Source organism: Narcine bancroftii, chromosome 7 (genome assembly GCF_036971445.1).
Source record: "Narcine bancroftii isolate sNarBan1 chromosome 7, sNarBan1.hap1, whole genome shotgun sequence".
NCBI lineage: Eukaryota > Metazoa > Chordata > Chondrichthyes > Torpediniformes > Narcinidae > Narcine > Narcine bancroftii.
This window is the reverse complement of record NC_091475.1, coordinates 34,852,842-34,981,880: the sequence shown is the minus strand read 5'-3', so window position 1 is coordinate 34,981,880 and position 129,039 is coordinate 34,852,842. Positions and strand designations below refer to the sequence as shown.

Sequence of the window (129,039 nt, the reverse complement as noted above, 5' to 3'; positions counted from 1 at the left end):
ACTCCATTATCAATTTAATCCTTCATTTTTTTTTAATTCCCAATATGCCTATTGAAGAATCTTTAAAAGTCTGTATTATATCAGTTTCCACCACCACTCATGGGATATGTGGAAACTTGGCTGCATGAATTCAGGTTTGGTTGGAGCAAGCAGCTTTGGAAAGTATTTCCTTTAACCTATGATTTGAGAGTAATATTACAAAAGACTTGTTTGCTGATGAGGGGACTGAGAATTGGCCATAATCTGAACCCAATTCATGAACCTTGCTGAGTTTTTCAAGAATTAAATACTTGGGTTGAACAGCATCGGGGGAGGGAAATTGTCAACAATTTGGCACAGAGCTCTTCATCAAGAACAAATTTGTGATGTTTGTAGTTTGATCAAAGAACAGCACAGTAGAGGCCCTTCAGCTGGCAGTGTTATGCTGACTTGATGTACTTGAACAACTGCCCAGAACTTCTACTGTATAACCTTCCATGTACCTGTCTATAGTCTTTTAAAGATCATATTGTACTTGCCTCCATCACTTTTATTGGCAACACATTTCCAAGCATCCACCACTCTGTGGAAAAACTTCTATCCCCTCTGTATTTTACATCCAAGGACCTAAAAAACTACACTCCCTTGTGTTCACCAGTTCAGCCCTCTCCATCAGTGCCACAATCAGGGCGTTACATGACCTGATACACTTCTATCAGGCCACCCCTCATCTGCTGTCACTCCAATGAGAAAAGAGCAAGTTCACTCATCCTATCCACATTAGGCATGCTCTCCAATCAAGGCAACGTAAATCTTGTACCCTCTCTATAGTGTCCATATCTTTTCAGTAGTGAGATGACCAGAACTGAACATAATAATTCCATGTGGGACCTAACTAAGATCTTGAATAGCTGCAATATTATCTCACGGCTCTTCAATCAATCCAACAGTTAATGAAAGACTGCACATCATTTTGCCTTTTTAACACTATCAACCTGTGCAGCAACTTTCAGAGTCCTATTGAGACTTGTCCCAAGATCTCAGTTCATCCACTGACTCCATTGTGTCTGCCTTCATATTTGACCAGCTGAAATGAACCACCACTTCTAGATTAAACTCCATCTGTCATTTCTCAGCACAACTCTGCATGCTCTCAATGTCCCTTTACAACTGCTGGCAACCCTCCAGACTATCCACAGCACAACCAAATTTTGTCACCTGCAAACTTGATAAACCACCCTTTCACTTACTCATCCAGGTCATTTATAAAAATGACAGAGGAGGGGTCCCTGAACAGATCTCTACGGAATGCCACCAGTCACCAACCTGTGCAGAAGAACCATCTACAATCACCCAGTAATCTGTATGCAAAAAACAATGATTCCTTGGATTCCATGCCTCCTTACTTTCTGAATGAGCCTTGTCTGGGAAACCATATCAAAAGCCTTACTGAAATCCATAAAGACCACATTTACTGCTCTACCTCCATCATTGTGTCAAATTTGTTAAATCTTAATTCAGTCAGGCTCATGAGACACTACTATCCCTAATCAGATTTTGCACCTCAGGATCTTCTACAACAGCTTGTTTACTGAAGGAAGACTCCGTGATTTATAATTTCCTGGATTATCTCTACTCCCTTTCGTGAACGGGGGACATTTGCCAACCCTTCAATTCTCTAGTACCCCTTGTCCCTAGTGAGGATGAAAAGATCATCTCTAGTGGCTCAGCAATCTCCCTCCCCACAGAAGCCTTGGGCAAATTTCATCTGGACCTAGTAACTTACCTAACTTCATGCTTTTCTTTCTTAATGCTTATCTTTCTTAATGTTAGTCTGTTTTGTCTTCTTCACAATTGCCAAGGTCATTTTCTCTGGTGAATACTGAAGCAAAGTATTCATTAAAGACTTCTGTTACCCCTCTGTCCCCATGCCACGTTTCCACATACTACTCACCTTCTTGTTCTTCACTCACTTGTAAAATGCCTTGGAGTTTTCCTTAACCCTGCTCACCAAGGCCTTCTTATTGGCTCCTTGTTCTCAAGTCCTTTAAGTTCTCTTCTGGAAACTGTAAATTCTCGAGAGTTCTATAATTTTCTAGCTTCTTAACCCTTTCATTGGCTTTTCAAGCACAATTCCAATGCAAGTCTACCGATGACTCCACAGTTGTTGGCAGAATTACAAACGGCAATGAGGAAGCATACAGGAGGGATATAGATCAGCTCACTGAATGGTGTAATGCCAACAACCTTGTGCTCAACATAGAAAAAAACAAGATGATTGTGGATTTCAGGAGGAAGTCAGGGGAACATGACCCAGTCCTCATCAAGGGCTCAGTAGTGGAGAGGGTCAAGAACTTCAAATTCATGGATGTCAGCATCTCCAAGGATCTGTCCTGGAGCCTCCATGTTGATGCAATCACAAAGAAGGCTCACCAGTGACTACTTTGTGAGGTGTCTGAGGAGATTTGGTTTGTCACCAAAGACTTGAAAACTTCTACAGGTGTACTGTGGAGAGCATTCTGGCTGGTTGCATCATTGCTTGGAGGCTCCAACTCTCAGGTCAAGATTGAACTTCAGAAGGTTGTTAACTCGGCCTGCGACATCACAAGCACCATCGAGAACATCTACATGAGGTGGTGTCTTTTAAAAAAAAGCAGCCTCTATCCTCAAAGACCCGCAACACGCCCTCTTCACTCTGCTACCATTGGGGTAAAGATACAGAAGCCTAAAGACGAGCACTCAGGAGCACAAGAACAGCTTCTTCCAAGCTGCCATAAGGTTCTTAAATAATGAATGAACCAAAGACACGGCCTTACCTTTTGTGCACTATTACAATTTTATAAGATGGTTATATGTACGTTTGCACCATGATGCTCCCACAAAACAGCAAATTTCATGACTTGTTCATGAAAATAAATCCTGATTTTTTTTTTATATACTTGCGCAGAGTCCCATGCACATGTTCTCTGATCATTTGCTAGATTTCTGCTGTACATTTCCTGGAGTATATCTATTCTGAATTCGTGGTCCCAAATCTCCTTGCTAATAGTGTCATACTTTTCCTTACCCCAATTAAATGTTTCTCAAGTTGTCTATTTCTGTCCTTGTCCAGTGCTAGGGTAAAGGAGAGAGAGTTGAGTTCACTTTCTCCAAATTGTTTGCCCACCCAGAGATCTGGCACTTGACCTGGTTCATTTTCCAAGACCAGGTCTAGTATAACATCCCCTCTTGTTGGACTGTCTCCATATTCTTGAACAACCTGATAAATTCCACTCAATCCAAACCCTCCACTCTAAGATGATGCCAATCAGTATAAGGAAAGTTAAAATCACCCATCACCACATCCTTATTATTTTTGCACCTTTCTAGAATCAATCTCCCTATCTTCTCAGTGTCACTGTTACTATGGGGGGGGTTTCCATAATATACATCTATTGAGGTTATTGTTCCTTTCACCCACCGACTCAATTGATGATCTCTTTTCTGCAGCTGTGATAGTATCCCTGATCAGCAATACTACTCCCCCACCAGTTCTACCCCTCTCCCTATTCTTCATGAAACATCTAAAGGCCAGCATATTCAGCAGCCATCACTACCCACAAAATCTTAGTTCCACATATTAACCCATGCTATTGAGTTCATCTCTATTTCTAATGATCCTTGCATTAAAGTACACACATTTAAATCCCTACAACTTACTACATTTATGTTCCATTCACTTTCTGTCCTTCCTCACAGTTTCACTACACATAGCATCTACCATTTCACCAACTGCTCCATCATCTGGTCTAACACACTGGGTTCCCATCTCCCTGCAGAGCTAGTTTCCCCAACAGCTCTATCAAACCTACCCAAGGAATATTAGTTCCTCTCGAGTTCAGGTGTAACCTGTCTTTTTTGTACAGGTCAAATTATTTCCCTAAACTTATTTTACAGGACCTCTAACCCATTCTTGCCTATACCTATCTTCTTAAAGAATATTCTGCAACTGCTTAGAGAGATTCTGGACCTTAGCACCTGGGAGGCAACACACTATCCTGAACTCTTGCAGCTGCAGAATTTCCTACCTGTTCCCCTATTGATCAGCCTGACTTTACCCTTCCCTTCCAGTCTGTTGGTCTGGTTGCTGCCTTGCCTAGATAGATCATTTCTCCACTCCTTGCCTGCAGTATCCAAAGAGGATACATTTGTTGCTGAGGGGAACAGCCACAGGGGTGTTTTCCACTGACTGCCTTTACCTCTTACCTCTCATAACAGTCACCTGTCTCTTCGGTGTGACTGTCTCCTTGTAGCTTCTTTCTTACCATTTCTGCCCCCCAAATGATCTGGTGTTCATCCAGCTCCCTAACTTGGTCTGTAAGGAGTTCCAGCTGGATGCATCTTTTGCAGGTTAGTCATCAGGGACACTCGTGCTGTCCCAGATTTCTCGCATCCTGTAATTGGAGCATTCCACTGCCCTAGGTTCCATCTCTACCACCTATACTGCATAACTATGAAAAGATCTTGCCTGACCTTACCTGTACCACATCCTCAGCCTCTGCTTACCAAAGCCTCTTCAGTTAAAGCCTCTAACTCTCCACTCCTGCACCAGGCCACTCCTTGAAGAAGGGCTCAGGTCCAAACATCAGTAACATATCTTTACCTCCTATGGATGCTGTCAGGCCGGCTGAGTTCTTATGTATGTTTTTACTACAATCTCAGCATAAAGACTGTTGTGTTTTGTTTCACTGTGGCCCTCCTACAGAGGACAGAGGGAAAAACTGTCAATATTTTGGATCAATGACCAACTCAGGGTGAAGCAACAATCCTCATTCAAATTAGTGCACTGCATTTAGTGTTAATAAAAATGTCTGATCCAAATGAGAGAAATCAAACTCTGAATGAAAGTAAAACACGAAAAACTGCAGACCCTGTGATAAAAGTAAAAACACATGCTGGAGAACTCAGCAGGTCAAACAGACGGAGAGGCTGCTTTGCAGAGCATCTCTGTTTAGTCTACAAGTACGACCCAGAGCTCCCATTTTAATTCTGTATTCCAACAAAGGCCTTTGGCCTCTTGCACAAAGGTCCTGCTCTTTAGCTTCCGTCCTAATTCCCTATATTCCCCTTTAGAACCTTATCACTTTTCCAATTGGTACCAATGTGTATCATAAGATCTGGCTCTTCACCCTCCATTTCAAGAATTCTATGGATGTGGTCAGAGACATCTCTGACTCTGGAAACTAGGTGATAAAATACCAACCAAGAGTCTTGTCTTTTCTGCACTATCTCCTGTCTATGCTCCTAACCATTGATAAGGTTCTAAAGGGTGAATATATGGAATCCCCATCATAGTTATTCTTCTTTCTTCCCTTTAAGCCACAAAGTCAGGCTCTGCATCAGAGACCTGGCTGCTGAGGCTTTTCACTGTTGGGACGTTTCTGCCTTCTCCAATCCCACACCCCCTCCCCCCATCAGTATCCAAAACAGTCTACCTGTTGAGGGGAATAGCCACATGGATACCCTGCTCTGGCTGCCTATCCCTTTTCCCTCTCCTGATGGTCATCCAGCTACCTGCTTCCTGCCTGCCTCCCTTTAACTCTTGTCTATTGCACCCTCTGCCTGCTGAATGATCTGGAGTTCATCCAGCTCCAGTAACACTGACTCGGTCTGTCGAGCTGTAGCTGGACGCACTTCTTGTAGGTGTAGTCATCAAGTGACACATGCTGTCCCAGATTTCCCACATTGGAGCATACTGCTGCCATTCCCAATGTTCAGACTTTACAATAAGTAAAGACCTTACCATAGAACATTACAGCTCAGAAATAGGTCTCTTTGGCCCTTCTAGTCTGTGCTGAACTATTTATTTTGTCTAGTCTCACTGACCTGCACCCAGTCCATAGCCCTCCATCCCTCTCCCATCCATGAACCTGCCAAATTCCTTAAATTTTAAAAATGAGTTTGCATTTACCACTTCAGCTGGAAGCTCATTCCACACCCCCACCACTCTATGTAAGAGGTTTCCCCCCCAAAATTTACCCCTTCACTCTTAACTCATGCCCTCTGTTTTGTATCTCGCCTATCCCCAGTGGAAAAAGCCTATCTACCTCATAATTTTAAATACCTCTATCAAATCTCCCTTCATTCTTCTATGCTCCAGGAATAAAATCCTAACCTGTTTAACCTTTACACGTAAATCAGTACCAGAAGACTGGACAACATATATTCACAGAGGAAAACTCTCTTCCCCTTCTTACTAAAAAGCAATCTTTTTCTCTTTACTCCAATTGAAATCATCATATCTTTAAAAGATCAATCATGTTCTGTGAGATCAACTTCAATTCTACTGTGGATAAATTTCTTCTATGGAACACGTAAAAAGCGTATTTGAGAGGTCAAATAATTAGCTATGCCTCTATGATTAAAAAGCATATACAAAGGAAGTGGAAGAATTAAAAAAGGATCTTCAATGAGTGGGCTCTGAGGATAAACATACAGTTAATTAATGAAAAGCTCAAGTGTAATACAATATATACATATAAAATGGAAAAAATAAGATCAAAACAGAAATACTATGAACTAGGAGAAAGAGCCCTAGTCCTCTCCTGGCAGCTGAAAACAGAACAAGCCTCCAGAATTAAGCTAGACTTGGATAGGATCTCTTACAAATCGGAGAATATAAATGAAGCGTTCAAACAATTTTATGTTCATTTATATAAATCTCAATCAGTGGGGGATTTGAATAAAATTGAGAGTTTCCTGCCACAAGTGGATCTCTCAAATTTGAATTTAGAAGAAAGGGAGAGTTAAACACTCCCTTTACTCAAATTGAGATAGGGGAAGCATTGGCCTCCTTGAAAATTAATAAATCCATGGGAGAGGATGGATTTCCGTCAGAATTTTTTAAAAAAATTAAAGATTTATTAATACCTCTGCTTATGGAAGCATTAGATGAGGTAGTGGTTATCCACACTCTCAATAGCAGTTATTATGGTGATTCCCAAAAAAGATAAGGGTCCATTGAAACCATCATCTTAAGAGATCCATATCCCTTTTGAATACAGATTATAAGATCATTGCCAAAGCCTTGGGAAATAGATAGACAACTTATTTGCCTAAATTAATAAACGCTGATCAAACTGACTATGTGCAGGGGAACCAATCAGTGGACAATGTATATAGATTGCTCAGCATTATACATCTGGCGCAAACAAGAGGTAAGCGTAGCTGTGGCTCTAGTTTTGGAGAAAGCCCTTGACAGACTGGAGTGGGACTTTTTATTTAAAGTTCTGGAAAAATTTGGACTAGGATATTTATTAATTGGGTTAGAGCTCTATATTCTGAGTCTAAGCTAAAGTAATAACTAATAGTCAAATTTCATCAGCATTCCCACTGTCCAGATCTAGCAGACAAGGTTGTCCATCATCTCCAGCTCTTTTACTCCTGGCTATTGAACCATTAGTGGAAACCATCCATCTAGATCCAGACAAAGGGTTTCAGGATCAATCAGAAAGAACGTAAAATATTCTGATATATCTGACAGAACCAGTAAACTCATTACAAAAATTGCAGTCTAAATTGGAAGATTTTGGAATTATATCGGGTTATAAAGTCAAATGGATCAAGAGCGAAGTTATGCCACTTACAGGTGAACATTTTTTAATAGAAATTCTCAATTTAAGTGGCCATTAAATATTTAGGTATCAAGGTAGATTACAGTCTACAGAATTTATATAAGTTGAATTATCTTCCCTTGTTTCAGAAAATTGGGGAGGATCTTAATAAATGGATGACCCTCCCAATAACTTTGTTTGGAAGGGTCAACTGTATTAAAATGAATATGATGCCTAGAGTACAATATTTTTTCAAAGTTTGCCTGATTCTATACCTCAGATTCTTTCAAAACCTTAATAAATGCATCAGGATTCTGTGGAAAGGTAAACCTTCCAGAGACTCTATTGATAAATTAATGTGGAATTATAATTGAAAGGATTAATGGTTCCGGATTTCAAAAAATATTTTTGGGCAACCCAATTGAAGTTTGTCACGTTCCTCTTTGACAGAAGAGACAAGTCTTCATGGGTAAAATTGCAGTTGTATAAGGTTGGTGAGAGGATAGCAGAAAATATATATAAATGGAATTCTAAATTATTATGTGGCCCTAAAGAATGCCCGTCCCCCCACACCCCATCAAAGCATATAATCACAATATGGAATAAAATTAATGTCAAATTGGGTTCAAGGGGTAAAAACAATTGATAATAAAATCCTGGACACTTGGTCACAGAGAGGATCAAATTATAAATTTTATTTCACAAATCTTAAGATTATATTTTTCCAACAGAATAGAAATTTAAAAACTGAATTTTAGAACTGCAATGACACAATTCCATTTGCTTTAGAAGTGATTAGAGAGCAAAATCATATTAAGTTTGAATTCCAGGCATTTTCTTCAATCCTGAAAACAGAATACCTGCATTCCAGAATGAAATACCATGCATAAAATTCTCAACACTGCCTATGAAAGTAAAATAGTTGAAGAATCATTCCTTATACTAGGGTGGGTAAAAGTTATAGGTCTCTTCTGCCATTCAGTCTTACCTCTGCAGGGATCACTTTTCACTAAGAATGCGTCCAATGCTATCTCATCTCCTCCAATACGGGGCTTCGCAAAATATGCACAAGGTGCTACTGCTGAGAATCACCAAATCTATACTTGTTTACCTGAACTCACCTGTTCTTACCTTTGCCTTTTTCCTAGAGGGCCTTACCTGCACAGTCTCCTCCGCCTCTCAAGCCAAAGCCTCTAAGTCCCACTCTTACACTGGCCGCTCCCACAGTGGTTGCTCCCCAGATGGCAGTAACGAAAAGCTCAATACAGCTTCTGTGAGCATCAAGGAAGATGGAAATAACTGCCAGGAAGACACAAAGTGTGTAAAAGGACGCACAGGTTAATTGAATGGGTGAGGTGGCTAAATGTAAGATAGTGCACCTTGCTAGGAAGAATGGAATAGCAGAATATTTTAAAAATGTTTGGGGAAATAGGTGTGACCCAAAGTGATCATGCAGATGGAAAGAAATTGAATAAGTAAATGCCTTTGGTGTTAGATAAGGTGGTCTAGCTGAGACTGCACAGGACCACACGAAGTACATGTAATTTTGACCTCTGCACCACAGGAAGAATGTATTGTCCTCATAAAGCCACAGTACACTGTCTTCAAGATTGATTTGGGAGAAAGACACTCTTTGGCCTGTTGGTCTTTAGCACACTATGATGTTGGTATGGGAATGCTGCTGACTGACCCGTTCCAGGTTGCAAGAGTGCGTGCTAAAAAGGACGAACCAAGGCTTGGAGCAGCCAATGTGAGGGCGTTGTGGGCAAGGACCACAGTCTAGAGTCCTCCCATTACTGGCACTGTGGGGAAGCCTCTCAGCCATCAGAGGTGGGGTGGGGGGGTGGAAAGAAACAAGATGCCACAGTGGTGGTAATGGATATTAAGAGAATGTATTGATATGAATGTCACTATGAATGTAAAAAGTCTTAAAGAGTTTTCTTGTAAATAATTTATTGTGAATAAAGTACATTTTTGGAAAAAAATTAAAAATTCTACTTCCTCCAGCGTTCATTAGTCAGTGTGCAGTAGCCCATGAAGAAAGGTTTCCCCATGATGAGTTTTCCTTGAATACATCACCACTCATTTCATTATTTTAGCTATGACTCCCTTCTTTTATTACTTGCTTCTATCAGTTCAAGAAGAGCTTCCTTTTCTTCTGATTCCAGAAATTTATTAATCAGCTCATCCAGATATCTGCCACCACACAGTACTTCCTGGAAAATAACAGAAACATAAGCTTAGGGACAAATGTTGGATTTTACAAAATCTGGAAAACATTGGCATTAGGTTGCTACACGCCCAGAGAACCCCAAAACCCAGCTGCAATAGATATTCACCAAGACAAATGGTTACTTTAAACAAAATGTGCTTTTAATTATCTTTAAATATAAAAACAGGATCAAACTTATCATTTAACTTACTTAACCTAACTTAACCCCCTTCTAATTCTAAGTGCACGTGTATGTAAGTTTAGAAAAGTTCTTTAATTCACAGTCCAATCTCACTTCTCATTCCTCCAAGTTCACTGGTTGCAGGCAATTCTTATACTGTGCACATAATTAAAAAATTATGAAGTTCACCAGGCTTTGGTGCTTGAAAGGTAAATGGTTACCACTCAGGAAGGGTTCTTGCCAGTTTTCAGAGGGAGATTTGTTGTTCCTGGACACAAACTGATCCCTTTTAATCAGCCACTTCCGTATCTTGCCACATCAGGGTTCTTCAGATGGTATCCTCTTTCTTTCACCTTTTTGTTTCTCTTATTTGAAACATTAGGCAGCCAGTCCTCTCCTCTTAATGAGCCACAAGAGCTTTGAGCAGGCTGAACTAAGCACTCACAACTAGTCTTCAAAATGGGGTTTTTCCACAAGCTTGCCAGCTTGTCCTATTCCAGCTGCTGCTGCTGACTGTAAAACTGAATTCTCTCCCCCCCTCTATCTCACACACACATACACACACACACACACAGAAAAGCCTATTTGACTCCCTCTGCTTGCAAAACCACATGACCCTCTTAGAACAGCAAGTTGTACTCCAGACAGCCTGTGGCTCTGAACTACTCCGATCTCTTTCATCTGTTGCTTTTCAAAACAACAATCCATTAGTGAAGTCTCTTGGGCACTCTCTAAAGTTTTTGCAAAGGCCCCCAGGAGCCGCCCTGTCTGACTTGAGCAGAGCTCCAGTATTTTAAATGAGATGTGTTTTGAAGTGTTTGTATGTGACCTGCACTAAAACCCAGCCCCAATTTATCTCCCAAAAACATATCTATATACAGTATAATCTGTCACGTTGCTGCTCTCTGTAAAAGGTTGTGAATCCCAAGCAGAACAGGTTTTGTTACATAGACAGACTGATTACAATCAACTGAGAAATACAAAAATTTCAGATGATGTACTCTTGAACTGGTTAGAAAGCATCCATGATAGAAGTGGCCAATGTTTTGGGTCTGACCCCTCTATTAAGACAAGGATAAAATAGGTACAATTACATACAGATTCAAAAGTGCTGGAAGAACTCAGCTGATTAGGCAGCATCCATGGAAAGCAATAGGCAGTTGACGGTTTGGGGCCTAAGTCTTCTTTAGGTGTTCCAAGCCGAAGAGATCAGGCCCAAAGTGTCAATTGCTCTCTGTGGATGCTGTATGACCTGCTGAGTTCCCCAGCACCTGTTTACCAAAACTGGATGTATCAATGGGAAAGGACGCTGGAGGATGAGCCCAGAAGGTGCGAGAGGTGGAGAGACAATAGGAAGAAGAGGGAGAGAGAAAACAGTTAAGTACAGGAGTGAGTAAAGAAGAGATGGAAACAGTGGAATTAGGTGGAGTTTATCCAAAGTTAGAAAAATCAACATTCAAGCTGTTAGATTTAAGGCTACTCAGGAGGAATACGATTGGTTGTTCCTCATCCTTATGTTTGGTCTCACCCTGACAATGGATGGGGCTAAGGTCAGACATTTGGGAGAGTTGAAATGGTTGGCTGAAGAAAGCTCAAGGTTAGACCCACAAACAGAACAGGAATTTGGCAAAGCGGTCACTGAACCGGTGTTTAGTTTCATTGGTGATTATGGCCCATATGGGATGGGTGGATCAGTGAAAGGTGAAGTGTGACAATCTGGCAGAAGAGTGGCAGTTACCAGACTAAGAGGCAAGAAAAACAAATAAGTCAGGTGGAAGAAGACAAATCAAACAGAGATTTCCAGCCTTGATGAAGGGTTCTGGCTATTGTCGACCATTCTTTTTCTCCTACTGATGCTGCCCGACCCTATGAGTTCCTTCTGTAGAAGCCAAACCAGAAGATGTTGGAAACACTTTGTAGATCAAGCAGCATCTATAGAGGAAAACACAGTCAGCATTCAGGCTGACAACCTTTCAACAGAACTTGCAAGTATTTGTATGTTTTAAGTCATAGAGAATGGGGAGGGGTGGAGAAAACAAAGGGAATGCCTGAAAGGGTGCCCAAAAGAAAATTTGGATGAATGATTAAGGAAGTGTGGGTGTTGTGAGAGAGAGAGACAGACATAATATACATCTCACCTTAATGTCCCTCAAAACATACTTGATCCGGTGATCCGTCACCCTGTCCTGGGTGAAGTTATAAGTACGAATTCTTTCTGACTGAGCTCTTGTACCAACCTATATTAAACAATGTTAAAGAAGATTTCCAAAGCAGATGGTTTTTATGCATCTTTGAGCAAAACAGCAATTGTTCTGAACAAACAGATTTTTCACCCTCTGGTCACTGCATTGACAATTGCTAACTAAAGAAGCACAAGCAGACACTAACCAACTCCTTGGTTGCATCCACAACACATTGTACCAGGAAACTGGTCTGCTTGCATTCCATGAAGCAGGCCTCAGGAGCATCTTTCTTCAAGACTGGAAACACGCAGGAGATTGCAAATGCTGAAATTTGAAGCTAAACACAAGCTGCTGACAGGAATTCAGTGGGTTGAGGAATAGCATCAGTAGGAGAAAGATAATTTTGACATTTCTGGCTGAAATCCTTCACTGCTCTGAGAATGTGTAAAGAGAAACCAGTGTTAAGACAGGGTGGGAGCAGAACAATGGTTGTGGGACGGGGGGTGGGGGGCACATGTGTGATTTCTGAGCCAGGAAGAGATGAAGCATCAAGGACAGAGATTATACGATGGCAGATGCCAGAGAAAGAGGGAGCGGCAGGAAAACCCAAGGGGTCAGACGGTGGAGGAAGATGGAGTGGCTGATTAGAAAACAAAGACTGCCAGTGCTGGAATCATGATAAGAGAAGGTAAGTATTGTGATGTAAAGAGAGGCCCAAGGTGAATTTGGAGGGGGAGTTGGGAAAGAGTTGAAAGGGGAAGAACTTTGTGGGGGATGGAACCGCATGGAATGGTTAAAATCTCGTAAACAGATACCTTACAGTCTGGATTCTGAACATTCTCAAAAATTAAGAATTGGCAAAGGTAACTCTGCTATTGAAGATGAGAGAAAAAACAATGGCTAGTTATTCCTAAATCTGTTATTGGAAATATCCATTATTGGGTGATAAATAGAAATAAAAAGGTAGATTGCAGAGTACAGGTAGTCCCTGTTACGAGCCCAGACGACTCCAAAAACCAGCAGCAATAGAAATTCACCAAGATAATGGTTACTTTAACATAATTTTATTAACTCATTCTGTAACATCCCTGACTTACAATCTATGCGACTTACGACCATCCGTACATACGACTAAAAAAATAACAAAAACGTATAAAATTAGAGCAGCAGAACACCACAGGAGATCTGGGGTTAACATACATCCGATTTGCCTCCATTTCGAGATCCGACTAGTCTGTCCGAATAGAATATGGATGTATGTCAGGGACTACCTATAAAGGGCTAATAAAAATACAAAAATGCTGGAGTAACTCACAGCAGTGATAGGATGTAAAGATATCCAGGATTCTATAAAAGGGCAACCTCTAAAATCCAGCAATTTTGTTGTTAGATGACATCTGCTTATCAAAGATGGAGTTTGATGCCAAACATGACCTGACATGACCCTCACTCAACCCCCAAGAATCCTGTTGTGTTCTATGTTGCTAGTTAGTGGTATCATTACTCTACAAGTATCTTATCTGTTGAGCATAATCATCACTTGACTCACGTTAGAATAGCCCATGTCATTCCGCTAATTCATTAACGCCTCTGAATTACCATATACTGATGCCCACTAAGCTTTCAGATGGCCTGGCAGCAACTCAATGCGGGATCAATAGCTTCCCATAATCCCCCAAGCAGCTGAAACTGCTGTACCAGTGCCAGCACAGGGCCACCGAGAAGGGGGCTATTCCCCTGGCGCTGGTATGGAAGTTGGGGTGGGGGGAGAGAGACAGCATTTTAAAATGATTCCAATGCGTGGGGATGGAGGGGGCCAAGGCAGATGCGCAGGTAATGGAGGATATGCGGGTGAGGGCCACGTTGATAGATTTAGAGGGAAAGCCATGCTTTTTTGAAGGACATTTTGGATGATATTGCATGGAAGACCTCATCCTGGGAGCAGATGTGATGGATACGGAGGGATTGAGAGAAAGGAACAGAATCCTTACAGAGGACTGGGTGTGAAAAAGTGTAGTCAAGGAGGTTGTGGAAGTTGGTAGTTTTGTAGAAAATGTATGTCGAAATTTTGTCTCTCAATATGGAGACACAGAGATTGAAAAAGGGGCGAGTGTTGTTAGAGATGGATCAAGTGAATATGGAGTGGAAGTTGACAGCAAAATGGATAAAGTTGAAGCAGCACCAAGTTAGTCATCAATGAAGCAGAGGAAGTGTTCAGGAGCCTTGTCTGTGTGGGCTTGTAGCATGGATTGCTTCACATAGCCAACAAAAGGCAGGCATAGCTTAGGCTCATGAGGGTACCCATGGCTACTACTTTGACTTGGAGAAAGTGGGATGAGTCAAATGAGAAGTTGTTGAGGGTGGGAGCGTTCTGTCAGGCAGAGGAGGGTGGTAGTAGTGGAGGGGTTCTGATTGGGTTTGTTGTTAAGGAAGAACAAAAGCGCTTTGAGGCTTTCAGTATGGGGAATGGAGGTGTATAGTGATTGGATGTCCACAGTAAGGATGAGTTGATTGAGTTCAGGCAACTGAACGTTAATGGCTCATGTACTTGATGGCAATATATTAGCATAATAGATGACTGGTTTCCAGGGCAGCAATAAATGGGTCATTATCAAATTGAGGAGTTTAACTTGTTTGATGATACAATCACCTACTCCACCCTGTGAGGCTCATCCTTCTCCACCTGAGTCCCCTGTTTTTCTTGCCTCTCTCTTCCCTCATCTAGCATCTGCCAATCCTCTCGCTACTCATCATTCTTTTACCTCTGCTTTGTTCACCGATCCTGTGTAAGGAGCCCTGCCTCACCTCTCACACCCTGTCCTCTTTATACTGCTCCCATACTGACTTTTTTCAGTCCTGAAACATCAACCATTCTTTTTCTCCCACTGATGCTGCTCAACCATTGAGTTTTTCCAGCAGATAGCTTGGTTCAGGATGTACAACCTATACTAGACAAAGGGACTGGACTGATGATGATATAAAGTTCATTCGAGAACAACACCCTTCAACCCATTTTGTCTTTACTGATAATCCATCATCCATTTACAATAATCCTACATGAACCTCACTTTCGTTTCCCCTACATTCTCAACAACTATCCCCTGATCTTAGGATATGATAAACTTGGTCACATTGAAGAGGGCTGAGATTGAAATTGTTTGTTTTTAACTGTTACCTGCAGTTTCCGGGTACTGCACCTCCTTGCCTGTTCTTTCTCTGCAATCCTCTGGTACAATTTTGCTTTCAATGTGCGCATGGCCAACTTTTTGTTTTCCAACTGTGATCTATGTTGTTGGCATTCAATTGTTAGACCTACAAAAATTTAGAGTAATTAATGATAATCTACAATAATGAAGTAAAAATGAAAATGCTGGTAATATTCAGTAAGTCAGGCAACATCTATGGAGAGAAAAGCAGTTCATGACCTCTCATTTCTGAAATGCAGGTCTGAATATTTTGACAATGCTCCCTTCTTCCAGATTCCCATAACTAGTGCAAGTCATTTTTCTTTATCTATTTTATCAATTCCCTTTATATCTTGAAAATATCAACCATCTTCTGAAATAAATTTTACTTACAAGTTGCCACTTGCAGGAGAGACTAGAACTGGAGACATACCTTCAAGATTGGCAGGAATAGATACAGTGTGGGCCTGTTATAACGCGATTGTTAGGGTCCATAAAATATCATTGCAAAAAAAAAGAGGGGTTGCACTAAATCGAGGTTTCAATAAATCGTTGTTACAGATGAAATTAAAACACAAAATAATTTTTAGTAAACCAGAAATGGAAATTTTGCCGACTGGAAACAAATTAAGTGAACACTCACAGATTAAGAATTACATTCGTGGAGAGAGCACTTACAACTATGCCCCATAATCGGTCAGAGTAACAAGTGGCAGATGGATCCCACTACTGCCCGGGAGCCCAGTGTCCCCACACCTGCCAAGAACCCGACGTCCCAGGACCTGCAGGGATCACTTGCTTGCTTCATTTATCCCTGTATAATAATGGACTTGAGCATCCATGGATTTTGGTATCCATGGGAGTGGGTCCAATGACTTATTGCGTTATATCTGAATTCGCTTTAAATCAGGGCATGCAAAATTGGGGTTTCACTGTACAAGACTTGAGAGGAACTGCTTCTCCTAGAGATTAGTGAATCTGTGGAATTCTCTGTCCAAGGAAGCTGTCGAGCTGCCCTATTAAATGTATTTAAGACCTAGTGAGAGAGATTTTGAAGAATAGGAGAATCAAATTTTATGGGAACAGATGGATAAGTAGAGCCAATCTAGATCAGCCATCATTTTATTGGAATGGCGCAGCAGTTTAACAGGCCAGATGGCCTACTTTTGCTCTTAGTTCTTATGTAACCCTTGGAGTACAAGCATCATTCTGGTAAATCTGCACTGCTCTAAATAACAAGAGATAGAGAAGCACAGATCAGGAAGAAAAAAAAGGCATGTATCAGTATAGGCAGAAAGGTTTGAAGGAATCTTGAGAAGTATAGAGAAGAGCAAAATCAGAAAGGCTAAAGGGGGTTACGAGATGGCAGACAGTGTAAGGGAGAATCCAGAAATATTTTATGTACATCAAGAACAAGGGAGTCACGAGGGGAAGAATATGTCTCTTAAGGATCGGGGGGGGGGAGGGGGGAGGTGGGGATGTCTATATATAGAGCTGGAGCAGATAGGAAAGATTTTAAGTGAATATTTTGTGAATGTGTTTATTGTTGAACATTTCTACATCAGCAGTGAAAAGTTGTTAGCAGTTTTAGATTGTATCAAGGTGGATAATTTTCTGGGTCAAACCCAGTGCATCTCAGAACATTATGGGAAAGCAAGAAGAAAATTGTTGGGTTCTTGGTTGACATTTTTAACTCATCACTGAGGACAGAAGAAGTTCTGGAGAAATGGAAATGGCAAATGTGGTGTCGTTATTTAAAAAGTCTATAAGGATCATTTGAGCAACTACAGACTTGTTAGTCCGACATCAGTGGGATGAAAACAGCTGGAGAGGATTCTGGGAGATAGAATCTTTCAACATTTGAAGGGGCAAGGGTAATTAGGGAGAGCCAGTATGGATTTGTGCATGGGAACTTATCTCACAAACTTGATAGAATTTTTTGAAGAGTTAACAGAGGATACACAAAGGCAAGGCAGTTGATATATTTATATGGATTTTAGTAAAGTGTTTAATAAGCTCCAAATGGTATGGGATAGGTACTTGGGGTAGCAGACCAACTAGCTAATTGGATTTTTAAAATGGCTCAACGATAGGAGTCAGAGTGTGGATGTAGAGAACAGTTTTCAATTTTACTTTTGTTAACCCCCATTTCCTCTCAGCTCTTTGGATATTGACTACTTCTATCCAGCTTTTCAGCATAATTTTGCCCATTCTGTATTTCTTTGTAATTTAAAGCTTTTATTCACACTTTTCCAATATTTGCTTCATTGGCAACGTTTGATTTGCACTTTACATTCTGAGAAAAGAAACTATCAAGTTTTAGGGAAAGGGGCAGAACTCGGTGATGGGGTGGGGAGCTTCTCAGTCAAACCTTCAGTCTAAGATAATTCGCTTCCACTACAGTCAGTAGGTTCTGAGGTGGATGACGAACCTTATACAGGAGCCACAGAGTCTCCTCTGATGGTGCTTGATGGGCAAATGGAGTTGGTGTTTTTTGGGATGTTGCACACTCCGGCTGTTTGCTTATAGCCTCCTTGTGCTCCTATCCCCTAGAGGCTGCTTCTTCTTGTCAATTACTTTTCTTACTGAGACTGAAGTATTGTGTACTCTTTTCTTCTACCTGTGAAGGGCACATAGAGAGTGAATATGTTGGGCACATAGAGAGTGAATATGTTGTACAAGGAGAGATTTGGTTGACCAGTTCTGAATTCATTCAAATTTAGAAGAATGAAAGGCAATCTGATTGAAATGTACATTTTCCACATGACTTTACAGGTGTATGTGGGGAGAACAGTGTCCCTGGAGATAAATGTTAGCTAATGGGAATCCACAAGCTTACTAAACCTGCTTTCAAGCATTCTGTGTAAAAATTATTAACAATTTCAAAAGCAGACACCATGAAGCTTTAGTGCAAGTGCAGCCTTAGACAGAACAACATCGGGGCGGAGTCACGTGATGGAGTAGTGGCCGGACGGTGAACTCCAGCCCTCTCCAGAAAAGTCGGGAAAAACAAGAGAAAATACAAAGGCACAGAAATACAAGTTAAAGAAAAGTGAGTATAAAGGTGGAAAGAAGATGGAGACAAAAGGAGAAAAATCAAAATCAACGGAAAGAAGAGAGGAAGAGAAGACAACGGAGGAAAAAGGTAAAGGCCTTACCTGTCCGAAGAGGCCCGCTGTGGAGAGAGGAGCCCACTACCTCAGGTCGGTAGAAAAAGAACTACAACAATGGCTCACAGAGCCGAATAAAAGTGCGCAACCGCGCATGCGCGACTCCTCGCGCATGCGCGATGCGCATGAAAAAAAACACACCGAGGGGAGGGGGGACCAGCTGGGGAGTCGATCTCCACAGCCGGCAACGACAGCTGCAGAACACCTGCAGCAAGAAGAGACCACAGAAGACAATAGAAACAAGAAAGAAGAGGAGGAAAGGGCATCAAAGAAACAACAGATGGCCAACCCAGAGGAAGAAGAAGAGGAAGAATACAGTGAAATAGATAAAGGGAAAGGCAAGGTAAAGGATATACTTGCTCTTGTTAGAGGATACATGGAGTCATTTAAAGAATGGCAAACACAGGAATTCAATGATTTAAGAAGAAGAATAAACAACAAAGAAAATAAATAAAATGGATATGACCTTAACAGAAATGGGGAAAAAAATGGACAAGATGGAAGAACGGGCAATAGCAGCAGAAATGGAGGTAGAAGACTTAAAAAAGAAATTGGAAGAATCTAATAAAAAAACTAAAGAGACACAAGAATTACTAGCCCAAAAAATAGATATAATGGAAAATTATAACAGAAGAAATAACATAAAGATAGTGGGCCTTAAGGAAGATGAAGAAGGCAAGAATATGAGGGAGTTTATAAAAGAATGGATCCCTAAGGCCCTAGGATGTCCAGAACTACAGCAAGAAATGGAAATAGAAAGGGCACATAGAGCATTGGCCCCTAAACCACAACCACAACAAAAACCAAGATCTATTGTAGTAAAATTCCTAAGATATACTACAAGAGAAAAGGTACTGGAGAAGACAATGGAAAAAGTAAGAGAGGGCAACAAACCACTGGAGTATAAAGGGTGAAAAATCTTCATTTATCCAGATATAAGCTTTGAACTCCTAAAGAAGAGAAAAGAGTTCAATACAGCAAAAGCGATTTTATGGAAGAAAGGATATAAATTTACACTGAAGCATCCTGCGGTATTGAAAATATTTATTCCAGGACAACAAAACAGACTATTCTCGGATCCAGAAGAAGCACGAAAATTTGCAGAACAATTACAAAAATAGACTGAGGGATGAAGATGGGTAATGAGAGTAAAAATGATCACGATTGATATGTATGTGGGTAAAGACAAAAATAGACTGAGGGATGAAGACGGGTAATGAGGGTAAAAATGACCACGATTGATATGTATGCGGGTAAAGAGGTATAAGAGTGAATAGAGACAATGGGCATACGTGAAAGTATCTGTAATTAGAGGAAAACATAGATAGTATAGACAAGAATTAATAAGGGAAGGTAATGGAATAGAGAGAATAAGGAGGGAATTAAAAGAGTGACCTTTGTGACATATGAAAAGTGAAATCTTTTCTGGGGGGGGCTGGGTGGGGGAAAAGAGCAGTCACTGCAAAATCAGTTGACGCTTGCGAGTGGATTCGCAAATCCAAATGGAGAGGGGAGATGTGGTTGTCCGACAAGGGATAAAGGACAACTCAGGAGGGGAAGGGGAGATTGGGGATAAAGAAGATAGAAATAGGAGAATAAGGAAAATGTTGGATGTTGTAGGAATGTTGTCTGGTAAAGAGTTGAAAATAAGAAAACAGAAATGGAAAAGGAGGAAAGGTAATGATGGAAAAACGGAAAGAGAAGATAAACAAAATATAAAATGGCTACGCTGAACTATATGACTTTAAATATTAATGGAATACATAACCAAATTAAAAGGAAGAAACTACTAAATTTACTGAAAAAGGAAAAAATAGATATAGCATTTGTCCAAGAAACACACTTAACTGAATTGGAGCACAAGAAATTAAAGAGAGAATGGGTAGGACATGTAACAGCAGCATCGTATAATTCAAAAGCAAGAGGAGTGGCTATATTAATTAGCAAAAATGTGCCATTTAAAATAGAAGAGGAAATAATAGATCCAGCAGGGAGATATGTTATGATAAAATGTCAGATATATTCGGAGCTTTGGAATCTACTTAATATATATTCACCTAACGAAGAAGATCAAAAGTTTATGCAAGATATCTTTTTGAAGGTAGCTAATACGCAAGGGAACATACTAATAGGAGGGGATTTCAATCTGAATTTGGATCCAAATATGGATAAAGCGGGGAAAAAAATTAACAGGAAGAACAAAGTAACCAAATTTATAATTAAATCAATGCAAGAAATGAAACTTGTGGACATATGGAGGAAACAAAACCCAAAAGAAAAGGAATACTCATACTACTCGACTAGACATAAAACATACTCAAGGATAGACCTATTTTTGTTATCAGCTAGTATGCAGGATAGAGTAAGAAAAACAGAATATAAAGCGAGAATGCTATCGGACCATTCACCCTTAATACTGACAGTAAAGCTAGAGGACATCCCTCCAAGAATGTATAGATGGAGATTAAACCCCATGCTACTTAAAAGACAGGATTTTAGAGAATTTATTGAAAAACAATTAAAAATGTACTTTGAAGTAAATACGGAATCAGTGGAAGATAAGTTTATACTATGGGACGCAATGAAAGCATTCATTAGAGGACAAATAATAAGTTATGCAACCAAGATGAAGAAGGACTATAATCAGGAAACAGAGCAGTTGGAAAGGGAAATAATAAACATAGAAAAAAAATTAGCAATAAAGGAAGATACAACCAAAAGAAGAGAATTGGCGGATAAAAAAATAAAATATGAAACATTACAAACATATAAGGTGGAGAAGAATATAATGAAGACAAAACAGAAATATTATGAACTAGGTGAAAAAACACACAAAATCTTAGCATGGCAGCTTAAGACAGAGCAAACTAAGAAAATGGTATTGGCAACAAGGAAAAAAGACAAACAAATTACATATAATCCAAAAGAAATTAAGGAAAACTTCAGAGAATTCTATGAACAATTATACCGAACTGAAAACGAAGGGAAAGAAGGGAAAATAGATGAATTTTTGACTAAAATTGAACTACCAAAACTACAAATAGAGGAACAAAATAAATTAACAGAACCATTTGGAACAGTAGAAATACAAGAGATAATAAAAAATTTACCAAATAATAAGACACCAGGAGAGGATGGACTCCCAATAGAATTCTACAAAACATTTAAAGATCTAATAATACCGCCCCTCCTGGATGTAATCAACCAGATTGATGAGACACAAAACTTACCAGATTCATGTAAAACAGCAATAATTACAGTGATACTAAAACAAGGGAAAGATCCACTCTCACCAGCGTCATATAGACCAATATCTCTGCTAAACACAGATTATAAGATAATAGCTAAACTATTAGCAAACAGATTAGCAGAACAGGTACCGAAAATGGTAAATTTAGACCAAACTGGATTTATCAAAAAAAGACGCACAACAGACAATATTTGTAAATTTATTAACTTAATTCATGCAGTAGAAGGAAATAAAGCACCGGCAGTAGCAGTTGCTTTAGACGCAGAGAAGGCCTTCGACAGAGTAGAATGGAATTACTTGTTCAAAGTATTGCAAAAATTCAGTTTACCGGAGAAGTATATTAATTGGAATAAAGCATTATATAAGGGACCGTTAGCGAAAGTGACAGTAAATGGACATGTATCAAAGCAATTTAACTTAAGCAGGTCAACGCGGCAGGGATGCCCACTATCACCATTATTGTTTGCGCTAGCTATAGAACCACTAGCAGAATCGATAAGAATAGATAATAATATAAAAGGAATAAAAATAAAAGACAGGGAATATAAAATCAGTCTATTTGCGGATGATGTGATAGTGTACTTAACAGAACCAGAACTATCAATAAAAGAACTATATAAGAAATTGAAGGAATATGGAGAAGTGTCGGGATACAAGATAAACGTAAATAAAAGTGAAGCAATGCCTATGAATAACGCGGATTTCTCAAAATTTAAGGAGGAATCCCCATTCAGATGGCAAATGCAGGCAATAAGATACCTAGGTGTGCAAATAAACAAAAATCTAGGCCAATTATATAAACTCAATTACAATCCACTAATGAAAAAATTACAGGACGATTTAGAGCATTGGAAAGAGCTACCACTAACACTGATAGGAAGGATAAACTGTATTAAAATGAACATTTTTCCAAGGATACTATACTTATTTCAGGCATTGCCAATACAACTGACAGAAAAATTCTTCAAAGAGTTAAAGAAAATAATAAGGAGATTTTTATGGAGAGGGGGGAAACCGAGGATAGCACTAGATAAATTAACAGAATGGTATAAACAAGGAGGCTTACAATTGCCAAACTTCAAAAATTATTATAGAGCCGCACAATTAAGGTACCTATCAGATTTTTATCAAACAAGGGAAAAACCAGACTGGATGAGACTAGAATTAGATAAAATAGGGGAAAAGATACCTGAACACATATTATATAAATGGGACGAAAAATTGGTACAACATAGAACTTCACCAGTATTACACCATCTCCTCAATATATGGAAGAAGATTCATGTAGAAAGAAATAAAACAAATTATCAAATACCAAAACTAATATTGATGCAAAATAAGCTACTTCCTTTTACAATAGACAACCTTTCCTTTAGAAAATGGGAAAAAAAAGGGATTAAAAGAATAGAAAATTGTTTTTCAGGAAGTAGATTCTTATCCTTTGAACAAATGAGAGATAAGTACAATATAACTGGAGATACAGCGCTGGCATATTACCAACTGAGATCCTACTTGAAAGATAAATTAGGAAGCAATTTGAGTTTACCAGAGGGAAGTAACCTTGAATATGTGATTACAGATACAATGTTAATCAAAAGATTTATAACAAATATGTATATCAAACTGCAAGAAAAGGAGAATGAGGAAACAAATGGTAAAACTAAACAAAAATGGGAACAAGATTTAAATATAAAGATAAAAAAGGAAACATGGGAGAAATTATGTTCTGGAACGATGAGAAATACAATAAATACGAGGCTGCGTATGATACAATATAATTGGTTACACAGACTATACATTACACCGCAAAAGTTAAATAAATGGGACCCAACAGTATCTGATAGATGTTTTCGATGTAAAAAAGAAAGGGGAACAACAATTCATGCAATCTGGACATGTGAGAGAGTAGAAAAGTTTTGGGATGATCTCAATCAGATATTAAATAAAATAACAGAAAACAATATACCAAAGAATCCAGAGATCTTTCTCCTAAGTAACATAAAAAATAAAGAATTTGGAATTGACTTGGAAGATGCACAAAAAAGATTTGTTAAGATAGCCCTAGCCGTAGCAAAAAAATGTATTATGTCAACCTGGAAATTGGAAGATAATTTGAAAATACAACAATGGTATATAGAAATGAATAAATGTATTCCATTAGAAAAAATAACATATAGTTTAAGAAATAATATTGAAATATTCGAACAAGTATGGGAGCCTTACATTAAATACAATAGCGAAAACCTACCGGGAACAAACATTACCTAAGTTGATGGAAGGAGAAGAAAAGAAAAGAATGGACTCAGTAGAATTTCTGGTGTATTTTTGTTGAATGACAACATTGTCTGACTGAATTAATGCAACCTAGATTGTATACCTAAAATGGATGAGAGGGGGGGGGGGGGTGGCTTGGGAGGAGGGAGGGAGAAAAAGTCACTGTAAATGTGTGAAAAAGAAAAAGTGTATATCATGGCTATTGTGATTTATGGTGTGAAAAATAAAAAATTTAAAAAAAAAAGACAGAACAACATCTGTACCCAAAGAGGCCAGAGTTGTACTGGAAAACACACATCTACTCACTTGTTGGAATGTGAACAATTCTCACTGCGCTGTCTGTAGTGTTCACGTGCTGCCCTCCTGCTCCTTTTGCTCGAAAAGTATCAATCCTCAGATCAGTGACGTCTATTTTAACATCTACCTAAAAGAGAGAGTAGAGTATTAGCCATCTGAGGTTTCCAAGTAAAGAATTCACCTTTTTTTTCCTCCCACAATAAAAAGTACCCAGTATATCAAATTAAATGTTTGAATTGTCAGGAAATTGTGATTAATAATACACAAAAAAATTTCACACTTCAAAGAATCAGAGGCTGATAAACCATGGCTTGGAAGAGAAGCATTCAAAATAAAAAGCAGGCAAAATATAGGAAGGCTGGAAAAACAGGGATAATTATTGAAGGTCGAGTTTTGTTAGGTCTGCTTTGTTCATGAATGAGTGAGACAAACACCAGGCTGAGTCGAAATCAGGGTTCTTTGTTCTTTATTACCGGATTGTAACACTTGCGACTAAACATGTTAGTCGGAGAATGCATTCTGCCGTTATCAGCAAAATGGTGATTTTTTATACCCTTGGATATGTGCTTAGAACATCATCATATCATTACTTGTCCAATGACTAAAACTGTTGCTATCCTTTCCCTGCTAGCTTCCTGCCTCTCAATCCATCAATGTCTCTCTTATCTTGTAAGTACAAGGATGCATTCACATCTTGTTACAGCCCTGTACATTCCCATCTCATGATGTTTTACCTAACAGGAGTACAAGGACACCTCCCCTTCTTGTTACTGCCCTGTACAGGGTAACTCCCTACACATTCCCATCTCATGATGTTTTACCTTACAGTATCCATATCCAAAGATCCAAAAACTGAAAAGATACAAAAACTAATTTTTTTTTAGTGCCAACATAATCCCACAAGTTGAAAAAAAATTCACCACTTAACTTGCCCATGTGGGGCTCTGATGCTCTGTTGGCACCAGCTTGATAACAACAGAGCTCTGGTATACAAAGATAATGGCAAAAGGGCCTGTAGATACCAATATGGATGACAGCGATAAGAAAAAGAGGAAGCGTTTATGTTTATAGAAAAGCCATCAAGGAGAATTTCTAGTGTTTGGTGCTGCATTTATCTTCTTTTGTAAGATCAAGTTTTTTTTGGTAAGTACTAAACATTATTTCATGTGAATTTTCTATTTGTGGCATCATGTCGGTGCCCAAAAAGCCAGACGTGGTTTGTTGTTTAACCGTTGATACAGGTATTCTGCTGATGCTACTCTGCTGTCTAGTTTCATTGTTCCCAAAACTGAAATACATCTGGTCCCAAGGGTTTCGGATAGGGGGTTCTGTACTGTATTCTTGAATTTCTCAGGATCCAGATATATGGATCACAAAATCTTTTGTTTTTCCTTTCCATAGATTTGTAAAAGGATATTGTGGAAAACAAAACCAGATTGTGTTGGGGGGAACATGTCAACATGGAGAGAATTACAAAGACTGCAGTTGCTGGAATCTTAGTAAACAATGAGAAACTGGAGGGACGCAATGAGTCATACATCATCCATAGGCAGAAATGGTCTGTCAACTTTTGGGTCAGGACCCTTTATTAGGACAAAGGTAAAAAGGGAGTGATATTACGTATATGAAGGGGGAAAGGAGCCAAGAGGTGATAAAAGTATTGGGCAGAAGGTGGGAGAGGTGGAGATCAAGAAAGAGGGAAACATCAATGGGGTAGGGGTGGGAATTAGAAAAATAAGAACAGCAATAGGTAAAGGACAGATTGAAACACCGGAACAAGATAGAAGTAGGAATTACCTAAAATTTAGAAAAATCAACATTCATGTCATTATAGTTTCAAGTTTACATTTAGTATCGCGGTGACATTGGATGACGCCAAGAACCAACATGGAATTGATGAGGGGACTTGAAATAGTTGGCTACAGGAAGTTCAAGCTTAGATCCACAGAAAGAGCACAAGTGTTTAGTGAAGTACCCAGTCTGCATTTCACCTTAGAGAAGTAAAGGAGGCCACATTGAGTACACTGAATGTAATAAAAGTATCCCATGCTATCCAAAAGTAGAGTGTTCCTATGAAATCTTTCACAAGCCGAAATGGCGTAAAGCGAAGAAGCAATTACCATTCATTTATATGGAAAAAAATTTTGAGCATTCCCAGAGTCACTTGTCCCACGCTCTCCCGACAGACTCCTATCAGTCTCCACACTGATCCCACTGTCCCACACTCTCCCAACAGCCCCCTATCAGTTCCAACAATGATCCCACTGTTCCGTACTCTCTTGACAGCCTGCGATCAGTCCCACACTGATCCCACTGCCCTGTGCACTCCCGAAAGCCCCCTATCAGTCCCAACAATGATCTCACTGTCCCGTACTCTCTTGACAGCCTGCGATCAGTCCCACACTGATCCCACTGCCCTGTGCACTCCCAACAGCCCCCTATCAGTCTTCACACTGAACCCACTGCCCCACGTTCTCCCGACAGCCCATTGAATGCTATTTTCGCCTTTTTTCGTAAAAGCGAAAATCCTCTTTGGAGTTATTTCGGCTAGTGAAAAAAGGTACTAAGGTAGATCTTTCAGAAAAGTGAAATGGTGTAAAGCAAACACCTGAAACGCAGGGGATTCCTGTATTTTAAGATTGGCTTTCTAACATGAAACAGAGATTTCGCATATGGGCCTATTTCTGGATTAAGACAATATGAGTTGAGTCCTCAACTTTTTACTATTAACATAAATAGCATTGGTGAAGGCACCAAAAACATGGTGACCATTTTTTTGTAATATACAAAGACAAGTAAGAAAGTTGGTTTGAGACAAGGATATAAGACTTCAAAGGAACACATGTATGAAATGAGTCAGCAAATATCTAGAAAATGAGGAATCAAGGACATTTTCCCATTGTGACAGAAAAATTAAAATAAAAAAGCCTATTACATAATTAGTGCAAGATTGTAGAGTTCTAAGATACAGAGAGATCTGGGTGCCTTGGTGTATGGTTATTAAAAGACTGGTATGCAGATACAAGAAATAACTAAGAAAGCAAACAAAATGTTACCATTTATTGCTGGAGAAATTGAATGACAAAAATAGGGAGGTTCAGCTGTATTTTGCGCCACCAGATCTGGAGTACCGTGTACAGTATTGGTCTCCTTATTTACAAAAGGATGCAAATAAATGAGAAGCAGTTCAGAGCATTTTGACTGTATTTTTACCTGGGGATAGACAAGTTGACATCTGAGGAAATGTGGAACAGGCTGAGCTTGGTTCGAAGAGTGACAGTGAAGCATAAATATCCTGTGTGGTGGAGGGTATGGGAAAGTCTAAAACTTTCACTGCATAGAAATAGGGTAGCCATTTTATGACAGAGATTAGGTCATTTTTATTCTTTCTGATGATTGTGTGTTTTTGGAACTCTTGAAATTTCCTTGAAAGCTGAACCTTTAAATTATTTTCAGGCAAAGTTTAAACTTATAGTTGATATGGAAGGGTGTTAAATGTTACTGGGGCAGACACAGAAATATGGAGTTTATGTCACAATCAGATGAATTGTGATCTTACTGCATGACCTACCAGGTTCAATGAAGATGAATAGCTCATTGTTCCTAATTCATTTGCTCAAGAGTGCAGAAATTTGTCCAAATGCCAAATGATAACAAACATTAATAATTATGGAAACCATCGATGGCGAAGTAGCAGCAGAATTTAATTTTGTATAGCACTAAGGTGGAAATTGTTTGGGAAGGTGTATTTTTCACACATGAGAAGGAGAAGAATGAGCACTCATAGAAGAGATTTAAAAACATCAAGATCTGTGTCACTAAACACACAAAGTAACTAAAAAGGGTCAATACTCAGAGGACACACAAGAGATTGCAGATTTAAGATAGTTATGGAAAACAATAACACTGGTCTCAAGTCAGAATCCTAAATTGGGCAGGGCCAATTTTGACACGATTAGGCAGGAATTAGCAATAGCTGACTAGATGCACATGTTAGAGAGTAAGAGCACGACTTGGGTGTTTAAAAGTATGATAAGGAAGGTTCAGGACAAACATGGACAGCAATGGCAAGATAAAGAAACATTGGATACTGAGGATCAAGAGATATAGAGGCCCAGATCAGAAAGAAAAAAAAGACATGGGCACACAGGTTTGAAGGAATTCCATAGGAATATAAGGAATGTTGAAGAGGGAAATAAGGAGGGGTAAGAGGGGTTTTAAGATGGCTTTGGTAGTTCGGCTCCGAATCATGGGTCCTCTACCGGCACCACCTACGGCTCCTAGAACGCTTCCACCAGCGTTGTCTCCGCTCCATCCTCAACATCCATTGGAGCGCTCACACCCCTAACGTCGAGGTACTCGAGATGGCAGAGGTCGACAGCATCGAGTCCACGCTGCTGAAGATCCAGCTGCGCTGGATGGGTCACGTCTCCAGAATGGAGGACCATCGCCTTCCCAAGATCGTATTATATGGCGAGCTCTCCACTGGCCACCGTGACAGAGGTGCACCAAAGAAAAGGTACAAGGACTGCCTAAAGAAATCTCTTGGTGCCTGCCACATTGACCACCGCCAGTGGGCTGATAACGCCTCAAACCGTGCATCTTGGCGCCTCAGTTTGGCGGGCAGCAGCCTCCTTTGAAGAAGACCGCAGAGCCCACCTCACTGACAAAAGGCAAAGGAGGAAAAACCCAACACCCAACCCCAACCAACCAATTTTCCCTTGCAACCGCTGCAATCGTGTCTGCCTGTCCCGCATCGGACTGGTCAGCCACAAACGAGCCTGCAGCTGACGTGGACTTTTTACCCCCTCCATAAATCTTCGTCCGCGAAGCCAAGCCAAAGAAGTGCAAGGGACAGAAGGAAGTTGTGCTTAGGATCTAGATCAGATGAGGAACTGGGCTAAGGAATGGCAGTTATAGTTCAAATCAGATGAACAAGGCACTACACTGGGGGTCAATTAAACGAGGGCAGAGCATTCTCTGTATGGAGCAGAGGGACTGTGCAGGTACATAGCCCTTTAAAGAAGGAGACACAACTACACAGAGTAGGGAAGAGAGCATTTGGAACACTTGCCTTCATCTTAATAAAAGTGTTGGGACATCATGCTGAAGTTGTACAAGATGTTGGTGAGGCCACACTTGGAAATTGCCTGCTGTTCTTGGATGCTTAGCGATTGGAAGGATATTGAAAAGCATGCAGAATGGATTTATGAAGTTGTTGCCAGCATGAGGGAAGTTGAGTAATTATGAGAGATTGAAACAACTGTTTTCCTGAGAGCATAGAAGGTTGCAAGGGTGCACAGTGACAGTCTTTTTTCCCAGAAATGGAGAATCCAAGACAATTTGTCATAACTATAAGGTGAGGGGGTGGGATTTAGGAGGCAGCCATCACTCAAAGGGTGTTGGGCATATGAAACAAACTGCTAGATTAAGTGGTGGAGGCAGATACATTAGCTTCCTGTAAGAAACACTTGGATAAGTACATAGATGAGAGGGGCTTAGATGGATCTGGCCTAATGTAGGTAAGTGGGACTAAAGCAGGAGAGCATGTTATTTGGCACCAAGAAGCAGAGCCTCTTGACCAGTTTCTGTGCTGTGGGACCCCTGGACTGGTTGTGGGAGAATGGAAAGGGGAGTTGAAATGGCATACAGCTAGCTGGGAGCTCGGTTTGGACATTGCGGACAGAACAAAGCAGTTGCTCTGTGAATTGGTTCCCAAGTCTGCACTTGGTCTCACTGATGTTGGCTTCAAAACACAAAATGTTTGGCAGCATTCGCTGCATTGGAACAACCTAGAGATGATGGGATTGTTGAGCTTTACTTAAACACTACTGACAGCTCTTTAGTTATGTGTCTGAGAAACACAAGTTTGATGCAGACTCCATCTAGCGGCATAATTCTACAGCATAGTTGTGACCAGAGAACAGCTCCAAGTAATGGCTCACATATCAGAATAAAAACAAAACATTATCTGGGAATAGACTGACTGACTTGGGGAGCCACTTACTTCCAACAGAGATTGTGTTTAGAAAAAAAACCCAAATTATAGCCCAAACAGCAAGAGAAAATTAATATTGAATCAAGGACTGATTCTGAAAACTAATGATAATGATGAAATAATATCACCAAAAGATATTAAAACTATTGGAGATGCCCCATAATAACTGTGATGTTCAAAAAACATTATAACTGATATGAAGGTTTAGAAGGATAATGATGAGTTTTATTGTCATATACATACGCAACAAAATATTTACTTGCTTCTGCAGAACAGGTGGTTGTTTAAAAATACAATAGAATACATAAATGAATTATAAAATGCAAATGATAGGCAATAAATATTTATCTATATGGATCAAATGCCAATTCTGTATGAGTATGACTCTCGAACTATAATTGTCTAACGATCCTTTGATTCATGCTTGAAAAATTATGCTTCTGTGATGACATTTTTAAAAAAATTTGTGAGACTAAAGGGCAAGAATTAGCTGTCAGGAAATTATAATAATTTAGGATAGAATGACGAAACACCCTTTAAAATTTTGAAGTGATATTTGCAGGTGACATCATAGTATACCTAACAGAACCAGAGATATCAAGAATTACACAAGAAATTGAAGGAATATGGAGAAATATCGAGGTACAAGATCAACGCAAATAAAAGTGAAGTGATGCCAATGAGTAACGCGGATTATACAGAATTTTAAAAAGAATCACCATTTAAATGGCAAACACAAGCAATCTGATACCTAGGTATCAGGTTAGATAATAATTTAAGCCACTTGTACAAACTAAATTATAAGAAATTATAATAATAAGGAAATTCTTGTGGAAAGGAGGGGGAGGGGGGGGGGGAACCGAGCATAGCATTAGATAAATTAACAGAGAGGTACAACCAAGGTGGTTTGCAGTTACTAAACTTTAAAAATTATTATAGAGCAGTACAATTAAAGTATTTATCAGATTTTTACCAGACAAGGGAAAAACCAGACTGCACTAAGATAGAACTAGATAAAATAGGGGAGAAGGTACCGGAACATATACTTTATAAATGGGATGAAAAGCTGGTGCAATATAAAAGCTCACCAGTACTGCATCATTTACTCAATGTATGGACGAAGATCCACTTAGAAAGGAAATAAACGAATGACCAAATACCAAAATTACTATTGACGCGAAATCCGCTAATCCCTTTTACAATAGATAACCTTTCCTTTAGAGGATGGGAGAGAAAAGGAATCAAAAGAATAGAAAATTGTTTTTTGGGAAATAATTTATAACATTTGAACAGTTGAAGTACAAATATGAAATAACTCATGGTACAATGTTTGAATATCATCAAAGCTTATTTAAGGGATAAATTGGGAAACAGATTGAGATTACCTGAAGGAAGCAGCTTTGAATATGTGATTACAGACACAATGATAATTAAAAGATTTATAACGAATATGTACATTAAGCTGCAAAATAAGGAAAATGATGAAAAACTATAAACCTAAACAGAAGTGGGAAAAGTATTTAAACATAAAGGTAAAAAATGAAGTATGGGAAAAGTTATGTTCTGGAACTATGACGAATATAATAAACACAAGGTTACGCATGATACAATATAATTGGTTACATAGGATATACATCACGCCTCAAAAATTAAAAGAATGCGATTCAACATTATTGGATAGACGTTTTTGCTGTAAGAAGGAAATGGGAACCACAGTACATGCAATTTGGGTATGTACAAAAGTGAATACGTTTTGGGAAGAAATAAATCAGATATTAAATAAAATTACAAAAAAAATAACATACAAAAAAATCCAGAGATCTTTCTTTTAAGTAACATAAGAAGTAAAGAATTAGGCCTCAAATTGGATAAAGCGCAAAAAAAATTCATTATGAGAGGCCTAGCAGTAGCAAAAAAATGTATAATGTCAACTTGGAAAATGGAAGAGAGCATGAGAATACAGCAATGGTACATGGAAATGAATAAATGTATTCCATTGGAAAAAATAACATGCAATTTAAAAAATAAAGTCACATTGTTTGAACAAATTTGGGAATTGTACATGGAACATAACAGAGAGAGTATGCCGAGGACCTCCATCCCCTAAAATGAAAATGATAAGAAGACAAAACTACTAGATTCAGTGTGTCACAAATAGATGACCCATTTTTCTTGTTTATTTTCCTTTGTGTGTTATTGTTTTATGGTTTTACTGTATTGTATATGTTGAATATTTATGGGTTTGGGAGGGGGTGGGAAGAGGGGAGGGAGGGAAAAGGGGAAAAAAGGGAGAAAATGCCACTGTGTAAATTTAATGAGAAATGTTTGTACATATTTTGGTTGATATGGTTCACAGTGTGAAAAATAAAAAAATATTTAAAAATTTTTTTTGAAGTGATCAGCCAACAAGATTGAATCATAACGATGAGCCTGCAGTAATTTTGGATGTTTTGGTAAGTTGCAGATGCGGATGCCATTTATGGGCACTCTCAGATAAAATAAAGTTGGAGGCAATGGCATTAACTTGGCTAGGAGGTTAGACAAGCTGTTGTTTCTCACGTTTGCAGGATGTAATGATTGAAGTTCATAAGAATGCATTGGAAATCATAATTATTAATCATAATTGTAAAGAACAGATGAGGGAATAGAAAGTTGCATATCTAACTTTGCCAATTATGCAAATATTATAAGCAGTGTAGAGTAAACCAATAAACTGGAAAGAGATGTAAACAAATTAAGTCAAAAAGCAAAATTATGGCATATGGTTTTCAACATGGAGAATTTGAGGGTGTGAAAGTATGCACCAACAAGGCTTAAAAACAGTTTTTTCTCCGCGATCTTCAGGCTCTGAATGTACTTCAACAGTGTTATTATGCTGCCCTTGCTTGGTGATAATTGATCTTTTTCATTGCAATTCTATACCCTGTAAAATGTGCTCTTCACAAGATATAGGAGCAGCAATAGGACAATTGCCCCATCGAATCTGCTCTGCCATTCTAACATGAGCAAATCCATCCTCCCACTCAGCCCCACTCCCCGGCCTTCTCCCTGAAACCCTTGATGCCACAATTAATCAAATACATGTCAATCTCTACCTTAAATATACCCAAAAACCTCAGTTTCACAGGCTCATGACCCTCTGGCTAAAGAAATTTCTTTGCATCTCAGTTTTAAATTGAATTTATCCTGAAGTTGTGCCCTCTTGCCTTGGAATCCCCTACCACAGGGAAACAACCTTGCCACATTTACTCTGGCCAGGCCTTTCAGCATTTGAAATGCTTCTATGAGGTCCTCACTCATCCTTCTGTACTCCAATGAGTACAGTCCAAGAGCCGACAAACATTCCTCATTCCTGGTTTCATTCTAGTAAATCTTCTCTGAACCCTCTGCAAAGCCAGTACATCCTTTCTCAAATAAGGCATCCAAAACTGTACACAGTAAGCCAAGCGAGTTCTCGCCAGTACCCCATAGAGTCTCAACATTACATCCCTGCTCTTGTATGCTATTCCTCTAGAAATGAATGCTAACATTGCATCACATTCTTCACCACCGACTCAACTTGGAGGTTAATCTTTAGGGTATCCCGCACGAGGATTCCCAAATCCATTTGCACCTCCAAATTTTGAATTTTCTCCCCCTCTAAATAATAGTCTGCCCGTCTATTTCTTCCACCAAACTGTATGACCGTGCACTTTCCAACATTGTATTTCATCTGCCACCTCCTTGCCAATTTTCCTAATCTATCTGCAGCCTTTCCGTATCCTCATTACCACCTGCCTTATCACCCATTTTGGTATCATCTGCAAATTTAGCCACAAAGCCATCTACAGTAGAATTCCCATTATCCAGCCCCTACGGGGATCATGGTGTGATAAGGCTCATGGGAGGAATGCAAGAGGAATTAAGTTGTGAGCAAAACTTTGACGAGTAAAGCAGATGAAAGGAGTGTTCATTGGCGCATGGGAAAACAATATGATTTTTACTATATAGATATACCGTATATTTTGGTGTACAAGTCAATCAGCTGATAGGTTGACCCCCTTTTTTTAAGATTCACTTTAATGATATTATGGTATTATGCAAATATTCCGGTTGACTGAGACTCCCTCTTTCAATTCCTAATACACCTGCATTAAGAATACACCGTTTAAAAGAAAAAAACATTGCAAAATGTAAAGTAATTTGAAAAATAATCAGTATTGTAGTTTCTAATTAACTAAAGTGCATTTTAATCAGGTAATTCCTGTAACTTACAAAATTTAAATGTGTACCTCAGTCGCTGGCACTGTAACAATGATGTTCTAGCTGTGATGTTAACCGTGCCACTGTCATAATTAACACCCCCCTCCCCCAAGTTTACAGATAAAGCCTTACTAATATACCTAATAATAATAATAAAGAAAAATACTCTTACTAGGCAGGGATAGGGAGACCTTCAGCCGGCTCTTCATCCTGGACTCTGCCATTTCATTCCAACACAACTTTATTGAAACTTTACCACCTTCCTCGTGCTGGCAGCCTGGCTCATCTCCATGCCAGTGTCCCTGGGTGCACCTTCCCCACGCTGACAAACCGACTCACCTCCATGCAAGTGGTTACAATGAAAAGAATGCTTGTGCATTGAGGGGCATTGCTAGTTCAGTGGGGCAAACCTGTGTGCATCCAACAAAGTCTCAGCATTTCCCCCCATGGGGTACATCTGCCCAGTCATAGGAATCTGATTTATTTATTTCCTCAAATGTTTTGCTGGTTGTTTGAGTTTCTGGTTGATTGAATGCCAGATAATGGGGATTCTACTGTATTCCATAATTCAAATCATTTATATACAACATATAAAGAAGCGGCCCCAAACACACGCCCCCCCCCCCCCCACTGCAGAACACGACTAATAACAGGTAGCCAACTAGAATAAGATCCCTTTATTTCCACTCTTTGTTTCCTCCTTATCAGCCAATGTTCTATTCATGCTAGTTTCCTTCCATGGGGTCTCATCTTGTTTAGCAGCCTCATGTGTGGCACCTCGTTAAAGGCCTTTTTTAAGCCCAAATACACCACATCTACGGCATCTCCCCTGTCCATCCTACTTGTGATCTCTTCAAAAAATTCAGGTTTGTCAGGCATGATTTTCCTTTGAGGAAACTATGCTGGCTTGGGCCTATCTTTTCATGCACCTCAAGGTATTCCGTCACCTCATCCTTGGCGATCCTTGACAGAGGAATAGCATCCAAGTCAGCCTAGTAGGTCTATAATTTCCTTTCTGTTGCCTCGCTCCCTTCTTAAACAGCAGAGTGACATTTGTGATCCTCCAGTCCTCTGGAAACATGCCAGAATCCATCGACTCCTGGGAGATCATTACCAATGCCTCCACAATCTCTACAGCTACTTCCTTATCAGAACCTGAGGGTGCATTCCGTCCCACCTGGGAGACTTATCTACGAGTAGACCATTTAGCTTTCCAAGTACCTTCTTTCTCATGATCTTGTCTACACTCCCTTCTCTTCCCAGAGACCCTTGAGAGTATGCTAATGTCTTACAGTGAAACCGAGCCAAAATATTCATTCAGTTTCTCTGCTATATTCTTGTCTCCCATTAAAATTTCTCCAGCGTCATTTCCTATGTCTCCTTTACTCTTTATATATTTTAAAATGATTTTCGTATCCTCTTTGATATTATTTGCTAACCCCCTTTCTCAATTCCTCTTTTCCTTCCTAATCATTTTCTTAGTTGTCTTCAAGTTTTTAAAAGCTTCCCAGTCCTCAATCTTCTCACTCATTTTTTTCTTACTTGTTTGCCTTCTCTTTTGCTTTTACTTTGGCTTTAACTTTCCTCGTCAGCCACAATTGTCTCATTTTTCCATTTACAAATTTCTTTCTTTTTGGTATGTTCCTGTCCTGCACTTTCCTCATTTCACACAGAAACTCCAACCATTGCTGATCTGCTGTCTTCCCCAGTAGTGTGCTTTTCCAATCGATTTTGGCCAGTCCCTCTCTCGTGTGACTGTAATTTCCTTTACTCTACTGAAATACTGACACGGCAGACTTTGGCCTTTTCTTTTCAAATTTCAAAGTAAACTCAGTCAGTTGTTGTCATCACTGACTCCTAAGAGTTCCTTTACCTTAAAAGCTCTCTAAATCACCTCTGGTTCATTACACAGCACCTAATCCAAAATAGCTGATCCCCAGGTGGGCTCATCAATAAGCTACTCCAAAAAGCCATCCCGTAGGCATTCCACAAACTCTCTCCTCTGAGATCTCGTACCAACCGGACTTTCCCAATATACTTTCAGGTTAAAATCCCCCATGGTTATCATAATGTTGATCTTCTGACATGCCTTTTCTATTTTCAGTTCTATTTTGTAGTCAACATCTAGACTGCTGTTTGGCAGTTCCTTATATGGCTATATGAATGTAACCGATAACTTGTTAGTCTATTCGCACAAAAACCCTTCTCTAGTGACAAATAAACAAATTTAAAACTTGGCTGTAAAAGCTTATTCCCAAGTTTTGGAAATCTAAATTTAGGGAACAGAGTGAAAATATATGAACAACACTGAATTTAGGATGACCAAAGTGGTAGAAGTTTGGCCTACTCTTCCACAAACAACAATTACAGTATGCATTTTGAAAGTTAAATTAATGAGATTTTAGATAACCAAGGTTACTTCAGGTACAGGGAAAGGTTGTGAATAAATATAGAAAGGCCACAGACCAGGCACGTTTGCCGTAACTCTGCCTGTTAAAGGCAGGCTGCGTGACTGTCTCACCTCTCACCTCATCAATCTCTGGTAGAACAATGACAGTCATGGTACCAGTGTGGATACGTTGCATCCGTGATGATAGGCCTACTTCAGGAATCCTTTGGACTCTGTGGGTTCCACCTTCACATTTTAAGAACCGATAAACATTCTCTCCTGAAATACACGCTGAAGCATGGCGCAATCCTCCTAAAAAACAGGCAAGGAGGAAGGGTGAAAGGTACATGCACAGGTAAGAGGAAATGGGTGAATACAAGTGGGAGGGGAGGAGGAAAAGAGCTGATGGGGCAGAGGGTGGAGGGCTAAGCTCTGATAAAAGGAAAGGGAAGGAGTTAGAGAAAAGGAGACAGAAGGATTATGAGAGAAAGATGAGTGAGGGGATTAGCAAGAAGTTGATGCCGTATGGTTGAAGAGTGCCAAGACTGAATACAAGGTGTTTTCTCCAAATTGCAGGTAGCAATTTGAGGGACCCAATTTGAGGGACCCAAACATTCAATTTTCATAAATTGTATTTGATTTCAAATTTGTGCAAAAAGAATGACCAGAGCAAATAAAAAAAAGGCAAGGAGTATACATAGGTGTGTAAGACACATGGGAGGAATGCAAGAGGAATTAAGTTGTGAGCAAAACTCTGACGAGTAAAGCAGATGAAAGGAGTGTTCATTGGCACATGGGAAAACAATATGGTTGCTACTATATAGATATACCATATATTTTGGCGTACAAGTCGATCAGCTGATAGGCTGACCCCCTTTTTTTTTAAGATTCACTTTAATGGTATTATGGTACATCTGGTATACAAGTCAACCCCCATTTTCTAGGCTGTCCGGGCCTCCCTGGCAAAACCCAAAATTTTTAAAAACACCCCAATCACAAGTAACAAAGCTATAAATTAAGTTGGTAAAAAATAACCTTGGCCTAACGGGCAGGAGCAGCAATGGCCCAAGGAGCTGGAGGGGCGACCTCATGCTCCTGGCAGAAAAACCTCGGCCTACCAGGCAGGAGCAACAACAGTGACATCAGGGTCCCAGGTAGGTGGGGCTATGGCCCACGCTGACCAAAATGTCCCACCCATACTGGTCCCACCTACCTGTGTTTGGGCCATATCGCTCCAAATTTATCCCATCCAGGTATCCATCGAGAAATTGGTACCAGTTTTAGGGAATTTATGTGGTTGAGTAGTTGGAGTGTCAGTGGGGGAGCATTTGGAGAAAGTGAACATAACTCGAGGTTTCAAGGTAGTCACAAAAAAGGATAAAGATGGATTGGAAATTAGCGCCTTGCTCTACTTAGTATACACTATGACTGTGCTGGTCAGTATGACAATAACACCATCTACAAATTCGTTGATGATACCACGGTAGTGAGTTGTATATAAAGGGAGGCTGTGTCAGCATACAGGAGGGAGATTGAAAACGGGTGAATGGTGCACCAACAACAACCAATCTGCATTCAATGTCACCAAAACTGATTGATGACATCAGGAAGGGAAAACCAGAGGTATACGATCCATTGGGTGATTAGAGGTGGAGAGGGTGTGCAAATTTAAGTTCTTGGGAGTCACTATCTCGGAGGATCTTTCCTGGACCCAACACATTAATGACATCATGAAGAAAATACATCAGCACCTCTACTTTCTCAGAAGTTTGCAGAGGTTTGATATGACATCAGAAGCCCTGGCAAATTTATACAGATATGTGGTGGAAAATGTGCTGACCAGCTGCATCACAGTCTGGTTTAAGTGCCACAAGACTCACACCACCATGTTTAGGAACAGCTGCTACCTCTCCACCATCCCAACAACAAACTCAAACTGGGACTCAATTAAAAACTCTTACTTTTGCACTTTGATTTTTATTTCTCTCTGTATTGCCCAGTTTGCTTATATTTCTTCTTTACATGTGTGCGTTGAGTAGTTTTTTTTTTGCAGTACCAATAAGTAATAATACTGCCACACCCGCAGGAAAAAGAATCTCAGGGATGTATGTGATGTCATGTATGTACTCTGACTATAAATCTGAAATCTGAATCTGATAGAGAGAGTTCAATGCAAAAGTGTTCCCATTTGGGTGAAAGTTATGAATAGCAAGTCTAGGGAACTCTGATTGTAAAGGGATATTGAGAGATGGATAAAGGGTAAAAAAGAAAGCATGATAGGTGTAAAGAACTGAAAGTGGGGGAGACATTCCAGATTCATAGAAATTGTACAGGTATATTTAAGAAAAATAATGAGTGGCAGCAAATAGATGGCAGAAATAATCTCTGAAAAACAAGATTAAGCATTTTATAAGTATGTTGAAGGTACCCAGGGAAGGAGATGGTCCTAAGAGACCAAAGGAGCAATTTGCACATGGAGCCAGAGGAAGAGGATGATATCTTAAATGAAGACTTCTCAACTGTATTTACAAAGCAGGATAACATCGTTGCTGGAGAATTCAGGAAGAGGACACTGAAATTCTAAAAAGTTACCACTTAAAGAAAAATGCCCTAGTGAATAGGTGCACAAATCTCCAGAGTCCGTTGAGCTCTGGGGGTCAAGCAGGCATAATTCAACAAGTTACAGGTCAGTAAATCTTACATCAGAGGTAGGGGAATTACTGGAAGAGATTCTGAGGGACGGATTAATTTATATTTGGAAAGATAGATTAATCAAAGATAATCAGCATGGCTTTGTTATGGGAAAATCCTGTCTGATCTTTCTTCTGACTATCCATCCTATAGGATGATGGTTCCTTTCAGTCAGTTTGTGGGTTTGATATGAAAGTACCCCACTCCTCAGAAAGGAACAACGTGTGCGTGAATGGATTTAGGTGAGTAGGGGGTTGCACAGATCCAGACCCCGCCACCCCCCACAACATCCCCTCCCAGATCCAGTGGCATGGTGAGGTCCAAGATGGCTGGGGGAAGTTCTGTTTCCAGACCAAGCTTTGATGCAAGGATGCCCTTTCCGTGCTTCACCGCATGTTTGCTAGATGGCCGTTGATCCTATGAGACGATTCATTCGCCCTGTCTGATCAGTTGTAATGAATATTTCAAGTGTACTAATGAAGGCTGTGTGATCAATGTCATCTCTGTGTATTTCAATAAATCTTTTGACAAGGTCCCACATAGTCCAAAAGGTTTGACCCTATGGGATCCAAGTAAACAATCAGAATCTTATCCCCAGGCCAAAAGCATCACACACTAAAAGACATATTTTTACTGCAAGGAGAAGTTTAAGGGAGATGTGCAAAATAAATATTTCAAAGAGTGGTAGGTGCCTGGAATGGGTTGCCAGTGGTAGTGGTGGAAGCAGATACAACAGTAGTGCTTAAGAGGCTTCTCAATAGATACGTGAAGATGGAAGAATATCTGTCAAGTGCAAGCCACAGAGTTTTAGTTTGATCTGTACATCATGTTCAGCACAGATGTGGACTGAAGAGCCTGTTCCTCTACTGTACTGTTGTAGGTTCTAAATCAACTTACCATAGTCAGCAGGTGTGTAGTTCAGTACTTCAAAGTCCCAGTCCTTGTAGTCTGCATAATGCTTGTACATATCAAAAATCTCTCTTGTAAACTGCTGGCAAATATCACCTTAAAAAAAACACAGAAACCCAATGAAGCAAAGGTAGCACACATTCTCCATTCCTCTTTTAACTCCAGGGGGTAATGAGGCAAAGTGAATTAGGCAACTTGATTAGCATGGATGAGTTGGGCCGAAGGATAAACTCTGATGTCAACTCTAAAGCCAAAGAGCTGCCCAGTTTTTCTTTCTCATTGCCTTGTAGCAGGGTCATTACAGTTATAGCTGAGGTTGAAGAAAGAGGACTCTCACATGAAGGGAGTGTAATCAACACTGCTTTATTGGGCTGCAGCTCTGCCTTTTATAGGCAGCCAGCCGCATCACCACTGGGGCGTGGCTTGAGCAGGGCTGGCTGTCGATTGGCTGTCCCGGATTGGACCCCCTGTAATTGCTTGTGGTGATTAGTCGATTTGACTGCTATGCCTGCGGCCTATGGGAGCAGGCGATTCATGGCTATCAGAAGCCCTCAAGCATTAGACACAAGAAGAAGATGTGAAAAGTTTGTTTACACCAGAGTAAAGGTCATCCTTGCCAAGCCTCCTCTAGTCACATGGAACTTCTTGGTAGGAAACATATGAGAAAATGAGCGTCCTTCCTCTCTCTATCCTAAGGCTGGTGAATGGTAAGTGTGCAGTGAAGCTGCTATGGTGAGTAGAAGACAGCAAGAATCAACTGAAGGACTACTAACAATAAACATATGCACAACCCAAGAGTCACTGGCACTCAGAAGCATTTACCTTTGGATGAAAAGACTTAACTGGATGGAACTTGTAGACAGGAGATCCTGATCCAGAAAATAGCAGCACATTATTAATAGTTGCAGTAGAGCAAACACTAAAGTTTAAGAAAAGACCTGATGAGAATTAAGACTTTGAATCCTGGTGTACACTCAACGGGAAAGCATGCAGAGGTTGGACAAGAATAGAGAGATCCAAAAGGCAGGAATAGCATGTGACCAAGAGAACCTGCATGGTGATCCCATGCTTCACGTTACACTTTTATACTGGGGTGGACTCTGGGTTAAATAGCTCTCTACAATGTTTTGATGACTCCACGTCTGTCAATAACAATTAAAAATCTTTATGATCACATTTATTGTTTTTTAGGATCTAATATAATGGGATTTTAAAGATCATATTTTGCATTACTTGTTCAGCAACACAAAACTACTGCGTTATTAGGGTTATACAATATAGAAACAGTTCCTTCAGCTCATTATATCCATGCTGATCAGCAATTATCATAATCCTATTTTATCAACACTTGGTCAGTAGCCTTCTTTGCATTGGTGATTCAACTGCTCTTCCACATAGTTTTAAAAGAGTACTTGCCTCCACTGCTGAACTACTAACAATAACAAGGGTTGTTCAGTAGTAACTGAGAAAAGATTGGATTGAGAAAAATTGAATGCTTCCATGTAGTTAGCATGGCAGTGACAACAAACAAACACAGCTTGATGGTGAAGGAGACCAGGATTCATAGCTAGAAGGATGTGGGACATGTGGTGATGCTCTGTCTGATTCCATGTGAATTGAACTAGAAGGAAGGCAGTCCTGGGCTATCCTGCCCTCCACATGGAAGGCCTGCCACTTTAGTTAGCAGGATGACCCCTGGCCAACTGTTTTTTTTAACATCACCAGTGGTACCCTAACTGTCTCCCTGCAAAGAATGTGGCCGATGCAACTCAGACTCCATTATACCACAAGATGTAGTTGCTTAACAGACACAAGCAAGCATCTCGAGCAAAAAAAAATGATTCTCTCTTCTGGAAATACTCACCTCCTGTTGTTCTTCCTGCTGTTACCTCAAGAATCACGTTGCTCTTGTCGTGTTCATCCCTTTGCACCAGAGTACGAAGGAGCTTCAGGTATAGAAAGTGAATTATTAAAAATGTGAGCTGAAAAATTATACCCTATTTAAATAATCTTTAACAATAACTGCTCTGTTTCCATTACATTTCCTAGCTGGCCTCCAACCAAAGGTCTGCACAGCAACATGTTCACAATTAACCACCAAGTACAAGAGGCAAGAGAAGATGTCCACATATGCAGTTTGCTTGAATCTCAGTAAAGTCGTCAGAAATCATGAAAGGGTTATCTTTAGGCGAGAGTTAATTCAAGTTAACCTCCTCCAGTTATTTTAGCTTCTCTAGCTAAGGCCATGTTCCAAATTATGTGTGGAAAAATATAAACACCAATAGACTACAAGCTAACCATTCTATTTATGAAGAATTTCCTAATTATATGTACACATTTACCTTTCCCTGCAACGTTTCAATTCTTTTGATGAGTTGCTGACGTTCTTCAAGGACCAATGGTATAAGTTCTTGATCAGCTTTGGCTTTCACACCTTTAAAAGAAAAGTTTATAAAGTTAAAATAATTTTTGAAAAAGAAAATTTTTTTTTTAATATCCAATCACCGAGGTTCACCAATTTTCATTGTTTGCTGAAGATTCCAATACCTGCTGTTGTGGTTCAGATGTAAAATAATTAATTTCCTCTTCTTTCAGCTTCATTCTTTTTGTTTATTCATTATTGTGCAGCAATTTATTTTATTTTATTTTATAAATCTTAACTGTTTTTGTAGTTTTCACCCAAGAATTTTACAGTACAGAAACTTATATTTCAAGTGCCAATTAAATTTGTTCCCTTCTTCTCACAATTTGCATGTTCTTCCATTCTCATCAAGCTTTCTCATGACCATCCTATTCAACAACTCTTGGCATAGCAGGACCGTTGCACTGACCAGAGGTTCCATTGAACACCTTCTTGTTCTTATTAATGGCTGTCTTAAAAATATTGTTCATGGTTTTGAATCCCCCAATGCATGAAAGCATATTCCCTCTTCACCCTGCCAGCACAGAACCAGGCTATTTGACTTGTGTGGTCTTTCATGCAAGCCTCCTCTCCCTTACAATGTCCATCTTTCATTCTTTATGTGTTTTTAATTTCCTTTTCAATGCATCTGTACAATAAATTTTAACAAGTAAAATTAAATTCCATATTCTTATCACTCTCTGGAGGAGGGATGTCTCTTCAATTTCGTGCTGGATTTATTTGTGATTATATAGCCCTAGCTGTGGACTCCCACAACTTTGAATGGAACAGGACACAATTGCGTATTATATAAAACGTGGTAAATTGAAGACAAATGACATACAATTTCAATGCTAAATATTTTTTTTAATTACTTTTATACATTGATTCCAATTCCAGTAGATCTTTTTCTGATGAATAGATCTCTTCTAATAGTGGAGCCAACTCAGCATGTTGTGCACTTAATTTTCCATTTTCATTTTGTGGATGTATGCAGTTTACTCCATTGCTAATTTCTTTGTATTCTTTTTTCAAGGCCCCAATATATTTCCTTACAGCTTCCAGTTGCAGTAGTTCATTAAAGTAGTGGCAGTGCCTTGCCGACTGTTGCCTGATAAGAGCATTTTGTCCCTTTTTGTTGTGATGAGAGAACCGAAGTCTGGGTGTTTGCCTATATGTGGACAAGGCAGGCCTAAGCTTCTGAAATTCTTTGCAAGTCCTTCTGAACTGGCTCTGCCTCCATATCAAATTGGCAGTGACCCAACAGTATGAGTGTTTGATCATCTGAGCAGCCTTGAAAACTCATAACAGAAGAGGATGTGATTATCTGTAAGAGTTACAAAAGTCAATGCATTAGGTAAGAATAAATACAAACATTTGTTGCAATCATGATACATTTCCCACCTTGCAGAAGGCACACCAATGCATCTTCTTTCTAAGGAACCAGAGGATATTTGGCATCTTGTCAGATATTCTATCATATATTTACAGAAGCACAGTGGAAAGTGTCCTGGCTGGTGGCACCACAGCCCAATTTGGGAATTCAAGTTCCCAGGAATGCAAAAGTTAACATAGGCAGTTCCATCACAGGCTCTGACCTCCCATCCAATGAAGACATCAAAGTGAGGCTCTGCCTCAAGAAGGTAGCCAATATCATGAAGGGCCCCCACCACCCTGGACACAACCACTTCTCACTGTTACCTTTGGGCAGAAGGTGCAGAAGCCTAAAAACCAACACCTCTAGATTCAAGAACAATTTCTTTCCAACAGCTATCAGACTCTTCAGTCTCCCCTTGGTACATTATTCATGGACTGCTCCGACAGTACAAAAGAACTGAGTGCACTATTGTAATTTCATTTTTATTGTACTAGGATTACTGTGAATATTTATTGTCTCTGTTAATTTAATTCAATTAGTAAAACCCCTGGTTTTACTCCCATATGGGGATTGGTAGATGCTGGTTAAGTGTATTTTCCAGTTGCTTTGAGACTTGCTCTTATTATGTCTAAATAATACACCTGCATTAACTTCACAAACTTCACTTGCATGAATATATAAACCTTAAAGCATTTAACTTCATTTTCATTATATTCTTTGAAAACTTTTAACCATCGCTGCATCTGCAGGTTCCTTCCCCTCTATGGGGCCGCTCGAAAGACAAACAATAACATTATAAATAATCAACACCCCTTCCCCAAATTTACAGATAAAGCCTCTGACCAGGGCAATTCTTACTAAGCATGGATAAGGACACACTTTAAGAGAGTCACCCCAACGATGAGTGACATCAACCAGCTCCTTGGCAAATCCATTTTATTCAAACACAACTTTATTGAAGCAGCTGCAATGAGCAAAGCATGACCAAGGCACTCTGCTGGCTGGTATATTCAGAATCAGAATTTATTGCCATGAAATTCAGGGTTTTGCTGCAGCTTCACAGTGCAAACATACATATTATAACCATCTTACGACATTACTATATAAAAAAAAAGATAATAATAATTATAGTGCACAAAAAGTAAGGCAGTGTCTTTGATTCATTGATTACTCAAGAAATCTGATGGCAGCGGGGAAGAAGCTGTCCTTGCTCTGTTGAGTGCTCGTCATTCGGCTTCTGTATATTTTCCCAATGGTAGCAGAGTGAAGAGGGCATGGCTTGGGTGGTGGACATCTTTGAGGATAGAAGCTGCTTTTTTTAAGACACCACCTCATGTAGATGTCCTTGGTGGAGTGAAGTCTGATGCCTGTGATGTTGCAGGCTGAGTTAACAATCCTCTGGAATTTATTCTTGTCCTAACAGTTTACGCCCCCATACCAGACAGCGATGCAACCAGCGAGAATGCTCTCCATGGTACACCTGTAGAAGGATACGAGTCTTCGGTGATGTACTGAACTGCCTCAGACACCACACAAAGTTTAGTCGCTGGTGAGTCTTCTTTGCGATTGCATTAACGTGGAGACTCCAGGACAGATCCTCGGAGATGTTGACACCCAGGAATCTGAAGTTCTTGGCCCTCTTCACTACGGAACCCTCGATGAGGTCTGGGTCATGTTCCCCTGACTTCTTCCTGAAATCACAATCATCTCCTTGGTTTTACTGATGTTGAACACATGATTGTTGTTGTTACACCATTCAACGAGTTGATCTATCTCCCTCCTGTACACTTCCTTATTACCATTTGGGAGTCTGCCGACAAATGTAGCTAACTTTTTTGTAGATGGTATTGGAATTGTGCCTGGCCACATAGTCAAGTGTGTATAATGAGTAGAGCAGTGGATTAAGCATGAATCCTTAGGGTGCTCCTCTGTTAATGATCAGTGAGGAGGAGACAATGTTTCCAATTTGTTCTGACTGTGGTCTTCCAATGAGAAAGTCAAGAATCCAGTTGCAGAGGCCTAGAGTTTGTAGCTTCTTGATCATCACTGGGGGAATAATGTATTGAAGGCTGAGCTGTTGTCGATGAAGAGCAGCTGTATGTATGAATTGGTGTTTGAGGCGATCCAGAGCTGAGTGGAAAACTAGCAATATTGCATCTGCTGTGGAGCGATAGTGACGATAGGCGAATTGCAGTGGGTCCAGATCTTAAGTACATGTTAATTCTGGCCATGACCAGCCTCTCGAAGCATTTCATCACAGTAGAATTTAGTGCTACTTGGCGGAAGTCGTTGAGGCAGCCCACGCTACTCTTCTTGGGTACTGGGATGACTGATGCCCTTTTGAAGCTGGTGGGAACCTCTGACTGCCACAATGAGAGGCTGAAAATGTCCATGAACACTCCGGGTAGTTGGTTGGCATAGATTTTCATTATCCTGCCAGGTATGCCATCAGGGCCTGATGCCTTGCGAGGAGTCACCCTCTTGAATGATGTTCTGACATGGCCCTCAGAGACAGATATCACAAGGTCCTCAGCCTTTTCAGGTATTCTAGTAGGCACTGCTTGCTCCTATCTTCACCAAAGGTTTGTGTTAATTAATAGAACATTTACCTTTAAACTTGCATATTATTTCATTTCATTTTTAATATTTATTTTCCTCAATTTTTTTTGCCAGTTGCTTGAGGCTGCCAGTTCCTTGAATCCCAGATATCAGAGGCTTTGCTGTATTATAGTTTTTCTTTACAAGTACCTGTCCGGCTGCAGCAAATAAGAATTCTGGTGTACAAGTACAGTGTGTCTGACCATCACCTTAGAGAGGGTGCAGAGATTTATTTCAGTGGGTCAAAGAATTTGGAGCTTGTAAATCTGCTCACCTTACAACAAGGAAGTGAAGCAAAAAATGGAGTGAAACAAAAAACTCTGCAGACGCTGTGATTGTAGTAAATACACAAAAATGCTGGAGAATCTCAGCAGATTAATGGATTTGTTCTAAATGAAGATAGAGTTTGAAATAGGGAGAAATTCTATTGGTTAACAGAGTATATAGATTTGAGCTAATTTAAAAAAAATATGGTATGATCAAATTTCTCTTTGAATAAATGATCCATCATAATTTGTATGGCCACTCTTAAAAATAGACATTAATCAAACTGTAATTTACAAAAGAGAGATGAGTAAATATTTCTCCTCTGCTGCCTCTGTCATGACGATCTTTTACCTCGATGCCATTCTACTGTACTCATTTTGTACCTTCGATTGCTCTAATATCTAAACTCTACTGATCCTTTTCTTGAGTATATTTAGCACCCGAGTTTCCAAATCCCTGTTGAGTAGAGAATTCCAAAGATTTATTACCTTGTGTGTGAAGTAATTTCTTCTTATCTCTGCTCAATAGCCAACACTTTATTTTGAGATGGAGACCCTGGTTCCAGACATCCCAGCCTCGAGAAATATCATTGAGAACACAAGAAAATATGAGCCTGGCTCCTCAAACCTCTCCTATTCAATATGATCGTCCCTAATGTATGCTGGCCTCAGCTCCTCTTCTCTGTTAGTTCCCTATACTCTTCATTCCTTCAAATATTTATCTTCACATTAAACACATCTCATGATCAGGCTGACATCACCCTCAAGGGGAGAAATTCACGAGCCTCAAAGAAATTTCTATATATCTCAGTTTTTAAATGACCAGAGGTTTTTTTAGAACTACAGTCTGTCCTTTTGCTTGTGACTCTCACATTGGTGAAGAAAATCTCAAACCCCCTTCGGAGCTTGCATGTTTGAATAAGGTCACCTCTCATTCATCTGAACTACCAAGCCTCTCTATGCAAGACAACACTTTCTTCCTAGGAATCCAATGCTATAATATCCTCTCTTGTGGAAGGGGACCAAAAGTTCAGTTTTCCAGATGAGGCCTCATCAAAAACCAGAACAAATTCCAATTCTTTATCTCCACTCACTTTGTTTAAAAAAAAGTTCAAAATGTCTTTTGCCTTTAATTATGTTTAATTGCCTTTAAGAATTGAAAGAAGAATCACAAGGTGATGCTTTCTGTATATCATGTGAGCCACATGCAAATAGGCAAAGGATAAATAGGATTAGAGGTAACTCAAAGCTTAGTGTGGAGAAAGGGGTTCTGGTTCAGGGAACACTGGTACAGTATCAGTAAACCTTTTCACACAGCAGTGTAAACTGAAGATTCTCGGGAACCTGTGTTGTGAAAAAGTCAGCTCAGGAATTTTAAACAGGTCCGCAGCCCTACCTCAAAAGTAGAGCCATGGCCCCGGGAAACTTTCCAGGACCATCCTCTCCCTGTGATGTGAAAAAGCAAATGGCCAAGTAGGGGGAGCCTCTTGAAGTCAACACCTGCGTGCTGCATCACATAAGCGATTAAAATTAAGATACCTACCTCCTAAAACTGCAGGCAGCTTTGGCACGTCGTGACAGCACAATGTGGGATGAATGGCCGTCCTCGTTAACCATAATCCCTCACACAGTTGGACTTCCAAGAGCAGTTCCAGCTGCGTGAGGGATTATGGGCAATGAAGTCAGCCATTCATCCCGCATTGGGCTGCCGTTGCAATGTGCTGAAGCGCAGGGGTAGAGGTGGGGAGGGAACTAGTGAGTGCGTGGGGGAGTGAATGACAGATGGACAGGGGTGAATTTACTCTTACTCCTGTGAGTGCGTAATGCGTCATCGGTTGGGGGAGGGACCCCCTTAAATTGTAAAGGAGGGCATATTCCCAGGAACTTGGATGACGGTGTGAAAGGCCCGGGAGGTCCTGAATTCCCAGGAATTTCACTGGGAAAAAGTAGGATCGCCGCTCGCCTGCAGTGTGAAAATGGCTAGTGAAGGAGAGAGAGCTGCTCTGGGATCATGCTCTGACCACTGTCCTGGCAAATCTGATAATGAGGATTGTAGATAGAGAAACTAAATGGGTGAAGAGGAGACTTAAAGAATGGAAGGTTTAACAAATCAAGAAGAAATGAATGAGTAGTGGTACACGATAGAGGAACACAAAAACTGTACATGCTGGAACCTTGAGTCAAGCAGAATCAGAATTTATTGTCATGAACAAGTCACAAAATTCATTGTTTCGCAGAAGCTTCACATAAACAACATTACAAAAGTGCATGAAAAGCCAAAGTAAGTGTACTGATATGTTTTCCTCCGCTGTATATAGGCCCTACCAGCTACTGTACATATGAAGCTGGCTCACCCACTATTGACCCATTCCCTATGTCTCCTCCCCCTTTGTCCTGGCCATAAAAGTCGAGCTACCTCCCCCTTTCCAGCATTCCTGTACCTGGATCCGGGCCAGCCTAAGCCTTGTGTGTATTAAAGCCCATCATTCCCTCAGTTCTTGACTCTGTGGTAATTGATAGCACCTATCAGTAAGGCAGTGTCTTTAGTTAATTGATCATTTAGGAATCTGATGGCAGTGGGGAAGAAGCCGTCCTTGTGCTGCTGAGTGCTCGTCTTTAGGCTCCTGTACCATTTTCCTGATGGTAGCAGAGTGAAGAGGGCATGGCCTGGGTGGTGGGGGTTCTTGAGGCATTCTTTACACACTGCCTCTTGTAGATATCCTCGATGAAGTCTGCTGCCCGTGATGTCGCAGGCCGAGTTAACAGCCCTCTGTAGTTTATTCTTGTCCTGAGTGTTGGCACCTCTGTGCTAAACAGTGATGCAACCAGCCAGAATAATCTCCATGGTACACCTGGAGAAGTTTTTGAGTCTTCAGTAACATGATGGTAGCTAGTGACCACGCAACCTGAAAACTGTTCCACCATGGTTTCAACAGCATGTCATTTCACACCAGAGAAAACACCCTAGATTGGATGTACACCAACATCCCTGTTGCATACAAGGCTGCCCCTCTCCCCACCTTGGCTACTCAGTTCACAAATCCATCCTGTAACCCTGGCATACAGAGCACTGGCAAAACAAACAAAGCCAGTTTGCAGGGAGATCAAGAGTTAGCCAGCATGAGTGTGTGTGTGTGTGTGTGTGTGTGTGTTTGGGGGGGGGCCACAGCAGCATTACAGTCTGCTTTAAGACTACGGACTGAAAAGCTGGTGCAACATAGGATTTCAGCACTACTGCACCATCTGCTCAACATTTGGAAGAAGATTCACGTAGAAATATCAACTACCAAAATTTATATTGACGCAAAATCAACTAATCCCTTTCACAATAGATAACCTTTCCTTTAGAGAATGGGAGAGAAAAGGGATCAAAAGAATAGAAAATTGTTTTTTGAGAAATAAATTATTATCTTTTGAACAAATGAAGGACAACTATGGTATAACTCATGGGACAATGTTTGCATACCACCAACTGAAAACCTACTTGAAGGACAAATTGGGAAGCAGACTGAGGTTACCAGAAGGAAGCAATTTGGAATATGTGATCACACACACAATGATAATTAAAAGATTTATAACAAACATGTACATCAAACTGCAAGAGAAAAAGAACGAGGAAACAAGCTGTAAACCTAAATAAAAATGGGAACAAGATCTAAACATAAAGATAAAGAATGAAACATGGGAAAAGCTATGCTCCGGAACTATGAGAAATACAATAAACACGAGGTTATGCATGATACAATATAATTGGTCACACAGGCTATATACCACGCCCCAAAAGTTAAATAAATGGGACCCAACAGTATCAGACAGGTGTTTTCGCTGTCAGAAGGAAACGGGAACAACAGTACATGCAATTTGGGCATGTGAGAAAGTGGAAAAGTTTTGGGAAGATCTAAATCAGGTATTAAATAAAATCACAAAAAGCAACATACCAAAAAATCCAGAGATCTTTCTTCTAAGTAATATAAGAAGTAAAGAACTTGGACTCCATTTGGATGGAGCACAAATAAGATTTATTATGATAGCCTTAGCGGTAGCAAAAAAATGTATTATGTCAACCTGGAAATTAGAAGATAGCCTGAGAATACAGCAATGGTACATAGAAATGAATAATGTATTCCATTGGAAAAGATAACATATAATTTAAGAAATAACATCACAGTATTCGAACAAATTTGGGAACCGTACATGGAACACAATAGAGAAGTCCTACCGCGGACCTCCACCGCCTAAAATGACAGAAGGAGAAGACGACGAAATGAACTGACCCAGAATATAAAAGTAGAAGATACAAATTTCTTGTTTATTTTCATTGTGTGACGACATTGTTTAATGGGTTTAATGTATCATATATGTTGAACGTTGAGTGAGGGGGGGTGAAGGAGGGAAGGAAGGGAGGGGGAAAAAGGGGAGAAAATGACATTGTATATTCAAGAGGGAAATGTTTGTGTGTATTTTGGTCAGTATGGTTCATAGTGTGAAAAATAATTTTTTTTTAAAAAAAACTACAGACTGGAGCTGTTTCAGGGAGACGACCATCTACAATGGCCATGTAAACATTGATGAGTATACAAGTTCAGTAACTGGTACATTATCAAATGCATCGAGATTGTCATGGAGATCAAATACAACACAACCAGGGTTGGATGCAGTGATCCGTGCACTTCTCAGAGCTCAAGATGCTCTCTTCAGTACAGGAGACGAGATGGCACTCAGATCAGCCAGGGATGAATTCTCACACACAATCCAGAAGGCAAATCATGGATATGCACAGAAGGAAGATCTGTAGTCAGCTGTGGGACACCAGTGACACAAGGCGCATGTGGCAAAGGATCAAAACTAATAGAGACCACAAGATAAACTTGAGTCAAAGACAACAACGCTTCCCTTCTGCACAGACGGACTTCTACGCATGGTTCGACAAGAATGTGATGATGCCAAAGAAAGCTCTGTCTACCACTGATGAATGGGCCCCCTGCATAGCTGTTAATGAGAAGAGAAGGTACACACAAGGCAGTGAGACCAGAAACATACCTGATCAAATATTGAAAGACTGTGCAGACCAACTGACAGAGGACCTTACGGGCATCTTCAACAAATCATTGCAGCAGTCCATCATCACTGTGGGTTTCAAGGCAGCCAACATCTTACTGGTACCAAAGAGGGTGATAGTAACAAGCCTCAATGACTACTATCCCATGGTACTAACCTCCACCATTATGAAATGCCACGAGCATCTGGTGATGGAACACATCAAAGTGCACCTCCCAGAGACAATGGACCTATTGCAATTCGCCAACATTAATGATGCTATAGCCTTGTTCCTCCACTCCATCCTGTCCCACCTGAAAAACGATGTCTCATGCGTCAGGCACTCAACATCCCTCACTGATACCAGATTCAAAACTTCCTAAAGAAAAGAACACAGTTTGTCCGGGTTAGCAGCACAACTTCAAACACCATCAGACTGAGCACTGGCACACCTCAGGGATGCCCGCACTGTGGCAAGCTACTGATCCACGAGTACAATGACAGATCCAGCTGCAACAGTCACCAAGTTTGTAGATGACATGACCATAGTTAGCCTCATCAGCAACACCAGCCTCATGAGTTGCACTGCAAAGAAGAGATGGAAAATTTCAGGAAATGATGTGAGAATAACAATCCGAGTTTCAACGTGAACAAGACAAAGGAGATGATTGTGAACTTCAGGAGAACCAGGGACAACCACTCTCCACTGCACATTAATAGCTCAGTAGTGGATAGAGTACACAACACCAAGTTCCAGAGTCCATTTAAGAAATGACCTATCTTGGAGACAAAAGCCACTGCACTTCCCAAGAAGACGGAGGTGGGCTTGGCTACCAGCCACCATTCTGTCAACTTTCTACAGGCATTTTATCAAGAGTATACTGGCAGGCTGCATTGCAGTGTGGTATGGTTGGTGGAGAGCATCAGATTGGAGGTCAATCCACCACAGGACAAGAGCAGCAGAGAGGACCACTGAGGTCTCCCTCCCTTCCACATTACCCCCCCCCCCCCACAATCGACCTAATTTACCAGGATTGTTGTCCAAAGAGGGCTTACAAAATCTGTGAGGACCCCTTCCACCTGCAAACAGCATCTTCCAGCTACTCCAGAGTATCAGAGCCAGAATCACCAGGCTGAGAAACAGCTTCTTCCCATGGAGAGTGAGGCTGCTGAACGACTGATGAACTTGCTCATACAAACCCTCCGTAACTCTAGTCTTTACTTAACAATAAGTTATTCATTTAATATCTGTATATACAAACTATACACATATTTGGTGGGTACATGGAGCCAGCTTCCAGAGAAAGTGGTGGAGGCGTGGTAATTGTAACATTTAAAAAACATTTGGATAAGTACACACAGATAGGAAAAAATTAGAGGGAGACGCACGAGATGCTGGAATCTGGAGCAATATAACGGTGGAGCAGTATCTAGAGGTGAAGGGTTCCCGCCTGAAACGTCGACAATTTTTATTCTCGCACTGATACCTCTCGACTTGCTATTCCTCCTGCAGCAGACCACATTTAAAAGAATATGGGCCCAAGGCAGGGGAATGCATCGGGTTTGGTCGGCATCGGCAAGTTGGGCCGAATAGCCTGTAGAACTCTATGAAGGGGATTCCACACAACACAATTCTAGACGGGGGTGGTTGGTGACGGTTGCGCCCCGCACAAATGAAGCAACACCCCCACCTAACAAGTTAACCACGCGACGAGCACTCCATTAGACTCTTGCCTGCACCGACCACCCCTCCACTCACCTTCTCGTCCGGGCGCAGTGCGCATATGCACCAGCTGGTGACGCGGGGCTCTCTGGGAAAACTCGGCTGTCTCGGATCTCTCGATCCCAACGGGAACGGGAATCGTTCACGTGACAGACGTCGTTCGTCAGTGAGTGACGCACCCAAGCTCGGGGAGCTTGGCCAATCATCTGCTGGCTTCGTGCCTCGCGGAAGGGAGCGAGTGAGCTTGACAGTTGCTGAAACGAGTCCCTGGAGTTGGTCCCTCCGCTCCTGAATTGGAAGACTCAGGCTCAGATTTGAGGAGGATCAGCAGGCGCCGGATGGGGAGAGTGTCCCGTGGCTGGTGGACCGCTGCTGCCACAGGAGGGACAGCTGGGGTGAAAAGGAAGAGGTGCAAGGGGAGGCTTGAAGCCAGAATGGGTTTGGTGTGGGTGACACGACGTTCAGATTTATTGTCAGGGTACATACATGACATCACATACAACCCTGAGGTTCCTTTTTCCTGTGTGGCCGGCAGAATTTCTACTTGGAGGTAGTACAAAAAAACTGTACTCAACAAAAGATATGTGTACAAAAGAGAGAAAGGTAAGTAAAGAAAGAAATGTAAATATACAGAAAATAAATATTCAAAAATAATGTGCAAAGTAAGAGGCTCTGATTGAGTCTGTTGTTTAAGAGACTCATGGTGGAAGGGTACCAACTGTTTCTGAACCTGGTGGGGTGAGACTTGTGGTGCCTATACCTCTTCTCCGATGGCAGCAGGGCATGTACACCTCTGGTTTCCCCCTCCTAAACTCTACAATCAGCTCCCCGTGGTTTTGGTAACATTTGAGTGTGAGGTTTTGTTAGTCCACCATTAAGCAAAGTTTTCAACCTCCCATATGCTGACGTTGCCCCTTTTTACACCACCCATTTCTGCGGGGGATCATCAGCAAATTTGTAGATGGTGTTATTGTCGAACTGAGCCACACAGTCGTAGGTGTAAAGCGAATACAGCAGGGGGCTATGAATGCAGCCCTGTGGTGCTCTGGTACTGATGGAGATCGTGGAGGAGATGTTCATAACAGACCTCACTGATTGGGGTCTGGAGGTGAGGAAATTCGGGATCCAATTACATGGTGGACTATTGAGGCCTAGGTCTCAATATCCTTTGGAATTCTTTGAAAATTGCAGCGCTGGAAAAAGGTGCAAGTGCTCCACCACATGCAGGAATAAAGAGAAATGGTGTTTTCCTGGAAAGGGCAAGGCACAAGAAGACCAGTTAAGGATGAATTGATTTATCAAAACCATTAGCAATGTGATACAGTCTCAGTTGGTAGTCAGAAGGAGAAGTTGAAGTTTGCGGCAGGAGTTACAAGATCATACTTAATTGTAAAAATTTATCAGTGTATGCATAACAAACAAGCTGCCTGGCAGGGGTGGGGGGGGGGAGTGAAACAAATTGCTGGTCAAACAGGATCCATGGAGGGAAAGGGGTTGGCTCTGCTTTGGGTTGAGACCCTGCATCAGGACTGAGAGTGGAAAGAGAGGGTGGAAGGCACTGGAGCATTGGAGACAAATGAGATTGTTTCTGTTGATGCTACTTTGTTAAAGTGTTTAAAAAGAGTCAAACTGAATGGCCCATTTAGCTTTGATGTTGACACTAAACTCAGACGCCTCAAAGTTGTTCACAGCCCAATTATTCTTGTAAGGTGTTTCTTATGAACATAGACTGGTATATTTCAGGAAACAAAGGGCAGCTTCAGTATTACTTCATCTTTGGAGGGGATAAATCATGATGTTCCCAACTCAACAGCCCTGTTGGAACATTTTTTCCAAAATGTCTGGAGTGGTTCAAGAAGGAGGCCACAGCATCAAGAGAAAAAAAATCTCAATGATCCTCGGTGCAACACAAGAGTCGCAACCAGACATAACACACATACAGACAAACAATACATACGCAGGACAAGTATTCATATATACAAATAAATAAATAAATAGATTTTGTTTCGCGAATATGAGTGTCTCAGATGGTTAGTGTGAGCAGTTCATTTGGTTATTCAGCATTCTTGCTGCCCATGGGAAGAAGCTGTTCCTAAGGCTGATAGTGCTGGCTTTGATACCCCTGTGGGGAGGGAGACTCCAGTGATCCACTCTGCCACTCATGGTTCTGTGGATTGACTTCTGATCCATATCTCTGCAGGAACCGTACCGCACTGTGATGCAGCTGGACAGGATGCTCTCATTAGAGCACTTGAAGAAGGTTGATGTAATGGTGGCCGGTAGCCTTGCCCTCTTCAAACTTCTCAGGAAATGCAGTTGCTGTTGTACCTTCCTTACAAATGAGGAGAAATTGAGTGCCCATGATAGGTCACAAGTTAAGGGAACTCCAAGGAACCTGGTGCTCTCAACTCTCTCTACTACAGAGTTGTTGATGTGCAGTGGAGGGTGGTCATTACTGGTCCTCCTGGAGTCCACGATAATTTCCTTCATCTTGTCCACGTCTTGTCCATAAAAATAAAAATTTAAATCTTCTGCTGTTGTGAGTTGAACTATATTTATTACTACCCACTAGATGTCATTGTATTTCAACAAAAGGTGTGGAATAAGAGGCCATAGTGATAAAATTTGAGCGTGCAAGGTAGGTGGGCAGTATGGCAGTAATTGTTCAATCCTCAAGTTATATAGCCTTTATCATTGTTAAACTTTCAATAATTTCCAGTGTTGCTTTCTTCTTCAATGAGCTCTTTCAGTGCCAAGAATACCTTGTCATCTTCTCTGCATTTATGTCAATCATCTTGCCTATATTTATGCTGGTGGCTCAGGCTTGGGGTCTATCACCTGGCAGCCACTGCTCCCCCACCCCTTAACCCCCTTTTTTAGGCATTTTCCTAGTTCTTGCTATTCCTGATGAATGGTTTTTGGCCTTAAACATCGACTAGCTATTTACTTTCCACTGATACTTTCTGACCTGCTGAGTTAATCCAGCACTTTCTTTGTGTATTGCTCCAAGTACAGCTAGTTTGTATAAAGTCACAGGCAAGAGGTTTTCTCATGATTGCTCAGCAGGGATTGTTTCTGCTGTCACCTCTTGGTGTGCGACTTCAGTAAAATGAGATGGTATTCTGTTATAAATTGACCAGGTTCTATTAGCATATTTATGCCAATATGCTGAATTTGCCACTAATTTGTTTTTTTTATTCAGTTATTTGCCCCAGATTTCAAGCCCCATTTCGATCTGAAATACTACCTCCTGATTTTCAACATTATTACTACTGTAAAACACTCTACCATAAGCATTGAGGTTTTCAGTGATCAGAAACTTAATTGAATTTTCCCATTAAAGTAGGTCAAAGGCTGGATATTCCGTAGTGTTTTTTTGGCATCCCAAAATCCCTCCCATTAATTGTCCCCCGGCAGTTGTCCTGTGACTGCACTGAGTACTATACTTACATCTACACGTCCTACTTCACCATCATTCAGGGCCCAAACAGTCCTTTTAAGTGAGACAACAGTTCACCTGCAAACTATAGAGGTCATTTGTTGCTTTCAGTGCAGCAGATCCTCTACATTGGGGAGACCTGATGCAGATTGGGAGATTGCTTTGATGAACACCTCTGCTCCATCCTCTGCATTAGCAAGGATGTCCTAGTGGTCAGCTACTTCAATTCCATTCCCATTCCCGTACTGACATATCTGTCCATGGCTTACTGTACTCCTAAATTAAGGCCATAAGCAAATTAGAAGAAGTAAAAGCATAGAGATTCTGGAGGAACTCAGCAGGTTTTGCAGCATCCATAGGAAGTAAAGATATATAACCAGCATTTTGGACCTGAGTTCTTTTTTTTTAAATTTTTTTTATTTTTCACACCATAAACCACATTGACAATGATACATACATTTTCCTTTTCAAATATATACAGTGTCATTTTCTCCCTCCCCTCCCTCCTCCCATCCCACCCTCCCTACCTCCCCCCATCCATTTAAAGTACAAAATCTAAGATACATTAAACCAGTCAAACAATGTTGTCATTCAATAAAAATAAACAAGAAATTCCACTGAGTCAATTCTTTTCATTTCCTTCTCCTTTCGTTAATTTAGGTGGTAAATGTCTCCGGTAGGTTTTCTCTATTGTGTTTCATGTATGGCTCCCATATTTGTTCAAATATTTCAATATTATTTCTTAAACTATATGTTATTTTTTCTAATGGAATACATTTATTCATTTCGACATACCATTGTTGTATTCTCAAATTATCTTCCAATTTCCAGGTTGACATAATACATTTTTTTGCTACGGCTAGAGCTATCTTAACAAATCTTTTTTGTGCATACTCCAAATCAATTCCAAATTCTTTGTTTTTTATGTTACTTAGGAGGAAGATCTCTGGGTTTTTTGGTATATTGTTTTCTGTAATTTTATTTAATATCTGGTTTAGATCTTCCCAAAATTTTTCTACTTTCTCACATGTCCAGATTGTATGAATTGTTGTTCCCATTTCTTTTTTACAATGAAAACATCTGTCGGATACTGTTGGGTCCCATTTATTTAACTTTTGAGGTGTAATGTATAGCCTGTGTATCCAGTTATATTGTATCATACGTAACCTCGTATTTATTGTATTTCTCATCATTCCAGAACATAACTTCTCCCATGTTTCCTTTTTTATCTTTATATTTAAATCTTGTTCCCATTTTTGTTTAGTTTTACCATTTGTTTCCTCATTCTCCTTTTCTTGCAGTTTAATATACATATTTGTTATAAATCTTTTGATTATCATTGTATCTGTAATCACATATTCAAAGTTACTTCCCTCTGGTAACCTCAGACTGCTTCCTAATTTGTCCTTCAAGTAGGATCTCAATTGGTAATGTGCCAGCACTGTATCTTGAGTTATATTGTATTTATCTTTCAATTGTTCAAAGGATAATAATCTATTTCCTGAAAAACAATTTTCTATTCTTTTGATCCCTTTTTTCTCCCATTCTCTAAAGGAAAGGTTATCTATTGTAAAAGGGAGTAACTGATTTTGCGTCATTATTAGTTTTGGTAATTGATAATTTGTTTTATTCCTTTCTACATGAATCTTCTTCCAAATATTGAGCAGATGATGTAATACTGGAGAACTCCTACGTTGTACCAATTTTTCATCCCATTTATATAATATGTGTTCAGGTATCTTTTCCCCTATTTTATCTAGTTCTAATCTAGTCCAATCTGGCTTTTCCCTTGTTTGGTAAAAATCTGATAGGTATCTTAATTGTGCGGCTCTATAATAATTTTTAAAGTTTGGCAGTTGTAAGCCTCCTTGTTTATACCATTCTGTTAATTTATCTAGTGCTATCCTCGGTTTCCCCCCTTTCCATAAAAATTTCCTTATTATTTTCTTTAACTCCTTGAAGAATTTCTCTGTTAAGTGTATTGGCAATGCCTGAAATAGGTATAATATCCTTGGGAAAATGTTCATTTTAATACAGTTTATCCTTCCTATTAGTGTTAATGGTAAATCTTTCCAATGCTCTAAATCGCCCTGTAATTTTTTCATTAGTGGATAATAATTGAGTTTATATAGATGGCCAAGATTTTTATTTATTTGTATACCTAGGTATCTTATTGCTTGCATTTGCCATCTGAATGGTGATTCCTTCTTAAATTTTGAGAAATCAGCATTATTTATTGGCATTGGTTCACTTTTATTTACGTTAATCTTGTAACCCGACGCTTCTCCATATTCCTTCAATTTCTTATGTAATTCTTTTATTGATAGTTCTGGTTCTGTTAAGTATACTATAACATCATCTGCAAATAAACTGATTTTATATTCCTTGTCTTTTATTTTTATCCCTTTTATATTATTTTTTGTTCTTATCAATTCTGCTAGTGGTTCTATAGCTAACGCGAACAATAAGGGTGATAGTGGGCATCCCTGCCTTGTTGATCTGCTTAAGTTAAATTGCTTTGATATATATCCATTTACGGTCACTTTTGCCAATGGCCCCTTATATAATGCTTTAATCCAATTAATATACTTCTCTGGTAAACTGAATTTTTGCAATACTTTGAATAAATAATTCCATTCTACTCTGTCAAAGGCCTTCTCTGTGTCTAAAGCAACTGCTACTGTTGGCGCTTTACTCCCTTCTACTGCATGAATTAAGTTAATAAATTTACAAATATTGTCTGTTGTGCGTCTTTTTTTTAATAAATCCAGTTTGGTCTAGATTTACCATTTTAGGTACATAATCTGCTAATCTGTTTGCTAATAGTTTAGCTATTATCTTATAATCTGTGTTAAGTAATGATATTGGTCTATATGACGCTGATGCGAGTGGATCTTTCCCTGTCTTTGGTATTACTGTAATTATTGCTGTTTTGCATGAATCTGGTAAGCTTTGTGTTTTGTCAATCTGGTTGATTACTTCCAGGAGTGGAGGAATAAATAAATCTTTAAATGTTTTATAGAATTCTATTGGGAATCCATCCTCTCCTGGTGTTTTATTATTTGGTAGTTTTTTTATTATCTCTTGTATTTCTACTATTTCAAATGGTTCTGTTAATTTATTTTGTTCCTCTATTTGTAATTTTGTTAGTTCAATTTTAGTTAAAAATTCATCTATTTTGCCTTCTTTCCCTTCGTTTTCAGTTTGGTATAATTGTTTATAGAATTCTCTAAAGTTTTCATTGATCTCCTTTGGATTATATGTGATTTGTTTGTCTTTTTTCCTTGATGCCAATACCATTTTCTTAGCTTGTTCTGTCTTAAGCTGCCATGCTAGAATTTTGTGCGTTTTTTCCCCTAGTTCATAATATTTCTGTTTTGTCTTCATTATGTTCTTCTCCACCTTATATGTTTGTAGTGTTTCATATTTTATTTTTTTATCTGCCAATTCTCTTCTTTTAGTTGTGTCTTCCTTCATTGCTAATTCTTTTTCTATATTTACTATTTCCCTTTCCAACTGCTCTGTTTCCTGATTGTAGTCCTTCTTCATCTTGGTTACATAACTTATTATTTGCCCTCTAATGAACGCTTTCATTGCATCCCATAGTATAAACTTATCTTTCACTGATTCCGTATTTATTTCAAAGTACATTTTAATTTGCCTTTCAATGAATTCTCTAAAATCCTGCCTTTTTAGTAGCATGGAGTTTAATCTCCATCTATACATTCATGGAGGGATGTCCTCTAACTCTGTTGTCAATATCAAGGGTGAATGGTCCGATAATATTCTAGCTTTATATTCTGTTTTTCTTACTCTATCTAGCATACGAGCTGATAACAGAAATAGGTCAATTCTTGAGTATATTTTATGTCTACCTGAATAATATGAATATTCCTTTTCCTTTGGGTGTTGTTTCCTCCATATATCCAAAAGTTGCATTTCTTCCATCGATTTAATTATAAATTTGGTTACTTTGTTCTTTCTGTTAATTTTTTTCCCAGTTTTATCCATATTTGAATCCAAATTCAGGTTGAAATCCCCTCCTATTAATATGTTCCCTTGCGTATCTGCTATCTTCAAAAATATATCTTGCATAAACTTTTGATCTTCTTCGTTAGGTGAATATACATTGAGTAGATTCCAAAACTCCAAATATATCTGACATTTTATCATTACATATCTCCCTGCTGGATCTATTATTTCGTCTTCTATTTTAATTGGTACATTTTTACTGATTAATATAGCTACTCCTCTTGCTTTTGAATTATACGACGCTGCTGTTACATGTCCTACCCAATCTCTCTTTAATTTCTTGTGCTCCAATTCAGTTAAATGTGTTTCTTGCACAAATGCTATATCAAATTTTCTTTTTTCAGTAAATTTAGCAGTTTCTTCCTTTTGATTTGGTTATGTATTCCGTTAATATTTAAAGTCATATAGTTCAACGTAGCCATTTCATATTTTGTTTATCTTCCCTTTACGTTTCTCCATCATCACCTTTCCTTCTTATCCATTTCTGCTTTCTTGTTTTGAACACTTTATAAGACAACATTTCTAAAACATCAAATATTTTCCTTATTCTCCTATTTAAAACTTCTTTAACCCCATTCTCCCCTTCCCCTCCTGAGTTGCCCTTTATCCCTTGTCGGGCAACCACATCTCCCCTCTCCATTTGGATTTGCGAATTCACTCTCAAACGTCAACTGATTTTGCAGTGACCGTAACTCCTCCCCACCCAGCCCCCCCCGGAAAAGATTTCAATTTTCATATGTAACAAAGGTCACTCTTTTAATTCCCTCCTTATTCCCTCTATTCCCTTTCATTCCCTTATTAATTCTTATCTATATTCTATATATTTTCCTCTAAATACAGATACATTCATGTATACACACATATACATACACATCTACATATATATATATATATATATACCCATATACACACATACATATAGTTCGTGGTCATTTTTACTCTCATTACATGTCTTCATCTCTCTGCTTGTTTTGTAGTTGTTCTGCAAATTTTCGTGCTTCCTCTGGATCCGAAAATAGTCTGTTTTGTTGCCCTGGAATAACTATTTTAAGTACCGCTGGGTACTTTAACATAAATTTATATCCTTTTTTCCATAAGATCGTTTTTGCTGTATTGAACTCCTTCCTCTTCTTCAGGAGTTCAAAACTTATGTCTGTATAGAAAAAAATTTTTTGACCTTTGTATTCCAGTGGCTTTTTGTCTTCTCTTATTTTCTTCATTGCTTTCTCCAATATATTTTCTCTTGTTGTATATTTTAAAAATTTTACTAAAATGGATCTTGGTTTTTGGTGCGGTTGTGGTTTCGTGGCTAATGTTCTATGTGCCCTCTCTATTTCCATTTCTTCCTGTAATTCTGGGCTTCCTAGGACCCTGGGGATCCAATCTTTTATAAATTCTCTCATATTCTTGCCTTCTTCATCTTCCTTAAGGCCCACTATCTTTATATTATTTCTTCTATTATAGTTTTCCATTATATCTATCTTCTGAGCTAACAGCTCATGTGCCTCTTTAACTTTTTTATTAGATTCTTCTAATTTCTCTTTTAAGTCCTCTACTTCCATTTCTACGATTATTTCTCGTTTTTCCAAGTTATCCACTCATTTTCCTATCTCTGATATGACCATTTCTATTTTATTCATTTTTTCTTCTGCATTCTTAATTCTTCTTTTTATCTCATTAAATTCTTGTAATTGCCATTCTTTCACTGATTCCATATATTCTTTAAAAAAAGATATATCCATTGTCTTGCCTTTCTCTTCTTCTTCCATTTCTTTCTGTTCTTCTTCTTCTTCTTCCTCTGGGTTGACCATCTGTTGTTTCCTTGTTTTCTTTTTACCCTCTTCTTTCTTGTTGTCGTTATTTTCTGTGTTCTGCACCTGCTGCTGTGTTGCAGGTGTCTCTCTCAGCTGTGGAGATCGACTCCGCAGCTGTTCCCCCCTCCCGTCAGTGTGTTTTTTTTCATGCGCAGTTGCGCACTTTTACTCGTCTCTGCAAGCCATTTTTGTAGTCCCGAGCCCGGAACTTCCACTGACCTGAGGGAGCGGGCTTCTCTCTCCGCGGCGGGCCTCCTCGGACAGGTAAGGCCTTCACCTTCTTCTTCTGATGTTCTTTCTTCTCTTCTTCCCGTTGTTTTCAACTTTTCTCTCTTCATTGCCATTTTCTTCTCACCTTTGTTTTAAATTTTAATCTTGTACCTTTGTGTTTTGTGCGTTTTTTTTTTAACTTTTCCGGAGAGGGCTGGAATTCCCTGACCGGCCACTACTCCATCACGTGACTCCTCCGACCTGAGTTCTTCTTCAAGATGCCAAGATGCTGAGTTCCTCCAGCATTTCAGTGTTTTTACTACAATCACAGCAAATGCAGGCTTTTGTGTTTCATTGCAAATTAGTAAACTTGGTTACCTTGTTTTCCCTGATCTCTCGCCCCATTCCTCCTCCTCTTCCTTTAATTTTCTTTTCAGACTTGATGGGCCAAATGGCCTACTTCTGTTCCTTTATCTTCTGATCTTGTTATTCCCCCCCCCACGCCTCTCGACTGCCCTTCACCCACACCATCCTCTGTTTAGCTCTCCATCCCTTCATTCCATGATGTATTGTCATCCAATCAGAGTGCATCTACCTCTTTTTCCTAACATTTCCCCTCATCCATTTCCCCCTATCTCCTACCAGCTTGTGCTCCTCCCTGTAACCCCCCCCCCCCCAACTCCCCTGAACCCTTTTTTATTCTGGCTGCTCTCTTTCTTGCTATTGCTGATGAAGGTTAATGGCCCAAAATGTTGACTGTCTATGCCTTCCATGAATGCTACCTGACCTACTAAGTTCTAGCAGATTTTGTTTGGCTTCAGATTCCAGCATCTCTTGTCACCTGTGTGTTTCCAGTTTCACAAAATTTTTGTTCATCACTATGTCCAATTTGTCTGTTTGTATTTTGGCAGAAAGAGTACATTCCTCCTAAACTACTCCCTTGCCTACCTACTCCATCAAGCAACTTCTCCTTTACCCAGAGTGGAGTCTGACATTGGCCTCTTTAGTCACCCCAAGATCCCTGAGGTTCTACATAAGACGACACTTAATTTACAAGCGTGATCCCCAGAAAATGTATCGTCGACCAGCAGTTGCTTCTAAGATTAAAGTTTATAATACATAAGAGTTGTGCCTAAAGGATATTGCAAGATCAAACTAAAAGCATCCTGAGACATTAATTGCAATGACTTAACATTTTCCAAGGGTTATTATTATCTTTTTCCATTTGATTGTAGCTTTGAAGTACAGTACATAAATAGTACTCTTTTAAAAGCATGGGATGTGTTCTTTGCCTTCGATGGAAATGCTGGTTTGATGTTGCAGGGCTTGGGGATGAAAAACATCCATTATAATCTCTGTGATGTAAACCTTAATAATCTGAAATTCTGCTTATAGCCACACCTTTCTCATTCTATCAAGCATATTTAGGTGATGCATTCTGAACTGTAAGAAGAGAAATGACAGTGAGGTACTGGTAAATCTTCTGATTTCAGTTAAGTCAAACAAAAGTCATCCAGCACCCTATCAGAGCACTTTTCACGATCCCGGACCATTCTTTCATCTTTGGCTTGGCTTCGCGGACGAAGATTTATGGAGGGGTATGTCCACGTCTGCTGCAGGCTCGTTGGTGACTGACAAGTCTGATGCGGGACAGGCAGGCACGGTTGCAGCGGTTGCAAGGAAAAATTGGTGGGTTGGGGTTGGGTGTTGGGTTTTTCCTCCTTTGTCTTTTGTCAGTGAGGTGAGCTCTGCGGTCTTCTTCCAAGGAGGTTGCTGCCCGCCGAACTGTGAGGCGCCAAGATGCACGGTTGGAGGCGCTATCAGCCCACTGGCGGTGGTCAATGTGGCAGGCACCAAGAGATTTCTTTAAGCAGTCCTTGTACCTCTTCTTTGGTGCACCTCTGTCTCGGTGGCCAGTGGAGAGCTCGCCCTAGAACACGATCTTGGGAAGGCGATGGTCCTCCATTCTGGAGACATGACCCACCTAGCGCAGTTGGGTCTTCAGCAGCGTGGATTCGATGCTTGCGGACTCTGCCAGCTCGAGTACTTCGATGTTGGTGATGAAGTCATTCCAACGAATGTTGAGGATGGAGCGGAGACAGCGCTGATGGAAGCGTTCTAGGAGCCGTAGGTGATGCCGATAGAGGACCCATGGTTCACAAACAGCAAGTGGTGTAAATCTATCATTGCAGGTTATTGTCAAACATATAATTAATTTTTAAAAATTATTGTAATCAATTGACCAGCGTGCTAAATTGGCACTTCTTTTTGCATGGTTAGCTCTTGACCTGGAGGAGACAGGAATGATAAATAAAAGTTACATGGAATGAAATGTATTTACAGGAACTTACAGTATGTGTCAATGTTTTTAGTTAAGCTTCAACTGTGTGATATGCCATTGACATTGTAATTGAGTAGGCTGCTTTCACCCTCTGATTATTGGGGTGCTGGCAACGCTAAGGGCGACTCTTTGTTTCCCTTTATGGCAGGCAAAAGTTGATGTATATTGTCCATATTACATTTTTTGTATTATTACATGATAATGAAAGGAACATTGAACCTTGAAGCTAAAAGGAAAAACCTCATCCTCTAGTATACAGTACTTGATTCCTTATTCAGTTAATTGAGGAACTGAAGGTTTAATCTTTGTGCCCTCTGACTACAGTAATTGTGCTTCATGTCTGGAGATTACAGGGAAAAAATTTCATACCAAACAGAAATCTGCCAGTTGGACACTCTCATCGCGAAGACATATACCAGGCCTGCTTTATCAGCTGTTTTCAAATTAAATGTTTACTGTCATTTGAAAATAACTACAGATTTCCCCATGTTTAGCCAAGATTATGTCACGTCATAAAAAAGTGGTAGAATAATATTTGTTTGTGATATTCATTTGGTAAAAGAAAGAATGAGAATGAATGATTTCTTGTGGACTTTTTTCGGCTGTATTATTTTTCTGTGAAATTTGGGGAATTCAAAAGAGATGAGTAAAGGTCTATTTTGTGGCCATCAGGAGGTTTTGGATGCAATTATTTTCATAATTTCATAGATATTGCAAAAGCTTGCTATCTTTATCACTAGAGAGTCCCTTTGGAGTTCACAGCTTGAATATTTTACCAAGCCCTCTAGATCCCCTTTGAAATAATATGCAAATATGTTGGTGTTTCCTTAAAATACTAAGATTAAAGAATTCTTCTGTGCTTTGCTATTTAATTGCAGTCATTTTTCACTAACATGTTTTCACCATTGTAAATGGAAATATGGACAAATTCTGAGTTGTTGCAGTTCAGGAAATTGCAAAATCTGAAATCTCGATAACTTTCCTTTTCTTATCTGAGAAGCTACCTTTTGCAATTGGCTGTACAAGTATACCCCGCTTTACGAATACTCAAATTACAAAAATTCACTTTTAAGAAGAAAGCCGTGTTTGTTTTATGAAAGGATTTGAATGAGTTTTTGATTTTATGAAAATACCCTCCAATAGTAAGCCATTTTGGCTTACAAAAAGTTTCTTAGTTTTTGTAAAGTAGGGTATACCTGTATGGAGTTGCTTTAATATAGTTCCTTTAAAAGTAGGCTTGCATTTTTAAAAAGAAATCCAGTCTACAGTCTATGACATTGCATTTGTTCCCGCATTTACACAGGGAGGGATCTAATTGACTTTTGAACATTGGTAATGGGTGAGAAAAGGGACTTTAGAAATTGGATAATTGACAGATCTTGGTCTCTCACATTAACTTATATTGAGAAAAATGAATGCAATGGGCACCTGAATGTGTCCAGGTCAGGGAGGACTCCCTTTTGAAAAGATTGGAAAGCTGGGTGCTCAATGAAGGATAGGATTTTTTACAAAACTGATCTGAGCAAAAAAAAAACACATTTATGCCCAGATTAGCATTTGTTGCCTTTCTCAAGCTGATTTGTGTTGTCATCTTGAACTGTTGACAGTCCTTCTGCTGACAATATTTTCATAAAATGTTCACTGAATTTAGCAAAGGCGATGAAGTTCACAGTCAGAATTATTTGCTAATCATTTCTGTTTAGAATACCAGGTCTACTCCACTATGCAAGTATACACATTGAGAGGAAAAATGAGCAACTCAGCCCTTCAAGTCACTTTTGCCATTTACTAAGATCGAGGCTGATCCAATTGTAACCTCAGCTCTGCAGTTCTATCCATGGAGTAACCTTTTAGCCTCTTGCTTATCTTACTTCTTCATATTATTCAAAAACTCTGCTTCCACCAGCCTTTTGAGAAAGAGAATTTTAAAGATGCAGCCCTCAAAATAAAGCTTCTCTGTCCTGTATGAAAACACCTCCTTTTTGAAAACTGCTGCTGAGTTGCAGATTTTCCCTTGAGAGGACAAATCCACCCTGCCATAGCCCCTCATCCAAGTCACCTTTCTGTTCTGCTAACCTAACCTAGGTTATCCATCCCTCTATGTGCATGTGCACGCGCACCGATGTTTCGCACTAGTGCACAAAAGTAATGAATGTGTGCACAAAAGGTTAGTTACCTAAAATAACAGCAATTAATAATTCTACTTACTGAAAATAATCTCTTAGCTAACTGTTTGTTGACTAGTTAGTTGGTTTTTTAAATACCACATTGCACATCACTAATTTACATCACCTCACCTTTCCTGTTCCAATTTGTTCGGTGGCAGCATGGCTACAGCCATGTTTGGCGGACAGTGTTCATATCTTAAAGTTTACAAAGATCTGTTTCAAATTCTGTAGATAGCTTACTGAGTTTTTATTGAAAAAAATATTGATTCACTATGTTGAATTGAAAAGAAGCGAAGAGTGTGAAGTGCAAAAGAACTGCAAGTTTGTTTAAAGTTGAATGGCTTAACAAAATAGTAGAAACTGCTACACCTAAAGCTTGAGGTCATGAATGTTCAGCCACGAGAAATATTTATGTACGATTCTGAAACTGGAGTTATCTGTTTGTATTGTTGAGATGGGACAGTTGCTGGAGAATTTGCTAGTGGAAAGAAATGGGACGATATTTGAAAACTTGACTTTTTGCAGCGTCATTTGGCAAGTATATTATATTTGGACAGTGTATTAAAGCTCAGGCAACAAAACCCATCCGTATCTTTACAGGAATGCTACGCATGTTAAGTTCAGGTGAACGAATGGATGGAAGTTCTATTAGTCTAGATAGAGTTTACAAAGAAAGGATAAGTTCCAAAGACAGGAGAGAGAAAAAAATAACTGAGTGACTTAAATATGTATGTTATTCTGTGCAGTTTTATAAATATTTTGTAGACCGATCTAAACTGTGCTATGTGTGAATATTTTCACATTAAGCATCTGGATAGTTTGTTAGCTAGATTTGTAATTAAATGAGTTTTGATTTAACCATTTCCAGCAACTTTATTAATAATAATAATCTATGGGTGTTATTGCTATTAATTTATTTAGACATTACATCACATAACAATCAGAAAAACTCATTGATGTTTTATTTAATGGAACAACAAACTGAACAAAGTAGTTCAAAGTATAGAATAAAATCTTAACTAAATATGTTACTTCATAGAATGCACTCCTATTGTATTCTATTAAAACATGCCAATACATCCATGAGAGATAGGATGTGACAAAATGATTTTGAAACAATTTCAAGTTTACATTTGTACAATCATTCAGTGTGCACATAATTTTGTCACTGGAAAAAAACTTCCACAACATATTTGCACACACTGACTATTAAAAATTAGAGGGAACATTGTTGGTTCAACCTTGTAAGATAACATGCTAATTCCAGGTATCAATCAGTCAACTTTCCCTGAACTGTTTACAACATAACAAACAGGAAGACCAATACTATACTCAGTAGGACTCCTGGCCTGCTTGCCTTTGGAGCAGAAGATTCAGATTCAAGGCCAATGGCATACACAATCACAAAAATGTAGCTTGGTGCCTCAAAGTAGTAATGAAGGAGTGTTTACTGAAGGTGACAATTTTCTGGTGAGTTTTTAAGCCAAGACTTGCCTAGTCTCGTGAAGATGTAAGAGAATCCAAAGATTTGGGCAGATGATATTCATCCTTGTGTTATAGTTAATTCTGAGTCCCAGCATTCAACATCAGTAAAAATAGATAAACTATTTTATCGCATTGATCTTGGGGATGGAGGTGTAAAGGGATTGGATTGGATGTCCATAGAGAAAATGAGGTGGTCAAGTTCAGGGAATTAGATGCATGTCCCTCTCCCATACAGAAAGGTCTCAAAGCTCTTCATTTCTTTCTTGACAAGAGACCTAGCCAGTCACCCTTCACCACCACCCTACTCTGCCTGGCCGAATTTGTTCTAACACATTAACTTCTCCTTTGACTCATCCCACTTTCTTCAAATCAAAGGAGTAGCCATGGGTACCCACATGGGACCCAGCTATGCCTGCCTGTTTGCCACCATGTATGCTGATGCTGCAAGGCTACACAGGCAAGGCCCCTCAACTCTTTCTCCGCTATATTGATGACTACATTGAGGTTGCCTCATGCACCCTGTGTTGAGCTCGCCAACTTCATTCACTTTGCTGCCAACTTCCACCCCGATCTCAAATTCACCTGGCCCATCTACGGGAACACTCTCCCCTTTCTTGATTTCTCTGTCTCTATTTCAGGAGACAAATTTCCATTGACATACTTTACAAACTCACTAACTCCCACAACTATCTTGACTACACTTCACACACAGTCCCCTGCAGGGATTCTATTCCTTTCTCACAATTTCTCCATCTTTGCTGCATCTGTTCCCAAGATGAGGTCTTCCAGTCCAGATCATCTGAAATGTCCTCCTTCTTTCACAAACACAGCTTCCCCTCCACCACCATCAACTCAGCCCTTATCCCCATGGCCTCCATTTCTCACTCATTTGCCCTGGGCCCACTCTGCCCCCAGACATTACCAACACAGGAATTCCCTTGTCCTCAACTACCACCCTACTATCCTCTGTATCCAATACATTAGCCTCTGTAATTTCTGCCATCTACAACATGATCCCAACACCAGATACATCTTCCTATCTCCTCCTATAACTGCCTTAAGTAGGGACTGCTTCCTCTGTGATTCTTTCACTAATTTCTCCCCCCCCCCCCAATCGCCCTTTTGGCACCTTCCCCTGTGACCACAGGAAGTGTCAGACCTGCACCCACACCTTCTTCCTCACTACCATTCGGGGCCCCAAACAGTCCCTTCAAGTGAATCAGCACCACTGAGTATCCACAGGAATTAGCTACTTCATCCATTGCTCCCACTGTGGCCTTCTCTGTACTGGATACAGACTGGGAGATCGCTTCACTGAACACCTTCACTCTGACCACATCAGGGACAAGGATCTCCCAATGGCCAATTATTCAATTCCATGCTCCACTCTCAAGCTGACATATACTGTCCCACCAGGACCACCCATAAATTGGAGGAGAAACACTTAATTTTCATCTAGACGCTCTCCAACTGGATGGCATAACATTGACTTCCCTAGTTTCTGCTAGCCTACACTCCCTTCTCCCTATTTTACCTTTACCTCCAGCTCTCCATCCCCTTCCCCTCTCCACTTATAGAGCTATCCCTCCTCCCTGTTTTCTGGTTTGCATCCCTCCCTTATCAACCTATTACCTCCTGCCTTTGGAAATGTGCTCCTCCCTCTGCCCCTTCCCCCAACCATTTCAGGTGTTCGGTGCCTGCCTACATTTTTTCATACCTTGATGAAGGGATCAAGCCTGAAACGTTGGTTATGTTTATTTATCTTTGTTATATAAAATACACTGTCTGACCAGCTGAGTTTCTCCAGTGTTGTGTTTTTACTTCAACCATGGAGTCTGCAGACTTTCTTGTTTTACCTCTAGGTTCAAGAAGAGTTTTTTTTATCCAACTATTGTCAGGCACTTCAACCTTCCCATCCTATTCTAATTAAAAACTAACCTGGGGGCACCGAAACATTTGATTGCACTATTGAGATGCCACTTTTTTCTTGCACTAACTGCAACTGTGATATTTATCCATCCTTGTATATTTATTATCTATGTTGTCATGACATATTGTGGTAACACTGTAGTTTGTATAGTAGTTTGTCTTCTGTACATGTTTGACTGCAGCAAGTAAAAAAATTGGTGCATCTGTACATTGTACTTGTGTGTATGACAATAAACATTCATTTAGATTTCTATCTTTGACTTATATTGAACTCTACTAGCCCTTATTAATTTTAATCTTTTAAGACCATTAATTACTTCAGACTTAGAGTTGAGGATACTCCAAAACTCTGTTATATTTCTAATGTGAAAACTCCATGCAGAGTTAATTAAACATAGCATCAGTTTCCTGTAATTCTGCAAGTAAAGATGCAGAAAGGTACTGTTTAGGGTGAAATTGAGAACTCTGAAATGGAAGACAGGATTGGTTCAATTAAAAGCTGGTGTGTAATCCATATGTATTTGATGGAAGATTAAAGTGTTTGCCCTTGAGGATGGTGCATAGGAACTACCAAATGGGGAAAGACCAAGGTCTGTCTAGTTCTCCTTGATGATTCTGCTGGTAGCATAAACAATTGTAATGGAATTTTTGGGTAATTATGACAATTTCCCTGTCTACAACAGATGAGGTAAGAGGAACACTAGTGTAAAACTTTGAGAACTAAAGTCACCTGGAAGTTGTAGGTCACATTCCGAATACTCAAAAGTATTCCCTCCATTTCAAACAAGAAGTTACCTGAAACTAATTTTGATATGAAAGGTAGAGATAGAGTAAATGCAAGAAGGCTTTTTCCTTTAAGGTTAGGTGAGATAAAAATAGAGGGCATGTGTTAAGGGTGAAAGGAGAAAAGTTTAAAGGGAACATTAGGGGGAACAACTTCTCACAGAGTGGTGGGAGTGTAGAATGAGCTGCTTGCTCAAACTAGAAGGGCTGAAGGGCCTGTTTCTGTGCTGTAGTGTTCAATGTTCAAACAGACTATTTCCAAAGGGAGCATTTTGCATAGAATATACACTTGTTCAATGAAATGAGTTTTTGCTGAGAAACTAAAAATTGCAGATGCTGTATCATGAGTAAACAACGAGCTGCTGATGGAACTCAAAGGGTCAGGCAGGATCCATGTGTAGAAATGTTTCAGGAGGGGACCTTTCATCAAGACTCATTAAAGTTTCCTACCTAAAACATTTACTGATAACTTCATCCTGCGTGACCTGCTGAGCTCCTTCATAAGCTCATGGTTTGGTGGAGTTTCTGCTCATTCATTTTATGTTAACACTGTGAGGGAGAATACACCATGTATGCTGATTCTGAACGCTTGTTCACTTGGTGTGAAACATGAAAGTCTGTAGACACTGTGATTGAGTGAAAAAAGTCATTTGAATTAAAAGATGGGGGAAGAATAGGAGAGGGACCAACAGACAAAAGGTGTTAGTTGGATATGATAAGAGGAAAAGTGAGAATAGATGTTGGCTCTGTGAAAGGAGACAGAGGAAAGGGAAGTGATAGAGACAGAGCCAGGAAACAGAGGGAAAAAGATGGGGAGGGGGTTTCTAACGAAAACCAGCTAAGTCAATGTTAATACCATCTAGTTGATCAGAAGGAAGATGAGATGTTGTTCCTCTAATTTGGAGGTGGTCACACTCTGGCAGTGCATGAGACCATAGACAGACATGTCAGCAAGGGATATGGCAGGGAATTGAAATGGATGGCCACTGGGAGATTCACTCAATTGCAGTGGACAGAACTGAGGTGCTCAATGAAGCAATCTCCCAATCTGTGTCCAGTCTCTCTCTGACGTAGAGGAGACCACAACGGGAGCACTGGATGCAGAAAATGATCCCTGCAGATTCACAAGTGAAATGTTACTTAACTTGGAAGGGCTGTTTGGGGCCCTGAATGGTGGTGAGTGAGTAGTGTGGGTATAAATGGAGCAAATTCTGTGGTCACAGGGGTAGGTGCTAAGGGGGCAATTGGTGGGGAGGGAGGAGTGGGTGAGGGAGTCATGGAGGTGGCAGTCCCTGTGGAAGGTGGAGGGAAATCTGTGGTGGAAATGGCAGAGGGGGATATGTTAGATGCGGAGGATGGTGGGGTGGGAGGTGAGGACAAAATGAATCCTGTCCTTATTGGAAATTATATACTGTAAAACTGATTAAATGGCCCCCCCTCAGGGCTTTGATGATACTGGACTAGCAGATTTTCTAGATTGGTAGATATTATTTTTATTTAATACATGCGTATATTTTTATTTTTCTTTTTAAAAACATATTACACCGAAGCTAAATAAGGGTGGCATGGTTAACATAGTGGTTAGTACAACTCTGTTACAGTGCAGCAATCAGGACCGGGGTTTGAATCCTGTGCTGTCTGTAGGAGTTTGTACGTTCTCCTGGTGTCAGCGTGGGAGAATGTACAAACTCCTTACAGATAGTGCCAGATTTTTACCCTGGTTGTTGGCACTGTAACAATGTTGTGCTAACCAAAAAGTGATAGCTCCTGAAGGTAGTCCCCTGAACAGAAGAATAATGACAAACTCTATGAATCCAGGCTCAACTTGTGTGTGATACTGGAAATTTCAGCACTCTCTCTCACTCTGTCTGCAATTAGCTCTTCTAGGCATTCCCATGGGGGAAGGGAGCTTCCTTTACTCAGCCAAATGGATTCTGGTCTTTGGATGGCCTGGGACTGAATGCCTGCAGTTCCTTTCCACCAGTTTTCACCTGCTGGGTACATTGTGGCAGTTCAAAGGATAATAGTGTTTGCATCTGAAAGGAATCATCTGTGTTCTGCAGATAAAATTGCAGCTAGACCTGATACCATTTTAACTCAGTGGTTGCTTTATGTCCCACAGACTGAAATGTGTATTCCTGTACAAACAAAGAATTGCTGGAGGAACTCAACAGGTCAGACAAGCTTCAATGGGTAGAAATGTTTCGTCAATGTTTTGGATCTGAACCCTTTGTAATAAAAGGTCCCAACCAAAAATGTTTGTTGACTGACCATGGCCTGCTGAGTTCTTCCAGCAATTCTTTGTTTCAAGATCCCACCATCTTCAGTCTTTGTATTTCCTGGTATATTCCTGTAACTTTAGAGAAACAATCATCAGAAACTGGAATGGAAGCCAGAAACACAATTCAAACTACGTGCGTAAAAAAGCTGTATTAGACTGCATTCTTAATAGAGCAACTACTGGGGAGCAGAATGGTTAAGGAATCCAATTTCAGTAATCACCAAAGGTTCATAGATAAGCCCAAAGGATAAACAGGCACACAAGAGACTGCAGATGCTGGAATCTGGAGCATAAAAGATCCTGAGGAACTCAGTGGGTCATGAAGCATTAGCACCCTTAGATGGATTTTATACAGCCGCAAAATTCCCACAACGCAGGCTGTGTAAAAAGTTCGCAATGGAAACGAGTGACTCATTCTGTTCTGAAATTTTCCCTGCAGCAGCCTTAGACTTTTTTGCGGACTGCCTGCACTCTAAACTGAACTGCAGGCAGTCTGCAACTATGATCTAAATGAATAGGACAACGTCAACACTGAAATGCTGTATGCCGCACACAGGGTTTACGTCATGGTCAATATTGACCCACGTCCAGCCTTCGACATTACCATGACTCAGGTATTTTAGTGTAAATGTCCTTCCTGGGTGAATAGCCACTCTGGAAGGTAAGTGTGAAAATTATTGACAGGAAATTATCACGGCAGCTGTGTAAATACCATATTAGATACTGCTCGATCTGTTGTGTTCCTCCAGCTGATTGTTGTTTGCTCTAAAGGAAGTAAATAGTTGGCCCAACTGTGTTACAACTCCAAAGTGGGGGTTTTCCTTCTGGGTACTCTTGTCACATCCCACATCCCAAAGACGTGGGTTAATTGGTTAATGTAAATTACCCCTTGTAGGTAAGTGAAGGGTTGAATTGATGGAAATGGGAGGAGAACAGGTTGAAGGAAAAATTAGTGAGGAATGCAATTGCTTTGCAGGCTGGCACAGAATAGTGGGCCAAATGGCCTCCTTTGTTATAAAGAAGTATGCAAATTTAAAAGATTTTTTTCTGCTTTATGTCAAGAAACTCAGAATATCATAGGCTATATTAAGCAATGAATTTCGCGACATGTTCATGACAATAGATTCTGATTCTATATGTTATGGTCCACAAAGCTCTGCATCAAGCTCTTTATTTCTTTCTGGACATTCAGGAGCTCTGAATTAAGTCAGAGGTAACTTAAATTCTAAGAGCAGATTTCAGATACAGATTTCTGATTTATTGTCAAAGTTCATACATGTCAAAACATACAACTCTGAGATTCTTTTCCCTGCAGGCAAGGCAGAATTACCACTTATTGGTAATGCAAAAAAAATTGTACCAAAAGGTATATGTAAATAAATAAAGAAATGTAAACAAACTGGGCAATACAGAGAGGGAAAAAAAACAAAGTGCAAAAGTAAGAGTCCTTAGGAGTCACAAGTTGAGTTTATTGTTGAGGAGTCTGATGGTGGAGGGGTAGCAGCTGTTCCTGCACCTGGTGGTGCAAGTGTTGGGACACCTATACCTCTTTCCTGATGGTAGCAGTGAGAATAGAGCGTTGGTGGGTGGTGTGGATCCTTGATGTTTGCGGCTTCTCTGCAATGGCATTGTACCCTGTAGATGTCCTTGATGGTAGGCCATTTCATGTCAGGCCAGCCTCAAGAGCAGATCGAAAACATACTTACCTTTCAGACAGCAGCTTTAAAAGGCTGCTCCAGCATCGCATTCATATTGAGAGGCATCTCCTAGCACCCTCTGGGACCAATGGAGACAAGGCGACTGGCACCCTAGCGCCACCCATCATAAATATGCGGCAGAGCAATAGCTGCCTTCCCTACCCATAATCCCCCATGTAGCTGGAACTGCTCTGAGTTTCCCAGAACAGTTCCAGCTGCATGGGGGATTATGGGTAAGGAATACACCATTGCTCTGCTACGTTTTGAGCCATAGAGAGCAGCCCCGAAGGCCAAAGCGGCCCAGTGAGACTGTCACAGCCTGCATTAGCTGCCCCCTGATGACCCCTGCTGGCCCACGCTGTCCTGTCAGCTCCCGCTGCCCTGATGGCTTCAGCTGCCCCAACAGCCCCCACTGCTCCGATGGCCCCCACCAGCTCCCACTGCCCCGATGGCTCCTGCCATTCCCCCACTGCCTGATGGCTCCTGCCAACCTTCCATGCCTTGAGGGCATTATGGAGGGAGAAAGGTGAGTGGGGAGACGCGTCGCGGGCTGACGGTGTCATCAGCCTGCCTCTAATCAGCCACTTACAGTGGTGCTCCGCCAATTATCCTTCCCTGAGAAGGTTGGAATCAGTGCCTCAGAGCCGGCCACAGTGCATTCAGACAGGTAAGTCTTTAGGCATAAGGGCGAAGAATCTCTGCCGTTACAGATGGGTGTTTTCCCTGCAAGAAAGTGCCTAATGGTGTTCTTAGTGGTGGCAGGTTACATTGACAAGACTTGCATTCCCTTGAGCAAAAATTGATTTAATTGAAGTGCATAAGATTGACAAATTAAAGACTCAAATGTTCAAAGGTTCCTTTTACTGTCACTTAATAATAATACATGATAAACTTCAACTTTTCTCGGCTGTGGGCAATCAAAGAATCAGCATGAGCATTGCCCGGTGACCCTAACAATAGGAGAAAGAGAAGCAAAAAGAGAGTCCCTTCAGACTCTCTCTACCAAGTGTCCATGGATTTGCTTCCAGTACCCTGCAGCCGCACAGACTATCAGCAAACCATTAATAACCTGAGCTCTAGATCCAAACCTCTGAAAGGATCAGGAAGCTTTCAGGAGCCCTTCTTGCCCTCAGGACCTTCTCGAATCTTGGTTCCGACACCTGGTTCCCTTTAGTCAGTCTTCAACAGCCTGTAGCCTTCAACTGCAAAGCCCCTCACTGGTCCACTGCCATGGTCACCTTCCCTGTAGGGTTGTCTCCTATGCTTCTCATCACGGGTGTTCTCCCTGCTTCTGGTGCCCTGCACTGGTCTGCTGCTCCTCTGGAGTCTGCAACCCTTTGTGGTATGCTGCTCAGCACAGGCAGTATTATTTGGGCACGAACCTCATGGTTGCAGCATTTTTAAAAAACACACTGGCTCCGTTAATAGGTTTAATTAACTTTAATTAGCTAAAATTAAAATGAGTTATTATGCTGGGGAAGTCCCCATTACCTTTAAATTATAGCAAGACGTTCAGGGATGGTATGTATCACAGAAAGAATAACGAGAATTGGGAATACTCTCTTAAAAAACCCTGACGTATCATTTTTTAAAATATTTCTGTATACAGCACGGTAACAGGCCATTTCACCCCACAAGTCCATGCCACCCAAGTTACACCCAATTAACTTGTATCCCTGGTATGTTTTGAATGGTGGGAGGAAACCGGAACCCCCGGGGAAACCCATGCAGCCACGGGGAGATGTACAAACTCCTTATAGATAGCATGGGATTTGACCCAATGTCCCAATCGCTGGTGCTGTAAAGGTGATGCACCATAAAGGCATTGCACTAACCACTACGCTAACTGTGCCATCCCTTAGGCAAGATTATTAAGATCTATAGATCATGATAGGGGATTTGAATTAAAATACAGAGCAGTCATGATGTTCAAAGGTAGAACAAACTGACAGGACTGAATAACTGATTCCTGTAGTTCTGTATTCAGTGATTTATGGCATATTGAGGTGTTAAGGAACTTAAGTTCTAAATGCATTAACCATCAACAGCCCATCTCAAGAAAGATAAGGCCTTTCAATTGCAAATCTCATCTTTGAAGTGCAATTAAATACACTCAGCAGGTGGAGATTGATGGAAGCTGATTTAGATTTCAATGTTCAGAACCATTTGTCACAGGAAAAGAGGTTTCTTGCTTCCCAAGCCAATCACCCCTCCCTAGAATGTGGGGCTGCTCCCAGCATTCTCTATTGAAATGCTAATTAGAGAGAGAGGGTTTGTTGAAGCTGATCTTAGACTGAACCTGGATTTGGGTTTAGGAGCACACTGTCTATTGTGTGCTTTGTGCCGGATTCAAGGATGGCTCTGGGTTCCCTCCTAACCTGTTTAGCTGTGATTTTGTTTTGCCTCCTCTGCCTGGCTGAGCGACAGGAGGTCCAGGATCAGGAAAAGGCCTTTTTAAAAGGTTTAGGCCTAATGAGCAGGCCCCAGCCTTCTGATCCCAGACCGGTGCCAGCTCGACTCTGGAGGATGTTCCAGAAGAGATCCACACCTCTTGGCCAGAGTGATCCTGCAGAGGATGTGTGCAGGATGGATGAGCTGGGGGTGGAAGGTGACACCCTTCGCCATCTCCCCAATCTGGGTAAGAACCCGTTACCAACATGGGGTGACTGCGAGTGTTGTCTACTGCAGATGCACAGTTGTGGGTAATCGGGGTCACCAGGATCCCCATTTACAGGAGTCTGTATGTGGGTTGCCAGGAACCCATTTCCATGGGTTTGTGTGTGGGGTTGTCAGGAGTCCTGATTCCAGGAGTCCCAATTCTGGGTGGGGAGTAGGGGTGTGTGTGTGTGTGTGTGTGTGTGTGTGTGTGTGTGTGTGTGTGTGTGTGTGTGTGTGCGCGCGCGCGCACATGCGCAGGCATGGGTCTTGTTTCTGGGAGGATGGGATTGAACTGGCACCCTAATCTACTAGGGACTGAATAGGGTGTGGCCCTGATGTCCTGGGTTCGATTATCAGAATTAGGGATACTTCTGACCTGAGGCAGTGACCCTGAGGTGGGGGTTTGGACTGTGGGAGCCCAGGCAGTGGTGATGTGTCCCATCTGCATGTTCTGATGGTAGCACTCTGATATTCTGTTTTGTTAGGTGAACTAATGCCTGGGTTGCAATCATCTCCTTGGCCTTGTATGCAGAAGCAGCTCTACTTCAACCTGTCGGTGCTGGAAGAAATGGAAGAGCTAACACTGGCTCAGCTGGAACTCTCCATTCATGGCAACCTCTACCCAGTCCCTGGTGCTGCAACAGTCTTCACCTTGTCCATCTGGAAGTTGGGAGTGACCCCCAACTCCAGGCAAGAACTAGTTGCTTCACAGTCCTTCCAAGCTGTGCACAGCTCCCTCTACTTTAACCTCACTCAGATCTCCAGGGCATGGAGACACCAGCCCAACAACCAGGGGGCACTCCTAGAGGTGGGCAGCTCCTCAATGGAAAGTCACCAGGAGCCTAGCACAGCTTGCAGCAAGTTGGCCCAGGATCTTCACATCTCCTTGTTGGTAGTGACCCTGAACAGGGAGAAATGCAAAGCGTCCAGAAGGAAGAGGAGCTCCTTTCAGCTGCCCCCCGCGTTCAGCCGCGTCTGCAAACGTAGGAGGCTCCACATCCAGTTCAAGGATGTGGGTTGGCAGCATTGGATTATTGCCCCTCAGGGCTACATGGCGAACTATTGCCACGGAGAGTGTCCGTACCCACTGAGTGAGAGCCTGAATGGGACTAACCATGCCATTCTACAAACACTGGTGCATTCCACTGACCCCGGGCACACTCCCCAACCCTGCTGTGTCCCCATTAAGCTCTCCCCTATTTCCATGCTCTACTATGATAATAACGAGAATGTAGTTTTGCGGCATTATGACGATATGGTGGTGGATGAGTGTGGTTGCAGGTAGGATATTTTCTCAGATGAAGATGCATTTAATTTCTAATTGATTTTGGCTGCCTTTAGCAATGTTTAAATGGTACCTTTCTCCTGCACTAAATGTCTACCTTTAATGCGTTTTGTTTTGTGTGGTTGGTGTAAAACCAAATAAAGATTTTAAATCGAGAATATTTTCCAGTTAATAGGATAGGTTTGTGAGTTGAATTTTCAATCCACCTGAGTTGTAACTTGTGCAGCAAATTAAGAGTATCCTGCAGTCATCCAGTCCAGTCAAACCTGTTCTCTTGTCATTCATTGCAATTTGAAAGAATTTGATGTAAAACGCTAATTATAATCAGAGCTTCACTTGGACCATGTATTTTTCATCACATTTCTTCTGCATAATGAACTAAATGAATGAACAGTCCAGTGAACACATTAACAGAATTGGTGCCAATGTGCATGCGGAAAATTCCTTGGATGTTTCCTTTTAATTTCGGATATCCAGCACCAAATGATTTTTGCTTTGGTATCTGTGGTGCGGGCCTGGATTGAGCTTGCCTCCTGTGACTTCCCATGAATTTAAGGACATGTGTAGCACGGAAGGAGATTGACTAGCAATTTGTAAGTTGTTTGAAATAAAAGTAATTATTCACCATTCTGTAGTTTTTTTTTCCCTTTCAAGTATTAATTGCCCTTTCTAAAAATTGTTATTGAATTGGCTTTGAGCATTATTTAATTCTGTGCATTCCATTTCATATTAATTTACTCCAGTAACTTTTTGCTTTACTTCCATCTAGCTTTTTCTGACAGTAACCTTTAAATCTGTGTCCTCTGATTACTGACCTTTGTTGGCAGAAACAATTCGGCTTGTTTACACTATATGAAGACATTACGCTTTAATCAAATCTCCTGGCTTCCATGGTGAACAGCTCCAGTTTTTCTGTTTTTTTTTACTTAATTAGGGTCCCTGATTCATGTTGCTTTGAGAAAATGTCTTTTCGCTTGGTCTGAAATTTTTTCAGAATGTATTTATTGAGTATCAAAACCAACTTTGTTCACATTATGCAGATGTACTTTCTGCTCCTATTTTCTTTGTTTTTAAACATTTTAGACAAATGCTCACATTCACCTTCAGATACACACCCTGACCACGTAATCACTTTTGCTGACAGTATCATTGGTATATTAACGAATGTACTGGTAAAACCACTTCATGGTTAGTCTTTTAATCCATAAGCACTCGTAATTCAGAGAAAAAAATTCATAAAGGGTTGCCATTTATGGAAAAATTTTCTGGTGGACCCTCTTAATGTATATTTGATTTTCTCTAATTTAATAAAGAAACTGATATCCTTAATCCATTGTGTAATAGAAGGACCCGTGTCAGATTTCCAGTGTAACAGATTAGATGCTTGGCCAATAGGGACATAAATGCTATCACATCCTTCAGGGAATTTAGAGATTCCAAATATTGCAGTCAACAGGCAAGGCTGCAAATTGACTTTAAATATTTTGGATAGTGTGCTGAAGACTCCGCTCCAGAACCTTTGTACTTTGGGGCACTGATAAAATGTGACTTAAGTCGCCAGGGGAGCCATTACACCATTGGACTTGTCCTCTATTTCAGGATAAATGGCTGACAGTCTGGATTTTGAAAAGTGCACCCTGTGTAGCACTTTAACTGAATGAGTCCCAAGCAAGCACAGGAGGTGGTAGAACAAATTCTCTCAATAGCCTCTTCCCACAGTTTCTCCTCAATTTCCATTTAACCAGTTCAGAAGAGAAAAAACTTTTGATAGGGCTTCCCATTCCTCTGATATTCTAACTGAGAAATCTGACAGGTATCCTCCTGCTAGGAGTTCTTGGAATCATTGGATTATACATTTAGATTTTGTGGGCTGTATTGCCCTAATTGAGTGTAAACACCAAGGTGGTCAACCCGCAAACCTCCCCCACAATATACACAAACAAATCTGCATACTTGCCCACATACTTGCTACACTCATTCCTGTATTAAAACTAAGCTATGGGGACAACACTTTACATATATGTGGTCCAAAACATCCTTGCCCCTAAATGTCAAGGACTCGGAGAGTGAGCTTAAGTAAAAAAGAAACAACCATCTCTCTCGCGAATTTTGAATTAGATTTACAGGCACATTGCAAGGCACTTCAGTCATCTCTATATCGTCAGCTAATGCCATATTATATAAGCCTTGGAATTCCACCTTTACAACCTTAACAAGTCTGGTAGCAGCAGATTAAAATAAGAATGTGCAAAAGGGGAAGCATCCCATTGCACTTGGACTTGTATCAGTTGTTTTCGACATATGCTCTCAATTCTTCAGCCGAGAGGAAATCCTTCACCTTGTCGCCATAAATGATCCATAGTCAGGCTGTATCGAACTCCCTGCTGGTACGCAGTTCCCATCTGACATCATTGAACACTGGATTGGCTTGGGCCACTTTCACAGTAAGATCGGGGAAAGCTGAGATAGTCATCCCCTTCAGTTTTACCTTGCAGCGTTCTCTGGCACAATGTAGGACATACATGCATTCACTGTAATAAAGAAGTCTGGCCACTATGGCCCCAGCCCTAGTTTCAGCTGTAAGGTGCAGTGTGTTCAGTCCACCAGTGGCTCTTTAGTCCAAATGCCTCTTTTAATAAAGCTGATACAGTGTTTTTACTCATGCTGTCAGTTCCTTCGGGAAGCCCCACTATCCTGATGTTATTTCTCTGGGACCTCACTTTCAAATCATCTGTTTTCCAGCTTTATCATACCTATGATGAGTTTTAATTTTCTTTTGCATTGAGCAGATGTCATCAGTACACCCCGACATCTCCCCAAAAGTATCTTTAATTTCTATCAGTTTGGTGTCTGTGGATAATTTTTTGGCCACAAATTATGTTTTTACAATCTGTAGCACCAACTTAAGGGCAGCCAGTTCTTCTCCAATATGTATTTTTATCTCCATTTTATCTTTATGAAGTTCAGTCAGGACTGCTAACTTTAGCTGTTCTTCCTGGTCTGACAGTGAGCTGCCTGGTGAGACAAGATCAGGCGAGGGGGTGTGAGGCTGAGACTTTAGTCTGCTGGGTAGGCCTCTTGGCCTGCTGCATGCTGTCTCTACTTTTAGCCTTCTTGTTAGGCATTTCAACACTTCAAAATCCACCCCCGTTACTTCAAAGCATTGCCAATTATAAATAATCAAAGGATAGGATACTGCCTAGATTGCTGTTAAATAATACTTTATTAATACAATTTGCAGGAGCTCTGTAGGTTGTGATTTACTCCATAAAATGCTCTCTAGCAACCCACATCCCCCACACCCCTTTGCTAAGAACTTTTACCTATTTCCTAAAATGGCTGTCTTGGGCACTCTCCAATCAGATGGCATTAACATCGACTTCTCCGGTTTCTGGTATCTACCCTCCATTCTCCCTCCCTTCCTTTTCCCTTTGTCTTCTTTCCTCCTGTCTCTCTATTCACAGAGGCATACCTCCTCCCCCTGCTTGCTGGTGTGGACACCTTTCCTTATCCACCAATTATCTCCTGGCTTTGGAAGTGTGCACCTCCCCAACCCTCCTCCCTACCATTTTGTTTAGGTGCCTGCTGACATTTTTCCATACTTTAATGAAGGCCTCAAGCCTGGAACATTGGTTATATATCTTTATCTTTGCTACATAAGGTATACTGTTTGACCTGGTGAGTTTCTCCAGCATTGTAATTTTACCAGCCGTTCCCTGATCAATGTTTTGTTGAGGCTTGATATAGTTTCCACACGTCTAATAATTAGTTAGAATTTATTGATATATGTACAAGTACAATGTACAGATTTTTATACAGATCTTTACAGGATCTTTTAGGGAATTTTATTAACTGCCTTATCAATTCATCCTGCTATCTTCCAAGACTTCATGTGTTATCCCGATGTCTCCTTTCCTGCATCCTTTGTGGAAGCTGATGACGAGGGAACCACTTCAATGTTATAAGAAATCTACACTGCAATTAATGTTGTTGATATAATTAACTTGCATTATACTAAATCAATTGGTTTGGCTGAGTTATTGAAGTGAAACCTTTCAATGGGATTTGGCTCCCTTGCTGGTGGGACTCCCATTTCACTGTACTTGGGACTTTACAGCAGGTATCCTGAATTCAGAGCATATTTCTGCTGAGAGATACTTCTTAAGTTGCCACTACCTGCCTCTAACCCTTGATGCTGTCAAGATCCACAAGATACTTGCTGTCAAGATTCTTGCAAAAAAAGGGCAGACGAGTGACTTTTTGCAAGCTGTACCCAGCTGTACTCTTTTATTCAGTATATGTACCCTGTAGTTTTGCTTTATTGCATTTTGTTCTTGCACGACCTGTACAGGACCTACATACAGGTTCTTTGTGGGTCTAAACTTGAGTGTCCACTTTAATCCCCTCCCCCCAACCATTCCTACAACAACATGCCTGCCCTTGGCATCATCCATTGTCCAGATAAGGCTAAATGGAAATGCATCCTATTTCTCCTGACTCCCTTAAACCTGATGGACATTGATTTTTTTCTACTTTTATGTAACTCCTACCCCCATCTGATTCTACTGTTTCCATCTTGTCTTTACTTGCTCTGCACTTACTTTCTTGCTCCCATATGTCCTAATCCTCAGTGTGGCACTCCCTCACCACTGCTGATATTACTTTAGAGAGTGCAGAACTCTCTCAGGTCTGCTCTGGAATGGTACTTGATACAGAGCTGCTCTCCATCAGCAATACATGAGAGTGGTATTGTGGTATCTCTGATAGTACTGCATTCTCTCAATGTTGCCTGGGAATAAGGCATTCTGATAGCCTAGCTCCCTCAGCTTCTGACTGCAAAGGACTCCTTCATCACCCCAACAACAAAGGAAAGTATCCCCGACTGCGCAGCGTTGCTGAAGAGGGGATCTCAGATTGCACAAACCTCCCTCAACTCTGCACTACAATGTCAGTCTGATTTATACATCCCAATCTCAGAAGACCTCTGAACCTTGTGGTTCAGTCCACGTATGATGCAAACATTTTCCTGTCTCTCAGTAATCTAATCTTATAGTTTGGTACACTCCTTCATCTGATATTGGGAGCTAGAATAAGAAGATTGCTTGGTCTAATGAAAGTGAAGTGTGATTAGACTCTGGATCCACCCACAGGCGGCACAGTTAGTGTAGCTTTTAGTGCATTGCTGTTGTAATGCCAGTGATTAGGACTGGGGATCGAATCCTGTGCTATCTGTAAGGAGTTCGTACACTCTCCCTCTGTCAGCGTGGGTTTCCTTCGGGTGCTTCGGTTTCCTCCCACTGTTTAAAATATTCTGGGGATTGTAGGTCAATCGCGTGTGATTGGGCAGCATGGATTCGTGGGCTGAAATGGCTTGTTACCGTGCTGTATGTCTAAATTTAAAAATAAAATTTAAAAAAAGTTGGTGCATAAATTCCCATATTCAGCACTCTCACAGTGACTTCTGCAGGGTCAGAGAAAGAAAGAGTTTGGAGAGCATTTCAATTGATTATCACTGGAGGATTAGTATAATGGTATTTAATGAGCGGATAAATGAAAATCACATGTTGGTCTAATCTTTTAAAGTCAACAGTAATTTCAGCTACATACCTTTCATGACAATTTAAAATCTACCCTGTGCCTCACGGTTGATAGGAAGTACTTTATTGTTTGCCAGTTAAGCTATTTAAAGAAACAAAAAGATAACTTGGAAGGAACGTGATATACCTGTTCCAATTACCAATGTCAACTGAGAGGACGCTGCTGGGATCATTCACTGGAGCCACAAGCTACCCTTCATCAGGAAGTCATTGCAGTTATAGAGTCATAGAGTGTGGAAACAGGCCCTTTGGCCCAACTTGCTCATGACTACTAAAATACCCCACCCATACTAGTCTCACTTTTCTGCGTTTGGCCCATTTCCTGCTAAATCTAGCCAATCTGTCCAACTTTTTCTTAAACGTTCCAATAGTACCTGCCACAACTACCACCTCTGGTAGCTCATTCTATGCACTCAACAAACAACCTTTGTGCAAAAAAAATCCTCAGGTTCCTGTTAAATCTCTCCCCTTGCACCTTAAACATAGTCTTCTGGTTACTGATTTCCCTACTCTGGGCAAAAGAATTACTGCATCCACCCAATCTATTCCTCTCATAATTTATTGTAAATCCAGAAAGTATAGCATGTGGCTGGGAGACTTTTCATCTTTTGGCAGTTGGATCTTCAATGTACCCCCAGTGGGAAAGCATGGTGTTGGTTTAAGACTTCTTCTGCAAATTGATAGTTTCTGCAATGCTGCAGTCCCTCAGCTGAAATGGTGGTCAGAGTTCTGGAGTGGTAAGACCATAAGATATAGGAGCAGAAGCAGGCCATTCCATCCTGATCTAATTCATTTTTCCCCCCCCCACTCAGCCCCACTCCCCTGCCTTCTCCCCATAACCTTTGATACCCTGATTATTCAGATACCTATTAATCTCCTCCTTAAATTCATCCAATGATCTGGCTGACACAGCCACACATGGTAGCAAAATCTAATGTTTCACCACTCTTTGGCTAAAGAAATCCCTTTGCATCTCTATTTTAAATGGGTGCCCTTCAGTCCTGAAGTTGTGTCTTCTTGTCCTAGACTCCCCTACCATGGGAAACAACTTTGCCATATCTACTGCGTCCAGGCCTTTCAACATTCAAAATGCTTTTATGAGGTCCTCCCTCATTCTTCTGAACTCTCCAGTTCAAGACCCATCAAATGTTCCTCATACCCATCTTGCACGGATGGCATAGTTGATCCATGTGGTAAGTATGGAGTGGGCATTTTAATTCTATTTAGCCATGGGATGTGAACACAACTGACTACAGCAACATTTGTTGCCCATACCTAATTTCCCCTGAATGATAGTCCATTTAGAGAAAGGTTAAAATTCACCTACATTCCTGCGGACCTATTGCAGGCCGTCCTGGGTAATGACAACAGATTTCCCTTATAGGGGCATGGAATGTATTTCCAGAGAATCAAAAACATGGTACAGATGGTACTTAAGATCTGGACCCACTGCAATTCGCCTATCGTCACTATCGCTCCACAGCAGATGCAATATTGCTAGTTTTCCACTCAGCTCTGGATCGCCTCAAACACCAATTCATACATACAGCTGCTCTTCATCGACGATAGCTCAGCCTTCAATACATTATTCCCTCAGTGATGACCAAGAAGCTACAAACTCTAGGCCTCTGCAACTGGATTCTTGACTTTCTCATTGGAAGACCACAGTCAGTACAAATTGGAAACATTGTCTCCTCCTCACTGATTATCAACACAAGCGCACCCCAAGGATGCGTGCTTAGACCACTGCTCTACTCATTATACACACATGACTGTGTGGCCAGGCACAATTCCAATGGTATCGACAAATTTGCCAATGACACCACAGTTGTCGGCAGAATCACAAACCCCAATGAGGAAGTGTACAACCTCCTGCTCAACGTTAGCAATACCAATGAGATGATTGTGGACTTCATGAGGAAGTCAGGGGAATACAACCCAGTCCTCATCGAGGGCTCAGTAGTGGAGAGGGTCCAGAAATTCAAATTCCTAGGTGTCAACATCTCTGAGGATCTGTCCTGGAGCCTCCATGTTGATGCAATCACAAAAAAGGCTCGTCAGTGGTTATACTTTGTCAGGTGTCTGAGGAGATTCTGTATGTCACTGAAGACTCTCATAAATTTCTACAAGTGTACTGTGGAGAGCATTCTGGCTGGTTGCATCACTGTCTGGTAATAGAGGCACCAACTCTCAGGACAAGAATAAACTCCAGAGGGTTGTTAACTCGGCCTGTGACATCACAGCCACCAGACTTCACTCCATCAAGGAATTCTCCAAGAGGCAGCGTCTTAAAAAAGCAACCTCTATCCTCAAAGACCCCAGCACCCAGGCTATGCCCTCTTCACTCTGCTGCCATCAGGAAAAAGATACAGCAGCCTAAAGGCAAGCACTCAGTGACACAAGGATGGCTTCTTCCCCTCTGCCTTCAGATTCCTGAATAATGAATGAACCAAAGACACTGCCTTACTTTTTTGTGCACTATTTAAAAAAAAATTATGTTGTAAGGTGGTTTATATAAATGTTTGCTCTATGATGCTGCCACAGAACAATGAATTTTGTGACTTGTTCAATAAATTCTGATTCTGAAGATTGCAATAAGCTTTGGTACAGAGCAACTTGGAAGTGCTTGTGCACAAATTGAAAGAGGTGCAGGTGCAACTGATAATCAAGAAAACATTGCTAGGAGGATTGGATTTAAGAGCAGAGAGGCTTTGCTTCAACTCTGCAGGGTACTAGTGAAGCTGCTCATGGAGTGCTGTGTGCAGTTCTGATCTCCTTACTTGAGAAAAAGATGTACTGGCTTTGGAGGCCGTGCAGAGGATGTTCACTGGGTTAATTCCAGAGATGAGGGGGTAGCAACTGCTTTTCCCAAAGAGTGGTGAATCTGTGGAATTCACTGCTCAAGGAAGCAGTGGAGGTTGCCTCGTTAAATACATTTAAGACAAAAGTTAGATTTTTGCATAGTAGGGAAATTAAGGGTTATGGAGAAAAGGCTGGTTGACCCCACAGCCAGATCAGCCATGATCTTATTCAATGATAGAGAAGGATCAACAGGCCAAATGCTCCTATATCTTATTTTTTAATTCCTATATAGCCCCAATAAATGAGCTGGTCTCCACAACTTAAAACCAATATCTAATCTTCAATTGATATGTTCAAAACAGAGACAACATTGTGTGAAACATGATAGACTGCAGACATCGTGATTGTAGTAAACACACCGAAAAGCTGGAGGAACTCAGCTTGTCTTTTCAGCATCTATAGGAGACAAAGATATATTGCTGACGTTCCGGGCCTGAGCCCTTCTTCAAGGAAAAAATCAAATAAGGAAATATCAGAGAGTCTCAGAATTCAAACAATGGGGGAGGAATCGAGACCAACAAAAGGTGTTAATTGAATATGATAAGGGCCTAGGTGAAAATTTATCATGTCTGTGCGAAAGGAGACGGGGAATGGAAAGTCGAAGCAGGAAGAAGGGGATTTTTTGATATTACTGCCATCGAGTTGGAAGGAGCCCAGTCAGAAGATGAGGTGTTGTTCCTCCAATTTACAGGTGCTCTTAGTCTGTCAGGACAAACGACCATGATGGCAAGGGAATGGGATGGAGAATTGAAATGGGTGACCACTGGGAGATCCACACTATGCAGTGGACAGAGCCAAGGTGCTCAACAAAGCAATCTCTTAATCTGTGTCCAGTCTCTCCCATAGAGAGGAGACCATAGCGGGAGCACCGGATGCAGTAGATGAACCCTGCAGTGAAATGTTGCTTCATTTGGAATGATTGTTTTGGACCCTTACTGTGCTGAGGGAGGAGGTGTGGGTTGAAGAGGAGCATCTCCTGCAGTCACAGGGGTAGATCCCAAGGGGATGATTGATGGGAAGGGAAGAGCGGACAAGGCAGTCACGGATGGAGTGGTCCCTGTGGAAGGCGCAGAGGGGAGGAGAGAAGAATATGTGTTTGGTGGTGGGATCACGTAGTAGGAGGTGGAAATGTTGGAGGAGGCTGTGTTGGATGCAGAGGCTGGTTGGGTGGTAGGTGAGGACAAGAGGTATCCTGTCCTTGTTGCATGTGGGGTCGGAGGGGACCTGGGCGGATAATGGAGGATATGTGGGAAAGTGCCGAGTCGATGGTGGTAGAGGGAAAGCCACGCTGTTTGAAGAAGGAGGACATCTCTGATGATGCGACAGAGATGGAGGATTTGAGAGAATGGAATGGAATCCTTATAGGGTGGGAAGAGATGTAGTCAAGGTCGATGTGGTAGTTGGTGGGTTTATAGAAGTTGTCCGTAGAGAGTTTGTCTCCTGAGATGGAGACTGAGAGATCGAGGAAAGGGAGAGTTTTGCTAGAGTTGGACCAAGTGAATTTAAGGAAACTGAGTGCACTGAATCCATTGAAGAAAGTACTAATGAATGCACTCACTTACACAGTGTGCATGGCTACATTGGCAGATGAGCATAGAACATCACAGCGCAGTACAGGCCCTTCAGCCCATAATGTCGTCCCGACCTAAGGAAATGTATTGCATAGCAATTTAACTTTTCCCTACTTCACTCCCATAATTCTTATCTGCATGGGGATATTCAACAGAGTCTGTTGAATGCCCCTATTGTACAGCCTCCACACCATCCCTGGCAATACATTCCAGGCACCCACCACTCTGTGAGTAAAAAAATTGTCTCTGACAACTCCCCTAAATTTTCTCCACTCAACTTAAAATGATGTCCACTGGTATTTGCTATTGTTGCCCCAGAAAAAAAACTGGCTTGCTATCCACTCTATTTAAACCCCTCATACTCTTACAACCTCTATTAGGTCACCTCTCATCCATCATTGCACCAAAGAGAAAAGCCCTAGCTCTGTCAATCTTTAGATTAGCCTTCACCAATGAAAAAAATGATGTTGGAATCTCAGCAAAGGAAGATGTAATTAAGATACTGGATGAGCGAAAAGACTGATAGGATAGCACACTGAATGGAATAAGGGAAGAAAACACAGTCTCCCAACCATTGGTTCAGGCCTGGGCCCTGAATGATTGGCAAATGTTTCCACCTTGTTCAGAAATGGTGTAAGTTAAATCTGCAACTACAAGTCAGTTTGTTTAACCTTGACATTGAAGAAAATTCTCAATCAGGAACAAAATTAGCTTTCATTAGAGAAAACCAGCATGGGCTTGGAGGCAATTGTCATCTTTCAATAGCTTTTTGATGAAATAATGTGATCAATAAAGGAAATGCAGTTGATGTGGGATACTTGCAACTCCAACACCATTGAAAATGTGGTATGTTAAGTTGAAGGGCTTGGAAGTAAAAGAGCTGTAGCCGGGTGGACAGAGACGTGTCGGGTGTAGGTTGCTTGTTAGACTGGAGAGAAGTGCAGATCAGAATTCCAGATGGGTTAATAATAGGTTACAGTTTTTCTTAATGTACATTACTGACTTGGATTGAGAGGACAGGCACAATTTCCAAGATTTCAGCTGATACAATACTTGGAGCCACATGGAGCAATATCCAGAGGTCTACACAACTGTGCCGACCAGAGTGATAGAAGTCTGTAAATGGAATGGTTTTGTTTTCATGCTTGGAAGTCCATATTAACTCTACAGTGCTTTTGAAATTTCTGAATATATTTTACTTTACTTCTAATATTCCTTATGGAATGACTTGTAGAGTCAAGCAGTGCAGCACAGCACAGCCTTTTGGCCCAAATCATCCATGCTGACCAAGTTGGCAATCTGGGCTCATCCTATTTGCCTGCATTTGGTCCACATCCATCTAAGTCCTTCCTATCCAGAAGTCTGTCCAATGCTCTTCGAACGTTGTAATTGCACGTGCTACTCCAGCTTCCTCTGACAGCTAATTCCAGGTATGGACCACCCTCAGAACAAAAAAGTGCAGCATTCTGACAGATGGGCTCTGATCCATATTCATACTCATATGTGTGAGTGTACCTGCTTAGGGGCCATTCAAGAGTAGAATACAGTAGAGCACTTGGGTGACTGGCCTCTTTTGGAGATGACAAGTCCCAATGGTCTGGTTAGGCTGCTGATGGAGTAAGTACCTTGCAGGACTCAGGAGAATCTATGCAAGAGATGATGTGACTCCAGGCTTGTTACTATAACAACTGTTGCATCATACAACATGCAAATGGGTGCCTGTTACCCCCACCTTGTCCTTGGTTTGTGAAAATGAAACAACCAGATCAACTGATTAATTTAGTTCACATTAAAATCATCAAACGTGATTAGGTTATCAGCCACCTATGTCAAAGAAATATTACAAACCCAACGCACAATCTGCTTCGTGCGTGCACAGTTTAGTTATTAATCAATTTGCACTAATCCGAACTGAGCTGATATCTGTGGTATGCAATTAGCCCCTCTCTTCAATGTGATTGGTTTGAAGCTGTGACATCATGTCATTGCTATAAAAGGGTTTGTCAGTACTCCCTCCCCCTGAAGTCTCTAATTCTCAGCACCCTTGACATCCACCCACCCCATCCACTTGGAACTGTAGCATATCAGAAGGGAAAATGGCTACCTTTAACGAGAAGAAAACCTGTAACCAGCGGATGGAGGAGTTCAAGAGATTTGTTTGGAATCCAGAAACAAAGGAATTCATGGGGAGAACACCTGGAAAATGGGGTAGGAGAGATGGCCACATACTCATAAGGCTAGAAGCCTTCAGGGAGCTAGTTCTAGAATGGCACAGAGCACAAGATTAACTAATGATGGATGTGTTAGAGTTCACACAGTTGAATGAACTGTCTTCTGTGCCATATTTTGTGAAACCATTGGTTAACTCAGTCTAGAGAAAGGTCATGAAGAGTTTGCAATGTAGAGTGCTGTCAGGATGGGAAAACACAGAAATAAGGGGAAAGGTTTGAGATATTTCTACTGCTTAATGAGACAGTGGGGTTCATCTCAGATTGTCAGGGCTATGGGGAAAGTGGGGCGGTGGGCTTTAGTTTGACAGACCCTCTAGGATGTTCCTATTGATTTGTGAGTGGAGGAGTGAGTGAGAATAATTTTGAGTTGATATAGGATTAAGGTGGAATGTGGGATGGTTGGATTGGATTTGAATGGATCCAGTTTTGTGGGGAAAGAATATTTTGGGATTGATTTGAATGAATGGGACAGTGAGATAGATTTGGAACTGTTTTTGGATTATGGGGAGGAAATGAGGCAGTGGGATTGGTTATGAATATGAGGAAAGACATTGGAATCAATTGTTCAGAGACTAAATGCGGTCATAGGAACAGTCTTGAAATAATCTAGTGCAGTATTTCTCACTGGTGATCCACAGTGAAGACAGGTATGCCTGATCTAAAAAACAAGTAATAAGTAAAACAAGGTTGTAAATTTGATGGTGAAGCTGAAAAAACTTTTTAAAAATCCCTCCAAATTAAAATAAATATTGACCTTGTTAGCAACATTCACCTCCACCCCCCAAAAAAATTGGTGGTCTGTGGGTTTATTAAAGGTGGCCCATGGTAAATAAAGAAGTACTAAAAGTGATCAGTGGATAGAATAAGGTTCAGAAGTAGAGATTTAGGCCAATGGTGAGAATGAGATTGTGGGATCAGTTTTATATTGATCCAGTTATGGAGCAACGGTGGGGTACTGGGATTAGTTTGTGTTGATCAGGTTACGGGGTGAGTGTGGGGTTCTGGGATTAGTTTATATTGATCAGGGTTATAGGGTGAGTATGGGGTTCTGGGATTAGTTTATATTGATCAGGGTTATGGGGTGAGTGTGGGGCTCTGGGATTAGTTTGTATTGATCAGGGTTATGGGATGAGTGTGGGGTTCTGGGATTAGTTTGTATTGATCAGGGTTATGGGATGAATGTGGGGCTCTGGGATTAGTTTGTATTGATCAGGGTTACGGGGTGAATGTGGGGCTCTGGGATTAGTTTGTATTGATCAGGGTTATGGGATGAGTGTGGGGTTCTGGGATTAGTTTGTATTGATCAGGGTTATGGGATGAATGTGGGGCTCTGGGATTAGTTTGTATTGATCAGGGTTACGGGGTGAATGTGGGGCTCTGGGATTAGTTTGTATTGATCAGGGTTATGGGATGAGTGTGGGGTTCTGGGATTAGTTTGTATTGATCAGGGTTACGGGGTGAATGTGGGGCACTGGGATTAGTTTGTATTGATCAGGGTTACAGGGTGAATGTGGGGCACTGGGATTAGTTTGTATTGATCAGGGTTACGTGGTGAATGTTGAGTTCTGGGATTCGTTTTGTGCTACTAGGATTAGTTTCAGTTCCAACAGTGCATTGAAATTCACAGATGACGTAACAGTAGGTGCCTCATTGACAGCAATGAATTCCACTACAGAGAAGAGGTGGAAAATCTCATAAGACGGTGTGAAAGAAACAATCTGAGTTTCAATGTGAACAAGATGAAGGAGATGGTCATGAACTTCAGGAGGAGGACCAGGTTTGATCAACCTTCACTAGGCATCCATAACTCTGTAGTAGAGAGAGTGGGAAGCACCAAGATCCTTGAAGTTCTCTTAACCAGTGACCTATTGTGGGCAAACATCTCCTCACTTGTCAGGAAAGCACCACAGCCACTGCACTCTTTGAGAAGACTGAAGCAGGCATGGCTCCCAGCCACCATCATGTCATTCTTCTACAGGAGCTGTATCGAGAGTGTCCTGTCCGGCTAATCACAGTGCAGTGCAGTTGCTGCAGAGAATTGATTGGAGGTCAATCTACAGGACCATAAGAGAAGAAGAGAGGATCACTGGAATCTCCCTCCGTCCTACCCCCATGCCATCGACTACTGGGATTGTTGTCTGAAGAGGACGCACAAAATGATTGAGGACCCCTTCCACCTTGCACTCAGCATCTTTCAGCTGCTCCCATAGGAAAGAGATACAATAGTATCAGAGCCAGGACCACCAGGCTGAGAAATAGCTTCTCATGGCAGTGAGAATGCTGAATGACCAAAGGAACTGCTCATGCTAACTAGCTGAGACTCTCATATTTATGAAACAATTAGTTGTACATATGAATACTTGACCTCCATATGCATTGATTGTGTATGTGCTTGTTATGTTTGGTCTGTTTTGCACCAAGGACCGGAGAATGCAGTTTCATCAGGTTGTAATTGTGCAATCAGATGACAATAAACTTGACTTATGGGGTGAGTATGGGGTACTGGGATTAGTTTGTATTGGTGAAGGTTTTGGGGTAAGTGTGGGACACTGGAATTAGCTGAATTAAAAACACAATGCTGGAGAAACTCATCTGGTCAAACAATGTTCTTTATATGGCAAAAATAAAGATACATAACCAATGTTTCATACCTGAGTCTTCTTCAAGGTGTGAGGAAAATGTAGGCAGGCCCCTAAATAAGATGGTGGGGTGGGGTAGGAGTAGGGGGAGGAGCCCACACCAACAGGAAAGTAATAGGGGAGGGAGGACACAACAGCAATTGGGGGAGGGAGGATAGTACTGTAATGGAGAGGGAAGGTGGGGAAGAGCTGGAGGAAAGGAATCAGAGCAATAGAGAAAAGAGGGAGAACGGGAACAGGTCTAGCAGAAAATGGAGAAGTCAATGTTACCACATGGTTAGAGATTGCCCAGATGGAATGTGAGGTTTGGTTCTTCCAGTTTATGGTTGGCCTTGGTTTGGCAGTGCATTAGACCATGGACAGACATGTCAGAATTGAAATGGTTGGCCAATGGGAGATCTCTGTCATTGATGTGGACAGAGCAAAGGTGTTCAGCAAAGCAATCTCCCAGTCCATGTCCAATCACTGCAATGTAGACAAGGCCACAACAGGAGCACCAGATGCAATAGATGACTCCCATAGATTCACAATTGAAGTGTTGCTTCACTTGGAAGGACTATTTGGGGTCTTGAATACTGGCAAGGGAGCAGATGTAGATGTAAATGTGGTACTTTCTGCAGTCACATGGGAAGGTGCCAGGAGAGAAATTAGTGGAGAAAAGGATGAGTGGACGAGCCACGGAGGGAGTGATCCCTATGGAAGGTGGAGGGGGAGGAGAGGGGAATATGTGTCTGGTGGTAGCACCATGTCGTAGGTGACAGAAATAAGAACATAAGGACATCAGAAACAGAAGCAGGAGTAGGCCAGTCGCCCCATTGGGCTTACTCTGCCATTCAATGAGATCATGACTGATCTGATGATGGGCTCATCTCCAGCTATCTGCCTTTTCCCCATTTACATTAATTCCCCTACAATGTAAAAATCTATCCAGTCTTGTCTTAAATAGGTTTACTGAGGTAGCCTCCACTACATCCATGGGCAGATAATTCCATAGATTCACCAGTTTCTGGAAAAAGCAGTTCCTCCTCATCTACTACCCTGAATCTTCAGGCTATGCCTCAAGTTCTCGGCTAACCCTCTTATCTCTGGAATCAATCTAGTGAACCTTCTCTGCAATCCCTCCAAGGGATCTTTCCTCAAGTAAGGAGACCAGAACTGCATACAATATTCCAGATGCAGCCTCACTAGTACCCTGTACAGTTGCAGCATAACCTCCCTGCTCCTAAACTCAGTCCTTCTAGCAATGAAAGACAGCATTCCATTTGCTTTCCTGATAGCCTGCTGCACCTTTTAGTATTCATGCACCAGTACTCCCAAGTCCTTCTGCACAGCAGCATGCTGCAGTTGCTTTCCATTTAAATAATAATCTGATTGTCCATTTTTCCTTCCAAAGTGAATAGCCTTACATTTACCGGCATTGTACTTCATTTTCCAAAACCTTGCCCACTCACTTAACCTATCTATATGTCTCTGCAGACTCTCTGTGTCCTCTGCACAATGTTTTTCTACTCAATTTAGTATCATCAGCAAACTTAGATACACGACACATAATTCCCTCTTCCAGATCATTAATGTATATTGTGAACAGGTGTGGGCCCAGTACTGACCCCTGCAGCACACTGGTCACCACTGATTGCCAACTAGAAAAACATCCATGTTTCCCAACTCTCAGCTTTCTATTGATTAACTAATCTTCTATCCATGCTAATACATCACCTCCAACTCTCTGCCTCCTTATCTTATTGATAAGCCTTTGAAATGGCACCTTATTGAACGCCTGTTCAAAATCCAAGTAAATAATGTCCACATGTTCCCTTTTATCTCCTGGGCTCAATATATCCTCAAAGAATTCCAGTAAGTTTGACAGACAAGACCTGCCTCAGCTGAATCCATGCTGAGACTGCCTGTTGGTTCCAAATCGTTCCAGACGCCTCAGTATTTCTTCTTTAATGATGGCTTCAACCATTTTCCCAACTACAGATGTTAAACTAACTGGCCTAGAGTCACCTGCATTTTTCCTACATCCTCATGTGCCATGACATTCTCCATCTTCCAATCCACTGGGACTTGCCCAGAGTCCAGTGAAATTTGGTAAATTACCACCAAAATGCCAACTATAACCTGCCATTTCTGTCAGGACCAGGGGACTTATCTATCTTTGGGCCCACAAGTTTACTCAGCACCCCTTCTTTCATGATCACTATTGTATCCACGTCCTCACTTCCCATCTCATACATATCCTCTGTCTTTGGCATGATAAACACGTCCTCCACTGTGAAGATCAACACAAAATAGTCATTTAAACCTTCTGCCATTTCCTCATTACCCAAAACCAATTCCTGTTTCTCATCTTCCAAGGGACCTATGTTCACTTTAGTCACCATTTCTGCTTTATGTAATTATAAAAACTTTTTCTTGCTGTTTTTATATTTTGTGCCAATCTTTTTTCCATAATCTACCTTCCCTCTGTTTATTGTTCACTTTGTGGTTCTTTGTTGCTTTTTAAAGTTTTCTCAATCTTCTAGTTTCACCTTGCTTTTGGCAACTTTGTAGGCATGGGGTTTTAGATTGATTCTTTCCTTTATTTCCTTAGTTAACTAAGTGTGGCTGTCCTCACCCCAAGTGTCCTTGCTTTTAACTGGAATATACTTACATTGAGCACCATGAAAAATATCTTTGAATGTCTCCCACTGTTCCTCAACCATCCCGTTATATAGTCTGCATTCCCAGTCTACACTGGCCAGCTCCTCCCCTTGTAATTTCCCTTGTTTTTAAAAAAAATATATTTTTCGCACTATGCACCATATTAACCAAAATGCACACAAACATTTCCCTCTTGAATATACACAGTGTCATTTTCTCCCCTTTTCCCCCCTCCTCTCACTCCCTCCTTCCCACCCCCCTCCCCAGCCCCCTCCCCACCCATTAAACGTTCAACATATACAATATATTAAACCCATTAAACAATGTCATCACACAATTAAAATAAACAAGAAAATTGTGTCATCTACTTTTATACATTGGGTCAGTTCATTTCGTCTTCTTCTCATTCAGTCATTTTAGGTGGTGGAGGTCCGCGGCAGGAACTCTCTGTTGTGTTCCATGTACGGTTCCCAAATTTGTTCGAATACTGTGATGTTATTTCTTAAATTATATGTTATTTTTTCCAGTGGAATACATTTATTCATTTCTATGTACCATTGCTGTATTCTCAGGCTATCTTCTAATTTCCAGGTTGACATAATACATTTTTTTGCTACAGCAAAGGCTATCATAATAAATCTTTTTTGTGCTTTATCCAAATCGAGTCCAAGTTCTTTACTTCTTACATTACTTAGAAGAAAGATCTCTGGATTTTTTGGTATGTTATTTTTTGTGATTTTATTTAATACCTGATTTAGATCTTCCCAAAACTTTTCCACTTTCTCACATGCCCAAATTGCATGTACTGTTGTTCCCGTTTCCTTCTGACAGCGAAAACATCTATCTGATACTGTTGGGTCCCATTTATTTAACTTTTGGGGCGTGGTGTATAGCCTGTGTAACCAATTATATTGCATCATGCGTAACCTCAAGTTTATTATATTTCTCATAGTTCTGGAGCATAGATTTTCCCATGTTTCATTCTTTATATTTATGTTTAGGTCTTGTTCCCACTTATTTCATTGTTCTTTTTCTCTTGCAGTTTAATGTACATGTTTGTTATAAATCTTTTAATTATCATTGTGACTGTAATCACATATTCAAAACTGCTTCCTTCTGGTAGCCTCAGCCTGCTTCCCAATTTCTCCTTCAAGTAGGTTTTCAGTTGGTGGTATGCAAACATTGTACCGTGAGTTATACCATATTTGCACTTCATTTGTTCAAAAGATAATAATTTATTTCCCAAAAAACAATTTTCTATTCTTTTGATCCCTTTTCTTTCCCATTCTCTAAAGGAAAGGTTATCTATTGTGAAGGGGATTAGTTGATTTTGCATCAATATTAATTTTGGCAGTTGGTCATTTGTTTTTTTCCTTTCTATGTGAATCTTCTTCCAAATGTTGAGCAGATGGTGCAGTACAGGTGAATTCCTATGTTGCACCAGCTTTTCATCCCACTTATATAGTATATGTTCAAGTACATTCTCCCCTATTTTATCTAGCTCTAATCTGGTCCAATCTGGTTTTTCCCTTGTTTGATAAAAATCTGATAGGTATCTTAATTGTGCTGCTCTATAATAATTCTTAAAGTTTGGTAGCTGTAAGCCCCCTTGTTCGTACCATTCTGTTATTTTATCTAGCACTATCCTCGGTTTCCTCCTTTTCCTTAAGAATGTCCTTATTATTTTCTTTAGCTCCTTGAAGAATTTCTCTGTTAAGGGAATTGGTAACGATTGAAATAGATATTGTATCCTTGGGAGGATATTCATTTTAATGCAGTTTACCCTTCCTATCTGTGTTAGTGGTAAATCTTTCCAATGTTCTAAGACATCTTGGAATTTCTTCATTAATGGCTGATAATTTAATTTGTATAGATGGCCTAGATTATTATCTAGTTGAATACCTAGGTATTGGATTGCTTCTGTTTGCCATTTAAATGTTGATTCTTTCTTAAACTTTGTGTAATCCGCATTATTCATTGGCATTGCTTCACTTTTATTTGCGTTGATCTTGTACCCCGATACTTCTCCATATTCCTTCAATTTCTTATGTATTCTTTTATTGATAATTCTAGTTTTGTTCAGTATACTATGACATCATCTGCAAATAGACTGATTTTATATTCCTTCTCTTTTATTTTTATCCCTCTTATTTTATTTTCTGTTCTTATCAGTTCTGCCAAGGGTTCTATAGGTAACGCGAACAGTGAGGGAGATAGTGGACATCCCTGCCTAGTTGACCTGCTTAATTTAAATTGGTTAAATTACTGTCACCTTTGCCAATGGTCCCTTATATAATGCTTTAATCCAATTAATATATTTCTCTGGTAGGTTGAACCTCTGTAGTACTTTGAATAAATAATTCCTTTCTACTCTGTCAAAGGCTTTCTCTGCGTCTAAGGCAACCGCTACTGTTGGCATCTTGTTTCCTTGTACTGCATGGATTAAGTTAATGAACTTACAGATATTGTCCATTGTTCGTCTTTTCTTAATAAATCCAGTTTGATCCAGTTTTACTATTTTGGTACACAGTTGGCCAATCTGTTTGCTAATAGTTTAGCTATTATCTTATAATCTGAGTTGAGTAGAGATATTGGTCTATACGATGCTGGTGTTAGTGGATCTTTCCCCGTCTTTGGTATTACTGTAATTATTGCTGTTTTGCATGAATCTGGCATGTTTTGTGTTTCTTCAATCTGGTTCATTACTTCTATGAAAGGAGGAATTAATAAGTCTTTAAATGTTTTATAGAATTCTATTGGGAGTCCGTCCTCTCCCGGCGTTTTATTGTTTGGTAGTTTTTCCTGTATTTCCTCTATTTCAAATGATTTTATTAATTTGTTTAGCTCCTCTTCTTGCGATTTCGGTAGTTCAATTTTAGATAGAAACTCATCTATTTTGTCTTCTTTCCCTTCATTCTCAATTCGATATAATTGCTCGTAGAATTCCTTGAAGTTTTCATTGATCTCCGTTGGGTTATATGTAATTTGTCTGTCCTTTTTCCTTGATGCCAATACTGTTCTTTTAGTTTGTTCTGTTTTAAGCTGCCATGCTAGTATTTTGTGCGTTTTTTCTCCTAGCTCATTATACTTCTGCTTTGTCTTCATTATGTTCTTCTCCACCTTGTACGTTTGTAGTGTTTCGTATTTTAATTTTTTGTCCGCCAATTCTCTTCTTTTTGTTGAATCTTCCCTTGTTGCTAATTCTTTTTCTGTACTTGCTATTTCCCTTTCCAGCTGTTCTATTTCCCGATTGTAGTCCTTCTTCATTTTAGTTACATAACTTATTATCTGCCCTCTGATGAAGGCTTTCATTGCATCCCATAGTATAAATTTATCTTTCACTGATTCCGTATTTATTTCAAAGTACATTTTAATTTGGCGCTCAATGAATTCTCTAGCATCCTGTCTTTTAAGTAGCATGGAGTTTAATCTCCATCTATACGTTCTCGGTGGGATGTCCTCCAGCTCTATTGCTAATAACAGGGGAGAGTAATCCGATAACAATCTAGCTTTATATTCCATTTTCTCTAACTCTCCCTTGGATGTTTGCTGACAACAGGAACAGGTCTATCCTTGAGTATGTTTTATGTCTATTCGAATAATAATATGAGTATTCCTTCTCCTTTGGGTGCTGTCTCCTCCATATATCCAAAAGTTGCATTTCCTGCATCGATTTAACCATAAATTTGGTTACTTTGTTCTTTCTGCTAGTCTTTTTTCTAGTTTTATCCATCTTTGAGTCCAAATTAAGGTTAAAGTCCCCTCCTATCAGTATATTCCCCTGCGTATCTACAATCTTCAAAAAGATATCTTGCATAAATTTTTGATCCTCCTCATTAGGTGCATATATATTGAGCAAATTCCAAAATTCTGAATATATCTGACACTTTATCATTACATACCTCCTTGCTGGATCTATTATTTCCTCCTCTATTTTGATTGGTACATTTTTATTGATTAATATAGCTACTCCTCTGGCTTTTGAATTATATGATGCTGCCGTTACGTGCCCTACCCAATTTCTTTTGTTCCACTTCAGTTAGATGTGTTTCCTGCACGAATGCTATATCAATTTTTTCTTTTTTCAGTAAATTTACCAGCCTCTTCATTTTGATTTGGTTATGTATTCTGTTAATATTTATAGTCATATAGTTCAACATAGCAATTTTATACTTTGTTTACCTCTCATTTCCGCTTCCTCATCACCACCTTTCCCCCATATCCATTTCTGTTTCTTTTTTTGAACGCACTGTAAGACAACACTTCTGAAACATAAAATACTTCCACTATTCCCACATCTAAAATTCTCTTAACCCCAAATGTCCTCCCCCTATCTAAGTTGCCCCTTGTCCCTTGCCGGGCAACCACAACTTCCATCTCCATTTGGATTGCGAACCTGCTCACAAGCGTCAATTGATTTGTAATTTCCCTTGTTTAGGCATAATACACTGGTTTTCAACTGAACTATTGGATCCTTCATTTGTATGTGGAACTCTGCCATTCTGTGATCACTCTTTCCAATAGGATCCCTGAATACAAGAGTGCTAATTTTACCTATCCTGTGGCAGAGGATCAGATGCAAGATAACATGTTCCCTTATAGGTTCAGTAACATGCTGTTCAAGAAAGCCATCCCGTATGTATTTTATGAAGTCCGCATCAAATTTGCCCTCAACCAACCTGATTCACCCAATCTATGTGCATGTTAAAATCCCCCACAATAACAACTGTTCCATTCTTACATGTCTCTGTTATTTCTTGGTTTATTGTCTGTGACACTGTAATGTTATTATTTGATGGCCTATAGACCACTCCCACAAGAGATTTTTTCCCTTTACTATCCCTAATCTCTACCTAGATGGATTCAACATTTTGCTCCGTATATTTATTAACATCTCATTATTGTCTTGATCTCATCAAGCAACCCCACCTCCTTCCACAGACCTTCCTGTCTATCCTTCCATATTACTTGATATCCTTGAATATTTAATTCCCAGCCCTCTCCATCCTGCAACCATATTTCAGTAATGGGCACAAAATCATACCTCTTTGTATTGATTTGTGCCACTAGTTTATTTTTTAAAAATATTTTATTTTAAAATTTTCCATACATGTAATTAATAAACCCCCTCCATAAATCTTCGTCCGCGAAGCCAAGCCAAAGAAAAGAAACAAATCAATAAATGTTTAATTTTTTTAAAATTCATTCATCACATGATAGTTATAACCCCTCCCCTTTGCTCCAAAACCCCTCACCCCCCCCCAAAAAAAATATATATAGTGAAATAAGAAATGAAGAAGAAAGATAACATCATGGATTGCTCAGAGAATTTCTTCAGACACACTGGACTCCAACAAAGTTTATATAATGAATTTAAGGAAAACGGTTGACACAGGTCTTAAGAGGCTGGAAGAACATTTATACCTAAAATTTCATATATGGGCTCCAAATTTGTAAAAATATATCATAGTTATTTCTCAAATTATATGTAATTTTCTCTAAAGGAATACCGCTTTGAATTTCTGCTTTCCATCTTTCCATACCTAAATGTGAATCCAATTTTCAAGTCACTGCAATACATTTCTTTGCTCCTGCTAATACTATTTTAACAAATTTCATTTGATATATTGATAATTTCAAGTTAGGTCTTGTTTCTTCTATATTCTCCAATAAGAATAAATCTGGGTTTAATGGAAACACAATGCCTGTAACTTGCTCTAAAAAATTCCCTAAATATACCCAAAAAGATCTTACCTTAGGGAATGACCAAATAGAATGGAAGAAAATACCTTTCTCTTCACCACACCTAAAACATTGATCTGATAAATCTGATTCCATTCTATTCAATTTTTGTGGCATCAAATATAACTGATGTAAAAAATTATACTGAACTAATCTATAGCTTACATTAATAGTATTTGTCATACAATCTCAACAGAGATCCGAAACAGAGATCATGGAATTGATCTTTGGTCATCAATTGTTATGTTCAAATCTAACTACCATTTCTGTCCAGATTTATGCACTCCTTGTTTAAAAGTTCCTGTTTGCAATAAAAGATACATAGCAGAAGTAAATATTTTAGTATTTCCTCTCCTCATAAGAGTTTACACCTCATTACAAATAGGTAACTGCATCTCTAGACCTAACTTTTCCCTTAAATATCCTCTAAATTGAAAATAACAAAAAAAAAGAGTATTACTAGGTATTCCATATTTATTCCTCAGTTGCTCAAATGGCATCAATTGGCCTTGTTCATAACAATCTTCAATAATTTTAACATCTTTACTAAACCAAATATTTAAAAATCAATTGTCCTTTGAAAAAGGTATAAGATAGTTTTGAATCAAAGGCATCTTGGGTGATATATGTCCTTTTGTTCCAATTTCATCATTTATCCTATTCTAAACATAATCAAATGTTTTAACAATGGTGACTCTTTAACACCAATTATTAATTCTTAGCTCCATTTATATATAAATTCCTCTACTAATCTCTCTCATTATATCCAATTTTATTTTAACCCATGCTTGTTTTTTTACTCCTTCAAAAAGAGAAGTAAAGAATCTCATTTGAGCTACTTGGCAATAATTCTTGAAGTTAGGAAGCTGTAGGTCTCCCAATTCATATCTCCACGTTAATCTTTCTATAGAAACTCTTGACATTTTACTTTTCCAAAGAAATTTACTTACATGTTTATTTAATTCTTAAAACAATATTTGTGGCAATAATAGAAGTAAGGTTTGAAAAAGATGCTGTATTCTTGGGAATATATTAATCTTAAAATTAACCCTTCTAACTAATGTTATAGGTAAAGTTATCCATTTTAAATCTTTAAACTTTTTGAGTAATGGCAAATTTTTTTTGGATTATTATCTACATGAGTCCCTAAATATTTAACCCCATCTTTTGGCTACTTAAATTGAGTATTTATTTGACAATGACTATAATCTCCTTCAGTAAGAGGCATAATTTTACTTTTGTCCCAAATTATTTTATAACCAGAAAATTAAAGTGTAATTTTTGCAAGAAAGTCTCAGGATCTGTCAAATATATTAAAATATCATCTGCAAATTAACCAATTTTATGCTCTTCTTGACCAACCTTAAATCCCTTAATTTCCAAATCACTCCTGATTACCTCTGCTAGTGGCTCTATAGCTAGTATAAACAATGCTGGGGATAAGGGCCATCCTTGTCTATTTGATCTCGTCAAGTGCCGCTAGTTCATTGACCACGTTTGAATGATATAGGCATTCAGATAAAATGACCTCATACTCATTGAGCTTTTACAATCTCGTAATCTTTCCCTCTTTTGCACTTGACATTCATCCATTCTACTCTTACTTTGTTCTTTATTCACTTTTGACTTACTTCATCCACACACTTCCCTTTTACCTTATTCATCCTTTTACAATCTGTTGAACCCATCACCTCCCCCTCCCCCCCACAACTATTTAGTTTAAAGCCTAACTGACGTACTAGATTTGCCAGGATCCAGGTCTCATCATGGTTCAGATGGAGCCCATCCCCCTTGGACAGAAGCTTTCTAAGATACAACAAAAAGAAGAGAATTGGCGGACAAAAAAAAAACGAAACACTACAAATGTATAAGGTGGAGAAGAACATAATGAAAATAAAGCAGAAGTATTACAAGCTAGGAGAAAAAAACGCACAAAATACTGGCTTGGCAGCTTAAAACAGAACAAGCTAAAAGAACAGTATTGGCATCAAGGAAAAAGGACAAACAAATTACATATAACCCAATGGAGATAAATGAAAATTTGAAGGAATTCTACGAGCCATTATACTGAACTGAGAACGAAGGGAAAGAGGACAAAATAGATGAGTTTCTAGCTAAAATTGAACTACCGAAATTGCAAGAAGAGGAGTACAACAAATTGATAAAACCATTTGAAATAGAGGAAATACAAGATATATTAAAAAAGCTACCGAACAATAAAACGCCTGGGGAGGACGGACTCCCAATAGAATTCTATAAAACATTTAAAGAGTTACTAATTCCTCCTCTCCTGGAAGTAATGAACCAGATAGAATGATTCAGATAGCCAGATTCATGTAAAACAGCAATAATTACAGTAATACCAAAAACGGGGAAAGATCCACTAACACCAGCATCGTATAGAACAATATCTCTACTTAACTCAGATTATAAGATAATAGCAAAACTATTAGCAAACAGATTGACTGTCTGTGTACCAAAAATAGTAAAACTAGATCAAACTGAATTTATTAAAAGATGAACAATGGACAATGTCTGTAACTTCATTAACTTAATCCATGCAGTACAAGGAAATAAGATGCCAACAGTGGCTGTTACTTTAGATGCAGAGAAAGCCTTTGACAGGGTAGAATGGAATTATTTATTCAAAGTATTACAGAGGTTCAACCTATCAGAGAAATATATTAATTGGATTAAAGCATTATTTAAGGGTCCAATAGCGAAGGTGACAGTAAATGGATATATATCGAACCAATTTAAATTAAGCAGGTCAACTAAGCAGGGATGTCCACTATCTCCCTCACTGTTGTTCGCGTTAGCTATAGAACCCTTGGCAGAACTGATAAGAACAGAAAATAAAATAAGAGGGATAAAAATAAAAGAGAAGGAATATAAAATCAGTCTATTTGCAGATGATGTCATAGTATACTGAACAGAACCAGAATTATCAATAAAAGAATTACACAAAGGAATATGGAGAAATATCGAGGTACAAGATCAACACAAATAAAAGTGAAGCGATGCCAATGAATAATGAGGATTTCACAAAGTTTAAGAAAGAATCACCATTTAAATGGCAAACACAAGCAATCTGATACCTAGGTATTAGACTAGATAATAATCTAGGCCATCCATACAAATCAAATTATCAGCCATTAATGAAGAAATTACAAGATGACTTAGAACATTGGAAAGATTTACCACTAACACAGATAGGAAGGGTAAATTGCATTAAAATGAATATCTTCCCAAGGATACAATACCTATTTCAATTGTTACCAATTCCCTTAACAGAGAAATTCTTCAAGGAGCTAAAGAAAATAATAAGGAAATTCTTATGGAAAGGGGGGAAACCGAGGATAGTGCTAGATAAATTAACAGAATGGTACAAACAAGGGGGCTTACAACTACCAAACTTTAAGAATTATTATAGAGCAGCACAATTAAGATACCTATCAGATTTTTATCAAACAAGGGAAAATCCAGATTGGACCAGGATAGAGCTAGATAAAATAGGGGAGAAGGTAGCAGAACATATACTTTATAAGTGGGATGAAAAACTGGTGCAATATAGAAGTTCACCAGTACTGCACCATCTACTCAACATTTGGAAGAAGATTCACATAGAAAGGAAAAAAACAAATGACCAACTGCCAAAATTAATATTGACGCAAAATCAACTAATCCCCTTCACAATAGATAACCTTTCCTTTAGAGAATGGGAAAGAAAAGGGATCAAAAGAATAGAAAATTGTTTTTTGGGAAATAATTTATTATCATTTGAACAAATGAAGTACAAATATGGTATAACTCACGGCACAATGTTTGCATACCACCAACTGAAAACCTACTTAAAGGACAAATTGGGAAGCAGGCTGAGGTTACCAGAAGGAAGCAGTTTTGAATATGTGATTACAGACACAATGATAATTAAAAGATTTATAACAAACATGTACATCAAACTGCAAGAGAAAGAGAATGATGAAATAAGCTGTAAACCCAAACAAAAGTGGGAACAAGATCTAAACATAAAAATAAAGAATGAAACATGGGAAAAGCTATGCTCCGGAACTATGAGAAATACAATAAACTTGAGGTTACGCATGATGCAATAAAATTGGTTACACAAGCTATACACCACGCCCCAAAAGTTAAATAAATGGGACCCAACAGTATCAGATAGATGTTTTCATTGTCAGAAGGAAACGGGAACAACAGTACATGCAATTTGGGCATGTGAGAAAGTGGAAATGTTTTGGGAAGATCTAAATCAGGTATTAAATAAAATCACAAAAAATAACATACCAAAAAAATCCAGAGATCTTTCTTCTAAGTAATGTAAGAAGTAAAGAACTTAGACTCGATTTGGATGAAGCACAAAAAAGATTTATTATGATAGCCTTAGCTGTAGCAAAAAAATGTATAATGTCAACTTGGAAATCAGAAGAGAGCCTGAGAGTACAGCAATGGTACATAGAAATGAATAAATGTATTCCATTGGAAATAAATAACATAATTTAAAAAATAAAGTCACGGTATTCGAATAAATTTGGGAACCGTACATGGAACACAATTGAGAGGGCCTACCGCGGACCTCCACCATCTAAAATGATAGAATGAGAAGAAGACGAAATGAACTGACCCAGTGTGTAACAGTAGATGACACAATTTTCTTGTTTATTCTCATTGTGTGATGACATTGTTTAATGTGTTTATTGTATTGTATATGTTGAATGTTTAATGGGTTTGGAGGGGGCTGGGAAGGAGGGAGGGAAGGGAGGAGGAAAAAGGGGAGAAAATGACACTATGTATATTCAAGAGGTTTGTGTGTATTTTCGTTAATATGGTTCATAGTGTGAAAAATAAAAAAAGTTAAAAAAATAAAAAAAAAGGACAGAAGCTTTCTTCCCCAATACTGGTGCCAATTTCCCATGAATTGGAACCCACTTCTCCCGCACCAAATCTTGAGCCATGCATTTAACTCTCTTATCTTCTTTTTTATATAATTTTTTAATTCATTTCTTCACTGTGAACCATGTCAATAACAATATATACAAATATTCATCGTTAAGATATACACAGAGACATTTTCATTCCACCCTTCCTCCTACCCTCCCCACCCCACAACATAAATCAAAAAATAAAAAGAAAGAAAACATAAATAAATAAACTATAAAAGAACACAAAAGAAAAGAAGAAAAGTAAATCGTGTCATCCAAAATTCCATATTTAAGTATTCTCGTATCTTATCACATTTTGAGGGATGGAGCTCTGAAATATGTGGTTTCTAATATACTCTATGTATGGTTCCCACATTTGTTCAAATAAAGTATGTTCACCTTTTAGGTTGTAGGTAATTTTTTCTAATGGAATACACTTGTCCATTTCTATGTACCATTGTTGTATTTTTAAGGTTGTTTCCATTTTCCAAGTTATCATTATGCACTTTTTTGCTGCTGCGAACACAGTCATAATAAATCTTTTTTGAGCCCTGTCTAATTTTAGGCCTAATTCTTTGTCTTTTATGTTGTTTAACAGGAAGATTTCTGGATCTTTTGGTATCTTATTTTTTGTAATCTATTTAATATTAAGTTTCATACTATCAGTTGAAAACTTATTTAAAAGAAAAGTTGAAAACTAGCCTAAGATGACCTGAGAGTAGCTGCTATGAAGACTTAATTACAGACACCGTGATAGTAAAAAAGATTACAAACATGTACAGCAAATTGCAATACAAGGAAAATAATGAAACAATGTACAAACCCAAACAAGGTTGGGAAAAAGATTTAAATATACGAATAAAGACAAAACATGAGAGGAATTATGAGTAGGGACCATGAGTAATACAATAAATACTCGGTTTCGTATGATACAAATCAATTGGCTACATAGATTATATGTTACTCCTCAAAAGTTAAAAGAATGTAATCCAACAATATCGGAGAAATGTAAACAAGAAATTAGAACAAAATTACACGCAATTTGGACATGTACAAAAGTGAAAACTTTTTGGGAGGATTTAAACTCTCTGATCTTCTTGACCCTGTGCCAATTTGCATGTGGATCAGGTGGCAATCCAGAGATTACCACCTTTTTGGTTCTGCTTTATTAGTCCCAAGCTCCTCAAATTCCCTCAACTGAAATTGTGGAGATTATATATTTGATGTGGAATCTGGTGGGGACAAGTGAAATCCTGTTTATGTTACAGAGGGGGCCAGGAAGTTAATGAGATGTGGGAAAGGCCTGAATTGATTGTGGTGGAGGGGAAGCCATGTATTTTGAAGAAGGAGGGTATCTCATCTGATCTGGATGGAAGGTCTCCTGTTGGGAACAGATACAACAGAGAAAGAGGAAATGAGAGAAAGAAATAGAATTTTTACTGGGGCTGGGTGTGAGGAAATGTATTTGAGGTAGTTGTGGGAGTAGGGAGGTTTGTAAAAAATGTCAGTAGAAAGTTTGTCTCCTGAGATGTAGTCAAAGTGATCGAGAAAGGGAAGAATATCGCCAAAGGTGGACCCATTGAATTTGAGGTTGGGGTGAAAGCTAGCAAAGTGAAGAAAATTTAGTATTGATCAGGGTTATGGGGTTAGTGTGGTGTATTGGGATTAGTTTGTATTGATCAGGGTTACGGGATGAGTATGGGGTTCTGGGATTAGTTTGTATTGAATTTTACAGAACTGTCAGGTGGTCAGTGGGATTTTGATTGCAGTTTTCACACTAGCAAAAAGTGGCTGAAAGACAGTGTAACATCCTGTATTTGTACTTTGGATCATTAATCATTAATGTTCAGGGTTTCTCTGCAAGTTTCCAGTGAGTTCACCATCCTGTATTGCAGGAGTTATTTGAGAAGAATTAATGTTTCAATTTAGACTGGTCGCCATCTGTTCATGGAACGTGGACAAGGCTGTCAATCCAATCTTCATTGTTCATCTGTAAGTGGAGTTGAATTGAGGTGCTTAAGAGCCATCATTAACAGCATTGAAAAAACTTCTTTTGTTAACTGTGCACCTGGTTTGTCATAAAACATTGTGCATGAGATGAAGGGGAGCAGTTCCTTTTAAATAGGGTCGGCACCAGAACGTATGTTAGAGGGGGGCATTAGTGATTTTGAGGGGGGCTTGTTCAGTGGGGGAGGGGATGATGATGGTGTTAGCAGTGACCTGTTGATGGGAGAGAGGTGCTGGCAGGAACCTACGTTGTTTACACCATCCACCCGTCCAACGTGGGACACGAGGGCACACTTTTTATTGCATCAAGCGTCATTAGATGGTACTGACACATGATGCACGCTAATGTCGCGGCCGGGGGCGGGTGGAGAGTCCTAGCTTGCATCAACCTAGACGCTACTGACACATGAGGGAGTGGGGCGGGTCTGGCGGCCAGTGATGACCACGACTGTATGGAGGGGGCACAGAACCTCGTTGGGGGAGGTCAATGCCTGCGGAGGCTCCCCCTTGGTGTCAACCCTGCTTTTAAATGAGAACTATTCTTTATCACTTCAATTTTAAGTAATATTAAAGCAACATTAAAGGCATCTGGTTTGAGTAGAATCACACACCTTGCAGGAATTAGCAGAAGAAAATGTTTGCAGAGGATGAATTAGCTCAAATGGAGGAAGGGATGGGTTGAGTCACATCTGTGTTGCATTTTCCATGTCATTCCATATAGGTCTGTCTAAAGCTCATTGCTTTCTTCCCAGTACTCATCAGCCTGTATTATGCAGCCTTTTACATCGTAATATGTGCACTGTTTGCTCTGTCCTTGTTTGTGCTGTTATACACGACGGACCCGTATATACCAACTTACCAAGACAGACTCAAAGCACCAGGTAAGGCTCTGAAGCTCTTGTTCATGCCTCAGTTGGTGATTTCAGCATTAGTTTCCACAGTGAATAAAACATACAGCAATGCTGCATTATGTATAGTGACTTAATGTTTTGTACTATTGAACACTGGGACCCAGAGAGCAGAGCACTGATGGCAGTGTTCTCAGTCCTCCTGTCCAAACACTCACAGAGAAGTACCCCAGAGTGAAAACATCCTTTTGGGCTGTGGACTGCCATGTTGGGAACTTGGCATGGACCTTGTCCTCCCCACTCCTTCCTGTTTGCTGTTAGGAACTCGGCATTGATCTTGACCTCCCACTCCAGCCCACTGCTAATTTGGGAATGAACCTTGACCTCCCCACTCCTGCCTGTTGCTGTGTTGCGAACCTGGCATGAAGCTTAACCTCTGGCACTCTTTGCATTGCTATGTTGAGATCTTGCTCCAAATTCCTGGCCTCCCTTCTATGTGCTGCTGTAATGGAAACCCAGCACTAAACACCGCCCTCACCTTGTGCTACCCCGCTAATGAACTGACCACAGGTTGGTATGGAAGGCAGGTACAGAGTTGAGGCAGGGTGGTGAGGCTGCCTGCCGTTTAGATGTGGAGTTCAGGGCTGCACCCGGGCTGGTATGGAGAGTGCAAGCCAATTCAGGGGATCAAAGGCTCAAGGCTTGAGAGGGCTACCCAGCCAGACAGAGAGTGCCAGTGAGCAGCTTCCATTAGATCCATATAATGATGAGAAGTGGTCTGTCAACACAGTGCAGGTGCAATGACTCACACCCACCATGCACCCCTGAGTCCTCGCCTCAGTGCTGAGTGTCTGCACTGTGTCCCAAACCCACCATGCACCAGCCATTACAGGTAGCCTCGACACCGAACCCTGGCTGATTCATCACTGGGGAAGTAGAAGCAGAGGCCAGCAATCCACACTGTCAACTCAACAGCACTGTTGCAAAATGCTGTCTGAATCCTTTTCAGTTCTCTGACATCTATCCCATCGTTAGGTGAGAGGAAATGTACACAGTACTAGAAGTGCGGTCTCACTACTTCTTGTACAGATGTAACATAACATTGCAGTTTTTGTACTCAAGGTCCTGTCTGTGAAGGCAAGCATTTTCTTCACAACCTGGTTTACCTGTGACACATCTTCCAGGAACTATGTACTGGTACCCCTTGGCCTCTGTTCTGTAATACTCTCCAAGGCCTTACATATAAATCCTGCCATGGTTTAACTTCCCAAAATGCAACACCTCACACTTATCCAAGTGAGTTTCCATGTGCTATTTCTTGACCCACTTTCTCAGTTGACCTAGATTCTGCTTTGTAATCTTAGACAACCTTCTTCACTGTCCACTGGTCCACCAATTTTGGTATCATCTGCCAATTTACTAACCACCTTGTCTACATTTTAAAGTACATCTCTATCATATGTTACACATGGACTTTTACTGCCTATAGGTTTGCCAGTTATGTATCTGCATCCTCTTTTGAAGACTAGAACAGTGTTTGATGCATATGATGTTTGATAATCCCAAACTGTGTCCTTGTAATAAACTGTGTTAAAAGATTCCTTTATTTGTCATGTAATAATACATAAAATGTAATGTGTGTGGTGATATGTAATTACACCATCAGGTCACCAGGGGTCATCCCAGTGACCTTGTATATAAAGAGTCCAGAGCTACAGTCTAGCCTTCCAGGTTTGTCTTGCAGAGGGACAAGACCTCTTAATATACATATTAGTTTATTAAAGCTGTCTTATACTCGCACTGCTGGTGTGGTTATTGTCAGTACAATGTGAATGACATATTTCAACTTTTGTCTGCCGTAAGGCATGCAAAATTACCATGAGCATTGCCCAGTGCCCTAACAATAGGAGAAAGAAAACCAAAAGAGAGTCTTTGCAGTGAAACTGAATGCCCATGGATTTGCCTCCAGTGCCCCAACAATCTCTGCAGCTGCACAGACTCCTGTTCAAACAATCGGCCGCCCAAACTCCAGGTCCAAGCCTCTGATACGATCAGGAAGCCTTCAGTGCCCAAAGCCCTCTGGGAGCCTCTCTTGCCTCAGCACCCTCTCAAATCCCCATTCCGATACCTGGTTCGCACGAGCCAGTCTCCAGCAGCCCACAGCCTATGTGCATCCTTCAACTGCAAGTCACCAGCCTCCTGCATCTTGTGTGGGTCCTTCAGCCACTGAGCCCCTCACTGATCCACTATTGTGGTAACCATCCTGTAGGGTCATCCCATTGCTTCTATTTCTCAACCGGGGGAGGGGGGTTTGCAAGGTGGAGTGTTCTCCCCATTTCTAGTGCCCTACACTGATCAGCTGCTCCCTGGAGTCTGTAACCCCTCATGGTACACGCGCCCAGCACAAGCACCGCACTCTTGGGTACAGACCTCTGTGGTTGCAGGATTTTAAAAACTAGCAGCTTTCAACAAGAAATAGGTTGCATAAACAATAAAATTAAAATAAACTATGTTGATAATTTTAAAACAATTTCATAGTAAAAATTACATCCCTTTATAGGATGACTCCCTTGTATGGGTAATTCCCTTGCTTCCCAGTATGTTAGTTCCTTTGTGGACATTGTCTAAATTTGCATTCTGTTTTGTTATAGGTGTGACGATACAACCGCAACCAAAATATTTGGATATCACCTTTAATGTCTCAGACCCAAAGAGCTGGCATTATTACTCCAACCACCTCCATCATTTCCTTTCAGGTAGAAGCCTGGTGGGACACCAACCCTTGCATACTTGGTCGCAGGGCTAGAGTCACATAAAATGCAATATGTGATCTAGGCAAATGGGAAAGTTCAAGTTTGTTGTCTTGTGTTCAATGAGGAAGTTCATTTTGTAAGCAGGCCAGCTACTCAAATTGTACATAGTGCACCAGGGAAAACAATACAGGGTGCAGAGTTTCAGAGACAGATCATTAGAGCAGAACAAAGGCAACATTGTTTTACTAAATTTATGAATAAATCTAAATTTATTTAGTGTTTGGTTTATTTGAGTCAAAAATATTGAAATTTACATTACCCTTGCTATTGACAAAAGGCCTAAACATACATACATAGACATACAGCACGGTAGCAGGCCATTTTGACCCACGAGTCCATGCTGCCCAATTTACACCCAATTAACCTACACCCCCTGTATGTTTTGAAAGGTGCGAGGAAATCAGAGCCCCTGGAAATAACCCTCACAGACACGGGGAGAACATACAAACTCCTTACAGACAACACGGGATTCGAAGCCTAGTCCGGTCCCAATCGCCGGCGCTGTAAAGGCATTACGCTAACCATAATTGCCAATCATGCCACCCTAATTCGATTCTTCGGTAGAGTAATATTTAAATTCAAAATTCAATAAATATTTCCATGATTTCACTTAGTTTTGTACATCAGCACAACCGATGTGAGCCAGTCAAACCAATTGGTCCCTCTTCCGCCCGTCACACCTCTTCCCTGTCACTCTTCACCATTGCCCTCCACCATCACTCCTCACTCACTCCTCACCATCACCGTCATCCTCACCGCCATTCCCCACTGTTGCATCTCACAGTCACCCTCACCCTCACTGCCACTCCTCTACCATCACCTATACTGTCACTCCTCACCATCACTCTTCACCGTTATCTGCACTGTCACTCCTCACTGTCACCCTCACCATCATCATCTCCCCTCACCGTTACTCATCACTGTCACTCCTCACCATCACTGACACCCTCCACTATCATATTGACTGTCACTCCTCACCCCTCTCTCCTCACCATCACTCCTCACCGTCACTGACACCCTCCACCATCATATTGACTGTCACTCTTCACCCCCCTCTCCTCACCATTACTCCTCACCATCACTGACACCCTCCACACTCCTCACCGTCACCCTCACTCCTCACCGTCACTCCTCACCCTCCACCATAATCTGCATTGTCACTCCTCACCTGCACACCAAGGATGCATACTAAGGATGCATGCTTAGCCCACTGCTCTACTCGTTATACACTCACGACTGTGTGGCCAGGCACAATTCCAATACTATCTACAAGTTTGCCAATGAGACCACAGTTGTCAGCAGAATCACAAACGTCAATGTACACGAGGGAGGGAGATAGATCAGCTCATTGAATGGTGTAACAACAACAACCTTGTGCTGAACGTCAGCAAAACCAAGGAGATGATTGTGGACTTCAGAAGGAAACCAGGGGAACACGACCCAGTTCTTATTGAGGGTTCATTAGTGGAGAGGGACAAGAACTTCAAATTCCTGGGTGTCAACATCTCCGAGGATTTGTCCTGGAGCCTCCACGTTGATGCAATCACAAAGAAGGCTCACCAGCAGTTATACTTTGTGAGGTGCCTGTGGAGATTCGGTATGTCACCAAAGACTCTTGTAAACTTCCACACACGTGCACCATAGAGAGGATTCTGGCTGGTTGCATCACCGCCTGGTATGGAGGTGCCAACTCTCAGGACAAGAATAAACTCCAGAGGGTTGTTAGCTCGGCCTGCGACATCACAGGCACCAGACTTCACTCTATCGAGGACATCTATATGAGGCAATGACTTAAAAAATAGCCTCTATCCTCAAAGACTTAGGACATGCCCTCTTCACTCTGCTACCTTTGAGAAAACAGGATAGCCTAAAGATACGTTTTCAATGGCACCAGGGTCAGTCCCAAGGTGGGGGGGGGGTGCATTGTCCCTCCAATTGAAGAGCTGTGTCCCCCATACGGTCATGGCCATCGCTCGCCATCAAATCCGCCCCCACCCCCTCCTACATCACTAGTATCTAGCTTGACGCATGCTAGCGACTCTCCACCCACACCTGGCTGCGTTAAGCGTCAGTGGTGCCCATTAATGCTTAACACAATAAAAGCAGCGCCCTCGTCTCCCACATCAGAGAGGTGGATGATGTTGACATTCGTTACCAGGTAGGTCCCAGTATCCACCAGCACACCCTCTCAGGTAGGTCCCAGCATCCAACAGCACCCTCCTCCCCCCAACCCCACACCCCCATCGCTGAGCAAGTTTATGATTGATCCACTGTGCCTCCCCCAACACACTCATGCCCCCCTCTAACATTTATTCTGGTGCTGACCCTGAATGGCACAAGGACAGCTTCTTCCCCGCTGCCATCAGATTCCTGAATGATCAATGAACCAAAGACACTGCCTTACTTCTCATGCACTGTTATTATTAATGTTTATGGTAAATGTTGTAAGACAGTTATTATATGTACATTTGCTCTATGTTGCTGAATAACACTGAATTTCATGATTTGTTCATGACAATAAATCCTGATTCTGATTCCCCACCATCACTCCTCACCGTCACCACCCTTGGTCACTCCTACTGTCCCTTTTGAAAGTTACTGTGTAATATTGTCCACCTCTTTTTTTTAGTTTATCCCATTCCTCAACGTTAGATTGCCAACTAACAACTCTGGGCTGGGATGAATGGGGAAACAAAGGAGAATTCCAAGCACATTGCTTTCTGCATTGTAAAGCTAGCATTCTTCTGTGAATCCAGTATGATCCCTGGGGCTTCGCTGGTGGCTTAAAACCCCTCCTCTAGACACTTGTCAGGACTCTAGAACTGCAACTGAGCTCTGTCAAATGTTGTTCCTGTAGAGACAAAGTTTGTTCATCCATTCGTTGCTTCTCGATCACTCTATAATTTAATACTTCCATTTCTAGCTCTGATTTCTGTCTTTACCTATCAGCGTATAACAGGTCAGTCCAAGAAAAAATCAACCACAACTGTACCAGCGGCAATTACACCTTCCAAGGAGGGTATGGTCCTAATTCAAAGTATGCCTGCCAATTTACTCGAAACATGCTGAAGAACTGCTCTGGATTGGAAGATCCCACTTTCGGATACAAGACTGGTCAACCCTGCATCTTAATCCGAATGAACAGGGTACGTCTGTTTGTGAAGAACAAATGGTTAGAATAATAGGATCACAGAATGATTACAGCAAGCCAAGAAGGTGTGCAACTCAGCAGTTCCAACGTTGGCCTGTTCTCTGTGGGCTTGGAAATTCTTCTCCATTGTATGTTGCACCATGATGTTGTACAGACACACCTGGGAGTGCTTGTACATGAATCACCAAATGTTAGTTTGTAGGTGCAGCAGGTAGTCAAGAAGGCAAATGGGATGTTGGCTTTCATTGCCAGAGGGAAGGAGTTATAAGTGCAGGGAGGTTATGCTGCAACTGTACAGGGTACTGTTGGTTCCACACCCAGAGTACTGCATACAATTCTGGTCTCTACTTGAGAAAGAAAAGCCTGTTTTTAGAGGTGGGGACAGAGGAGAATCAATAGGTTGATTCCAGAAATGATGGGGTTAAGGGAAGAGATTGAGCCGCCTGGAACTGTACTCATTGGAGTTGAGAAGGATGAGGGAGGATCTTATGGAGAAATATAATATTTTATGAAAAGAATAGATAAGAGAAGCAGAGAGTGAAACACAAAAAGTCTGCAGACACTGCGATTATAGTAAAAACACAGAAATGCTGGAGGAATTCAGCAGGTCGTCCAGCGTCCATGGGACGTAAAGATGTAGAACCGATATTTTTGACCTGAGCCCTTCATTATAACCTTCATCTATCTTTACCTCTTATGGATGCTGAGTTGCTCCAGCATTTCTGTGTTTTTAATAAAAGAAGCAAGATCCAAGTTCTGCTCCTATTTCTTATGTTCTTGCGCTCCTCAAATGGAATGACCTCATCTATTGGCAGCGCATGGCAGATTCCAGCCAGATACTGCAAAATAGTTTTACCTCACATTGCTCTCAATTCTCTTGCCCTTTATTTTAGTCAGTCCTCAACCCCTTGACCCATAGCAACACGCCCATTAACCATTTTGTCCCAACACCATCATTATTTTGTGCACTTCAATCAAATCTCCCCTCCGTCCTTATTTCAAACCAAACAGTCCCAGCCTCTCCAACCTTGTAACTATAGTTTCTCATCTCACGAATCACTCTTGTACATTTTTTCTAAGTTCTCTCTAATTTCTTCACATTCTTCCCATGACCTGAATCCTCCAGGGCCTTATTACTGTATAAAGGTTCAGTAAAATGTCCCTGCTGTATCTCTTATCTATAAATCCCAGAATCCTACTGGCCTGATTAACTAGTTTCTCAACCAACTCAACCATTTTCAATGCATTGGGCATCCATACCCTCAGTCTCCTCTGCCCCTGCTCCCATTCTAGAACAGTTTCTTTTATTCTGCATGATCATTTCTCATTCTACCATTTCTCATTCTATTTACTCTCATTTCTCCCTGTTAACCCTTGTACCCCCCTGCAGAAACATGAAATGGAGAAAAATCATAGACAAAGTTAGAATCTGACCCTCAGCAGCACAGCAGGCAGAGTTCTGAGTTGACATCTCACGCACTGGGTAGGAGAGCGTAGCGGTTAGTACAAAGCTATTATAACACCAGTGACCTGGGTTCAAATCTGCCGCTGTCTGTAAGAAGTTTGTACATTCTCTTTCTATCTGTGCTTATGTCCATGCTTTGTCTAGAACATAAGAAATAGGAGCAGGAGGAGGCCTTTCAGCCTGTCAAGCCTGCCCCATCAATGAATAATATCATGGCTGATCTGGCCATGGACTCAGCTCCCCCACACTACCTGTTCCCCAGAACCATTAATTTGTAAAAATCTATCTGTGACTGAAATGCATTCAATGAGGCAGTCTCTACTGCTTCCTTGGGCAGAGAATTGCACAGATTCACTACTCTCTGGCAGAGCAGTTTCTCCTCATCTCAGTCCCAAACTTACTCCCTTGAATCCTGAGGCTACTGTATGCCCCCTACTTCTAGTCTCTAGAAGCTGTCTTTTACTTCCTATGGATGTTGCATTACCTGCTGAATTACCCCAGCACTTCAGTGGACTGTGTTGAAGCCTAGATTTTCTTGTTTACCTACAATAGTGCAAGATAGTCCTTTTGTGCTGTTGGCGCAGTCTGTGATTAGCGGTGGTTGACATTTGCCCAGTAAAAGTAACTGGGTTCTTGACGATGCTACACAACCAATTAAAAGTTTGAAGAGCATGGAACAGAGATGTCCAACTTACGAGTTTTTTTTAAATTGAATTTTCAGATTATCAATTACTTGCCTGGAGATGGAACTACCCCAAATGTAACCTGTGCTGTTCTGGTGAGTGCTAATGGATAGGAAAAAAAAAACCTTTTCTGCTGAGGATTGTGGAGATAATAAATAAATTAGAGGAATTTGAAATAGGGGAAGTACACGATAAATTTAAAAAGCTGCCAAACAATAAAATGCCTGGAGAGGATGGATTCCCAATAGAATTCTATAAAACATTTAAAAAGTTATTAATTCCTCCTCTCCTGGAAGTAATGAACCAGATAGAAGAAACACAAAACTTGCCAGATTCATGTAAGACAAACAGCAATAATTACAGTAATACGAAAGACGGGGAAGGATCCACTAACACCAGGATTATATAGACCAATATCTCGACTTAATTCAGATTATAAGATAATAGTGAAATTATTAGCAAACAGATTGGCCGATTGTGTACCAAAAATAGTAAAACAAGATCAAACTGGATTTATTAAGAAAAGACGAACAGCAGATAATGTCTGTAAACTAATTAATCTAATTCATGCAGTTCAAGGAAATAAGAAGTCACAGTGTCTTTTGCTTTAGATGCAGAAAAAGCCTTTGACAGAGTAGAATGGAATTATTTATTCAAAGTATTATAGAGGTTCAATCTACCAGAAAAGTATATTAATTGGATTAAAGCATTATATAATGGACCATTGATGGAGGTACCAGTAAATGGATATGTATTGAACCAATTTAAATTAAGTAGGTCAACTAGACAGGGATGTCCATTATCCCCCTCACTGTTCGCTTTAGCAATAGAACCATTGGCAGAACTGATAAGAACAGAAAATAAAATAAAAGGGATAAAAATAAAGGAGAAGGAGTTTATTTGCAATGACATTATAGTATACTTAACAGAACCAGAAATATCAATAAAAGAATTACATAAGAAATTGAAGGAGTATGGAGAAATATCGGGGTACAAGATCAATGCAAATAAAAGTGAAGTGATGCTAATGAGTAATGCGGATTATACAGAATTTAAAAAAGAATCACCATTTAAATGGCAAACACAAGCAATCCGATACCTAGGTATTAGGTTGGATAATAACTTAAGCCACCTGTACAAACTAAATTATCAGCCACTAATAAAGAAATTGCAGGAAGACTTAGAACATTGGAAAGAATTACCGCTAACATTGATAGGGAGGGTAAATTGCATTAAAATGAATGTCTTCCCAAGGATACAATACTTATTTCAATAGTTACCAATTCTCTTAACAGAGAAATTCTTTAATGAACTAAAGAGAGTAATAAGGAAATTCTTGTGGAAAGGGGGGGAGGGGGAAACCGAGCATAGCATTAGATAAATTAACAGAGAGGTACAACCAAGGTGGTTTGCAGTTACTAAACTTTAAAAATTATTATAGAGCAGTACAATTAAAGTTTTTATCAGATTTTTACCAGACAAGGGAAAAACCAGACTGCACTAAGATAGAACTAGATAAAATAGGGGAGAAGGTACCGGAACATATACTTTATAAATGGGATGAAAAGCTGGTGCAATATAAAAGCTCACCAGTACTGCATCATTTACTCAATGTATGGAAGAAGATCCACTTAGAAAGGAAATAAACGAATTACCAAATACCAAAATTACTATTGACGCGAAATCCACTAATCCCTTTTACAATAGATAACCTTTCCTTTAGAGAATGGGAGAGATAAGGAATCAAAAGAATAGAAAATTGTTTTTTGGGAAATAATTTATTAACATTTGAACAGTTGAAGTACAAATATGGAATAACTCATGGTACAATGTTTTCATATTATCAACTGAAAGCTTATTTAAAGGATAAATTGGGAAACAGACTGAGATTACCAGAAGGAAGCAGCTTTGACTATGTGATTACAGACACAACGATAATTAAAAGATTTATAATGAACATGTACATTAAGCTGCAAGAGAAGGAAAATTATGAAATAAGCTATAAACCAAACAAAAGTGGTAAAAGGATTTAAACATAAAGATAAAAAATGAAACATGGGAGAAGTTATGTTCTGGAACTGTGAAGAATATAATAAACACAAGCTTATGCATGATACAATATAATTGGTTACACAGGTTATATATCACGCCCCAAAAGTTAAAAAAATGGGATCCAACATTATCAGATAGATGTTTTCGCTGTAAGAAGGAAATGGGAACAATAGTACATGCAATTGGGGCAAGTAAGAAAGTGAAAATGTTTTGGGAAGATCTAAATCAGATATTAAATAAAATCACAAAAAATAACATACCAAAATATCCAGAGATCTTTCTTCTAAGTAATATAGTAAGTTATGAATTAGGCCTCAAATTGGATAAAGCGCAAAAAAGATTTATTATGATAGCCTTAGCGATAGCAAAAAAATGTATAATGTCAACTTGGAAAATGGAAGAGAGCATGAGAATACAGCAATGGTACATGGAAATGAATAAAAGTATTCCATTGGAAAAAATAACATATAATTTAAAAAATAAAGTCACATTATTTGAACAAATTTGGGAACCGTACATGGAACATAACAGAGAGGGCTTGCCACGGACCTCCACCCCCTAAAATGATAAGAAGACAAAACGACTTGATCCAGTGTGTAAAAGTAGATGACACATTTTTCTTGTTTATTTTTCATTGTGTGATGACATTGTTTAATGGTTTTATTGTATTGTATATAACCATATAACCATATAACCATATAACCGTTTACAGCACGGAAACAGGCCATGTCGGCCCTTCAAGTCCGTACCGGTTCACTTGAACAACTCCACTAGCTCCTCCGCAAACTCCTGAGGAAGTAGAGGCTTTCTTCATGATGCCATTGGTGTGTTGCCTGGCATTAATCAGAACAATCCCCAATAATACAAAGAATTTTTGTATTATTGTGGTTCACATTAAGACCTTGTAGATCTCTCAAAATCCAGGCCCTAGGGTCAAATGAAATTTCAATTTTTATAATATCTGAGGTTATTTTAACAATGCATTTCCAAAAGTCTTCCAGATAAGAGCAGTTCCAAAGCTTATGAAGTAAATCTCCATCACAAGTTTTACATCTCTGACAACTGGAAGAGGGGTTACGTTGAATATTTATTGGTTTCAGAGGGGGGTGGGAAGGGGGAGGGAAGGTAGGGGGGAAAAATGGGAGAAAATGCCACTGTGTATATTTAATGAGAAACGTTTGTATATATTTTGGTTGATATGGTTCACAGTGTGAAAAATAAAAAATTGTTTAAAAAAAAACAAAAACACTATCACCATCACATACCAGGGACAATTTACAATCAACCTACCTACCACCACATCATTGTAATGTGGGAGGAAAGCAGGGCACTTGGGGAAAGCACATGGTAATAATGAAAATGTGCTAACTCCTCATAGACATGCCTGGGTCAGGATCAGACATGGGACTCTGGAGCTGTCGGGCAGCTTCACTACCTGTTGCATCACTGTATCAGGTGGTCATACTTGCTCTTGTTGGAAATGAACATTTCCTGGCATTAATCAGAACAATCCCCAATAATACAAAGAATTTTTGTATTATTGTGGTTCACATTAAGACCTTGTAGATCTCTCAAAATCCAGGCCCTAGGGTCAAATGAAATTTCAATTTTTATAATATCTGAGGTTATTTTAACAATGCATTTCCAAAAGTCTTCCAGCCTCCACTACCACAGTCAGCAATGTGTACCAGGCAACCACCACTCTCCCCTAAAAATGTTTTTAAACTCACCCTAAATAGATGTTCTCCGGTATTGGCTATTGCTGCCGAGGGAAACAAGATGCTGACTGTCCACCCTATCTTTGCGTCATAATCTTATATACCTGTAGAAAGTCACCTCTCATCCTACGTCACTCCAAAGAGAAGTGAAACAAATTTTCATTTGTAATGAAAAGAAATGCATCACAGATTTCTGTTTTAAATTACAGCATGCCTACCCAGAGAATATTGGACAGGTGATGTTTTACCCTGAAAATGGCACCTTTGACCTGTCCTATTTCCCTTACTATGGCAAACAGCCACAGGTAAGGAACGTAATCTGTTTATGAGACCCTTCATCCTGGGTTCTTTAACTGACAGGCACTGGAGTAACTCTTGTCTTTCTACAGCCAACCTACATCAACCCGCTGGTTGCGGTAAAATTCCTGACTCTGAAGAGGAACAGGAAATTTGAAATCCAGTGTACGATTAACGCGCCGAGAATGATTAGTGACAACCCCTATGAAAGATTTGAAGGACGAGTGATCTTCACAGTGGAAATCAAAAAATGACCAAGTGGCGGTTAAGATGTTTTGTATATATTTATATCACTCTGCACATTTTGAGAGAAGATTGCAGAGATTATATGTTAGTGCAATGCTCCTTCATTTTAACCTATAATGCATTGGATTCATATAAACATTGATGTGCTGAATGTGTGGAGTGGTCTGGATCTATCTTTGACAAATCCTTATTATCAAAGGTCAGTATTTAACTGCAGGATCTTTAGGCCTGTGAGTGGTACAGTGGTGGGTATTTTTTTTTCCCTCAGAGATAAATGTCACACAAGCTCTCTTCATATCCAAGAAGTCTTCTTCATGGCCCCACGCCTCTTACCTGTTCTGTTCTTCCATCCATTTTGCTCAAAAAAGTATAGGAAATAGGAGCAAGAATCAGCAATCACGTCCATCGAGCCTGCTGCACCAGTCAATAAGATCATGGCTGATCTGGCCATGGACTCAGTTGCACTAACTTGCCTCCTTCCCATAACCCTCCATTCTCCAACCATGCAAAAACCTATCTATCTGTCTTAAATAAATTCACTGAGGCAGCCTCTACTGCTTCCTTGGGCAGAGAACTCTGCAGATTCACTATTCTCCCACTATTCTGTGGGAGAAGCAGTTCCTCCCCATCTTTGTCCTAAATCTATTCCCCTGAATCTTAGTGCTACGTCCCCTAATTCTAGACCCTACCAGGTTTCTTGGCTCCATATTATCTATCTCTTTCATAATTTTATGTTTCCATAAGATACCCTCTCATTTTTTTCTAAATTTAAGAGAGTACATCCCAGGGAACAATCTCTCCTCATCGGCTAACCTCCTCATGTCTGGAATCAACCAGGGCAAGATCCATCTGGGTGCGTGTCTTCTTTGCGCTCTCTCTCCCTCTCATCTTTCACTTCCCTCCACCTTCTCCATCCCATCTTCTTCCATTTCTCTCTCTATTATTCTCCCATCCTTTACCTGCTCCCTCTTCCCATTTACCCTATCCTTTTCTAACCCCCTCTCTTTGACCTCCTCACCTTGCCCTTCCTTTGTTGGACTCCAGCATCTCATTCCTCACTTCACCTGAATATTACCAATCATACCTTCCAATTTATTTCCCCTCTTTCACTTTATCTCATAAGGTTACGCAGCATAGAACAGGCCTTTCAGGCCAACTCATCCATACTGAAGATGGCATTCTGGATCAGTCCCACTTACCTGAATGTAGTCCATATCCCTCTAAATCCCTTCAATCCATATATCTGCCCAAATGTTCTTTAAATGCTGCAATTGTACCAACTTCTAGAATTTCCTCTAGCAGCTCATTCCAGATACCACCCTCTAGAGTAAAAGTTGCCTATTTCCCCCTTAACTCTTTGTCCCTCACCTTAAACCCATGCCCTCTAGTTTGAGAAATAAACAGTGAGTATTCACGTTATCCATGCCTTTCATGATATTATAAAACTCCATAAGATCACCCCTCTGCTCTAGGGAATAAAGTTCCAGCTCATCCAACCTCTCCCTATAATTAAGCCCTCTAATCGCTGTTACATTTCCCATCATGGAGTCTCTGTTGAAATCAATGGCAATGAATTACCAACTCCATTTAATATTGTTGTGTAAACTTGAATTATTTCTTCTGAGACAAATAACAGCACTGAAGGAAGTCATTCAGCCTGCCGGTTTGCTTATCCATCCACAGAATGGTGTCTTTAATGTGGAAGACCTCTGTTCTTGCATCCTTTTCTATTCCATTAAATGTGTACCCAGCTCCATTTTAATGCAAAGCCTTACATTCTGCTACTCTTCTGCCATGAGGTGAGTTATCTGTGCCATCCTGGCATCTTCTGAAGGACCCTCAGACAATGACTTCTTGCCTCCTTACTTGTACCCCCAATAAATTCTCTATCCCTAATCATGCCTCTCTCTCCCACTCAATACCCACTCATTCCCATTTCCATTCCCACAGTCTATGTCTTCCTCACAAATTCCTGCTCACACATGAACTGACTATAAGACCAAAAACATAGGAGGAGAATTAGGCCATTTGTCTTGTTGAGTCTGTCTGTCAGTCATATCATGGCTGATTTTTTTTTCCTATCAATCCCATTCTCCTGCTTTCTCTCTATAACCTTTGATGCACTTACTAACCAAGAATCTATCAACCTCTGCTTTAAGTATGTGACTTGGCCTCCACAGCTGTCTGTAGTAATGAATTTCAGAGATTCACCACCCTCTGGCTGAAGAAATTTCTCCTCATCTCTGTTGCTAAGGGACATCCTTTTATTCTGAGACTCTGCCCTCTGGTCCTAGACTCTCCAACTGCTGGAAACAGCTTTTCCATCTCCACTTTATCCAGCCCTTCCAATATTCAATATATAAACCCACAAGCTTATTGAGGGAAATTGCAACAGTATCACTTCTTTGTGTGACTCCTGTAAGCCCCACCTCATCCACAGCTGGCGCACCTGCTAGCCTGATCTCTACCTGCACCCCACCTCCTTCTCCCAGTTCATTTCTTTATCTGCTCTTGAGCCTCCTGAATACCCCTCAGCGCTCCATTTGTAACAACATCCTGCAGGTAACCAATCAACACCATTTGGCCTACCTTTCATCTTCTAGCTCTTGTTAAAACAATGGCTCTCTCCCATCCTGACTGGTCCCATGGCACTGACCTTAATGGATGTGGAAGAGAGATGGTGTGCAATTTAACAGCCTGATGCAGTGAGTCATAGGGGGAAATATTGTCACGGTCGTCCAATGTTGCTCACTAATCCATGATCACACTCAAAGGCGTTAGCTTTTGCTCTGTACTGTGAAGGACCAGCACACTCCAATTCTCTGCTGTGTGGCAGAATGGCAAGGGTTCAAGATAGGGGGCAAGGGGCAATTTGGGTGGAGGCAATAAATGGTGTCTTTACTGGTGATGTAACATCCTATGAATAAAAATAAACCTTAGAACATATAACAGTGCTGCACAGGGAGGTACCCTTCAGCCCACCAAGTCGGTGTCAAGCATATCAATTTAACTATCCCATTTGCCTGCACATTGCTCATATCCCTCTATTCCCTGCCTGTTCAGATGCTAAATACCTCTTAAATATTAAAACCGTTTCCACCACTTGCCCTTACAGCATGTTGCAGGCACCTCTGTAAGAACTTGTCCTGCTCATCTCCTTTAAACTATCCCCCCTCCCCCCTTCAAAATAAAGCTATGCGCTCTATATTTGACATTTTCATCCTGGGATAAAGACTCTGACTGTCTCTGCTATCAATGTCCCTCCTAATTTCATACTCTGACACTCCAGGAATGGACTATAGCATATATGGGTGGAATATAAAATAAAACACACACACACACACACACACACACACACACACACACACACACACACACACACACACACACACACACACACACACACACAGACAAAACAACCCCTACACCCCATCCCCTTCCTGGTCTTGAAGGTTTTAATCTCCCTGCCCTACTATCAGATTCACTCGTTTGTGTTTAAGCTGTTGTTTTATTTCATTGTGATCACCTTTCTAGATAAATGGGGTACCCATTCAAAATGTATTGTATCTGAATATTTCCAATGGAAGAAATCAGTTGGGAACAAGGTCAAAAACTAACAACATGAAGCTCCCTGCATTTCAGAATTTGTCTGTCATATCTTGTGCATTGTATATTTTAGAGCCCTTTGCATGAAAATATTATTGTAAAATGTTGAAGATTCAATACATGGCTGTGCAAAAACAATCTGGAGTTTATTTACTCAGCTATTTGTGATCAGACATCAAATTGACATACTCCTTGAAGTGGCTGTCTCAGAAATAAATTGTGCAATGTCAAATAACAAAGTCAATGCTTTTCTCTTTTCCAAAGTGTTGATTTCTGAGGGCGAAGAATGAACACAGCACTGCACCATGCACAACACCAAACCAGCAGGAAAAAGAATAAAACAAAAAGCAGTGAACAATTTTAAAGTAAGATTCACATAATATTTAACAATAAATTTAGCAGGAGAGTAGGATTAAGCAAGATGGCACTTGTAAAGATATGAGGAAAGTGCAGAGGATTAGAGATGGTGGGATCTTAAAGGGAGAACAAAAGAGAAGGAAGGTGGATTAGCTGGGGTGTGTGGGGAGAGAGGAGGATTAGGCAATGGGATAACAAGATGCAGGGGAGAAAGTGGAATTAGATTGTGAGATAATGGTGTGGGGAGTGAGGAATGGATAGTGGAAGAAATTAGCATAGAAACTAGAACAGAAGAAGGCCATTCAGCCCTTCAAGCCTGCTCCACCATTCAACATGAACGTGTCTGATCATAACTTCAGTACTCTATTCTTGCTTTCTTTTCATAGCCCATCATCCCTTTCATCATAAGGGCCACATCCAACTCCATTTTCAATCTATCTAATGGACTGGCCTCAACAGCTTTCTGTGGTAAGAGATGTGGGGAGAGGAAGCTGGGAAATGGGATGAAACTGAGTGAGGGTTTAAAGTGTGCAGGGAGACCACTGAAAATGGGGTTAGAGCAGGGTATAATATGGCATGGGAAGGTCAGAAGTGAAAAAAGCAGGGTCTTAAATGGTGGGATATGAATGTGTTCAGGGAGAACCGGAGAGTGAGTGGGGTATTGAAAATGTGGGCATTGAGTCAAGGGGGGCATCTTCTCCACTGCTTGGGATGTTGCAGGGGGAGAGTAAGATTAGATTGGGTGAGATATCAAAGGGTGTGGAAGGGGAGTCAGAGTGGAATTACACTGGGTGTCATTTACTGGTGGGATGCAATGAATTTTGGGAATTTCAGGATTATAGGATTAGATTTGGTCTGATATGAGGGAGTACGTGGATGGGAACGTTAAGCGGGAAAGGGGTCAAGTGTGTCTGTTTTGGGTTTATGACAGTTTGCCTAATCCCATTCTCCCATCCTATTCTACTAATAGGGCGCCCACACCCAGAGTGTGAAAGTATTCGCGTCAAATGCAGGTGAAGGGATTAACTGGGGAAGACACCTTGGATGAGATGGGCGAAAGGGCCTGTTTTCGTGCTGTGTTATTCTATCACTTCAATATGGGAAGCGGGAGAGTGCGATGATATTGATGGGTGATTAAAGGGTGAGAGAGTTAATAAAAAAAAGGTAAAGGTTCCACTATGGTCACGGAGCAGGACACAGCGCTCGACACTACGGTGAGATTACCACTAGTTCTAAAATTAGAGATTAATACAGATCTAACGGAGGACAACAAAGCTCTAAATGTACAATGGGATATCAGCAGAGAGGGGGCGAGGTGTGGGAATTATTTTTAAGTGGATAATGTCTTTATCCGAGATGTTGAGTCAGGGTTGTTTCTGTCCCGGCTAATCTCCCCTCTCTTGTTGTAACACAGGCGGAAATGGAATTGGAAAAGATTAAGATTAAGGGATCCATGAAGTGTTACATGAAAGCCTCACTGTCACTTTATGTTCG

At 40.3% G+C, this 129,039-nt stretch overlaps 3 protein-coding genes across 8 annotated transcripts; 2 read left to right on the top strand and 1 right to left on the bottom strand.

Annotated features, from left to right (window-relative positions):
- Positions 1 to 9,494: 9,494 nt before the first annotated feature.
- On the bottom strand, positions 9,495 to 54,096 carry mtrf1 (mitochondrial translational release factor 1). Of its 4 annotated transcripts, XM_069889559.1 has the most exons (11): positions 53,992 to 54,080; positions 52,685 to 52,817; positions 43,829 to 44,280; positions 42,895 to 42,986; positions 42,417 to 42,498; positions 40,541 to 40,648; positions 37,092 to 37,264; positions 24,333 to 24,450; positions 15,323 to 15,459; positions 12,103 to 12,201; positions 9,495 to 9,787 (listed from the first exon to the last, which is right to left on the bottom strand). In XM_069889559.1, the coding sequence occupies exons 3-11, from the start codon at positions 44,235 to 44,237 to the stop codon at positions 9,671 to 9,673; spliced, it is 1,335 nt and encodes a 444-aa protein (XP_069745660.1). In that variant the 5' UTR covers positions 44,238 to 44,280; positions 52,685 to 52,817; positions 53,992 to 54,080; the 3' UTR covers positions 9,495 to 9,670. The 4 variants fall into 4 exon arrangements, with proteins under 4 accessions (XP_069745660.1, XP_069745659.1, XP_069745661.1 ...); XM_069889558.1 differs by lacking the exon at positions 52,685 to 52,817 and having other exon boundaries at positions 53,992 to 54,073; XM_069889560.1 differs by lacking the exons at positions 52,685 to 52,817; positions 53,992 to 54,080 and adding an exon at positions 53,924 to 53,960.
- Positions 54,097 to 54,173: 77 nt separating this feature from the next.
- gdf3 (growth differentiation factor 3) lies at positions 54,174 to 80,696 on the top strand. 3 transcript variants are annotated; one of them, XM_069889565.1, is made up of 2 exons: positions 54,174 to 54,558; positions 79,278 to 80,696. In XM_069889565.1, exon 2 carries the CDS (start codon positions 79,286 to 79,288, stop codon positions 80,075 to 80,077), a length of 792 nt encoding a protein of 263 aa, XP_069745666.1. In that variant the 5' UTR covers positions 54,174 to 54,558; positions 79,278 to 79,285; the 3' UTR covers positions 80,078 to 80,696. The 3 variants fall into 3 exon arrangements, with proteins under 3 accessions (XP_069745666.1, XP_069745664.1, XP_069745663.1); XM_069889563.1 differs by lacking the exon at positions 54,174 to 54,558 and adding an exon at positions 72,060 to 72,192; XM_069889562.1 differs by lacking the exon at positions 54,174 to 54,558 and adding an exon at positions 78,582 to 78,772.
- An 11,507-nt stretch (positions 80,697 to 92,203) lies between these two features.
- Positions 92,204 to 127,414, top strand: LOC138738741 (potassium-transporting ATPase subunit beta-like). Its single transcript, XM_069889566.1, has 7 exons — positions 92,204 to 92,315; positions 111,062 to 111,190; positions 113,809 to 113,913; positions 116,920 to 117,116; positions 119,308 to 119,364; positions 123,249 to 123,344; positions 123,429 to 127,414. The coding sequence occupies exons 1-7, from the start codon at positions 92,204 to 92,206 to the stop codon at positions 123,588 to 123,590; spliced, it is 858 nt and encodes a 285-aa protein (XP_069745667.1). The 3' UTR covers positions 123,591 to 127,414.
- The last annotated feature ends 1,625 nt before the right edge of the window (positions 127,415 to 129,039 follow it).

Coding starts and splice junctions, on each gene's coding strand:
- gdf3 (XM_069889562.1), top strand. CDS start 78,607: ATGAGCAGGCCCCAGCCTTCTGATCCCAGACCGGTGCCAGCTCGACTC. Junction 78,773..79,277: donor TCGCCATCTCCCCAATCTGG/GTAAGAACCCGT, acceptor CTGTTTTGTTAG/GTGAACTAATGCCTGGGTTG.
- LOC138738741 (XM_069889566.1), top strand. CDS start 92,204: ATGGCTACCTTTAACGAGAAGAAAACCTGTAACCAGCGGATGGAGGAG. Junction 113,914..116,919: donor CCTCCATCATTTCCTTTCAG/GTAGAAGCCTGG, acceptor TTTACCTATCAG/CGTATAACAGGTCAGTCCAA. Junction 123,345..123,428: donor ACTATGGCAAACAGCCACAG/GTAAGGAACGTA, acceptor GTCTTTCTACAG/CCAACCTACATCAACCCGCT.
- mtrf1 (XM_069889559.1), bottom strand. CDS start 44,237: ATGATCAAACACTCATACTGTTGGGTCACTGCCAATTTGATATGGAGG. Junction 12,202..15,322: donor GCAGTACCCGGAAACTGCAG/GTAACAGTTAAA, acceptor TGTTTAATATAG/GTTGGTACAAGAGCTCAGTC. Junction 9,788..12,102: donor ATGTTTTGAGGGACATTAAG/GTGAGATGTATA, acceptor GTTATTTTCCAG/GAAGTACTGTGTGGTGGCAG.